The sequence below is a fragment of the Rhinolophus sinicus genome, chromosome 1, assembly GCF_057876585.1.
Source record: "Rhinolophus sinicus isolate RSI-liver-muscle chromosome 1, RSI-T2T, whole genome shotgun sequence".
Classification (NCBI taxonomy): Eukaryota; Metazoa; Chordata; class Mammalia; order Chiroptera; family Rhinolophidae; genus Rhinolophus; species Rhinolophus sinicus.
Genome location: NC_142501.1, coordinates 155,088,459 through 155,210,970, shown reverse-complemented (window position 1 = coordinate 155,210,970; position 122,512 = coordinate 155,088,459). Strand labels below are relative to the sequence as shown.

At 34.4% G+C, this 122,512-nt stretch overlaps 3 protein-coding genes across 4 annotated transcripts in view; all 3 read left to right on the top strand.

The window, feature by feature from the left end:
* The first annotated feature begins 17,730 nt into the window (after positions 1–17,730).
* Positions 17,731–78,241, top strand: LOC109436818 (UDP-glucuronosyltransferase 2A1). Of its 2 annotated transcripts, XM_019715651.3 has the most exons (7): positions 17,731–17,805; positions 19,856–20,625; positions 67,642–67,790; positions 70,290–70,421; positions 72,917–73,004; positions 73,467–73,686; positions 76,571–78,241. In XM_019715651.3, exons 2-7 carry the CDS (start codon positions 19,908–19,910, stop codon positions 76,848–76,850), a joined length of 1,587 nt encoding a protein of 528 aa, XP_019571210.2. In that variant the 5' UTR covers positions 17,731–17,805; positions 19,856–19,907; the 3' UTR covers positions 76,851–78,241. The 2 variants fall into 2 exon arrangements, with proteins under 2 accessions (XP_019571210.2, XP_019571209.2); XM_019715650.3 differs by lacking the exons at positions 17,731–17,805; positions 19,856–20,625 and adding an exon at positions 58,042–58,805.
* A 14,832-nt stretch (positions 78,242–93,073) lies between these two features.
* Positions 93,074–113,900, top strand: LOC109436820 (UDP-glucuronosyltransferase 2A3-like). The gene is made up of 6 exons (XM_019715653.3): positions 93,074–93,832; positions 97,104–97,252; positions 108,756–108,887; positions 110,309–110,396; positions 110,826–111,045; positions 111,460–113,900. Exons 1-6 carry the CDS (start codon positions 93,121–93,123, stop codon positions 111,737–111,739), a joined length of 1,581 nt encoding a protein of 526 aa, XP_019571212.3. The 5' UTR covers positions 93,074–93,120; the 3' UTR covers positions 111,740–113,900.
* Positions 113,901–118,460: 4,560 nt separating this feature from the next.
* The window catches only part of LOC109436819 (UDP-glucuronosyltransferase 2A3-like), a 21,858-nt gene continuing 17,806 nt past the window's right edge, over positions 118,461–122,512 (top strand). The window contains exons 1-2 of the mRNA XM_019715652.3: positions 118,461–119,226; positions 121,477–121,625. Coding sequence (XP_019571211.3) covers positions 118,503–119,226; positions 121,477–121,625 — 873 coding nt within the window. The 5' untranslated portion in view covers positions 118,461–118,502. The remainder of the gene's footprint in view (positions 119,227–121,476; positions 121,626–122,512) is intronic.

Below are 122,512 nucleotides of genomic sequence, written 5' to 3'. Positions count from 1 at the left end.
TCTACTGCCTTCTTTCCCTGCATAGAATTTATGACCACATTTCTAACATACAAAATTTGTATCAGAGCAATGAAGCTAGGTAACTGGTTCTCTCAACACCATCTTATTACTAATCAGATCATCTTTCCCCCACTGATTTAGCAACCTATCTTTTTTATGAAACATATTTTGCACATACACACACATTTCTGGATTGATAGAAGGAAATATAAAGAAAAGTAGCAGTCTTAAGTGTTCCGTAGGCACTGTCATTCAAATTTCTCTCTGTCCCTATCACTCAGAGTTTCACACATAAGGGCAGATAAAACTGAGAAGACTCCTTGTTTTCACCCATCAGCATATTGAACACAGAGACTGGCAAGTACTGATAACTTAAGGAGTCATAACTTCTAGATGGATACATCATATGATTACTATGTGGACACTGGCAGCAGAGGACATATGCATCCGTGAGCTGGGGTTGCTGACAGAAAATCAGAGACTAGACCTGAAACATCCTGGGACTAGACATGAAATCCCCTGATGATTTTCAGAAAAAAATCTGGAGGAATTTAAGGGCAGCTGATGTTCCTGCAGAGCAGGTGAAGTGAAAACAGAAAAAGTAGTGTTTTCATGATGTGTGTATGACTCTGCTATTGTGGCTTAATGGACATAATCTATAAATTTCATTGTATTACTTTTCATTTGAATAAAAAAGGCTACCAGTTTTGAATGCCATGCAAAGAGACAGACCTTCCCTAGTTCATAGGAAATACAAAGTTATTTTAAATAAATTGATGTTCTTCTCCCTCCACTGAGGACTTTATGCAGAGAATGTATAAAGTCATATGTCTGCTTGTTTTGTAATCCCTGATACAATAATTCACTGTTGAAAAAGAGATGTTGATACTTGTCTGCAATAAAGTGGCGAATGAATTTCATGGCTGGATTGGGTTTTTGAACTATTTTGTTAGGCCAGCAGAATTTTTAGTGCTGTTATTGGTACTGTGCTTTTTGTTTGTTTTATCTTTACTTTTTTAAGAATTTGAATAATCTTTAGCTAGCACATATAGTCTGCAGCTGAACATAAGCCTCACTATTGCCTCTTGTTGATTTACGAATTTATGTGACTTGCCTGACTCCAAAAAACATTTTGTTTTTTTACTTGTCTGGGAAGATTTCATCTATTTCTTCCCTAAGATACATAGTTTCGCTCACAGCAATATTTTCTGTTTGTACATTTTTGTATCAGATGTAATGTGTTATTTGAAATTGAAATCTATTATTTGGTTAAATTATCTAGAGTCTTCCCTGTTATCATCACACACACGTGACCATGTGTGTGCTCACATATACATAAAACAAAATGAATAACAAATTTCAAAACAGCAAGGTAAAATGAGTTTACAAAAAGTAAATGAGTTTATTCATCAGATACAAAAAAACTCCCTTTAGTATCTGGATGCTCCCAGTTACTAGCTATATGGCCTTGGCCAGTTAGCTAGCATATCTGATTCTGTTTAGCCATTACTAACAAGTATTTCATAGCATTATTTTGAGAATAAAATAAAATGTTAAAATATATGACACATGCAAAATCTCATAAATGGTACATAAAATCTCATGTACATTTTTTACAGTAAAAGAATGTAACAGTAATTGCTAATATTAGTAGTATTAAAATTAGTCAATGAAGTAGTGTATTAGAGATAAGATCATAATGTTTGGAGTTAGAGTGCCTGTGTTCAAATCATGGCTATGCTACTTACTGTCCAGGTGATATTGGTCAGGTAACTTAATCTCTCTGCCTCAATTTCTTCCTCTGTAAAAATGAGCATAACTATACTACAGCTCTTAACCATAGGATTGCAATGAGGGTAATATTTAAGCATATGTCAAGCTCTTAGAACTGTTATTCACACATAGTAGGGCCCAATAAATGTTAGATACTCTTCTTATTAAATTTATTCTCAGAAAATTTCATTCCAGAGAATGACTATGCTGTTACCTCTAGACATGGGCCTTGCAAAAACACATTTAACTGGAAACATAATTTTGTCTAAAAGCAAACATGAGAAAGCGTGTCTAAAAAATAAGCATGGTAGAATGGGGAAAACACGCGCGCGCGCGCGCGCGCGCACACACACACACACACACACACACACACACACACACACAGCAAATAGACTCTCATGGAAAGAAAAGACGAGGAATATCAATCTCCAAACTACTACTCTGTACTGTGAAGGAGGAAGCACATTTGAAAATGATATATTATTGAAGTCTTGGTATAGTATCTTGCATCAACAAATTCTTACTGAATTTTAATGGACAGAATTATATTTCCAAGTTTTTAGTTCAACTTATAAGTGACAATTCCAAAATCATTAACGGAAAACTATGTCTAGATGGTTCATTTTGAAAAACAAAGTTAAGAAAAAATGAATGTTAGTGGGAGAAACATACAGAGAAACATTCCCTCAAAATTGTTCTATCAAATCCATCTGTCATTGTATACCATGGAATGTGAAATTTAATACGGTTACTCTTATGTAAGGGTACACTTAAAAACACACTCAAAGAGAGAGAGAGAGAGAGAGAGAGAGAGAGAGAGAGAGAGAGAGAGAGAGAGAGAGAGAGAGAACGAAAGAAACAAAGAAAGAAAAAAACAAAGAAAGAAAGAAAGAAAGAAAGAAAGAAAGAAAGAAAGAAAGAAAGAAAGAAAGAAAGAAAGAAAGAAAGAAAGAAAGAAAGAAAGAAAGAAAGAAAGAAAGAAAGAAAGAAAGGGAGAAAGGGAGAAAGGGAGAAAGAAAGAAAGAAAAGGGGACGACAAACACAGGCAAGCCGAGAACTGGGAGGCAATTATGAGCTGCCTTAGGCAATACCTTATTTTGTAGCTATGTTGATCCGGCCCCATTCAGCTATCACAGGTATATTTAGTCCAAAGCATTTATCCAGTGAAATTTCCCAGATAGTGAGAACATTCTGACAAGAGTAATAATTACATACTACATAATGCACTTGCCCAAAAACAATGTTACACAAGCCAGTGGATCCTGTAAAGCTTTAAGTACAACCCAAAGAAATAAACAAAAGTCTAATTTTATGTTTCATGGCTTGTTTATTAGAGATCTCTTGGATCCTGAAGGTCAAATAAGAGAAGTTGGTTATTCTTTTTCTAAAGTAAAATAACCTTGCTAAATACAATGTCACTAGAGAGGTATGAATGATTTTCAAAGTGAATTCATACATATTTTTGCATTTTGTCTTGATATTCAGACCATGCAAAATGATTTACAAAGTCCATCATACAGCTCAATAAGGGATTTTTGTAAAAATTGTAAAATGAAAACAAAAAAGTTTCTTCTTCTTTCCCTCTCAAATTTCCTTTCTCCCGCCACATTAATGTACACTTATCCCTTCAATTTCACTACACGTTAAAAATAATCCCAATAACTTTACCACATTTCCAGATCATTTTGAATTTAGAATAAGTGCATGAAAATCTTACAAGCAATAAGTTGGATAACCAGTTTCCATCCCTAAAAAATGTTTATTCAATTTTTTAAAATGCCTTTTATTGAGCTAACTTTTGGGATTTAAGAAGAATGTAATAGCTTGAGATAAAACACTACTATTGATTTCTGTTTTGTGGAATTGAAAAACAATATTCCTGAGTGCACAGTCAAGTTAGAAAATCTCAATGAGCAGCATGAATTGAGCAGAGACATTCACAACTGGAACCTAATTTCTAATTCTGCCTAAAGAGTTATGTGATCATTGAGAACTCACTGTACTTTCCTGTGCCTGGTTTCTTCTTCCTTCCAATAGGAATAATCACTTGTGTGAGTGTGACTCTTCACAACCACCTCTCTCATTGACATGAGTATTAAAAATTATCAGATATGATTCTCCTATAAGTAAGTGTACTTATAGGAGAAAAAGCCAAAATGTCTCCAGACGAAGGAGATATCACAGATCTTTAAGCAGATAATTTGCAGGGAGATGAAAGAAGAGCTTGTGAGGCTTGTCACTGCTTATTTCTTGTTTTTCTGAAATTGTTACAAGTCTTATCTTTGTGTCATCCTAAATCATATACTTGCTGGAAAATGCTAGAGCTAAGTTTGAGAAATAAAAGTTTATCGATAAAATACAGTACCCCCACAATAAAAAGATGAAGACAGAAGGATGGCAAATTTTTATTTTGGAAGTTTGTTAACCTGTTGGGATAGTTACTTTTTAGGACAATGTTCACTTGCAAAAGAAGTCCTTTCTTTTTATACATGTTAAAAACAATGAGAAGTATACGCCTTCTCTGTTGTTATAAAGCATAACAACACTCTTATAATGATTTTATTTTAACTAAATCCCTCTGCTGGAGATTATTCACGGAAATGGGTGTTAATATCTGAGGGCTGCAATAAGAAGTTACCTTCAGTAGTCCACTGAGAATGCTGGATAAAATTGAACATCTTTAGTTGCTACCATGAGGAGTGAGTACCTTAGTCATAATGTACATGTCTAGTGTGTTAAAAGGTTGTTGTTTTTCCTTTGTCTCTTGATGGATAAGAAGTCTTACTCAAGTTGCTGATAAACAGCTTCAATGTGTACAGTCGTTTTACTTTACCATGAAGCCTTCAAAAATTGAACCCGGGTAGGTTTGCCATAAAAGCTATATATATATATATATATATATATATATATATATATATATATATATATATATATATATATGTGTATATATATATATATATATATATATACATATATATATGTATATATGTATATATGTATATATTTGCCACTGTCTGAGTTGATTAAATATATCATTTAGTACACCTCCCCCACATATTCAGAGTAGCATCGGTTAAAACATTTTTAACAAAAAACAAAGATGAGGAGTGGGGGCCAAAAAAATACAATGGAAAATAGAGCAAAGGAAAACCACAAAGAAGAGGTGAGAGGGTTTTCTAGAAGAGTAGAAAAGTGACAGGGAAATATAAAAAGACACCTGGGGGCATGATCATGTACTTGAATTTAAAGTGAGACCAGTTACTATAGTAGTGTTTATCTCTAGCTTTGTTTGGGCACAAAGTAGGTGGAATGCTTAATTTTCAAGGTTAGGATTTTCCAAAATAGGTAAGATGAGGAGTGACAGAGGCAACAAAGTCCAGTGAGTAGAAAGGGATGATTAAAATGAGTTACCATGAAATGTTTTTTGAATAAAGTCTCTAAGATATCATTATTAAAAACCATAAATGTAACAATAATAGCTAGCATGTGTTACTTTCTATGAGTCAAGCACTGGGCTGACCTTGTATCATTTCATTTAATCTTAAAAATTCCCTTATTCACTCAATTTTATAAATGGAGATCCAGAGCAATTAAATATTCTAAATCAGCTAGCTCATTTACTTAGTATTAAGTATAACATGTTCATAAAAACCTATAAAAATTAAAACTCGTATAAAATCAAGACTGTAAAAGTTTTAAATAAATAAGTACAATAGTTTGGGGTTGGAAAGACAGATCTTTCTGTAGAAAATAGGAAATATGGCAGTACTGAGAGCGCGAAACTGAAACAGAGCAAAATATTTTTTGAACCGGTTAACCAGTGATTATTGAGAAGAGGTAGAAGAAAATGAGCAGCCTGACCAACATAAGTAAATTGCCATGAAAGAACAGTTTTGGAGATTTGAATCTCTTCAAGCAGGAAGGCTACATAAAAATACACCAAAAGGAAGACCTTATTTAAGTAATACTGAAAGAACCCACAAAACAGGAAGATCCTATTTAAACAAGACAATGAAAATAGCAGATTTAGAAATGTGACAAAGAACATTTAAAAAATCATAGTTTCCAAATTAAAAAATGCAATAGTGGAACAGAAATAGATATTCATGAAAACAGTTTTCTTAAAAGTTAAATAAAAGAACTATTCTATAAATAAAAATCCAAAATAAAAAAAGTATAAGTGACAAGATTAGGTATTAGAGAAATGGTGGAACAATCAAGAGCATTCTGTAAAGAACAATAAGGGATTCAGAAAGACAGAAAAATTGGAAAACAAAATCAATAATCAAAAAAAAGATTTTTTAAAGTTGTTTTAATTTTATGAAGAATTAATTAAATTTTCAGATAAAATGTACCCAACAGATTCAAGGCAGGATTTAAGAAAAAAAGGCTCACACTGGAAAGATCTCAGAATTTAAAGAGAAAAAAGCTTATGTTCTGTCAGGATAAATTGGTGTGTTTTATTTCAAAGGGAGAAAAATCAGACCACTATTGGATTCCTCATCTGCAATACTGTAAAATATAATGTCTACAGCTTTTTAGAAAAATAAATGTGCCCTAAGAATCACCTGTCAAAATATTACTCATGTAGTAAGACCAAAGTAAAATATTTTGAGAACATTTAATGGTTCAAACAGTATTCCATTCATTTACATTTTGAGAAAATTATTAGAAATATTTATGCCAAAAATAACCAGTATAAAGACCTCAAAATAAGATGAAATAAATCTCAAACAGTAATGAGCAGAAACTGATAAAATGAGTAGTTAAAAATACACAATACTAATGTGCTTGGAAACTGCTTGAAAAGGAATGTTTAAATAGCACAGGTAAATATAATGCATTAATAAAAATATTTGTAACACTTATAAGTGATAAGATACTATTACTCAAAAAACAAAAGTTGACAAAACAACAGTCTTTTTAAAAATGTGTGAAAATAACAAGTAGAAAATGTTTTACAAGGAGATACCCAAATGTTCACGAAACCCACTCTTTCTAGTATTACAGTTCCAGCAATCTTTCAATATACTGGAACAAACAATCCATTGATTTTTCCACTTGTCACTGTCCCTCATTTCCTCTCACATTCTTGTTCACTGCTTCACACAGCAGAGAATTTATGGCACATTAATCACTGTTGTATCAATCATACATCATTAGCTCCTCTACATCCTCATATTGGTCTGGCAAAACCCCAACCGTGGCAGTTAAAGGTGGCTGGAGAAATACACATAATCATGCTGAATAGTACCATTATATTCATAATCATGATTATATAGTTGACACCCCCACAGCATTCCGGTTTCATTTACTTTACCACTCTTCTAGAAGACTATTTCCTACTTTCTCTGCTGTTCTCAATCTTCCAAAACCACCTCTCATTTCATGGCAAAGGCAATAAGAAGAGAATTACCACAAACTCGTCTCCACCAGCCTATTCACATCTGATCCTTTATGCTCTTCCCACTTTTTTTTCTGTAGATTACTGTCTCCCATTCCCACTTCTCTCTTGACTCCACCAATATTTGCTTCTTTCTTGCACAATCATTCTCTCATCTCATGAATGTTATTTCTTCCATGTTAAAAACAAAATACAAAAATCTCTTTGCCCTTTATAGGCCTCCAGCAATCACTTCATTACTCTGCTCCTTTACAACAAACTCGTAGAAAGTGTTAACTATATTCACAATCTCCAGATTCTCTCCTCCCTGAATCAACTCCTGTGACGTTTTTATCTCCACCATCTCATCAGACTGTTTTTGCCAAGTTCACCAAAAGACCATACATATTAGAGTGTATGTGGGTATATATGTGTAGGAGTGTGGAACTAGGTGGGAATAACACACAACAAATGTTAACATTAGCCAGGGAGACAGGGGAAGTAAGAAATGCTTGAGAGGGGAAAGAAAAATTATCAAAGTTTTTATTAAACAACTTAGAACTCCTTTGCTGGTTGCCATGATTGTGCAGGTGTAATAGCTATAAATCGGAATGGGAAAGCTAATAAAATTTGAAGACCAAAACAGAACAATTTAAAGGCCTCAGGAACAGTTTAATTATAACCTAGTACTAGGAATTCCCAAGTGTTCCAATAAAACCCAGAAATTGTAAGAGGGAGAAAGTGGAAAGAAAAAAAACCATATTAATATTCTCACTGTACACGCTATGTGAAAGAGAGAGCTATGAATGAAGAGGCAAAATTCCACTAAAGATTTCCACTTGTAGAACATAATATTTTATTTGATGTGTAGAATTATATATCTTTGATAAATTTGGAAAACATTTGCTTTATAGAAATATATAAGTAGAAATAGAAAAACTATTAGAATTTGCAAATGACATGGGGAAACAAAATGAATTAAATCAATAGTAGTAATTAAAATAAAATGTTAAAAATCTTGAGCAATCTTAAAAAATATATATATATATATATATATATATATATATATATATATATATATATCAGGCAGAAAGAATGAAAACAGCAGAGAAAGAGAGAAAGGAAGGAAAAGACTATGAAAAACAGACAAAATTAGCATTTTTAATGACAGAAGACAGAATGACATGTCTAAATGACATCATATAGAAGAAATAATGAACTGGAAACTTTGAATCTAAAAATTACTGTGTGAAATAAACAAAGATTTAAATCAAAGATATTGAGGATCTTAATATTATCATTAATATGCATGACATGATTGACATAAAACTTCCTTACAGAGAATGCACAGTTCTTTCATTTATTCATAAAGCATTTACCAAATTGATCATCCAATAACCCCAAAATGCAATAAAAAGTAAACATATTCCAAATTAAGAAAGGGTGTAGACTATATTTTTTCTGGTCAAGTGCAATACTAGAAATTTATTATTAAAAGTGAAAACAAAAATCACTGTCACCTTGAAATTTGACAAATAAATTACTCTCTCAAAATCTATTTTTAAGATATGCCAATCTCAAAGTGCTAACTTTAAAATGTTATTTTTTTTCACAAATATTCCCCAATTTCATGCTCAGATGGAATATTTTCTGGATCACATAAGGAAATGGGTTCATGAGTTGGTAAGTACTATAGCTATGAGGATATGCATAGGAAAAATGAAATAAAATGAAATAAGATTTATTTCATAGGAAATAAGATCTAGTATGTATATTAATACTGAAAAGAAGTTTCTTATTTTCTCTTAAATGATCTCTAGATTGCTTTCCAAACCCTGAGTTCCCTAAGGAAACTATTCCAATACAGATGACTCCTACATAGACTAATTAGAACATTTAAGGCTTCTTTTAATTAGAAGTGATGGCAATAATCATTATCTTGATTTTGACCTCAACATACGTAATGCATCTACAAATTAAGGCCTGAGTAGTTGGACTATTTTACCTGTGATATTTTAGCCAAAAGATGGTAAAAAATCTCAGGATCAGAAGGGACTCGAGAGTTTGGTACTTCCAGTTTAACATTTCTTGAAAAACCACTGGTGCTTCCATGTGAATAAGTTTAGGACAGAAATGAAGTCAGGAAACGTATCTTTTTATTTTCTAACTGGGACATGAAACAGTTTATATATGGAATGGAAAATGCAAACTACAAGTTCCTCCATTAGGCTGAAATTGTGGATGCCAGTTAAAACAGAAATCAACTGTATTGCGGTTCCTTAAAAAATTAAGAATAGAATTACCATATGATCCAGCAATCCCTCTCCTGGGTATATACCCCAAAAATCTGAAAACACCTGTAAAGCTATATGTACTCTGATGTTTATTGCAGCATTATTTACTGTGGCCAAAACATGGAAACAACAAAAGTGTCCTTCGATAGATAATTGGCTAAAAAAGATGTGGTATATATACACAATGGAATGTTACTCTGCAGTAAGAAAAGATGAAATGCTTCCATTTGGGACAACATGGGTGGATCTGAGATTATTATGAGGTCGGACAATTAAGTTCGTGAACTTATCCTAGAAAAAGTTCTACATACCTCACTGCTGAATATCACTAGGGTCACCTTCGAAGTACTCCCCTTGGAAAGCTACGCACTGATGCCAGAGCCTTCAAAGCATTTTTGGAACTCTTTTTCTGGAATGGCCATCAGAGCTGTGGTCGTATTACCCTTGATGTCCTGAATGTCATCAAATTGTCTTCTTTCAATATTTCCTTTATCTTCGGGTAAAGAAAGAAGTCATTGGGGGCTAGATCAGGTGAGTAGGGAGGGTGTTACAACACAGTTATTTGCTTACTGGCTAAAAACTCCCTCACAGACAGTGCTATGTGAGTTGGTGCATTGTTGAGATACAAGAGCCATGAATTGTTGGTGCAAAGTTCAGGTCATCTAACTTTTTCACGTAGCCTTTTCAGCACTTCCAAATAGTCAACTTGGTTAACTGTTTGTCCAGTAGGTACAAATTCTTAATGAATAATCCCTCTGATAGCAAAAAAAGTTAGCAACATCATTGCAACAAGTTCGCGAACTTAATTGTCAGATCTCATATGCCAAGCAAAATAAGTCAAAAAAAGTTGAGAAGCATATAAACTTCACTCATATGAAATATAGAACTGAAAGCAACAATGGAACAAGACAAACAAAGAAACAAGAACTCATAGACACAGACAATAGTTTAGTGGTTACCAGAGGGTAACAGGGGAGGGAGGATGGTAGAAAAGAGTAAAGGGGGTCAAATATATCATGACGGAAGGAGAACTGACTCTGCGTGGTGAGTACACATATGATGCATTATAGAAATATACACTTGAAACCTATGTAATTATACTAACCATTGTCACCCCAATAAATAAATTTAAAACAAAACAAACAAACAGACAAACAAACTGCTTTCTGAAAGTCAGACTTGGGAAAAAAAACAAAAAACAGAAATCAAAAGTTAGTGACACCTTGGGATTTCTGTCACAAGGATTTTTTTTTTTTAATAGTACTTTCTAAATTTAATTTTCCCCTAGAAACTGATTTCTGTATAGGTGGCATCTCTAATTAATGACAATGAAGTCGAAAAAATCTAAAGAATTTTCTGCCCATGATTTTGTCACTATCATTTTGTAGCCAAAATATAGTGGAATGAGAAATACATAATTCATGCTACTGAGATATAATTCCAAAGCTTCCAACTGTCAGAAAATTCTCTATTTCTCCCATCTTGATTTCTTCATCAAAATAAAGATATAAGAAATTTGTGAGTATTCAATGAGAAATTGTTTGTAAATGCACTTTCAAAACTATAACACTCAAATTTGTATCATGTGACAGCTGTTGCATATTAAGCCTTAGGTTAAATATACCATGTTTCCCCGAAAATAAGACCTAACCGGAAAATAAGCCCTAGCATGATTTTTCAGGATGACATTCCCGAACATAGGTCCTGCTGCATCTTTTGGAGCAAAAATTAATATAAGACCCAGTCTTATTTTCGGGGAAACACGATCGATCTCACTGATGATTCTTTTCCTTCAAGTGTAATAGTTTTTCCGGCTTTCGGCTGTGCTGCCCCCACGTGGATAGTAGCAGATAATGCAAACCAGGTACTATCATGAGTCCAAATTATTAGGATTTTCATAAATTTGTTGATGGTGTAAAAATAAAGTTCACCTAGATGTATTTGTGTACATTAAATATTTTGTTGTATTTGTATAAATATGTAATGTAAATATGTGGATATATCTAATGTAAAACAAATATACGATATAAAAGAAATTATGACTTTTTACATGTATACATAGATACATGAAACCAACATGAACACACACAGCATACTTAATAGGGAACTTCATGGCTATTTTCCAATCACTAGTCGGCTTGATATCTAGCAAGAAATGGCTTTTCTGGTTATAGCCACTGCTGAGTATAAATTAAAATAATAATGTAAGTATATTAAAAGTTAAAGCCAATTGCATTAGCAACATATAGGACTCATGACATGTTGTTTAAAATAATTTTAAAAAACAATGATATGAATGACATAAATTATTATTTATTACTAGTTATTAACATTTCTAAAAAATAGTATAATTAAAATTTAATTTAAAGCTAAGATTGTCTGATATAATTTTCAAGACTATTGATATAAAATATAACAGTTTTAAACACAGCTGGAAAATAGTTTTGTCTTTCCAACAAAATTTCACTTTTAGTTCCATGAGAAATTACCAAAACAAACAGCAATAATAACAAAAACAACAATGATAAGCAAGGTGTCAGTATTTTAACATTGTTGTGTTTTAATGTTTTTTGGAAATTATTCACATTTGAAACTGAGTAAGAGCTAAATTTCTATGTCTTATTTCAAAACTATTCAATTAGGAGTCTAAATAAATTCAAATTGCAGAAAAACTGCATTAGATGCTTTGCATGTAAATTTAATATACATCTTCTATAATCTTTACAATTCTGTAAGAAAAATATTATTTCACATGTAAGAAAACTAAAACTAAAATTATCATGTTAAGACCTTGTCCCAGGGTGTGTGTGTGTGTGTGTGTGTGTGTGTGTGCGTGTGTGTAGTAAAGCTAAAATTTGAACATTTATCAACGGACTATAACATACTCTTTCCATTGCACTGTAGTACAGCTAGAGGTAAAGGCAAGATTCTCTCTTAATATTGGATAGCTATATAGATGGAGAAATGACCCTGCAGGGAATTGTGTGTGTGTGTGTGTGTGTGTGTGTGTGTGTGTGTGTGTGTGTGTATGTTGGGGGGCATACATTCAATTTGATGGGAGTGATTATAGTTCTCTTGAAAATATGTTGGGGGCATGAAAGCAAATAGAGTCAGAAACTCCACAAAATCCAATTAATCAGTCTAGTGGGAGATTCTACTGTAAAGGGAGGCAAAGTGCATTGTCACATGAGAACAAACTGAAAAAGATAAATTTTCCAATATTTTAAATAATAATTGTAAAGTGTACATCTATGTAACCATCCTTTGTTTTAGAACTAGAACACTTCCAATAATTTAGAAGAACCCATCATTACCAGTCACTTCCTCCTCCTTTTATTTCAGATTTAACCACTATCCTCACTTTTTGATAAGGAACTCTTTTGTTTCCTTGTCATAGTTTTAACAGATATGTATTCATCACTAGATAAAGTGGTTTAATTTAGCTTGTTTTTACATCTTTAAGGAACTATTCCTCAGTAGATTTTTATCAGATTAAAGAAGTTCCTTTTAATCCTAGTATTCTATTGTTTCTAAATATCATGAATAGCTGTTGAATTTTACTAATGGCTTTTTCTACATTTATTAAAGTTACATTATTTTTCCTTCTTTAATCTGTTAATATTGTGGATTATATTAATTGATTTTGAATGTTAAACTTGAATTTCTAGAATAATCCTGACATACTTGAAGCTTATTATACTTAACTGAAAAGGTTGTGCTAATACTTGTTTTATTATTGCCTGATATTTATCATTGTGATTTTTCTGTATTTCTCTTTCTTGTACTTCTTAAATCATGTTTTGGTATCATGGTTACCAACCTTCACAGGAGAAAATTTAAAATTACCTATTCTTTGAAAATTTGGCAAAACTTGACTAGGACCCCATCTGGTCTGGAACTGGAGTGTTCTTGTAAGAATTTACTTACCACTGACTCAATTTCTTATATGATTGTAGGGACAAATAGATTTAACTTATTTGTCCATTTTTTATGTAATTTATTTATGTACTTATCAATGCATAAAATTAATCAATATTTTTACTTTTCTCCTGCACAACCCTAGGACACTTTAACTCCATTTACCCCTCATGATTTACATGTTATTATTATCAAAATTTTATTCCTTTTTCTTTTATGTTTTTCAATGTCACGAGTGTTGTTTTTTTATGCTGTATTCAATTAATGGTAAGATTTAACCACATATTAACCACTTTTTGCTCTCTATATAAAAATATGTATGCATATATGCATACATAATAAAATTAACAATATCTAAAGATTGAAAGTACAAAAATAATATCATGTTATTTAATAATAAGTACATAAATAAATACGACCACAAAGAAATTCAGAGCATGCAAAGGAATGTAAAGATTGAATTCACAGTTATAAGGGCAAATTAGCAGGCAAGGTATAAAGAATTGCATTATAATGTTTACTTTCTCTAGCTGGCTATCGGATAGATTAGTATTTGTTTTATCTCACTTTATATGTGAAATTATTTATACTATGTTTTAAATTAATTTAAGTTGCACTTCTGAAATTAGAGTTAAAGATCCAGCTTAATGCTTTTCATAATAATTTCATCTGAAAAAAATTAAGCAAAATAAAGACCTGGACTAAACGTATCAGAAAATAAAAGAAACAAGAAAGAGAAAGGTTTTCACAAAACTAATGCAGGCAAAAAAGCCTAAAGAACTTTGAAGAGGCATGTTGTATAAGGTAAAATATATAAGAAAGCCTAATTTTCACAAATGTTTTTGCATGAATAATATAAACTCCTTTATTTGTTAACTTACTTTATTTTTGCTTCTTCTATTAATTACTGAGAAAAGGTTATCAGAATCATCAAGTATAATCGTAGATCTGTCTATTTCTCCTTTCATTTCCATGAATTTGCTTCATGTATTTTGAAGGTACATACACATACACATTAGGTACATACACATCCAAGGCTGTTATATTTTCCTGATGAATTAACACCTTTAACTATAAAATGACCCACTTTATCCCCAGTAATATTCTTTACTCTGAAAATCTACTTCATTTGATATTAAGATAGCCACTTTACTATAGCCACTAATATTAATACATTAGTATTAGCGTGGTATATGTATTCTCATTTCACTTGTAACTTCTTTTCTCTGTAGATAAAGTGGGTTTTTTGTAGATAGAACAATTTAGTCTTGCTTTTTAAAAAAATCCCATTTGACAATATCTACCTTTTAATTACAGTCATTAAACCATTTACATTTAATGTGATTATCCATATGTTTGATGTGTTTGAGTTCAAATTTACCATCTTGCTATTTGTTTTCTCTTTACTCCTTCTCTTTGTTTTTTTCCTCCTCTTTCATTTCGACTAATAGAGTATATTTTTGTGATTCTGTTTTGTCATTTTTATTGGCTTTTTAGATATTTCTCTTTGTTTTTGTTTTTTTAGTGGTTACTCTAAATTTACAGTTTATGCATCATCTTTAGCATAACATTACAGTTACTTCCTCTACCGCTTCCCAGAGTTTTTGCTATTTTCTCAAACGTATTATTTCTATGTATTATAAAGGTCACAAAACATTGCTATTCTTTTGGTTTTTAACAGTCATTTAGCTTTTACAGATACTAAATACAATAAAAACAGTCTTTCATGTTCACTCACATATTTACCATTTTCAGTACTCTTCATTCATTTGTACAGAACTATATTTCCATTGGAGATAATGTTCCCTCTGCCTTTAACATTTCTTAAAGTGGTGGTCTAGAAAAATTTAATTCTCTTGGTTGTCATAGCTATGAAAAATGTCTTTAGTTAGCCTTTATTTTTAAAATTATAAAAAAGACAAACTGGAGACCCTGGCAAGATGGTGAAGTAGATAATTACTGTGCCTGCATTCTTCCATGAACACATTAAAATTACAACTAAATTATAGAACAATAAACCTGGAGAACCATCTGGAGTCTGGCTGAACAGAAATCCTATTAATAAATATATAAAGAAGGAGCCAAGTTGAGACTGGTAGGAGGAGTACAGACACAGAAACGGCCTCAAAACTCCAGGTGGCGGATGAAAATCAGAAGGGATATTTCAGCTGTGGAGACTCCCCCTGGAGGAGTAAGGCACCCCAGCCCCCAACACCAGGCTTCCCAGCTCGGAGTACTGGTGCCAGGAAGAGAAATCCCCAAAACATCTGGTTGTGAAAAACAGTGAGGATTCCAACCATTCAGGTGGGATAGAAAGCTGCGGGAAACTCAAATGTCTTCTTAAATGGCCCATACATGGACACACTCACTTGCAGGCACTCACCTTGGTCTCTGGCGGAGGGACCATGACTTGGTATGCCTCGGAGACATACGGGAAGAGGCACACTGAAGTGTGTGGCTTTGGTGGGAGGACTGGCGGACAATCAGCATTTTCCCAGTTAGAGGTCCTCCTTCCGTGCAGCAGGCAGGGCAGGTAGGTGCCATCTTGCCTATGTTAAACCCGCCTCCCACAGGCCAAATTTAAATTTGATTGGCCTAGTGAGCTCTGCTGCTCCGCCCAGCTCACTCAGCTGAAATCCTGCCCCACCTGGCTCAGGCACCAGTGGAAGCACTTTCTCAATGAGCAGCCAGCCCTGCCCACATTGAACTCTTTCTTGGATTGTACACATTACATATCTGCAGTTCTTTATATATCACTTTTACTTCAATAAAGCTGTTTTTAAAAAAATGGTGAAAATGAGGAAAAAATAATTTGAAGATGATAGGAAGGAAAAGTACTAATTTAATTTAATGAAATATGACTATTTTTGTGTATTTCTGGAGTGTTTAAAATTGCTCCTCATGCAGGTTTTGTATATTTCTTGGTAAATTTATCCCTAGTAATTTTATCTGTTTTTGTTAGTATTATAAACGGCTTTTTCATTTCATTGTTTCATTCATTTAAAATGTTCGTTAAACATTTCATTGTTTGTTCTACTGCCTATTGTTTGTATACATAAGGTTAAACTTACATTTCAATTTATGTTTTATGTCTTGCGATTTCCTACACTCTCTTGTACATTGTAATAGTTTTCCAAATAGTTTTCCAAACAGCAGTTTATATGAACATGAAGATAGATTACCTCTTCCTTTACAACTGGTTACCTTCTCTTGTCTAATTTATTGTCTATTTCTCCAAACATGTGTTTCATATATTGAATGAGTTTATTACCTAGATACATTATGACAAATAATTTATAGATTAATGAAAATCAAACTCAGCATACACACTAACTACCGCATACAAATTGGCTTCACGACTCATTTTATTTAGCTGATAGGTAAATTATATTAGCAATTCAAAGATGGAGAAATTACTGTATAAAATATATGCTGATTTTTTTTTTTAAATCTAGATTGAACCTGAACTCCACAAACTGATCAAGAATATTTGTAGTCAGGTGTATGCAGTGTAAATGGACTTGAACTTGAAGAGCTGTGTGGTGCTTCCAAAGATTTCTTTCGTTTCCTCTCTATTACCATCACACAAAGTGCATCCTTAAGGGACTAATCCCTACTTAAAATCTGCGTGAAATTATTGCTACATTTGTTTACCAATTAAAACAATAAATGGTCATGTTCTATTCCAATAATTAGTTATTAGTAAATATGACATATTTGGAACTCTATGACAAAAGACCTACTCAATTAACTTTTTTCTCTTTCAAGATGGTTGCACAGAGAAACATAATGGTAATTAGTATTCCCAAAGGTGTTGCATAATGAAAGTGTGAAGCTTTAAAACATTTAAGAATCTAAATTAGTACCTTCTTTTTTTATATATAAATGTAAAGATCAATAAACCACTAGGATTTTTCAGATATATCTTCATTATACAGAACAATTCAGCTCTGCTGTAGTTCATACATTTGAATTAACATAACCAACTCTCATCATTGTAGGACTCAGAAAAACAACAGACATTTCAATTAAAAAATACATATATTTTATAATTAATAAATTTACATTGCATGAATTTAAAAGATATTAATTTTACATACTTCTTAATAATAACCCAAGATTATTAATAATTACCTGTCATTGTTTCAGAAACATGTGAATATACTTGGTTGGTAGAAGTGGTGGAAAACATTAACAAAGGCAATATTCAAAGCAAATAGTTGCCAGGGAACCAATAAAAGAATATACCTTTAACAAAGGTTAATCTGCTTACTAATGTAATGTATGAGGAATGCTGAGAGTAAACAAGTCTGTGTAATCTTTTCTCAACTTAAGATCATATTTCTCTTCATGTCACACTTACCCAACTACGCGTTATTTAAGTTCAGCTTCCTAATAGCAAGTTATTGCTATTAAAGTTCCAGCTGGAAACTTCAGGTAAGATATTTAAGGCAATATATAAGCTATATAAAACCAGTAAATAGTGTGGACTTTATTTTATATTTTACATTTGGATTTATTTTATATTTTCCTCTAGAAACAATATCAACCATTATAAGCTTGTGGATTAACTTTTGTTTTCTTTTTTCACTTCCCTTTGAAGAATTTTTCAGTTCTGTTTTGAAATAATTTGAAGGTTTCCCCACCCACCCCAGGTGTTACACTTTAGAATAATTATATAGATATAAAGGAAATGCATTATAGAGCAATAAATTGAGAGTTTTATCTAAGTGTGAGTTTGTTGGCCTCTTTAAAAGTTCCTCTATTGCCTCTAGTTCCTACCAGTGGAGAGTTCATTTGTTCCTTCATTAGGCACACATAAAGTAACAAATAAAATTTATACAAATGTATGGTGAAGGCAAAAATGATTCTTATAAGTGACCACAATGGTCTTCAAAGCAGCAAGTGTACAAGGATCAAAATGTGATCCTTTGGTAGGTATTTTATTTTCTTAATATTTTATAATGGATTATTTATTTATGTATTGTAAATTTATATCATATATACATATATATAGCAAATAAGTTTTATGCAAAATCAAATTTATTTATTAAAAAAGAAGAAATTTAAAGTTTCTCAAGAAAATCCTGTTGTAAAAGCAATAACCAATTGTCGTAATATAAATATCATGCTTGCTTCCTTTTTGTGCAATTAATTAAAGCACATCTTTTATTCCCATCTATGATAAAAATATTTGTATATACTAGCTTCTTTTTAAATATATTAATTTTTGTTTGAACAAGCCTGAATTCACTAATATTTTAATCATGTTTTTAGTATAATCTCTCCCCAAAATTCTGGAAATAGACTAGCTTTTCCATGATCTTAAAATCAGAATAATTAAAATCACAAGTGTAGACACTCATTTTGGAAAAAAATTTTTACAATCTCTAAACCTTTACAGTCAATATAATATCATTTAGTTTTATATTAAATTTAGGAACACAAACAAATCTAGAATTTAGCCTAAATAGTTTGAGAAATCTCTTGATACCAGTCATATTACTGTGTTGTGAAGCTGCAACTGGTGTGTTGAATTGAGAATACGCAGATTATGACCTGCTGAATGATGAGGCACAGCCCACTCACTCAGAATTGGCAGGTATCTCCCTCAGCATTTGAGCTCCCACTTTGGGGATGTGAAATACACTAGGTCTTTTTGATTGAAGGTGCAGTTTCAGTACACCCACACAAGGGAAACAGAGTCATAAGATTTATTACTTAAAGATCCCAGAAGTGAAGGGGTGCAACCGAGCCATGGGAAGGGCAGTCCTCCGTCCTGGTCAGGAGCCAGCAGGAGACAGAGAGCAGGCTAGCTAGCTTTTTGAGCAGCACTTCCATAGAAGCGTGCTTGACCTAGCAATTTTCTTTAAAGAGACCTCATTCACTAGTAAAATTACGCATTATCTCTTCCAGAGATACTTGTACAAGTTTATTTACTTGTAATTTTTTTCTCATTGATTCATTAAGATAAAATATTTTCCCAAACATATTATTAAAGTAGTAGTAAATGTTATACTTATTGTGTTTGTACTTCACATTTTAAGTATTCTCTTTGTAATAATCTTATTAGAAACTAGTAACTACTATACTGTTTAATTGTTGCTAATGACGTTATATAAAATGTATTTAGTACTGGAAAACCTACAGAGTTAGATCTCTATATCTCTGGTCCTATCTGAGTTTTCTGTACCCAGGCCTGAGTGTAGAGTTCAGAAATACAGTGACTTCAAGCAATCTAATAGTAAGAATTTAAGAATTATGAGATGCAGAGTTAGGATTGAAGGATTAAATTTAAGAAAAAGAATCATAACCAAAGGTAAAGCAACAGGTTGAGAAGTACAACATATGTTACTCCTAAACATGTAATTACCATAAAATATGGAGCTACTATGTCAAATATCATGTCATAAAAAGAAGGCTCTGAAGGGTATTTTTGGTTTGAATCCAAACTAAAAAATAATTTCTTTCTTTTTTGCTTGAAAAGCAGAGAAATTCATTTGTCTCATCTCCTCAAATCTTCTACATCAAGCTACGTCATGTTAATAAAGAACATTCTGCTGTTGTCTCTTCAGATAAGTCTCCTAGGAAACACTCTTGGTGGGAACATTCTGATTTGGCCAATGGAAGGTAGTCATTGGCTAAATATTAAGATAATTATAGATGAGTTGATTAAAAATGAGCATAATGTGACTGTCCTAGTTGCTTCTGGTGCACTTTTCATCACGCCCACCTATAACTCATCTCTGACATTTGAAACATACAAGGTGCCCTTTGGCAAAGAAAGAATAGAAGAAGTAATCAACAACTTTGTTTTGACATGGATGGAAAATAGACCATCTCCTTCAACCATTTGGAGATTTTATCAGGAGATCACCAAAGCCATCAAGGACTTCCACATGGTATCTAGAGAAATCTGTGATGGTGTCCTCAAAAGCCAAAAACTGATGGAGAAGCTGAACAAAAGCAAATTTGAGGTTCTGGTATCAGATCCAGTATTTCCGTGTGGTGATATAGTAGCTTTAAAACTGGGAATTCCATTTATATACTCCTTGAGGTTTTCTCCAGCATCAACAGTGGAAAAACACTGTGGGAAGGTACCATACCCTCCTTCCTATGTTCCTGCTATTTTATCAGAACTCACCGACCATATGTCTTTTACTGACAGAATAAGAAATTTCATCTCCTACCACCTACAGGACTACATCTTTAATACTCTTTGGAAATCATGGGATTCCTACTATAGTAAAGCTTTGGGTATGTAATATATATTTTTTTGTATTATTTGAATTTGAACAAACAGATTTATATCACCTCTTCTTTATTTCCCTATGCCTATTCTTTTTCAATTCTACACGTAGATTACTATCTATTGCTATCATTTGCTAGCAGGAAAGAACATAAAAGACAATATGCTTTGAAACTATAGTGTGTTGTTTTTCTAATTTTATGGATTTGAGGATACCAACCAAGTTTATTACACATAAGATATAGTTACAAATACCTTAATTAAAAATTAGGACTGGATTCTCATATATATATTGCATTGAAAATACAAATTGCCTAGAAACTTCAGGCGTGTGTGTGGAAAGCTGAAAGAGATTAAGCTTTCTACAAGCCCATTATTAATACTGACAAATGTGTGTGTGTTTAAAAACATGTTAAAAACATGTATATGGATCATCTCTGATCACTGCTCATAGATTTCCTGTTGTTTACTAGGCACTTCCTTGGATAGAGTGGGTACAACAAAGACTGAGATGAAGTTCCTGGCTTCAAGAATTTCAGAGTCAATCAGAGAACTTAGACATGAAAGGGAATAGTTACAATATGAATGATGTGGATAATAAAAATATGTACAAGGAACAGGGATAGTATAAAGAAGGTAGGCAGTATGTGACAGGAGAGAAAGGTATCCTGATAAACTTCAGAATCGAAGTGATGCACAAGGAAATTTTTAAACATAAGTGTGAATTTTCTTGCAAACTGGTGTGGAGAAAGGAACAGTATGCCCAATGTTGTGGAGTCTAGAAATAACACATGATGTTGGGTATTGCTGATAATTCAGCATGTATGAAGGTCAAAGTGTAAAGTGGGGAGGCATGGAAAAGAATGCTGGAGAGGTCAGGATTGCAAGAATGAACTAATTCAATGAATTTAAATATTTTAAAAACACCCTGTATGTCATGCTAAGCATCTTGGCTTGTATCTAATAAACAACTGGGAACAGTTTAAAGGAATGTATTATGACTAGATTGCATCTTATATAAAGCACACGGACAAATGTGGACCTAGAGTGGAGAAATGTCAGGCTGTAAGCTACTGCATCATTCCAGGAAAGATGTGGTAAAAGCATGTACTAGTGAAGTAGCTTATGAACTTAAAAACATAAAGCAGATGAGAATACATTGTAACACAATCAGGAGAGCAGGCTCTTGATAGACAATTTCTGCTTACACGTGTGACCATGAAGAAGTAATCAAGTTTCTTTGGACCTACACTTATTAATCCCATCTCTAACAAGGATACTGAAAGGACTAAATTAATTAACATATAAAAAGGTTTTAGAATAGTTTCTGGAAGATAGAAACTGTTCAATTAGTGTTAGTTGTTTATCAGGTAAAATAAAAGCTGATGACTAATTGGTGAGTGTTATAAGGGGTGAGAAAGAGATTAAACTGTTTCTTTTTTGATTGATATATGATTGACCTATAACATTAGTTTCAGATGTATAAGATAATGATTCGATATATGCAAAATGATCACTACAATAAGTCTAGTTATTTTTTTATTGTGATGAGAACTTTTAAAATCTACTCTTTTAGCAACTTTCAAATATACAATAGTGTTATTAACTATAGTCACCATGCTGTACTTTACATCCCCATGACTTACTTATTTTATAACTGGAAGTTTGTACCTTTTGACCCCTTTACCCATTTTGCCTATTCCCTACTCCCACTTGTCAAATACCAATCTGTTCTCTGTATCTACGAGCTTGAGTTTTTCATTTTTATAGGTTGTGGTTTTTTTTTTTTTAAGATTCCACATATAAGTAAGATCACATGGTATTTGTCTTTCTCTGTCTGACTTATTTCACTTAGCACAGCGCCCTCAAGTTCCATCCATGTTGTCACAAATGACAGGGTTTCCTTCTTTTTATGGCTGAATGATATTCCATTATAATTATATACACATACTATATCGATATATATTATTATATATATGTCACATTTTCATTATCTATTCCTCCATCTATGGACAGGTTATTTCCATATCTTGGCTATTGTAAATAATACTGCTATGAACATGGTGTTCCAGATATTTCTTTGAAACAGTGATTTCCTTTTTTCCAGAATTGGAATTGATGGATCATATGGTATTAAGTTGGTGCAAAAGTTATTGCAGTTTTTGCAATATTTTTAACCTTCTAAACCTCAATTACTTTTGCACCAACCTAATAGTTTATTTTTAATTTTTTCAGTAATTTCTATAAAATCATGCACTGCATAATGACATTTCAGTCAACAATGGACCGCTAAATGAGGGTGGTCCCATAAAACCATTATGGAGCTGAAAAATTCCTATCACCTAATGACAAAAGATGTTGTAACATTGTATCACAATGCATTATTTGCCTGTTCCTGGTGATGCTGATAAACACAAACCTACTGTGCTGCCAGATATATAAAAGTATAGTAGATACAATTATGTACAGTACATGATACTTGATAATAATCAACTATGTTACTGGTTTATGTATTTACTATGCTATACTTTTAATCAGTATTTTAGAGTGTACTCTACTTACTTAAAAAGTTTGCTGTAAAACACCAATAGCCTCAGATGTCTCATGTTTACTGCGTCTCTGGATTGCATCATTTTCTCTTGTAATTGATTTAATCACATGTTGTTTTATAAACTTAGAATAGCTGAAGTGCAGTGTTTAAAAATCTACAATAGTGTACTGTAATGACCTAGGCCTTCACACTCACTAATCACTCACTCACTGACTCACTCATAGCAACTTCCAGTCCTGCAAGCTGCATTCATTGTAAGTGCCCAACCAGGTACAATTTTTAATTTTTTTATACTGTTTTTACTGTACCTTTTCTATGTTTACATGTTCACACACACACTTACCATTTTGTTAATAATTGTCCACAGTATTCAGTACAGTAACATGTGTACAGGCTTATAGTCTAGGAGCAATAGGCTGTAGCATATAGTTAGGTGTGTAGTAGGCTCTACCATCTAGGTTTGTGTAAGTGCATTCTCATATTCACACAATGATGAGATTGCCTAACAATGCATTTCTCAGTACATGTCCCCATTGTTAAGTGGTGCATGACTATACTGTTTTCCAAAGTAGCTCTGCCAATTTACATTCCCACATCCTTGTTGTCTATTATCTTTTTGATAATTGCCATTCTAACAGGTGCAAAATGATATCTCATTGTGGTTTTGATTTGCATTTCCCTGATGATTAATGATGTCAAATATCTTTTATGCACCTGTTGGCCATTTGTATGTCTTCTTTGGAGAAGTATCGGTTCAGATCCTATGTCCATTTTTTAATCAGATATTGTTTTGCTATTGAGTTGTATGAATTTTTATGTTTTGCATATTAATACCTTGTCACACATATGATTGGTAAATATGTTCACTCTTTGGTAGGTTGTCTTCCCATTTGTTCATTATTTGCTTTGTTGTACAGATGCTTTTTTCATTTGATGTAGTCCCACTGTTTATATTTGCTTTTGTGGTCTTTGCTTTGGGTTCAAATCCAAAAAATCATCACTAAGGTCCATGTCAAGGAGCTTATTCCCTTATGTTTTCTTTGAGGAATTTTATGGTTTCAAATCTTATGATCAAGTGTTCAATCCATTTTAATTTTTTGTATGGTGTAAGATAGTATTCAAGTTTTATTCTTTTGTTTGTGGCTGGCCAATTTTCCCAACACCATTTATTGAAGAGACTTCTTTTTCCCATTGTATATTCTTGGCTGCTTTTTCATAAATTAATTGACCATATATGGGTGGGTTTATCGGTGAGGAGTGTTAAGAAAGGTGTCAGTTACAATTTCCACATCATCTTCTCTGAGTATGCTAAATAGTCTCCAAATTTTTAAAAAATAGATGTTTATCTCTTGGGATGTAAACAAAGACCTATTTATTCTGTCATCTGGATAGAATAAGCATAGCTACTATGATGAATATAAATTATCCTATAATGATAGAAGTAAATAGTCAACATCATGGGGCTAAAAGTGGATCTTAGAAATGAAAAATAGAAGATGAAGTGATGGCCATTTTATTTGGCAATAAAGCTATTAATATCTGCAAAAACTGTCTCAATTCCTCATGTGTACACTAAACTAACAGTGACATCTGAATACGTGCAGCATCCCAGTTCATGAAATAGAGGAATGAACATGGAGGATTCCTTGCTCACAATATATGTCTCTCATCATTTATGTTTTTATCAACTACATCTTCTTAACCTTGGAATAATAATTATTATGATTACAATTCTCCTTATTCATATTGATGAGATTACCCCCAGATAAAACTTCCCTATGCTGGCAGTCTCAAATCACATGTCCATTGTATTTTGCTTGTAAATTAATGCTTGTAATAAAACCACACTATTCTTTCAGTCTTAATACATGAGACTAATATTTCTTAACAATTTGTTCATGGGAATGTAATGAAGATTTCTAAAAATGCTCTTACCGTCTTATTTTGATAATATCATGTTTCTAATCGAATTATACTCTTCTAACTTAGAAAGACTATTTAAGTCTGCTTTACTAAAACATGATATTCTTACTGATGTCCAGGGACATGTACACTCACATTCAGAAGACCAGGTAAGAAGTAAAAGTAGTGACATGACAGAGTAATTTATTTTTTGTTTAAGTCTTTGTACATGTGATAAATGAGAATGACAAATGGAACTGACTTGTAAAAATTACTTATTTCAAGTTTGTAATTTGAATTTATCTTTTACTTTAGCTTGAATGCTTTAATCAAAGTCATTGCAATAAATCCATATATACTCAGGTCCCAAATTGTCACACCTGAGTAAATAAATAGGACAGCTTTCTGTAAGATTATTTTTCTACAGTGCAATGCAATAAGAACCTCAAAGTGAGTCCTTAATCTTTGTTAATTGCTAGAAATTGGATATTATATTGTCAAAATCCTTTTTCTTTTTCTTTTTGTTTTTTAATTTCAGGCCATGGGTATTTTGTTCAAACTCATGGATATCACTATAGTAATAGCAGTTAACATTTGATGATCTCCTATGACTAGACACTGTGAAAAGTGCTTCTCATGTATTATCTCTTAATCCTTGCAATAAATTTGTGAAGAAAAAGCTACTATCACAGACGAGAATACTGAAGCTTAGAACTATCAAGCATGTTAAACTAAAATCATATAGCTACTAGTTTGAGAAAATGGTTTTCTAACTAAAGTCTTTCTGACACCAAAGCTTCTAGAAAATTTGTTTCTCCTTTTAAAATTTCAGGTGCAAATCCAAAAATTATTTAGAATATTTTAGGTTTAAACTTTCTTGGGTACTTTCTTCTTCCTTTCAATGTATTTAGCTTTTGAAATCTGCTGTTCTATTTCTCACCTATTTCAGTTTGCTGAATGGTGCTTAATTGGGCAATGTTATAACTAGGGAACTGCAATTCCTATAGGCACAAGTCTCATAGTGACTCTGTTACCTGAGGTGATTTGCCTGAGGATAGTTTTCTGGTCCTCAGAGAGCTTCTCTTTAACTAAAAGAAAGAAAAGTCTCCTGCGGATTTCAAATATATTTGTTTAACGTTGAACCTGGTAAATTTTATTTTTATGTTCATATTAGAAACAAAAAAAGCCACCCAAATTGGGGAAACATTTACGGAAAGAATAATGTAGCATTTTAATGCCACTAAAAATATTTGTAATCCATAAACATTACCTATTGCTACCAAGTTTTACTCTTTGGCCACTGAAAACAAACAGGTTCCTTTTTGTGAGTAATCTTTATATATTAGATGTATATAAATATAATGCATTATTATAAATAATTAGGTGAATAATCTCTAAGAAATAATGCCATCTATAATAACAACAGACTATCTTGCAAATATATTAAATTAAATAGCAAAAAACAACAGGTCTTGAAAACAGGAAAGATTATGACCATAATATTTAGATCTTCGCATGAACTAGGTACTCACAGAGCACAGGTAATTAACGTAAAATAAAATGATAGAAATGAAACAAATTTGAGTGTGTATATCTCCATAGTGCTTGATTTACAGTAGACATTTTAAAGGAGGAAAATACGTATTGGAGTCTTTTCCCTGAAGAGTAATATATTTTGGCTTGGATCTGTTTTTTCTTCCTTTCTTCCTAGTCTTTCCTTTGCTTCCCTCCTTCCTTCCTTCCTTCATTCCATCCTTCTTTTCTTCCTTCCACTTTTAAATTTAACTTAATATTCGTTTGTTAACCTTTCAAATCACTCTGGTAGCATTTCCTTTCCACAATGACTCATAAGCCATGTGACAGCCATAGGCATGTCATCCAAGACGGAATGTGTTGTGGGACATGCACAGTTCCCAGAGAAAGCTATCACACTTTTTTGCTCGCATTCAATGAAAGAGAATGGAGGTTATAATTTTTGTGAGTATAATCTTGAGTTTTACATTGTTAACCTAAAAATAAAAGGCCAAAGTGAGAGGCAACAAGCATTTACCATTATTTGTGAGCAAAATGAATAGCTATTTGGCAAGCACTGATTCAGGCAGAAACCCAAGCCAAGTAGTGTTCCAATTAAAAGACAAAGGCAAGGGGTATTTATGAGAAAGGGAATGGGAACAATTACATTAGTAGAAGGAAGGCATTGTTTTGGTGTTTTTTTGCTTGTTTGTTTGTTTACTTTCTTTTGTTTAATTTTTGTTTTTTATTATCTTTTTTTAGTATTACTTTTTGTTTTTTGTTTTATTTTAGAAGGAAGACATTTCTATTGGTGCAGATAAGCTAACATAGGGACGATCTTCTAAGCAATGTTTTTAATTTTCAGTTCAGTGCTTTCTTACAAAAAGTTCTTTGGAACACAATGTTTTTTAGGCCCAGTCCAAAGGTTATTTTGCCCTGTTTTAACATCCCAAAGGTCTGAAGCATGGATTGTGCAAGACAGTTCCTTTGGGATGGCAGCTCTAACTCTACTTTAAAGTGGCTCTGTTTATATACATACCTAGATATAGATTATATATATATATATATATATATATATATATTTTTTTTTTTTTTTTTTTTTTTACAGTATTTGTGTTTTTCTTAAAATACGTCATTTGTGAACTCTAGTACTGAATACATTGTTAGAAATAGATCATTTGTGGCATGACTGGAGACTGAGCATGCCTGGTGCTTGAAGAGGAAATTGCAGTGTTTGGAACCATCTGCACTGTGGGTGCAGAAAAATGAATTTTCCTCCTATCCTTCTAAGTTCTTCTGGTTGAACTAATAATAATATTAACATGAGGCAGATTAACAGGAGAAAACAACTAAATTTATTATGTATGTACATACGTGGGTCCCATACAATAGGAGAGACAGGACAGATCTGGCTTATATGCCATCTTGAGCTAAGGAGACGGGGGTAGTGTGGTTTGGGACTTCAAAGGGCAAGAAGGTAATTCACATGGAGACAGAAAAGTGTTTGGTAAATTAATGTTTGCAGGGCCGTCTTTAACAATGAGACACAGGGAGCACTTAGATCAAATGGGCCTTGCCAGGTGCCTCCCTGTGCACCACACATTAGTTCATATTAAACTATACTTTTCTGTGATGATAGCTCCCTTCTTAAAGCAGGTCTTCTATTTTAATTATTTTATGCAGTTAGAGGTGAGATCAAAGTTTTTTCCTGAGTTTCCGTTTCTTGAAAATAGCCAGCTTAAAATAATCAATATCCCCAAAGGCATATTTTACAGCAGTAAACCCTGCTTCCCCACGATGGGCCATTGTCTGAGGAGTAAAAGAGAGGAGGTGATGCAATCTGGTTAGACTGGTCATTTTTAAAGTAAGATTTTCTCCCTACAATATCATATACTGCTAACATTTATTGAGTATAGATGCTATTCTAAATAATTAACATATATTGTTTCATTCAGTCCTCACAGCTACAGGAAATAGGCACCATCATTCTTCCTTATTTTGTAATGAGGAGGCTGAGTAACTTGCCTGAGGTTACAATCAAGAAAGTGATGAATCATTTGATGCCACACCCAGGGCTAAAAAGAAAGCTCTAGAAAGATAGTTCATATACAACAAAACAAAGAGGAAAAAATTTATCTAAATTTAAGCTTTCAAAAGAATTAACTAAATGCCATCAAGAAACTCAAAATTGAAGCACCTATGCAAGGCTAAAACTTGAAGTTACTCAGGATTTGATTACTCATGTTCCTGAGACAGTGTGAAGGCTGGTTTCTAGGCTTCTGTGGCATCTGGCACTGCTTCCAACCTGAGAGACAATGAGAAATGAATCAGCACAATTATATCCTTCCCATCCTGTGCAATGTTCAGGGAGCACACAGGAAAAAGAGACCTTCAAGCCAGGGCATGTCTTTGGGGAGAAAAAAAATGTAAGGAAGAACTTCCATGCACAAATGTTGTTTTAAGGATTACTAATTCAAGTTAATAGCGTTACACATATTTTAAGAAACTTTATTTTAATTTAATTTTATACAGATGAACTAAACATTCTTCAGAAATTGTTACATACAAAATCTTATTAAATATGATTCTGAGAACTTTATATCTGTTTTGTTACCCTTTGGAGTCCTTCCTTTTGAAGTAAACAGATTGAAATGAAAATGAGAACTTGATTCAAAGTACAAGGACAATATTCTAATTAGTGCAAATTTTCTATGACTAATCTATTTTTAACTTATGGTACTCATATATTGATGTTTCAAAGGCACATGTTTTTTAAAATTATTTTCTAGGCTCATTAGTTATGTTTAAGATGTCAGTTATTAAAAATTCACATATTCAAACAAAATTATTCACAATTATGAAATATAATGTTTTCTCATTTTTACTAATATAAAATGTATCTTAACTATTGGATTTAAAAAGCAGAATACAGAAGAAAGAACTGACTTTTCAACTCTGAGTTGTTTACCTCTAGCAACAAGGTGTGTCTTCCAGGTGTAGAAAGGACACCTTTCACATGGGGGATTTGTGTCCTGCATTTAAAAAGACAAAGGAGGATTAAGATACACTTCTGACACTGGCTGCTTGTCAAGTAATTTTAATTCAAAGTAATCAGTATGCCTTTGTGGGATATTTGGGATGGCCTGTCTTGGTTCCCTGGCACTAGCATTGTGACTTTGAGATTATTCAAACCTCTCTTGATCTATTATCTTACATGTGAAATGGTGGAGTTGCACAAGCTGGACCCAGGATGTCTGCAGAATGACAATCCCACTATGCTGTTTATTCAACCCTTATTTAGAATACCTATTAGTGAACTCATAAAACAAATACATTAGAATTTTAAATTACTGAACTTCATATTTGTCATGAAATTAAGTATATTTGGTAAGAGTTATTATTTTTTTCCGTTGATGGAAATTTAAATCTAAGGTTGTATGTACATAAATCCCCAAACATAATTTATTTTCCATCTTTTTATAGTTTTTGAATTTACAATAATGAAATATTTCAGGCATACAAGAAACCAGTGAATAAATGTAACAGACACCAATGAGATTAAACACTTTAATATCCAAGTATAATTTGAAAACAAAAAATATGTATTTCAGTTATTAATATAATTATATTAGCTCTATTGTTCTTCACTAATTTAGATAATTTTATTATTGTCCTGAACAGACCACTTAGTGGGAAATTGATTCCTTGAACTCTTCAATTTTTTATTTTTATTTTATTTTATTTTTTTATTCAGGGTAATTTAGGGTTGCTGACATGTATTTGATTCTGGGATATGTTTCAATAAGCTTTTAAGGGATATCATAGCTATTGCTAGTCAGCAATCCCTACTTAATTATATTTTACTCAATAGTTTGACAAAGCTAAGTATTTTATACATAAACTTTCAGTTATGCTTTGTTGTGTTTTGTATCCTTATTATTGGAAGGTCATGACAGCAACCAATTTCTTTACGAAGATATTTCAAATTATTTTCACTAGGCCTATTTTAATGACCAGAAAGATTTTTCATACTCTGTTTTTGCTCTTTTGTTTCAAAATCTAATTAAATTTAAAGGGACTGCCTCTACATCCAAATTAAGACTAACTCTTGAAAGGACACAAATACAATAATTCTAAAAGCATTGTTTCTCTCTCCCCTCTTCCCTTTCTCTGCCTTTCTGTTCCTTTTGTTACTCAAGGGCTTGAAATTACACAATTCAAAGGTAATTGACTGAAGAAAAACCTACCACTTTATTTCCATTCTCAATTTCTGATTTCCATTCCTCTAATCATTTTATTTGTTCTTATTTTCTCTTTTTAATGGTAGCCTCTAATGATTTCAACTTTTAAAATAACATTATTATATAGTTGCCGTTGTTCAATTGTCATTCACTAAGAGTCTCAAATGATAGATATTATATCCATGTGTATACAGACAATCTGTAGCTAGCCCACAGATTTACTCACCAATCTTGAGGCAAATTTATTAAACTGCTAATGTTACTAAACTCTTGCTGTGAACCAAGCACTTTACAAAAATGCTTTGCAGACATTCTTGTTAATCCACAAGGTCATATAAAAATTAGTATGAGTATCTCTCATCTATACATGACAAAACCAAAGATGAGAGTGTTTAGGGTCACAGAGCTTATAAAAGGAGTGTTTTGAATCTGGGGCTATTGAACTCTAGTACACCTAATTTAATCTACTTACTACACAATTCTGAGTGAAAAAGCACATGGTTCCTTGGTATCCATGCCATATCTCCTTGGTTTGTGTATGAAGATGTCATATGGAAGAAAATGAAAAATTCCCTACCTCAGGAAGACAATGATCAATTTGCTTTACCAGAGAAGAAAATTATCCTCTATCAAATATGTAGTAATTTATTCTATAATTCAATTAATCTAAAACCATCTTAAAGTGTTTGAGCAAATGTCCTCTAAGTGAAGCTTGTTTTAAATTTTTTTCTAAATATCCACCCTGCGGAAATGATAATCATGCTGGTCATTGTGCATTACCAAAGTTCCTAAAATATGTAAAGTTGAGGTGTAACATTGTAGAAATCCAGCAACAAATCAAATGATGTTATGATTATAATCCCAATTCCACTATCTTGTCATATGTTTTTGAGTGTGCAACTCAACGTTAGTTTCACTATCCATCAAATGGAGTATATAACTTCTGCCACATAAGATTGTGAAAAGAATCAGGCAACCCATGTAAAAATGCCTTGTAATAAAGACATACAACTTGAAGGTATTATGAGTTTTGACAAAGCGGCTTTAGCAGTAAGAACCATTATTTTTCGTTTAACCTAATTTTGGAAAGATATATCAAATTGAAGACATATTTTGTATATCACAGTTATTATCATGGCGTACACAGATGTCAGGTTAATGACCTGCTTGCTTCTTTTTCTTTAAAATAGGACCGATCATATTCCATTTTTGTTGTTGAAATAATCATATTAATGCACATAAGAATTTTAATTATATTGTTTTCCTTTTAATCTATAGATCAATTGACCTATGAATGAGTGTAGGCATTAAATTAAATATTATTTTATTTGAAAAAAAAACAAAAAAAAAACCTACCTAAATATACTTTAAAAGTTTCTTTTCATCTGAAAAGAGCTACAGTAGGATGATTTCCATAATGGATATCACCATGCCTAAGAAGTTTGTCCATTTGCTGGTTTTTAATTTGACTCTGACTGAAATTGTTCTAAGTGGGAACGTGCTAATTTGGCCAACGGATGGTAGTCATTGGTTAAACATCAAGATCATTCTGGATGAGTTGATTCAAAGAAATCACAATGTGACCATACTGGCTTCATCATCAACTCTATTCATCAACTCCAGTCCTGATTCTCCTGTGAATTTTGAAGTGATACCTGTTTCCTTCAAGAAGAGCAATATAGATTCCTTAATTGAACATATGATAATGCTATGGATAGACCACAGACCAACTCCTCTCACACTCTGGACTTTCTATAAAGAACTAGGAAAACTTCTAGATACTTTTTTTCAAATTAATATACAAATCTGTGATGGAGCATTAAACAACCCCAAGATAATGTCAAGACTTCAGAAAGGTGGTTTTGATGTGTTGGTAGCTGACCCAGTAACAATTTGTGGGGATCTGGTTGCTCTGAAATTAGGAATTCCATTTATGTACACATTGAAGTTCTCTCCAGCCTCAACAGTAGAGAGACACTGTGGGAAAATCCCAGCACCAGCCTCCTATGTACCTGCAGCATTGTCAGAGCTCACTGACCAGATGACTTTTGGTGAAAGGCTTAAAAATACCATGTCTTATGCTCTTCAAGACTATATATTTCAATCCTACTGGGGAGAATGGAATTTGTACTACAGCAAAGTTCTAGGTAAGTCTAAAATATTCTCTTATTAATGACTCCAGATACTATATATATATATATATATATATATATATATATATATATATATATATATATATATAACCTTATTTATTCTTATTGTTAATACAGCAAAATGTTCCCACCTCACTGCATATGCCAAGCTGAAGTAAATTATATCTTCATACAAGTCCTTGACCACTATCTTCATACAAGTCCTTGACCATTATCTTTGTATAAATTCCTAGAAATGGATTGGTGGTATTAATATGTGTGCTATTAATGCAAATAATTTTGTGCCTATTTAAGTAATAGTTTTTCAATATGGAACTCAATGCTCAATAATAAATTGAAGTACCTTTACTAGGATAAATTATGACACTGCCAAAATATACTTTGGCTAACATGTTGAAGTGATACATGATTTACTTTCCCTCCTTGGTTCTTCATTCTTTTCTTTGTCTAGAGAAAACTTTTAAAAGTCCTGAGTTTATACCATCCTCTGCCTCTCACTATCTCTCCATCCTTAGTCTCCTCTGTGCTTTTGGGCTAGCACTGTCTCCTACTCAATTTCTTTTTTCTTTTTCAAAGCACTTTATTAAAATATGATTGACACATAAAAAGCTGTATATATCTAATGTTTACAACTCAGTAACTTTGCGATAAGTATAGATCCATGAAATCATCACCATCATCCAGGCCATACACATATTCATCATCTCCCAAAGTTTCTTCCTGTCTCTATTATTATTATATTTAAGAATGTTTAACATAAGATCTACCCTCTTAGCAAATTTAAGTATAAAGTACTGTGTTGTTAGCTACAGGCACTATGCTGTGTGGAAGATCTCCAGAATTTATTTATGTAGTATAATTAAAACTTTGTAACCTTTGACCATCACCTCTCCATTTCCCCCTACCTCCAGCTCCTGGCAATGACCATTCTCCTCTCTGCTTGATATCCTTTGGCAAACCTCAAGTTTCCCTGCCTTGCAGATTCCTTATGAGGATCAAACAAAATAATGCAAACTATCAAGGCCAGTTCTGGTTGGCTATTTATATTACCCCACTTAGTGACCTCCATGAGCCTTCTTTCCTTTATTTTTCTTTTTTCTTCTCCTCATTTTTTCCCTCCAGATCTGTTAGTAGTAACAGTGGTATTGATTAACAGCGGGATTAATAATTGAGGTTATCAATGGTACTTTCTTACAAAGGCAATATTCAAAATATTGTTTTTTTAATATACCTTTTGTTCCCGAACTGAAGGGGTTTGTTTTTCCTGCATACATCAAAGCCAAAGGAGACAGGAACAAGAGCTTTTGGCAAAGAAGGTAGAGAGTTTTTTTGTTTGGTTTTGATTTTTGTTTCAGGAAATGGCACCAAGCCTAGAGACACAGGTGAGCTAGCACTCAAAGACCTGGCTCTCAGATGATATGTAAGTTACGAATTGCAAAACACAAGGCAAACTCATAAAACACCGGGGATTAGGGATTCAAGGTTGTGTTGGGAGCTGATTGGTCAGAGCTGAGGTAAGGGTAATGAATCATTTCTTCAGGTCTTGAGGACTTGAGGACAGTTCTGAGGTCTTTTCCAGAGTCCTTCTGTCCAGTCTCATGGGAAAGCAGCCAGGGGGTTGTTCAACTTAGGGCTCAGGATCTGAAATATAACTTACGTCAAGGTGTTATCTTTAGTCTACAGAGGTTTAGAAGATGTGGCCATTAGTCAGGTTTGGGCTACTATCTTCTGCTGCCTTGGTGGTTGTTGATTATCTTGGGAAAATGCTAGATCACTGAGGGGTATACAAAGAGGAGGGATATGATTTCTACAACTAGGATTTAAAGCTAAATTTAATCCAAGTCATAAGCCCTTTGGGTTCATGTCTGTCCCTCCTCTCTCCTTTCACTTGTTTTCCTTCCTTTCTCCCTTTGTTCCTTCAGTTATATTTTTTTATTCATTCCTTCTTCCTTCCCTCCTTCCATCCCCCCTCCTTCTCTTCCTTCCATTTTGCTTTTTTGTGCAAAACAAATATTTATTGATCACCAACCCAGTACCTACAGCTTTTCTAGTTACTGAGAATAGAACAGTTAGTAAAACAGATCAAAATCTCTACTCTATCCCCATAGAGCTTACATTCTAGTAAGAGGAGACAGACAATAAATAAAATAAATATGTAAAATATATAGGATGTTAGACTGTGATGTGTGCTACATAGTAAAGAAGACTGGATAGTTCTGGGAATAGGGTTACACTTTTACAAAGGATAGCCAGGGAAGGTCTCAAACGCTGACATTGGAAGGTCTCAAAGGGTGACATTGGAACAAAAACCTGAGAAGGTGACAGGGTGAAAGCTGAGGGCAGTGAAGTCTCCCTAGAAGAAAAACATTTCAAGCATAGATAAGAGTAAGGCAAAGACCTGTGGCAAGCCAAAGATGCAGGAATATTCTTACTATAACTTGACATTAATCTTACTTTCACAAGTAGGAATTGCATATATATTTTTTCTTTCCTTGATTTTGGAATATTCTTCATCTAATTTTCAATCACTTAACTTTTAAACTTCTTCATAGAATTGGTCTAGAGAGAGGATATTAAACATATCACACATATAAATAAAACATATACAAAGTAATTAAAATTTACATATACTTTTGAAGATATGACCATTAGAATTTTGAAAGTAAAATTCTGTGTTTTTATACTCTTTATAATGCAACTTAACTATATTTTCTTTATTCCTGAATTCTAAATTTCCTATGCCTCAAAAACTTTTTGCTAAAAATTTAGAAGTTAGTCACATGATTATTTTCTAATACATCTGAAATGTGTTCAACTATAATTATCACTGCCCATATACATATCACATACTGACTATTGCAGGTACTCAATGAAATAACAGTCTAGATGCCTTAAATAAGGGAATTACAAAAAGTAAGATGGTGAAGCGTCTTGAAAAACACAAAAGATTGTGGGTTCAACTTCCACCTACTAACTGTGTGATCTCAGGCAAGTAACTAAAACTCTGAGTCACAGTGTGTGCTGCTTTTGAAAATGGGTAATTATTTCACTGTACTCCTCAGGAGGATCATATGACACCAGATGTGTGGATATGCTATGTCAATTATAAAGAATTATACTTACGCTGAGTGTTATTTACACAAAACTATACAAGAACTTGGCAATGACAAAGCCCTAATTACACTGCCATGAAGTTCTGTACATAGAAAGTAGTCAAGTATCTACAGAAAATAAATGGCTTCTGCGATGTACTAAATATTTTTTTTTTCCTCTGAAAGGAAGCCATGACAAATTATATAATATGTGAAAAAGGCTTTATCAAACAGAATGTTTGCAGCTTCTCATTTTCACAGGATAATAACCTGTTTCAGAAATCCCATATATTGAGAAATTCAGTGTATTATTTACTTAAATTCTTTATGCTCCTCATGTTACTAAACATATCTGAACAACAAGTAGTTATCTTGGATATTTTGTTTCAAATTGAAATATATTGTCAGGAAGAAATGGTATAATCCAAATTGTCTTTTGTTTGCAATTACATTTTTAAAGTATTAGGGACACCTGGTAACTGTAAGCTGATACTGAAATAGGGCAGGTACCTTATACTTGATATTATCTTTGAACACAAGAGATTTAATAACATGTCAAATTTCTGTGGAGTTTCCATTTCAATGACTGTTCTTCAGTTCTGTGGGAAAAAAATAGACCAGAAAAATAGCATGTTTAACAGTGGTAAAGAAAGAAACCCAAATATCTATATTGAAGGAAATAGATGTAAGTAACAAAGAAATATTGAACTGCAATATTCTGTTTTATTTATAAGGGGTGAAAACTTAAATCTTATGGATGAAGCAAATAAAAATGATCATTAGTTCAATTTTAAATATGCTTCTACCACCTAATGAAACAGGCATTTTTGGAAATACGACAATCGTTGCTATTCACATCCAGGAGTGAATCTATTAACAAATGTTGCCCAGGCCAAGAGTTCTGCATGTCACCTTCAAACTGCACTGAGCTTGATCTCTACCCCAACTCTTGAGAGATCTGCTGTGCCACATGTAGATAATTCTCATTATGGGTAGGATTTTGGACTAGTCTTTGCTGCAGCTATAGGAAGGCAAGGGCTTGAACGCTGTAGTGAAAATAGTTAAACCGGTAAGGCCATTTGGATAGCCCCATTTTGCCTGTCTTTTGGTTTCCCAGTCCGTCTCCATCTTTCCCAGTACACTGAAGATCAGTTGAGTGGAAAGTTCAGTACTAATCGATGCACCACTTGGCCAGTGTAGTCTACTTTTACCTGTCAGTACCATGTTGGTTCCATGTTGGTCTCTCTTTCCCTGCTGCTAAATATTAGATGGATTTCTTAGAATTAAGGCTACCTTTTTCCAGCTCATGAAAAGAAATAAGCCTCTAAACATCTCCCCTCTATCCCGCTTGCCTAGACCTGGGTTAGATTACTCACATTACTTATATTTGATCTCTGGCTCCCTTTCTGGGCCCAGTATTTTGTTTGTTTTTCTGTGTCCCACTCCCATTCTAATCCCCATTCCCAACATTCCATTCCCCCCCCCCCCATTTTTAAGTTTTCTTCAATTACAGTTGACATTCAATATTATATTAGTTTCAGGTGTATAGCGTACTTGGACCTCTGATAATCTTCTGTCACATGTGTCTTTTAATTCCTGTCACATGCAGCTTTCCTATGGTCAATGCTGTGATGTTGTCTTAAATTTTGTGTAATCTTTCTTTTGAAGTAAAACATAAACCAAAGATTTACAGCTCATTGAAATTTCACAACATGAACTCACCCATGCAATCAGCACCCAAATCCAGAAACAGATTATTACAACCCATAGTAGTCCCTATAACTCTCATCTAAGGGTTAACACTTTCTTGACTTCTAACACCATAGATTTTTCCTGACTTTAAACTTTATATAAATGAACCACACATTATGTACTCTTTTATATTTTGCTTCTTTTACTTAACATTACGGTTTTTATTTTTGTCCAAGTTGTTTCATGTAGGTATAATTTGTGCATTCTCATAGTTATATAGATTCTATTGAATTAATATACCACATTTTACTTATCCAGTTTACTGTTGATGAACACGTAGACTATCTTGGTTTTGGTTATTTATGATAAACACTGCTATAAATATTATTTAAATGTTTTTTAATAAATATACATGCACCATAGACTTCGGTATATACATAAGAGTGCAATTGCTAGGTCATAGGACATGCTTATGTTTAGTTTTAGTAGGTATTGCTAAAATTTAATTTCCAAAGTACTTTTAACAATTAATAATCCCATCAACTATTTACTAGAATTCCAGTTGTTCTCCATTTTTACCAACACTTGGAGTTTTCTTTTGCACTTTTTTTTATTATAACCATGCTGTTTATATGTAGTGTTATCCCAGTTTTTAAAACTACTACTTAGTTTCCTTCTTTATTCTTATTCACTTCTATTTTTTTTTTCTTTGTGGCCTTTTTAATTCATCTTGTAATCATTTTTATTGTACAAGTAAGATTATTACATTTCCACTCCAGTTTGTGATCCATCAAGAATCTCTGGTCTATTCTCTATTCAGTGATTCTGCAGCTAATTAATGTCTTTGCTAACTGAACCTCTTATTCTCCTTCACCTTCATCCCCCTTTAAAATTGTTTTCAATGACAGTTGACATTCAATATTATGTCATATTAATTTCAGCTGTACAGCATAGTGGTTAGACATTTATATAATTTAAGAAGTGATCCACATGACTCGTGTAGTACTCCTGTGGCACTATACATAGTTATTACCATATATTGACTATATACTCTATGCTTTATTTTATATTCCTCTGCCTATTTTGTAACTAGAAATGTGTACTTCTTAATCCCTTCACCTTTTTCACCCTGTCCTCCAACCCCTCTCCCATCTGGCAACCATCAAATAGTTCTCTGTATCTATGAGTTTGTTTTTGTTTTGTTTAATTTATTGTTTAGATTACACATATAAGTGAAATCATATTGCATCTGTCTTGCTCTGTCTGACCACTTATTGAAGACTTTTTTCTCCATTGAGTATTCTTGGCTTGCTTGTCAGATATCAATTGACTGTATATGCATGGGTTTATTTCTGGGCTTTCAATTCTATTCCATTGTCTGTGTGTCTGTTATTATGCCAGTATCATGCAGTTTTGATTACTATAGCTTTGTGATATAGTTTGAAATTAGAAAGTGTAATGCCTTCAGCTTTTATCTTTTTTCTCAGGATTGCTTTGGCTATTCAAGGTCTTTTGTGGTTTCATACACATTTTAGAATTAGTTTTTCTATTTTTGTAAAAATGCCAATCAAATCTTATAAAGATTTCATTGTACATATAAATTGCTCTGAGTACGATGAACATTTTAACAATATTAATTCTTACAATCCATGAACACAGAATATCTTTCCATTTATTTGTGTCTTCTTTAATTTTATTCATCAATGTTTTACAGTTTCCTATGCACAGATTTTTCACTCCCTTGGTTAAATTTATTCCTAAATGTTTTATTGTTTTTGGTACAACTGTAAATGGGAAAAAGTTATTTTTCAGCTGTTTGATTTTTAGTGTATACAAGTACAAATACAACTCGTTTTTGTATCCTGCAACTTTATTAAATTCATTTATTAGTTCTAACAGTATTTTGGTGGAGTCTTTATGACTTTCCACAGATAAGATCATGTCATCTGAAAACAGTTAATTTTACTTCTTCCTTTCTAATTCAGGTTACTTTTTACTCCCTTTTATTGCCTGATTTTCCTAGCAATAAATTCCAGTACTATGTGGAATAGGAGTGGTGAGATTGGGTACTCTTGTGTGTTGTTTTGATCTTAGAGGAAATACTTTCAACCTTTCACCATTGAGTATATTAGCTGTGGACTTTTTGGTATTCTTTCTCCTAAAATATCTAGGGCTGAGAAATTTATTGCAGGGGAGTCTTTGGCAATTTCTATACTTCCTGAAATGTAGAAGCATTCTCTCTCTACTCATGTCAATTTGGTTAATGTTAGATAGAATAGATGATAGATAGATAGATAGATAGATAGATAGATAGATAGATAGATAGATAGATAGATAGATAGATAGATAATATTATGTTACCCATCATTATCTAAGTTGTCAAGTGTATTTTCTTAGAGTTCTGTGAACTAGCTTTTTAAGTGTCATCGTATCTACTCTTTTTACATTTTTTAAAGTTATTTTTATTATGACTTTTTCTGCTTTCTTATATCTACTCATATATACAGTCATCTCCCGCACTGACTCTAGTCTTGGCTATTTACCTTGCTTTGGCCAATGTAACTTGTAATATAAGGGGTCTCTTAAAAATTGAAGCATATTCTCACTGCTTTGTGAATGTTTGTTTTGTGATCTAACTTATTTAGCAGGCTGAACGGTGAGGGACTCATAGTTCCAAGATATTTACCCACAAAGTATTAGCCAGACAATTGCGAAACATATGTGAGTGATGGCCTCTTGGACCAGCTCCTCTCCTGCTGACCCATATTCAAATGAGCATGAACTAGACCAGCCCAGACAGCTCTGCTTAGCCTAGATCAGAATGGTGAGCAAAATCATGAGCTAAATAGGAAGTTATTGTTTTGAGACACTAAGACTCTGGGTAGTTTGTCATTCAATAATGGAAAATAAAAAGACATAGCTTTGACTTACTCCATTTGTTACTTCCTAGAATTCTATCTTGCTTTCTATATATGCATACTCTTTCCTACATTTCAGTATCCAGTGACATGCCATAAAGGTTTAACAACTGGCTTTCCATGATAAAAGAACAAAAAGAAAAACCAAGTACTTTTGTAGCATTTACTGATACCTGTCGTGTAAATTTTCCCACTTTTACTAACTTTATGCTATTGGTGATATAACAGTTAGCATGAAAAAAACTCCTAAATATTAACAATTAACTCTCATGAGCTATGATAGCCAGATCCAGATAACTTCTGGAAGATCCATTTATGACATCAGCCTTGATTCATTCACATGTCAAAGTTCATGAACACTAGTTTTATTACACAGAAAAATGTTATTCTCTCCAACACATTTTGCAGACTAACTGGGCCTATAAATATTAGGCCCAGATATTTCATCAAATAATGAATATAAGCATATAGAAATTATTTGCTTAGCAAAGCAGAAGCTTCTCTTTTTGGGGGGAATAAGTATCTTCCTCTATGGTTCACTTTTACAGCTACAGCATACCGCATCTCCACTGCGTATATCATCAATATACGCATTTTCAGCATGTATCATTTGTCACTCTTCAGGAAAACTATTACTTTTTTAAATATTTCTGAAAAGTCAAATGGATAGAATATTTCTATTTTCCCAACATCTTCCCAAGTACTTTTTAAAAGAGTACCTTCTAGGAAAGATGTTTTACTAGGGGAAAAAATATGTCATCTAACAATCCTCCAGTAAAGAACTATTGCTTTAACAATTGACTAATATTGAACACTGCAACAGGCTTGACATTTTCATAAAATGTTTCCAATGTTCTGGATACTTAGAGAAATAAAAGAGAAAAAAAAGAAAAATGACAACTGATTGTTTATCTTATATAATAGTATTAATTTCTTTTATTTAAATATTAGTAATTCCTTTTAGAATTTAGGATTTTTGAATCAGGCTCTCAACAATAAGAAAACATAGAACCTGATTAAAATATGGGCCAAAAATATAACAGACACCTTACAATAGAAGACATACAAATGACAAATAGCATGTAAAATGATGTTCCATATCATTTGTCATGGGAGAAGTGCAAATTAAAACAACAATAAGATACTATTACATACCTACTAGAATGGCCAAAGTCTGGAACACTGACACCACCAAATCCTGATGAGGATGTGGAGCAATGGGAACTCTGGCACATTGCTAGTAGGAATGCAAAATGGTACAGCCACTTTGGAAGACACCTGGCAGTTCCTTACAAAACTAAACATGCTGTTACCATAGGACCCAACAATTAGGCTCCTTACTATTTAGCAAAGGAAATTTAAAACTATGTCTACACATACGAGTAAATCTTCACATGTATGTTTATGGGAGCTTTATGCATAATTGCCAAAACTTGGAAGCAACCAAGATGCATATACTGTGGCAGATTCAGATGATGGAATATTATTTAGTGCTATAAAAATATGAGCTATCAAACCATGAACACATATGAAGGAACTTTAAATGCATATTACTAAGTGAAAAAATCCAATCTGAAAAAATTACATTCAGTATTATTCAATTATATGACAGTCTGGAATAAGCAAAACTATGGAAACAGTAAAAAGATCAGTGGTTGCCAAGGGTTGGAAGTGGGAGCACACATGAATAAATGGAGTATAGAAGATTATTTGTCCAGAGAAAATACTATGTCTGACAATATAATGAGGGATTCATACCATTATACATTTGTCCAAATTCATAGAATGTATACACTGAAAATGAGCTCTAAGATAAACCATGGATTTTGGGTAATTATAATGTGTCGATGTAAGTTCATCAGTTGTAACAAATGTACCACTCTGGTGCAGGTTGTTGATAATTGGGCAGACTATGCACGTATGGAGGCAGGGGTTGTTTGAGAAATCTCTTTACTTTCTTCTCAATTGTGCTATGAACTTCAAATTGCTTTAAAAATAGTCTTAAAAAATGAAAATGTTATCCTTATCTTGGATTAGGAATTGAATTCAACCAATCTTTGTTTTGAGTTCAATTATTATTTCACCCAATACTTTAATCCCAGCATCAGTATGAGCCTACTAATATGTCAACACTCTTCAATCCCCTGGAAACTTCCTGAGGCAGTGGCTACACTTATCCTCATGTACACGTCCTCAATATGTAATACCTTCAATATGGCCATCTGGGAGAATTAGTGGGCATCCATCAATGCCTATATTCACAATTTTCCTCCCCTTGCTTGACGGGTTGGAATACACGTCAATGTGACTCATTTGGGGTTAAGGTTCTTCACTTCATAAAATCCTCTGTATTTCTTAGGAAGCTTTTAGTCATGCCTTTTACCACATTCATGGTTTTATAACAGACATATTATTTTCTAAATCTCTCATCCTCTTTGCACCACATCTTGAATGCCTTCTAACTGCCTGGTGCCATTATATATATTAAACATATATTGTTATAATCACCTTATTTCTTTTAAACTACTCTATAAGAAACATGGTTCTTACTCATAGAAAACTAAGTTTCTCCTATTTCCTGTATATTCTTTGAAAATATATCTTTCTGATTCAAAAAACATTTCTCTTTCTACAGTGCCACAGAGACTCTCTAGTTTCATTTAACTCAGTACAAACTCTGACTCTCATGGCACAGAGAGAAGAATTTTCATTTCAAAAAATCAAATTTATTGTACCTTTTAAAATCTACTTCTTTGTGTATTCTTCTAGATACTCCATATCTTTCTAACCTCAGCCAACTAAATAAAAGTCAACTTTTAATCTTCATTCTTAATTTAAAATCCCATACTAAGCATTATATTTTTCTTGTCTGTCAATTTTTGTTGATCTTATGATAATATGAATAATATTGTTCAAAATAATATTATGAATTCTGTTATATTTGGGGATATGGAAATATCACCACACGATTTCTCAATATTGATGTCTAAGCAATTAATCTGTGGATGACCTACCTTCTTATGGTACAATCTTCAGTATTGTATTAAAATCTATGATGACTTAACCCTCCACTGAAGCATTTTTCTAAATATTAGGATTATTATGATGATTTCTCACAATATGCTAATAAAATGTTATCATTAACTCCATTTTTATGGATGATGAAATAAAAGCTGAGAAAAAATTAAATAACTCTCCCAATCACAAACATCATTTTGTGAACAATATAAGAACATAAGTCTATTTATCTCCAAAGACCATCCATCTAATTTCACTAAATACCTTATAGAGACCCCTGTAGTTCTAGGATTAACTCAAGTTTTAGCTCCCTGCTTTTAGAAAAATAAATCAATGAAAAGACAAAAGATATCACTTAATACTAAGGCTGGTAACACGGATTTCATTTTTCAAAATAAAAAGTACCATTATATTCTTTCAAAAGGGAACAGTAAAAACTGTGTCAATGTTAATCTATATCTAAAAAGTGGCGGCATCCCATACAGACAGCAGATACCAGTTATTAATAGAATTTAGGTAATATTGTTAACTCGGTCACTTAGTCATGAATTCTTTAGTAAACACAACAATGTAATAATTTTTGCATGTACATTTGTGTGTGTATATATATATACATATATATATATATATATATATATATATATATATATATATATATATATACAGCTGATATGCAATGTAATTATTAGTATGTATGTGCTGCAGAATCAGTTCACCAGTGATTTCTCCAGCTATAGTTTTGCATCCATGGCTTTGTCCTCAGTACCTCAGTAATACTGTAGTACTAACATAATAAAATATTTGAGATTTATAATTTTCATATGTCCTTGACAATTTGGCTATAATCAATGGTTTTAATTTTAACCAGTTTAACTACTGAAACCCCGTTTTGTTTTATTTGCATTTCTCTTTTTCTTTTTTCAGATACTTATTTCATAATTTCCAGTTTATAACATTTTTTTACTTGGAGTGAGGGGGATCGATACTGGTTTGTAGAAAACTAGAATAGAAACTGTAAATATCATAAAATCTGCAGAACTCTATTGAAGGCTGCAAAAAGTAGAAGATGATATAGTAAGGATGCAAGTAAACCATGGTTTGTGGTGCTTGGAAAACGGAAAATGTAGCTTTGGCATAGTCATGATAAAACTGTAACACAGAGGGAGTGGGGATGGAGAATTATGGGGACTAAAGATGACCCAAAGCACATCTGGGAAGAAGGAGACTGTGTAAGGGTCTTGAAACATGTGATCCCACTCAAGTTGCCTCAGATATATAGAACAAAAAATATTGGAAAAATGACCAAGTATAGATGGAGCTATTGCTATTGATAAATCCTCTTTAAAAGACAAATGTCTCCAAAAATAGCCTCTGAAAGTTGCAACTCTTTAAACTGCATTTGAGCTATGAATTTATTTTTATATAATCTTTTATATAATCCTCAATATCTATGAGAAGTCTCATTTAAATCTGGGAAAGAAATTAAAATGAAAGTTTCCATGCTGCATTTGGAATATCTACTGTACTTGCATATTCAAGATTAAGGGTATGGAGAAAATACTTTACATTGCAATTATGAATCGAACTTTGTTTTGCTACACTATCTTTGGTTTACTTATTATTCTTAAGGTCTTCTGATTCCAAAATCATCAATATTATATACATGTGTGTCTATGCTGACATTGATGATGTTTTTAAAGTTGAACATCTATATATATAAAGTGGTATATAATACTATATGTACTATATATTATATTCAATTTATAACTTATAAAACATTACATATGTATAACGTGTATACGTATTATGACATATATATTATATATGTCAATATGTATGTGCATATACAATATTTATGTGTAGATATGTTCAAATTTGAAAAACATTATATATGTTGAACACATCTCTATATAATAATATTACATAATTTATTTTTTATATATGTGTGGGTATATAAAAATTGAAAGTTGTCTCCCTCAGTACAGAGCTGTAATTTGGCTATAGGTTTCTTTCCATTTCAATATAGACAACTTTATTATTTGAAAGTTATGGCCATCTTATTGTCTTCTTTTTAATTCCTAGGTGTTTAATGTGTATATATATATATATATATATATATATATATATATATATATATATATAAAGACTTTCCTGAGACTTTCCAATTAATATTAAATAGAAGTGGGTAGTCTAGATCTTTCTCACGTTTGAGTTTAAAGGGAATGTTTTTAATTTTTTCTTTCATTTAAAATGATGTTAAATATATGACCATTCATATTAGTTCTAAGAAGTTTTCTTCTCAAATTTATAAAAAAATATTTTATTGAAAATGGAAGATTATGCCAAATGCTTTTTAATCCATTAATGATATTAACAATTTTTTCTCCTTTTATTTTAATGTGTTAATATTGTATATGACATTAAATGTTTTCTATAAAGCCCTCCTTCTACCCTTGAACTAATCTCAATGCAATACTCATATTTTATGGTTTCTTGTTCATCATTGAATCGATTTTGCTCATATTTTGAAAGAGATATTTGCCTTTGTATTCATGAGTGATTATGGATCTTAAATATGTTTCTCCTTCAGTCCTTTTCTCTAAGAGAGAGAGAGAGAGAGAGAGAAAGACTCACTTCATTCACTCCAAAAAGGCATTACAAGCTTATATATATATATATCCTTCTCTCCCTCCCTCCCTTCCTATCTCTCTCCCTCTCTTCCATTCTTTTTTTTCGTAGCCTATGGAAGGAAGAAATATTTCTTGGAATTTTGCTAAAATACACCTATAAAATCATATCCGTGTAATATTTGTTGTTTTTGTTGTTGTTAAAAGGTATTTATCTGTTGTCTCAATTCTATTGAGACATATTTATAAAGCAAATACTGTAGTCTAGTTTGCAAATTTGGTTTTTACAGGTCTATGGGCTAGCAATTCTATCTCATGTGTTTACTAAGAGTCATCAAGTAAGTAAACGTATGGTGTTATTAGGAGATATGTTTCTCAATGTTGAAGAAAGGACTTAGAAGAAATAGAGAAGGCTAGATAGAAGTACTGTAAATATGCATTTATGTGAGTATTAGAATGTGCAAGTATGTTTACCAGCTTTGCCCACTGAATAAGACTAAACCCCCTGGCAACGAACACACTTAGCATACTCATCTTGATTTTTAAATGCCATTCTCTAACACAATTAACCAGTATTCTTTGGAGAGAGATTTAATTTAAAGTTTGGGGCAGTGAAAATAATAGATAATAGATAATAAAATAAGAGATCTTGAACATCTTGTAGAATCAAAAAAGTAAAAAGTACTTAAAAATGAGAGGACCATATCAAAAAGGCATAGGAACCAATACATAAAAAAGTTCCCAAAATCTGAGACCGTTTGAACAATAAAATAATTATAATTTAATAGAATGTATAAAATAAAATAAATTTATATGAGTTATACTGATATAAGGAAATAAATAATTGAATAAACAGGCAATTCCTTAAACTCCAATTAACAAACACAGAAGAAAAATGAACATTTTTAAATTGACCTAGTGTTTTTGTTTTGTTTTTTTAATTCATTGGGGTGACAATTGTTAGTAAAATTACATAGATTTCAGGTGTACAATTCTGTATTACATCATCTATAAATCCCATTGTGTGTTCACTACCCAGAGTCAGTTCTCCTTCCATCACCATATATTTGATCCCGCTTACCCTCATCTCCCACCCCCCAACCCCCTTACCCTCTGGTAAAAACTAAACTATTTCTGTGTCTATGAGTTTTTGTTTCTCATGTGTTTGTCTTGTTCTCTTGTTGTTTTTGGTTTACATATCAGTTAAATCATGTGGTTCTCTGCTTTTTCTGTCTGATTTATTTCGCTTAGTATCATACTCTCAAGATCCATCCATGTTGTCACAAATGTTCCTATATCATTTTTTCTTACCGCTGAATAGTATTCCATTGTGTATATATGCCACAACTTCTTTATCCATTCATCTATCGAAGGACATTTTGGTTGTTTCCATGTCTTGGCCACTGTAAATAAAGCTGCATTGAACATTGGAGCGCACTTGTTTTTATGGATAAATGTTTTCAGATTTTTGGAGTAGATACCCAGGAGAGGGATTGCTGGGTCATATGGTAATTCTATTTGTAATTTTCTGAGGAAACTCCACACTGCCTTCCATAGTGGCTGCACCAATCTGCATTCCCACCAACAATGTGTGAGGGTTCCTTTTTCTCCACAGCCTCTCAAACACTTGTTACTATTTGTCTTGTTGATGATAGCCATTCTGACTGGGGTGAGGTGATATCTCATTGTGGTTTTTATTTGCATTTCTCTGATGATTAGTGATGTTGAGCGTTTTTTCATATGTCTATTTGCCATTTGTATGTCCTCTTTGGAGAAATGTCTCTTCAGGTCCTCTGTCCATTTTTCAATTGGTGTTTGTTTGTTTGTTTGTTTGTTTTTGAGTTTCATGAGTTCCTTGTATATTTTGGATATTAGCCCCTTATCAGAGGCACTGTTGGCAAAAATCTTCTCCCATTCAGTTGGTTGCCTCTTTATTTTGTCGATGGTTTCTTTTGCTGTGCAGAAGCTTTTAAGTTTCATATAGTCCCAGTCATTTATTTTAGCTTTGACTTCCATTGCCTTTGGTGTCAAATTCATAAAATGCTCTTAGAACCCAAGGTCCATAAGTTTAGTACCTATGTTTTCTTCTATGCAGTTTATTGTGTCAGGTCTTATGCTTAAGTCTTTGATCCATTTTAAATTAATTTTAGTACATGGTGACAGATAGCAGTCCAGTTTCATTCTTCTGCACGTGGCTATCCAGTTCTCCCAGCACCATTCATTGAAGAGGCTGTCTTTCCTCCATTGTATGTTCTTAGCTTCTTTGTCAAAAATTATCTGTCCATATTTATTTGGTTTTATTTCCGGGTTCTCAATTCTATTCCATTGGTCTATGTGTCTGTTTTTCTGCCAATACCATGCTGTTTTGATTATTGTAGCCCTGTAGTACAAGCTAAAGTCAGGGAGTGTGATACCTCAAGTATTGTTCATTTTCTTAAGATTGCTTTGGCTATTTGGGGTCTTTTGTGTTTCCAAACAAATCTGATGATTTTTTGTTCTATTTCTTTAAAAAATGCCATTGGGATTTTGATGGGGATTGCATTAAATCTGTATATTGCTTTGGATAATATGGCCATTTTAACTATGTTGATTCTCCCAATCCATGAGCACGAAATGTCTTTCCATTTCTTTGTGTCTTCTTCAATTTCTTTCAAAAATGTCTTATAGTTTTCAGTATATAGGTCTTTCACATCCTTGGTTAAGTTTATTCTTAGGTATTTTATTCTCTTTGCTGCAATTGCAAAAGGAATTGTTTTTTGTATTTCTTTTTCTGAGATTTCATTGTTAGTATATAGGAAAGCAATGGACTTTTGTATGTTGATTATGTAGCTGGCAACTGTACTGTATTCATTGATTGTTTCCAATAGCTTTTTGGTGGAGTTTAAGGTTTTCTATATATAGCATCATGTCATCTGCAAAGAGTGACAATTTAACTTCTTCATTCCCAATTTGGATGCCTTTTATTTCTTTCTTTTGCCTGATTGCTCTGGCAAGGACTTCCAACACTATGTTGAAAAGCAGAGGTGATAGGGGACAGCCCTGTCATGTTCCTGAACGTAGAGCAAAGGGCTTCAGTTTTTCACCATTAATTATGAGATTAGCTGAGGGCTTGTCATATATGGTCTCTATTATGTTAAGGTATTTTCCTTCTATACCTATTTTATTAAGTGTTTTAATCATAAATGGATGTTGTATCTTGTCAAATGCTTTTTCTACATCAATTGATATAATCATATGATTTTTGCCCTTTATTTTGTTTATGTGATGTATCACATTGATGGATTTGTGGATGTTGAACCACCCTTGTGCCCCGGGGATGAACCCCACTTGGTCGTGATGAATAATCTTTTTAATGCATTGTTGTATTCGATTTGCTAGAATTTTGTTTAGGATTTTTGCATCTGTATTCATCAGAGATACTGGTCTGTAGTTTTCATTTTTTGTGTTCTCCTTACCAGGTTTTGGTATCAGGGTAATCTTGGCCTCATAAAATGAGTTAGGGAGTACTGTCTGTTCTTCAACTTTTTGAAGAGTTTGAGTAGGATAGGTATTAGATCCTCTTTGAAGGTTTGGTAGAATTCACTAGTGAAGCCATCTGGTCTCAGACTTTTGCTTTTGGAAAGGTTTTTGATGACTGATTCAATTTCGTTACTGGTGATCGGTCTGTTTAGATTTTCCAGTTCTTCATGGTTCAGCCTTGGAAGGCTATATGTTTCTAAGAACTTGTCCATTTCTTCTAGATTATTGAATTTGGTGGCATATAGTCCTTCATAGTATTCTTGGATGATCCTTTGTATTTCTGTGGTGTCCGTGATAACTTCCTCTTGTTCATGTCTGATTTTGTTAGTGTCTTCTCTCTTTTTATCTTAGTGAGTCTAGCCAAGGGTTTGTCAATTTTGTTAATCTTTTCAAAGAACCGGCCTTTTGTCACATTAATTTTTTCTATTGTCATTTTGTTCTCTATTTCATTTAGTTCTGCTCTGATTTTTGTTATTTCCTTTCTTCTGCTGACCTTGAGTTTCACTTGTTCTTCTTTTTCTAGTTCTTTAAGGTGTAACATGAGGTTATTTATTTGGGATTTTTCTTGTTTCTTGAGATAGGCCTGTAATGAGATAAATTTCCCTCTTAAAACTGCTTTCGCTGCATCCCAAAAATTTTGGTAGGATGTATTTTCATTGTCATTTGTTTCTATGTATCTTTTGATCTCTCCTCTAATTTCTTCTTTGACCCAGTCATTCTTTAAAAGTATGTTGTTTAATCTCCATGTATTTCTGATTTTTCCTGCTTTCTTTTTGCAGTTGATATCCAATTTCAAAGCCTTGTGATCAGAGAATATGCTTGGTATGATTTCAATCTGCTTAAATTTGCTGAGGCTGATTTTATGTCCCAAAACATGGTCTATGCTTGAGAATGTTCCATGTACACTAGAAAAGAATGTGTAGTCTGATGTTTTAGGATGAAGTGCTCTACACCTGTAATTATGTCCATTTCATCTTATGTGTCATTTAGAGCTGCTATTTTGCTATTTATTTTCTGTTTGGATGATCTATCCATAGCTGTTAATGATGTATTTAAGTCCCCTAGTATAATTGTGTTTTGGTCAATTTCTCCCTTTAGTTCTGTTAGTAGTTGCTTGGTATATTTCGGTGCTCCCTGACTGGGGACATAAATATTGATGACTGTTATGTCTTCTTGTTGTATACTCCCCTTTACCATTATGAAATGTCCATCTTTGTCTCTTGCTATCTTTTTCACCCTGAAGTTTGTTTCATCTGATATCATTATGGCTACATCTGATTTTCTATGGGTACCATTTGCTTGGAGTGTCAATTTCCACCCTTTCATTTTAAGTCTATGCTTGTCCTTGTAGCTGAGATGTGTCTCTTGGAGACATCATATGGTTGGGTTTAGTTTTTTGATCCAATTTGCTACTCTGTGCCTTTTTATTGGTGAGTTCAGTCCACTTACATTTAGGGTGATTATTGATATGTGAGGATGTCCTGTCATTCTATCTTTAGTTTTCTGGTAAGGCTGTGTCTCCATTGTTTATTTGCCTTTTTGTTGTTGTCTACTATTTCTGTGTGGTGGTACTCTATGATGTTTCCCTCTGTTTCTTCTTTTATTACAGTATATATTTCAGTTCTGGATTTTTTTTTTGAGTGGTTACCCTTAAGTTTATGTAAAAAAAAGTTTGATATTTAGAGTATTCCATTTCCTTCAGCACGCTTACTTTCTCCATTCCCATATTCCGGTTCAGGCCTTTACTCTCCCCCTTTTTATGTTTTGGTTGCCTCAAATTGTCCCTGTTGATGGTGGTCATATAGCCTCCTTTAGTATTTCTTATAGTGCAGGTCATGTATTAGAAAATTCCCTTGGCTTCTGTAGGTCTGGAAAGGTCTTTATTCCTCCTCCATATCTAAAGGACATCTTTGCTGGACATATTATTCTTGGCTCCTAATTTCTCTCTTTCAGTAGTTTGAATATTTGGTTCCACTCCCTCCTGGCTTGTAGAGTTTCTGCAGAAAAATCTGATGATAATCTAATGGGCTTTCCTTTGTAGGTTACTGTCTTCTTTTCCCTGGCTACCTTGAGGATTCTTTCTTTGTCATTTATTTTAGACAGCTTCAATACAATGTGCCTTGGAGAAAGCCTGTTGGGATTGAGGTAATTAGGTGTTCTATTTGCTTCTTGGATTCGAGGATCCAGTTCTGTCCACAAGTTTGTGAAGTTCTCATCAACAATTTGTTTGAATGTATTCTCTGTTCCCTTTTCTCTTTCTTCTCCTTCTGGTATGCCCATTATTCTTATATTGTTCTTTCTGACGGAGTTAGAAAGTTCTTGTAGAGTTCTTTCATTTCTTTTAAGTCTCAAGTCTCTTTCTTCTTCCATCCGTGTAATTTCCAGGTTTCTATCTTCGATGTCACTGATTCTTTCCTCCATCTGGTCAACTCCACTACCTAAGCTGGTTATTTCATTCTTAATTTCTTCTATTGAGTTCTTAATCTCCAGAAATTCTATTTGGTTCTTTTTTTAAAATTTCAATCTCTTTCGTAAAATGCTCATGTTGTTCTTTGATTGTGTTTCTGAGTTCATTAAACTGCCCTTCTGTTTTTTCTTGCATCTCGTTGAGTTTTTTCTGAACTGCAATCTTGAATTCTCTGTCATTTCAGTCACATATTTCCATATCTTTAAGTTCTTTTTCTGTAGACTTTTCACTTTCTTTCTGAGCTGTCTTGTTTTCTTGGTTATTCATGGCAATTACTGATTTATTATTTCTCTTCCTAGACATCTACCAGAGTGGCTTCTGCAACAGGTTGATAGGAAGAGGTCTTTCTTTCATTTTCCAGTAATTGTTGGTAGAACGTTTTATTTTCTCTCCGATTGCAGCCTTTTCTTCTCTCTCACATGGTAGTGCTATGTTTTCTCTGCACTATTCCAGCTTCTCACACAATGGGGGGATTCCCTGGGAGATGGGCTTCTCTGTTAATAGCTCACCTGGGGCACAGGGCGCAGTGTCCGTGTGGATATGCGGAGAGCTTTCGAAGTTCCAAAGCTCTTCCTGCACTGAATTCAGAGCCCGTATGTTTCAGCAGTTCTGTTTACTCCTGCAGGGATCTGCCCAGATAGGTGGGGCCAGGGGCGGGGTGAATTGTGAGAGGTGGCCCAGAGCAATGGCGGCAACCACCACCACAGCCATCTTGCTTCCACAGCTCCCTCCCCTTTGCCAGAACTAGTTGTGCTGCAAATCTGTGTCTGCGGTCCACAGTTCTCAGAACAGCAAATATTCTATTCTTTTGATCTGACACTGCTAGTGTTCCGCTTCTAGCACTGGGCAGGTGGGGGCAGGGCGAGCTCTGGGAGGGTAGGGAGGGAGCGGCTAGTCTCAGTGCCTAAGGCTTCCGTTCTCTGCTCGGCAGTGAGGGCTTAAACCACCATTTTCAGTCTTCTGCCCTCAGTTTTTTTCTCCGAGGTCTCTGCCGTGTGCATTGTGTTCAGTCGTGTTATATGCTGCCCCCTCAGCCCTGTGGGCTATAAGTGGAACCCTAGCAGTCCGAGTTCTTCCCTCTCCCACAGCTGTGGTAGTTCCGGGATGCAGCGAGCTCGGAGCACTGATCTAGGTCTGCATTCTGCGCCCTGCGGCTTCGTCTCCACACTTCTCCCTTCCCTCCTCCCCTGCTCATGGGATTTGCCCACCTTTAGGTGAATTCAGTAGTGGGCCTCTTCGTCTTGCCTGTCTGCTGTGCAGGGAGTTTTTTGTGGAGTTATTGTTGTTCAATTAGTTGTAAATTCCAGGGGAGCTTTACAGAGGCTCACCTCACGCTGCCATTTTGATGACGTCACTGACCTACTTTTTAATATTAACATTTACATAATCATAACAAAATTATCAAAACGAGGAATTCTTATTAAACCATTGTCAAATATCCTGCTAATGTCCTTCCATTCTTTCCAATATACAATCTAGTTTCTCCTCTTGCATTTACTTGCCCAGTCTCATTACTCTCCTCCAATTTGTGACAGTTCCTAATATTCCTTTGTCTTTCATTTATGAACAATACTGGTTAGTTATTTTTTGGAATAGTCTTCAATTTGGGTTTTACTGATATTTTCTCATGATTAGAATGAAATTATGCATTTTTTAGTAAGAATACTAGAGAAGCGATCTTGTGTCCTTCACAGTATAGCTCATCAGGAGGTACATAATTAGATAGGTTATTACTAATAACAATTATTTTGATCATTTAGTTAAGATGATGTCTGCCAGGAATCTCCCTATTGTATCTCTGTAATTAATATGTATCTTAAAGAGAGGTATCATGACACTATGCAAATTTTACTAATCATATTTTTGCAACACTTTTGCAATGCTTTGCAGTAAAATTCCAATAAACAACTGCAAAAGGAATAATGAAATAAAAACTTTATGCAAACACCACAGTAATAATATCCGAAGGGTATACAAAAATCTCTATACTTCATTTGCAACATTTTTATGTCAAAAATGATTGTTAAAAAAATTAAAAGTAATTGGAAGATTGGGTTAAAAGAACATAAATGTAGGGCTTAGTTGTGCAGTCTGGTTGTGTGAAAAAGGAGCAAGCTTTAAAGAGTGCAAAAGAGTTGAGAGAAGAGGCAACAAATAGGCAAAATGAACTAGGTTCAGACAACTTAACTATTCTCCAGGTCTCTTAACCATTCTATCATATTTCCTCCTGCATATTTTTTTTAATTCAAAACTTAATTCTAAACAATATCATCAGATTTCCGTTTCAGTCACCGTTTATTTCTACAGCTGTGTCTAATCTACTCATTAATCTATCCATTGAGTTTTATATTAGTTTACTGAATTTTTAATTTCTAGACATTCTTTTTGGATCTTTAGCAAATTTTCACAACTATTTTAATCTCTTGTTTCATCCTCATATTTTCAGGTTTCTCTTTCATACCCTTAAACATGTTGTATAAAATAAGTTTATGTTTTACATTATGTAATAATATTTCAAGTCATTGTCTTATTATTTTTGGTCTGTTGCTTTTGTGGGTTCTCAGTGATGAAGCCTTGTTTCCTTGTAAAAGGGAGCTGCTTATTTACCTTGGAATTTTATCTGTGGGAAGCCTTTGAAGCTAGGATCAAAGTTTCTAAGAAGAAGCTTTTATAGTTTGAACTGAAAATCCATATGAAGGCTGACTGTGTTAAGAATTCCAAGGAAATATTGCCAAGTGAAAACCAGCAATTTTTCTTGCTATAAAATTTCCATATAAAGGAATTCATTTGAACAAGTGAGGACAGATCTTGGGAGTCTGGCATTACATGAAAGTATTGTGGGGTGGGGCATCTTGGGCAAAACTTCAGACTTTCTTACTCCCCCACTTCTGCCACATACTGTGTATTCTTCAAGAAAACATCTCAAGTTTTGGTGGAAACTGTACATCAAAATTCCTGGTTTTACTTAGTTTAAGGAGTCTGCTGACTTTTTATTACCTTGACAGATCAAAAAGGGAGGGGGCAATTTTACATTTCATCCAGAATTTAAATATTTCAATTTGACATAAATGAAATTATGCTATAGTTCCAAATGTACTGTGCAAAAGAATCCTTCTACATAACCTGATTTCTACCTTAGTTTTCTCATATAATAAAATAACTTGGAGATATTTCTCTAATAACACATACTTTGAGGTCAATATCTGAGCTACATTATATATCATTGTTCTTTCTTTAGCTTTGTTTAAGTTGTTTATAGTGTATCATGAACCTTGTCATAGTGAGGAGATAAATTTATCAGTCTTTTTTTCTTATCACTTCTGGGTTATTTATTCTGTATAAAAGGACTTTCATCCTCTAAGATTATATATAATGTTACCTCAATTTTGTTCTAGTGGATTTATGGCTCTGTCCTATCTTCCTGTTTCTGACTCTTGTTTGGCCCTGCTTTCTACCAGTTACCACCAGAACTTATGCAATGTCTAATTACTCAACACAGTATAACTCTCCAATCCTTGACCCTGGATTTATCTTTGCATCTTCTAAACAAATCTACTCTGAGTTTTCTTTTTAGCAAAATGAAAGTACTCTCAAAGGATTTAAAATTTCAATAATGTGTCTGTTTCAAATTATTGAAATGAATATAATTTTATAATAATATAACACTGGATATAACTACATCACACGTAGAACACAGATACATTAATATTTTCTTTTACTTCCAAACGATACTTTTCAACCAGCGAAATACAAAGACTTAGTTAAAGTATTATTTCTTCATTTCCTTCCTCCACCAAGCAATCTCCTTCATGGGCTTAGCCCCTCCTGAATTCATCCTTACCATTTAAGATCCCTACTGTGCAATAAGCATTGTTTTAACTGACTTTTCTGCAATAATCTGTGAACTCATTTTGAATTGGAATTGTTAGCTTGTCTCTTTATGCCCTGTGCATAGTATAGAATCTGGCACATACTAAATGCTAAAAATTGCTTATTGAAGGTATGAAATATTAAAGGATTTAGAGATGGATGATTGGATTGAATAGACAGATAATCAGACACAAAATCTGTGGTTCTAAATTTTACCCCTGCTTGAGATTTAAGTGTCCACAGACAAACCAATATTTCCACAGACTTGTTTAATCATTAACTCATACACTGCAGGTCAAAAGATGTTCCCATAGCTACTTCTTCTTTAGTGTGTCATGATTCTGCTAGAGTCAGTATCATATTTTCATTGCTCAAACTACATAAACTGAGCACTTCTTTTGTTTTTTAACTACTGATCACCTCTCACTTCTCATCAGTCATAGATTCTCATTCTATACTTCCCATTCACAAACCAATATTATATTCTCTCTGACACTCTCATCAAATCTTGTTTTCCTAAAGTTTATTTTTAACCCATTAACCTAAAAATAAAAAGCCAAAGTAAGACGCAACAGCCATTTATTGGAGATTTTTTTAAAAATGCGATCTGGTGGCATAGATTCAGGCACAAACCCAAACTATGTCCCAATCATGGGGTGAAGAAAAGGGGTTTTTATGAGAGAGAGAAATTACATAAATAAAAGAAAGGAATGTCTATTGATGTTAATAAGCTAAATTGCTCTTTAGCTATATACATGCTGGTTACTGATAAAAAATGTGCATAATTCATCAGTTGTTGTGGTCAGGAAGTCTGCTTTTCTGTTAGCTTTACAAACAGTTGTTTACAAGACAATGTTGGTTTGGCTCAATCCAAAGGCTATTTTTCTCAGTTTAAATGTTTCAAAGGATTCAAGGAGCAAGACATGCAAGGCGTTTCCTCTGGGATGACTCTCCATTTCCATTTTGAGATGGCTCTGTTTATATCAATTTTCTCATGCCTTAGACATTTTTTTTCTCTCTACAACTCATATCCTATTTAGATGCCAGAATTGTTTTATTAAAGGATACATATGATCATATTCTGAACTTGATTTGAAAATCTGAGTAAACATCTTCTCATGGAGATTAAAACTGAACCCAGACTATAGCACTCAAGTTTTTCTGTAACGTCCTTTTTAACTAATGTTTTCCTTTTCTGCACTGTTATGTGTTAGCCTCTGCTCTATGCATACTGCACTGATAACAGTGTACTTAAATGACCATGATTTCCATGTAATCGTTCTTCTTCTCCTTTTCTTCCATTCATTGTCAGAACCCTCCTTCTGTCACTTTTGCTTCTGGGCTCATCTGAAATGCCCCCACCAACCTGAAGCTGTGTCTAATTTTCCTCACATTGTAGTGACAGCATCTCATGGGGTTCTGAAACACTATACCTGTGTATAACACTTGGGATATTCCTCTTGTTATTATGTGATGTATGTGTCTTATCCATATACTAGCATGTAACCAACCTTATGAGAAGACCTACATTTTTATGTTTCCCCGAATTATCAATCATCCTGTTCCATAAGCTATACCATATTATTTACTAGACCCACTTAAATGGGTTCTTCCACAATACTTAAAATTTTTCAATTAAAAATATTATTTTCTATTTGAACATATTTAAAACAAACACCTACAATGCTGCAAACATTTCCTATAAAATCTTTAAATATTTCATATTTCCTCCTGCACAAGTACTGTGCCCAATCTACAACAGTGACAAAGTTCTCTGCATGTAAGTATCACTTGCTAACTCTAGAAATTAATTTTTAACTAATCTGTGTATAAACTGCCACTTCACTTCCATGTCCAGCAAATATTCAACCACTGCAGAGCACCGTGTGAAAGAACTCTGTCATGGTATCTGAGAAATGGATTTCAGCAATTCTGCTGCTGCAGCTCTGCTACACTGGCTGTGGGTTCTGTGGGAAGGTCCTGGTGTGGCCCTGTGACATGAGCCACTGGCTCAATCTAAAGATTATCCTGGAGGAACTCACAAAAAGGGGCCATGAGGTGACTGTGCTGGTTTCTCCAAACTCTTTTATCATTGACTACAGCACACCTTCCTCACTGAACTTTGAGGTGATCCCTGAGCCTCAAGACACAGAGACTGCTGCAAATACATTAAATGGCTTTTTAGACCTAGCTACTAACGTCATGCCAACATTGTCGCGCTGGCAGGCAGCAAGAAAACTGCAAGATTTTCTTCTTCAAGTAACTGGAAATTTCAAACATCTGTGTGAGAGCGTAGTCTACAACCAGACAATCATGAAGAAGCTCCAGGAAACCAACTACAATGTAATGGTTATAGACCCTGTGATGCCCTGTGGAGAGCTGGTGGCTGAGTTGCTGGAAGTCCCTTTTGTGTACACACTAAGGTTCTTTTTGGGTGGCACTATGGAGAAATACTGTGGGCAACTTCCATCTCTGCCTTCCTATGTGCCTGTTGCCATGGGGGGACTAACAGACAGAATGACCTTCTTGGAAAGGGTAAAAAACTTAATGCTTTCCATTTTCTTTGACTTCTGGCTCCAACAATATGACATTCAGCTTTGGGACCAGTTTTACAGTGAAGCATTAGGTAAGAGACTCTGCTTTTCATTCCAAAGTAGTTACTAAAAGAAACCTAGGAGATTTAAGAAACATCTAGGAAAATTGAAGAAATGTACTTTAAAACTTTCATTTTCACATAAAACTCTACAAATGATAGCAATAAATTGTTATCAATATTAATTGGGAAGGGGAAGCAAGAAATACCTTGCCATGGTTATTCTTTCTTTTCAGTCACCTGTTTTGTGAGATACCTTGATACTCAGTAGATTGTTATCAAAACAAAACAAAATATAAAACACACTATTAAATGTCAATCCAATGGAAGTTATATTTTTTGTCAGATACAGGATACCACAAATAAAAATATACACTGAGTTTTCGTAGTGGAGGAGGTTTGACTTCTTACTGGTACAAAGAGTGTAGTGTTCCTTGTAAGAGTAAGACCTTCTCCCTGACTGATTCCAGTAATAAACTGAAACCTGAGCTATCTTAACAATGAGGTTAAATTTGGAATACAATTGACTTTGCCTGGATTTTTTCCACAAATGTTGAGAATTAAGGATTATTGCATTCAAAATGTATACCATGTTCCTGTTGGACTAGAGTACCTATCATTCTAGTCTCTCATAAATTTACAATGAAACTTCAGTAAGTCTTATGTGAACTGTATTATGATGGCTGGTTATACTGAAAAGCTTCCTAGGATGCTTATACTGCTTCAGGGAGTATTGTACAGAAGCCTGAACAATTAAATAGAAAACTCTAAGAGTTTATAGCTTGACGTTTCGAAAGATAACATATTTTTTTACTTCGTGAATTACATAGATTCTGTCTACTTTTCATTGCTTGTCATTCCTGACAAAGAATGGTTTTGCTTTTCAATTTTCACATATATTACTCTCATCTGATTCCATCAACTGAGGCTGGCTTCCACTCAACTATTTTTGAGCATTGTTAAGGAACATGAACTAAGAAATGAAAGATCATATTGAGTATTAGAAATATTAACTAATTTAACTCCCTGTTTATATTAGTGTTCTAGGGCTGCCATAACTAAATGCCATAAATTAGGTGGCATCAAAAACAGAAATGCATTTTCTCGCAGTTCTGGAAACTAGAAGTCCAAGACTACAGTGTAGTCTGGCTGGTTTCTCTTGCAGCCTGTCTCCCTGGCTTGTAGAGAATGACCTTCTCTTTATATCCTCTCATATTCTTTCCTGTGTGTATACACATACCTAGTGTCTCTCTTCTTTTAGGAAACCAGTCATCTTGAATTAGGGCCCACTCTTCTGACCTCATTTAACCTTATTTACTTCTTTGAAAGATCTATCTCTAAATACAGTCAGATGTCAACATATGAATGGTAGAAGAACACAGTTCAGTCCATAACACTGATTTTCCATTAGATACAAGTTTCTCTGAATTAACATTCAAAGAAGCCCACTTAAAAAACCCTTAGCTGTATACATAATTTGAATTTATTCTGCAGTGATTTAACAGCAAATAATTAAACAGCCAGTAAGCATGACCTGTGTATAGATGTGTGTCATAAAACTTGACACTTTTTGTAGAATTTTACATGTGATTTCAAAATCAATATAGAAGAGCAAAGAGCTAAGAATAATCAATGTACTCTAGAAGAAGAGTTACAAGGGGAGAGGGTATTATCCTTTCAGATATCAAGAACCAATTGTTAGCAAGATACCAAATAAGGTGACCGTCACGTAATCCCTCCCAACAAAAATAATTTAGAATCTATCCACAGACAAGTGTGCCTTTGTGTGAGCTTTGAGATCTAGGTAGGAGACTGAAAGCTCAGGGCAGTCTAAGACTGAGGAAAGACCTCTTTGAAGGCAGGCTTGCAGTCAGGTGGCTCACTCACTGTTTAAAAACATGTTTAAAATTTTTAAAATATTTAAAAAAAACATAAAATAACTATATAAAGAAAATATGTTTGTACAGCTGTACAATGTGTTTGTTTTAAACTAAGTGTTATTACAAAAGAATTGAAAAAACTGAAAATATTTTAAAAACTTATAAAGTAAGAAAAATTACAGTAAGCTAATGCCAATTTATTATTGAAAAAAAACATTTTTATACATTTAACATAGCCTAAGTGTACAGTGCTTATAAAGTCAACAGCAGTCATGTTCTAGGCCTTCACATTCAGTCACCACTCACTCAGTGACTCACCCAGAGCAACTCCCAGTCCTGCAAGTTTCAGTCACAGCAAGAGCCCTATACAGGTATACCATAAAAAAAAAAAAAAAAAAAAAAAAAAAAAAAAAATCCTTTTATACTGTATTATTACAGTGCCTTTTCTATGCGTAGATTTATTTAGATACACAAATACCATTGTTACAACTACCTATTCATTACAGTAACATGATGAATAGTTTGTAGTCTAGAAGCAATAAGCTATACCATATAGCCTAGGTGTGTAATAGGCTATACCATCTAGGTTTGTGTAAGTATACTCTATGATGTTTGCACAACGAAATAGCCTAACAAAACATTTCTAAGATTATTTATCCATCATTAAGTGAAATATGTAGAAAATCTAAAAGGATAAAAACAACAACAAATATCCTTCCTGGAACTAATAAGCAATTATAGCAAGGTTACAGTATACACAATTCATATAGAAAACTCAATCACTTTCGTATATACTAGTAATAAACGAGTGGAATTTGAAATTAAAACACTATGTCATTTGTATTAGCACCCCCAAAAATGAATACTTAGATATAAATCTAGCAAAATATACACAAGATTTATATGAGGAAAACTACAAAACACTGATGAGCAAGATCAAAGAACTAAATAAATAGATAGATATTCCATGTCCATGGATAGAACAATTCAATATTGTCAAAATGTCAGTTCTTTCCAACTTGATCCAAGATTCAATGAAATCCCATTCAAAACCCCAGCAAGTTATTACATGGATATTGACAAACTGATTCTGAAGTTTACATGGAGAGGCAAAATATTCCAGATCGTTGACACAATATTTAAGAAGAGGGACAAAGTTGGAGGATGAACACTATCCAACTTTAAGACATACTATAAAGCTACAGTAATCAAGACAGTGTCGTATTAGAAAAAGAACAGATAAATAGATCAATGGAACAGAGGAGATCTATGGAATAGAGCCCATGAATAGACCCACACAATATAGTAAATTGATCTTTGGCAAAGGAACAAAGATAATACAGTAGCTATAGTCTTTCCAAAAGCAATGCTGCAATAACTGAATTTCCACATGCAAAATATATATATATATATATATATATATATATAGGCACAGACCTTTGAAGTTTCACAAAATTTAACTCAACATGAATTATTGATCTAACTGTAAAATTGAAAACTACAAAACTCTTAAAAAAAAATAACATAGGAGAAAACCTAGGTGACCTTAGGAATAACAAGGACTTTTTAGATACAATACCAAACCAAAGACACAATCCATAAAAGACATAATGGATAAGATGGACTTTATTGAAATTTAAAAATTCTATTTTGTTAAAGACAAGGTCATGAGAATGAAAAGATAAGACAAACACTGGGAAACAATATTTGCAAAAGCCACGTTTGATAAAGAACCATTACCAAAAATGTTTTTTTAAAAAATTCTTAAAACTCAAGAATAAGAAAACATGAAATCTGATTTTAAAAATAGGTCAAAGACATTAACAGACACCTCGCCAAAGAAGATATACAGTTGGCAAATATATAAGCATGAAACACAATTCTGCATATCATTTGTCATGAGGGAAATGCAAATTTAAACAAGATACCACTGCACATCTATTAGAATGACCAAAATGTGGAACACAGACAATACCAAATGCTGGTGAGTTGTGGAACAGGAACTCTCATCTATTGAAAATGGAAATACAAAATGGTACAGCCACTTTAGAAGACACTTTAACAGTGTCTTACAAAAGTAAACATACTCTTACCATATATTGTGCTCCTTGGTATTTACCCAAAGGAGTTGAAAACATGCCCACACAAAAATGTGCATGTGGATGGTTAGAGCAACTTTATGCATAATTGCCAAAACAAGAGTATATGGGAAATATCTCAACCTTCCCTCAGTTTTGCTGTGATTAAAAAATACGTTTAGGAGACGGTAAAGTAGGTAAATGCTGTGCTTGCCTCCTCTCATGACTACATCAAAATTATAACTAAACTACAAAACAACTATCATTGATAATCGCTTGAAGTCTAGCTGAACAGTAGTCCTACAACTAATGACATATAGAAGAAGCCACCTTGAGACTGGTAGGAGGGGTGGAAACACGGAATGAGCTGGTCCCACACCCAAGTGTAGCAGTTAAAAATTGGGAGAGCTATGTCAGCTGCAGAGGTCCTGCTGGAGGAGTGAGGTGTCCCAGTCCCACACCAGGCTCCCCAGTCTGGGATTCCCCAGGGAAAGAAGTCCCCATAACTACTGGCTATGGAAACCAGCAAAAATCGTGGTTGAGTGAGACAAAGGATGGTTGGAGTCCCAGATGTTCCTGTTAAAGGGCCCATGCATGGACTTAATCACTGATGGACTCACCTACTCTAAGCTCCAATACTGGGCAGCAACTCAAGAGGAGCCAGGGACAAACAAGGAGGAACTGAGTTGTCTGGCTGCAGGATGAGGGCAGGAGGGGAAGCTGTCTCCCATACAGAAGTGCTGGCAGACTCCATTGTTCCTTTATTGTGCTCTCCCACTCCTGGTGTGCAGAAGCAAGTGGGTGCCGTACTTGATTCTCCATCAACCTGGATAACACCATTGGCCCTGCCCTGGTGATTCCCTGAGATCCCACCCCACCCAACTTTTGGACCCCCCCCCCAACCTGCTTCCAGTGGCTTTGCTGTATAAATGGCCTGTCCTAGCCCATGCTATGGCTTTCCCAAAAATCTCTCAAAGGTTCACAAACCCCAAACAATCACCATCTGGCCTCAGCATTCCCCCATAGCCCTTGCTGAGCAGCCCCAAGCCCAGCACTACTGGCAGCCAGCCCCAGTTCACTGCTTAGCCTCTCAAGGCAACTCCAAACCCAGCAAAGGTGGCTGCCATCTGTGGTTTGCTTTGTGGTTCATGCCAGGTGGCCCCAGACAGGACACAGGCTGTTGCTGAACTTAACTTGTGGTAGGGTTCCTCCTAGGAGGCCTTGGGGATGGCACCCCTGGTGGCCTGCTTCAGTTGGGACTGAGCCAAAGCATCACTCAGCTGCCTCCAAGAACTATATTTGTGAATCACTAAGAAATACAAACTGACTGCATATTACTGATGGGCTACATCTAAATCAACTACTACAAAGTGAGAATTGTTTAAAAACTATTCAGCATGATGTTTAAGGACACTATGCGTATAATGTTCTTTATATCTTTGTATTATATATGTATTTTATCATATGCTCAGTAAACAAAGCTAAAGTGCTTAATCCATCCAAAAAATTGAAGATATAATTTTTAAATTCTCTATTTGTCAGTAGACAGGACTCTGAAGGTGAATCTTGAACTCAGAATGATTAGTCAATTTTCAAAAAGAACCACATAATCAGTTACTCTCGGTAACTGCTGTTCATTGTGGATTGGTGGAACTAGGGTAGGCTCTGATAAAGGAATAAAACCTGTTAAAAGAAACATCCAGGGTCCCTGCAACTGTTTTTGGAGGCATACCATTCTTGTGGTAGGTCAGTTTGCCACCCTTGTTCTAATATAAAATATTAATTTTTAAATGGTGATTTAGAAATTGTACATACAGAGGGTGTCAAAACAATATATACATTTTAAGAAAGGAAAACTATATTAAAATTGTAATACTCAATATATACTGGTAACAAAAGATGAATACGAGTCACATTTGACTTCTGCAATTTCCAGAGGTGCACAAAGTGGTTACCATCAACACCCAGACACTTCTGATTATGGCAAACTACTGCTTGAACAATGTTGACCAAAGTGTCCACTTGTATTCATTTTCTTTGCATCCCCAGTATAAGTTTTTCTCTCATGCTTTTGGAAAGAATAATTTTGGGAGCTGAGAAATGCTGTCTCTAGATTAACACAGCTAACACGACTTACCTTCGAGGAACTGGTAACTGTCTCCCACTGAATTTTCCATCTCACATATATTTTAAGGCATATTGCCATAAATTCAGGCTACCTCTAAGAATTCTTCAAAATTAAAAGACCTCAGTAGACTCATTATGTAGGATTAATATAATAGATTCAAGCAATAACTATATTGACATGGTAACTCAAATTTAATAGCCAATTTATTAATTATATATTATTTACATCATTCTTCACTGTGTTCATAACTCACTTTGTATAATAACATAATTATGGGGGAAAGATTGGTGGTAAATTTTATTTGCGTATTTTTTGTTTCATAATTTCTCAGTATGACATTTACAATGTCTTGTAAAATTATTTACCAGTTTTTGCATACTTTTGCTCAATTTCATTCTCTTCACTTTTTTTTAATTAAAGTTTATTGGGGTGACAATTGTTAGTAAAGTTACATAGATTTCAGGTGTACAATTCTGTGTTACATCATCTATAAATCCCATTGTGTGTTCACCACCCAGAGTCAGTTCTCCATCCATGACCATATACTTGATCCTCTTTACCTTCATCCACCACCTTCCTCCCCGCTTACCCTGTGGTAACCACTAAACTATTGTCTGTGTCTATGAGTTTTTGTTTCTCACTTGTTTGTCTTGTTCTTTTGTTGTTTTTGGTTTATATACCACATATCAGTGAAATCATATGGTTCTCTGCTTTTTCTATCTGACTTATTTCACTTTGCATTATAATCTCAAGATCCATCCATGTTGTCACAAATGGTCCTATTTCATCTTTTCTTACTGCCGAATAGTATTCCATTGTGTATATATACCACAACTTCTTTATCTATTCATCTATCGAAGGACATTTTGGTTGCACCAGATTCAGAGCCCATGTGTTTCAGTTCTGTTTACTCCTGCAGGGATCTGCCCAGATAGGTGGGGCCAGGGGCAGAGTGGGTTGTGAGAGGTGGCTCAGAGCAATGGCAGCAACCACCACCACAGCCAGTCCTGCTTCCACAGCTCCCTCCCCTTTGCCAGAACTAGTTGGGCTGCAAATCTGTGTCTGCGGACCACAGTTCTCAGAAATGCAAATATTCTGTGCTTTTGATCTGACACTGCTACTGTTCCACTTCTAGCACTGGGCAGGTGGGGGTGGGATGAGCTCTGGGAGGGTAAGAAGGGGGCGGCTAGTCTCAGTGCCTAAAGCTTCCATTCTCTGCGACAGTGAGGGCTTAATCCACCATTTTCAGCCTTCTTCCCTCAGTCTTTCTCCGAGGTCTCTACCGTGAGCGTTGGGTTCAGCCGTGTCATATGCTGTCCCCTCAGCCCTGTGGGCCACAAGTGGAGCCCTAGCAGTCTGAGTTCTTCCCTCTCCCACAGCTGCGGTAGTTCCAGGATGCAGCAAGCTCAGAGCACTGAGCTAGGTCTGAGCTCGCGCGTTTCCATCCCTGCATTTCTCCTTTCCCTCCTCCCCTGCTCGTGTAATTTGCACACCTTTAGGTGAATTCAGTAGTGAGACTCATTGTCTTGCCTGTCTGCTGTGCAGGGAGTCCTTTGTGGAGTTACAGTTGTTCAATTTGTTGTAAATTATAGGGGAGATTTCCAGAGGCTCACCTCACTACACCATGTTGATGACGTCACTGTCCCCTTCACTTTTGATTGGTCTTATATTTTATACTGTGCATCACCACTTAAAATATAAAATTTTTGTGAGTACTTTCAGCTAGGTTTTTCTTAAAATGTGGTCTACAGTTTATGCACAATAATTTCACCTAGGGAGTTGGTAATGAAGGTAGGCTATCACACACATGCAACAAGGCATCTAAAGGACATAAACATTGGCGTGGAAGCTGTGAAGTGGTGTTCTCATCCAATCTCTGGCAATTTCAAACTGTCTTTGTGAATGCTTCTTCATTACCAAATTAAGGCATTTGTCTATATAATCTCAGACTTATATTCAAACACTACAAAATAATGACTAAAATGAGGTATATATCATCACCAATTTTGATTAGAATCCTTAAGAAAGGAAGATTGTCATCTAAACGTTTCTTTGCTTCGATGCAAAACATTTTTTTCTGGGTGTGAAAATGGTTGACTTGGTTATTTGCAAATATTTGTTCTTCTCCACAAATCTCCTAAAATTAATAATTAGAATCTGTTCCTTTCAAAAAAACATAATTTAAAGGTAACAATAAGTGTGTGATATTTGTAATGTGGAATATGTACTTCACCTTACAAAGAGGGTTGTACTAGGTATTAATCAGGGAATTAATCAGGGAATTCCTACTGAGAAAAGGATAGCAAATTAATTGAAGTGATTGGATTTGACTCAGGATAATAAGATAAACTGATGGTGGGATTCTTCAACATTATGAGTGACCCAGAAACTATAACAAGCTGGAAGGTAGATATACATTTCTGATTGGGAATTAGAAAACTATTGAGAGGTGATTTGGTATTGATATGAGGGGGTTAATCTATCATCTGCCATCTAATTGGAGGGAAACAATCAGTATTAAATTCATCAGTACTTGGAGTTCTGGTTAAATTTTTTAATTGAATTTGTTTTTGTGAATTTATTTTTATTTGATTTTGTAGATTTTATTGAATGTAGTTTTATTTTACACATTACTGTTCTTTCACTACCCAGATATCCTCTCCCTCTCTCTTTCCCATATCCCTTCCTCCCTCTTTTCCTCCCTTTCCTTTTTCCTTCCCTCCCTCCCTTCTTCCTTCCTTATATGGTAATAACTTCCACCCAACTTTCTTTATGTTCTCCAGGAAGACCTACTACGTTATGTGAGACTATGGGCAAAGCAGAAATTTGGCTAATGCGGACATATTGGGATTTTGAATTTCCTCGTCCATACTTACCTAATTTTGAGTTTGTAGGAGGATTGCATTGTAAACCTGCCAAACCATTACCTAAGGTAGGTTTTTATAGTGAAGGATTTTTGTACCTTATGATAAAAATTATGATTTTCCTTTAAAGTTTGTAGCCTAAATAGCAGACATATGCTGCTGGATCTTTTCAGTTTGCTACACCAAATCAATTTTCCAAGTCATATGAGTCTCTTACGAGTGATATTACTTTTTTTTTCTGGACTTCACTTTGATATTTAAGCTGAAGAATGAAGTGATTTTAAGGAACATATTGAAAATATTAGTGTGTCTACAGTGTGGGTACTAAATTGAAGAGACAGGAAACTAGAGCTTGGAAGTCACTAAGGAGACTGCTGTAGTTATCCTAACAATCACGATGGAGTTATGAATAGGAACACTTGTTACAATTGAGTGATAAAGAGGCTTTCATAAGAACTCTTGGGTAGATTCCACAGTACTTGGTCATTAAGAAAAAGTAAGTAATGTCAGAATGCATGGAATCACATATGGCTTCTTGGCTAGCAGTTACCTTTACTGAAATAAGAAACAATTAGTGGAAACACTTTTTTGAGATGACAATTACCAGTTCAATTTTAAATTTACTGTAAGGAGCCAAAGGGATTTTCAGGAGGAGACTTCTAGAAATAATGTGGGTAATATAGGGTCTCTATCCCAGAAGAGAGCACTAGAAATAGATTGGGAGTCATTTACATAAAGCAGAAATCATAGAACTGGGAGACCCAAATGTTGAATTGATTCTTTAGAACCATGACATCAGGTTTTTTTGGAGTAAAAGGGAAAATTGTATAACACATTCCAAAGTTATCAAAGTATAAATGTAGACTTCCAGAAGTATTGGAAGAAAACAATACTAAGAAGTAAAACAATAATAGGGAAAAATAGTAATAATATTATATTTAACCATCATTGTCAATAGAGAGTGAGGAGACAGAAATTCATTTGCCTGGGTTGTAGGTAAACAAAAATAATCTCTGTAGAAGATTGGAAGTTAAATGGTGTTCCCAGGAGAGTTGATTTCTGTTTAGTGCAAGATGCATATTTGTTTAAAATTTCATTTCAGGAATCTGAATATGCTTTTCTTATCAGCCAAGTTATAGCTGCAGGCAAGCTCTAGAGTATCATTACAGGAGATAATGAACCAATATCTAAATAAGATGCAGTAAGAGATATGACATATTCCACGGCTCAGTAGATAATACTTTGCCACGCTATTATGTTTATCCTCCCACCCCCACTTTCACACACATACAATTTCACAAAAACAACACAGACATGTTTTACAAGAGGGGGGAATTATTCCATTTCAAATCCAATTACCAATATAGATATTTGGGCAACATGAATTCCAATCATGGCTTCTATCTCAGATGAAAGACTTATGCCAGTCACTGAATACACAGAATGAAAAGGCAATGAGAGGCAGTCAAATCAAGAATCTGAATCAAACAGGTACATATGTAAATTTTAGCGTGTGTGTGTGTGTGTGTGTGTGTGTGTGTGTGTGTGTCTGTGTATACTGCATATGATTTTTTATTCAATCATTATCTGTGTAAGGAGATCAATAAAAATAGTAAAGCCAATTCTTGGGACTTCAGAGACATTTTCTTAACATGAACTAAGCTAAAAATAGTAGTCTACTTTCATTTATGGCATCATCTTTCCCCTAGTAATTTTATTAGCTTTAAATGGAAAAACATCAGTGATTGCAGGGCAACCACAAATAGTTACAAAGGGAATGCATGTCACATCTCTAGAGGGTTATATTCACATAGATTATGATGTCAGACCCCAATCCCAGACTTTACAGTACTCAACTCACATAACTGTAAGTAATGAACAAGAAAATTTTATTTTGCAGAGAAATTTATATTTTACTTCTGTGCTAAGTCTCAAATTAAGCGTATGTAGTTAGTGTCCCACTCTTGTGGGAAGACAGAGAATCACTGTTTCATAAATGTTATGATTGTAGCAAGAGTTTAACTGTGCTGTCACCTTTTAAACATATTACTATATATCCCATTAAAAAGCCCTTTTTAGCCCTATGAATCAGGGAATTAATAAATTTAAAAAAATATTCTAAATACCTAAGAAAGTTAAATAAATTTATTGGTTATAAACTGGCATGCTAAAAATATTTAAAGCCTATTTCAAAATTCTTTTTTGGGCTTCCATCCAAGGAGTGTTTTTATGAGTTTGCAAACAAGTCTTTTGGTTTATATATTAAGTTTTGGGAATAATACGTCCATACAGCAGGAGAAAATCTGCCTCTTATCAACTATTCCTTAGGTACAATGGTTTGACTCCATGCCTTTATTTGTAATCACTCATTATATACTTAAGCCATAGTTTTCAGAAACATATTTTCTCTTAAGGAGACTAAACGATTCTATGTAGCAGAAGACAGAACAAGTCTAACATAACAATATGTCTGATACTTCTCTTGACTCTGCCTATTTAGAAGTATATTGAACTTTTTTCCACTGTGACCCTATACTTTCGTAATAGAAGTAATTTTATCACTGCAGGAAATGGAAGAATTTGTCCAAAGTTCAGGTGAATATGGCATTGTGGTGTTTTCTCTGGGGTCAATGGTCAAAAACCTCACAGAAGAGAAAGCCAATCTCATTGCCTCAGCCCTCGCCCAGATTCCACAGAAGGTCAGTACAACCTCCAATGTTAGTAAGCAGCCACTCTGCCAACTGAAGAGAGAGTGTGGCTAATAGTGTAGTGCTCTTTCCAGATGAAAGCTGAAACTCATTATACACAGAGCACAACTGGCACCACCTTTAATTAAAACATTAAAATGTTGTATTTGGGCACATTTGATCATTTGCCTATTTACCCTTTGCTTTACTATGAAAATACAACTTTTAATGAAGTCATTCATTTTCGAGGAAATTGAGATAAAAATGTTACGGTCCTAATAGCTTCTTACTATTTAAAATCTTATGGCCTGCACTGACTACTCCCCAAAGTTCTCCAGTGTGTTAGCACCAAGATCCAGGAAAAGAAGAGGTGATACATTGAGAGGAATCAGGCTCAAGCATATACTTCATATCTCTAGGTTTTATTAGGACTCTATCAAAATATATTTGGTTAAGAAGTAAAAGCCTAATCTTTCTAAATTGTACTTTCTACAGTTAAAAAAAAATTTTAAATCCTCATATTATTGTCAAACAATATATATTTCTAATTTATGATACTCGGTTAACTTCAATTTTTTTTTAAATCATTACAGTTCTAGATTTCTACTCTTTATATACTCTGTTAACCTAAAAAAATAAAAGACCAAAGTGAGAGGCAACAATTGCTTGAGGTCAAAAAAGAATTGTAATTCTGGGAAGAACTGATTCAGGCAGAAATCCAAATAGTGTTCTGATTAGGTAGGGAAGGCTAGTATTTATGAGAAAGGAAAGGGGAATAATTACATAAGTAAAAGGAAATTTCTGTTGGCATTAAAAAGCCAAGAAAGGAATTTCTACAGGTGCAAATAGGCTAAGTTATTCTTTAGCTATACATGGTGGTGCTAATTCTAAAGATGCCTGTAATTCTCAGTCCAGTAGTCAGGATGTCTGCTTCCTGTTAACTCTGCAAACAGTTGTTTGGAATACAATAAACAGGACTAGTTTAGTCAACTAGAGTTGGGAATTAAAAAGTATTAAACAAACAACACTGTGTAAATTTATTTATGTCAGGAGGCCATCCTAGCTGTCAAGTTTCAAATGTAATGTTTTTCTAAAAATGTAATTAGCTTTAGATTTTTATTGCCTGGTTTTGGGATGATTGTCTTTTCTTTCTCCCTCCCTGCCTCCCTCCCTCCCTCCCTCCCTCCTTTTTCTTTCTTTCTGTCTTCCTTTCTTTCTTTTTCTTTCTTTTTCTTTCTTTCTTTCTTCTAGTTTTGAAGGTTTGCTTATAACCCATTATTTTATGAAGTACCTTGTTAGGATGTTGATCTTTCATAACATAGTTTTAAGTGATAAACATCACTTCTAAGTGATAATACTATATATTTAATAGACTATTAGTATAAGCTCTTTCAAAACAGGTAGATGTCAGTAAACTGCTGTATCTCTCAATGTTTGTGAGCTACACCATTTGTACATTTCTCTCAATTATCACATAAAGTAGAGTGGGCTACATGATTTTTACATAACTCTACAGCCTTAAAATTCCTTATGGAGTGCACTTTCCCTTCAAACTGAAGACTGCATTTCCCCAGCTAGAGCTGAAACACCAAAGATGAAACACCGAAGACATCGTGCGGAACCAGAGCAGAGAAAAGCAGAGCAGAGCAAGGCAGAGTGGAGTAGAGCAGGCAGGTACAACAGAGCTGAGCAGAACAGGGCTGTCTAGCCAGAGAAGGCCTTACCCCTGGGCCACCTCACAGCCATATTGTTTCACAGCCCTGCTGCTTCATCATTGAGCTGTAACACTATTGAGCTGTTCCATAGCTGTGGTGTTCTCACAGGCCTGCTATGTCACAATCAAGCTATTTGCACTGAATAGTTTCCTTCTTCACCTCACCCCAAATTGGGGATTCCTATTGGCATTGAATTGGTGCCAACAACCATGAGTTGACACACTGAACTGCCAGCCTGCACTGTTCCTACCATTTGAGCCAACCCTTTTAAAGGAATTCCTGGAATCATATTTCAACCAATAGGACCGAGACTTTCCCTGTCCAATTGGAGCTGCACAGCTATATTCTCATTAGCATCTTCTCTGACCAATCATAGCAGCTCTACAAGCAATCAGGAAAGTGCTGTTTAAACCAATCAAACTGCAAGGATTTAGAGTCCTCATTTGTAGATGGAAAGGGCAACCAGGGACCAGAGACAGGGACTTTTCTCTATCTCTGACAGCTCTCCTCTGATTCAGCGAGTATCCTTCCCTACTACACTGAAGATTGAGGGCTGCATTTCCCCTGGCTAGAACTGAAACATCAAGACAGCTTTGCAGCCAAGCTGGAGTCCAGCTGTGTGGCCAGAGAGGGGTCTCACCCCAGGGCTGCCTCACAGCCAGCAGCCATGCAATTCCATAATTGAGCTGTTTGCACTGAATAAAGTTTCCTGCCTCAGTGAAAAAAAGAAAAAGAAAAACATTCCTTAATGGTGTGTTTTTACAAGCAAAATTAAAGCACTTTCTTCCACAGGTTTTATGGAGATATAAAGGAAAGAAACCGGCCACATTAGGAGCCAATACTCGGCTCTATGACTGGATACCCCAGAACGATCTTCTTGGTAAGACTACAGGAAAAAAGTTGTATAGTTGGATCATGGACAAGTTGAGTGTTTAACAGCAAATAACTTTAATAAATACTTAATAATATAAAAATTTTACTGCCTATTTTAAAGTAGATATAATTTAAAAATTGGCCATTGCTTATATAATAGATTTCTGCTTCTTCTAGTTCACAATAGAACATTTTCAGTTAAAACTTTGATCACTTTTCAAGATTCAATCTCAGTTCAGACATCACTTCCTCAGTAAAATCTTTCCAGACAATGCAGAGGAGTTAATTTCACCTTTTCCTGGGATCACAGTTTTCTAGAGATAGCAATAACCCCTGTGCTCAGCTTCTGTAGAAAATACAGACTTCTTCATTGAGTTATCCCTTAGCTTTTCTCCAACTCTTTTTGAAATTCTGTTAAAATATTATAATGAAATCTTTACCAGCTTCTCACTCCACCCCCCGAAACTAGGTCATCCCAAAGCAAAAGCTTTCATTACTCATGGTGGAACCAATGGCATCTATGAAGCTATTTATCATGGAGTCCCTATGGTGGGAGTTCCCATGTTTGCTGACCAGCCTGATAACATTGCTCACATGAAGGCTAAAGGAGCAGCAGTGGAGGTGAACATAAACACAATGACGAGTGCAGATTTGCTCAGCGCCTTGAGAACAGTCATTAATGATCCTTCGTAAGTACTACTGCTTTGAAAGGTTTACCATTGATTATGTTTGAGAATCATATTTGAGAATGTCCAATGTTTCATGCTTTTGTAATTGGTATGCTTTCAAATAACCATACTATGACCAATACAAAAACTACTTTATTATTCCATTTCCCAAATTGCTGCAGTGATTTGCTAAAACGGCAAAAAAAAAAAAAAAAAAAGAAAGAAAAGAAAGAAAAGAAGAACCCTCAGACTTCAAATAACTATCAATTTTTTTTCCAACATAAATAATATAATGATTACATAAACTGTCTCAGATGTTTTTTTTTCTTTCCTGGATCATTGCCATATATATATATATATATATATATATATATATATATATATATATATATATATATATATGTATATTTCAAATCTCTTCTTTTTTGAATTCTAAGTCTGCCATTTTTTGTTTTTTGCCCAATATTGTGTAAGTTTTTATCAAGACATGTTTTTCATCTTGCTCTCTCAGTATCTGTTCCGAATTTGTATAGGTGCCTTATATTTAAACTTGTTCCAGGTTATCTTAGATGCAATTATTTTTATTCAGAGGCAAAAGTTGAAGGCTAGTTATAACATTCCATTCCCATTACTCAAAACTGAAATTCAGGCAGTAGCTGAGAAGATAAACTCAGATGGAATTTTAAGCAGCTTTTTTTAGTGGAACTATTTTGAATAAAACTATCTGGTCAAAGCCCTAGAATCAGGGTTTTCTAGACAAAAGAGTCAGTGTATTAATTTCCAAGAGAGAGGTACTCAATATTTGCCTTAAGTCCTTGCTAAAACATAAGCCCTGGTTGTCCGCTATTCCCTCTCACTCACATTCCAATCAAATGATTTTTATTAATATGCAAGTTTAAGTCATAATTTTCAGAATATTATAAATACCAATTCAGGAGCTGGGTATGGGGTTAGGAGGTTCAGTAAAGCTTACTATAATCTTTTTTTAATTTAAATTTTTTTATTGTCAGGTGTACAGAATAACATAATGATTAGACATTTATAAACCTCACAAGGTGATAACCCCAACAAGTCTACTACCCAACTGATACCATACATATATGGCATATCTTTTTTTTCCTCATAAATGATGGTCATGATGTCTAATCTATTAGGCTATTAGCAGGTTGTTAATTGATGGTAATTTGGTTCATTTTACTAAATATCAAAGTAAGTATATTCTGTAATTTTTTTTTTTTAACTGTGCTTAATTATATAGAATGCTCATTAAATTTTATTGGTGATTTGAAAACTATTGATGTAAACAACAGAATCACAAATAACTCTTAGAATTTTTGAAGAAAATACCTAAAATTATTTATTTTAAAATACCTTAACATTAACTCTAAATCTAATTATCTGAAATTACCTGGGAACAAAAGAATCTAGTATAGATTTAAATATGCATGTATTTGTATCCTATTTTCTTATTACTTAAAGGAATTAATGAACACAAAATATTATATTTAAATACATAAACCACAGTAATTTCAATTATAATATTTTAAGAGAACAGTCATACAACATTAGTGTGGAATAAATTATGAAATCATTTTAAATATGAGCATAGTTATTTCTTATCCTATCTCATTTATAAGAAAGAATATTTTTATTTAGATTCACATGTATAAGTTTATCTATTAAGCATATGTGCATTTCAAATATTAAATCTCTATAAATGGTGAAAGACTTGACTTGGAGAGATAAACTTCTATCACATTGCCTAAAATGTATTAGAAAGAAGCATGTGAAATTACTGTTTTGACCCTATCTATATTTTTATCGAATTAAAAGAGTATATGATTATTCTTTCTCATTGTGCACAAAAAAGAACACAGTACCCCTTGCTGCTGGATCTGTACCACGTTCACTGGTGAATGAAATCATATCATATTTCTTCTTCCCCAATCCCAACAATGTCCTGCTCACACTAGAACATACCATCAAATACCACTTCCTTTCCATCAACTTCATGTCTCCAGGTTGGAAATTTTATTTCTGTTAAAAAAAGGTACACAGAGAAACATACTAATTCTGTCTCAGCCATCAAGAAGTGTCAAGTGAAGACATAGCTTGCCTTTCAAATATATACTTTATACCCATTGTTTGAGAGGCCCTTTGAGATATTGACTCTATAGCATTGACTATTGTGATGCCACAATGGTTAGGGCTCAAATTCTAGTGAGATATTTCTATTTATCTTCAAAACTCAAATTCCATCTCCTCATCATTTCTAAAATTACCCTAGTACCCTCATCTAATTTTGACATTGCTAATACAGACAATGTCCTTTGTATAACAAACACATAGTGTGTGCAATGGAGGAATCTCAGACACTGCAAAAATGACTCATCAATGTTGACCACCAATTTCCTGTGTCTGTCATTATTAACTAGTCAGACATGAGGGTCCATGCTTATGGACTTTTTAATGGCTATTTTCCCACAATATGGGTTAGCCACAATCTTGGTCTTAGAACAATACTTGAGATCATACTTCATACAATATTAAAATTCCTTCTTGAAAAAGTAGGCTTATTTCTTTTTTTATATGTTTACATTTGACCACATTCTTTTAAAAACATATTTTTCACATACCATGTCCTTTACAACTCTTAAAAAGCTATGCAACCAGCAAAGTTTATATCACAGCAAGAACAAAATGTTTCCTCAACACATCTATGCCCTTTGGCTAGCATAACATATAATATTAGGTTGGAGCAAAAGTACCTGCAGTTTAAAAGGTTAAAAATTGCAAAAAATGCAATTACTTCTGCACCAAACTAATATGTTATACAAACGTATCACATACTTAACCTTTAATAAAAACAAAAACTCTAATTTCTGTCTATGCTTCTGTCTACCAGTTATAAAGAGAATGCTATGAGGTTATCAAGGATTCACCATGATCAACCTGTAAAGCCCCTGGATCGAGCAGTCTTCTGGATCGAGTTTGTCATGCGCCACAAAGGAGCCAAACACCTGAGGCCAGCTGCTCACCACCTCACCTGGTTCCAGTACCATTCTTTGGATGTGATTGGATTCCTGCTAGCCTGTGTGGCATCTGCTATATTTTTGGTCACAAAATGTTGTTTATTTTCTTGTCGAAAATTTGGTAAATCAGGAAAGAAAAAAAAGAGGGAATAGCTTTTTCTAAGTGTGATAAAGGCAATCCTGTGTAGTTAAGCCACAGTGACCTTAATGAAAACATATCATCTCCATCCTGTTTTCAAAATTCCTATTCATCTACCTTAGCCTACAAATAAAGCCTAGAATTCAACAATACCATTAACTAATTAGTGAGCATGTTCCATTCTTCCTTTGTCTTTTCCCAGGTGGCTTTACCCTCTTCCTCTCACTTTTCTGACACAGGGACATGAATGGTTTTATGTATATTCTAGGCATAATATCAATTTTTTCTTTAATTTTAACCTGAAGTGATATGCTGACTGACAATATGCTAAATCCTGGGGAGCACACAAAATGTGAGCTGAATTTGGTGGATGTAGGGAACACAGAAAAATACAATTTACAAGTTCCCCTAGAACATACAGATCAGGGAAACATCATAGAACATTAGTGCATTTTAAGAAGAATATTGATTTCTTTCTGAATAAAAAATAAGCCCTTCTGCTTGCCCAGTGTTACTGGGGTCGGAGCATGCATTGATAGTGATTGTGATGGCACATCACACTAGGAACAGTCTACAAATTTCCAATAAACACATAGATAATCATGAGTTAAGTTCCACCTTTAGTCAACAAGTATTCTTGGATGCTTTTTAGTGCAAGGCTTTGGGTACTACCTTCAAACAAAAGAGATAAATTGAGTCATTATTTTTTATCAAGGACAGAGAATATAGCAATATATTAAAGGTGAACAGATCATTTTTAGGGGAAATAACAATACAAAAAACTTTTAGTAATTTTGTGAATTTTTTAATTAACAATACAATTAATAACCTTACAGTTAAATGTCAATTCACTATATTAAAAATCACTAATGCTCATAATCTATAATCACCATTTATAATCAAAGGTCTAGTTTTCAGTCAAAACAACAAATATTTACTTGGGCTATAAGATCATTATGTTATTTTTCAGGCTCTATCTTCTACAAATTTAAATTCATCAATTAATTGTTATGCAGAGAAAATATAATAAGATACTAGCAGAACTTCTTGACCAAAAAATATGTTATAGTAAATATTTATCAATGCAAATAAATAAAACTAAAGACAGATGTTCATATTTCAATCAGCTTTGTATTAATTTAACTAATAAAGACTGAACTTTCTTTATCCTGTATAAACTTAATGACGTATCTAAAGATTTAATTTCCATATTTGATATTTGACTGAGGTAATAACTGACATCCACTGGCTTACTGATTTTTTGAAATTCTTATTCATTTCAGTATAATATATTAAAAATTACTTTCAGTTTAAAAATAGCTGTATAATGGAACATATTAAGTATTTCTTCTTGACTATGTCCATTATTGAAAATGCAAATAAATTCTACAATTTTTTTTGTGAAGGCTGAAAATGTATTTGTTATGTTATTTTTAAGGGGTGATTCATATTGATGTATTTTTTACTTTTACAATTTCACTGTGTTTGGAGAAGAACTGTTTATATTTGCTCTGCCCAGTTTATTTTCTGCAATTAGAATTCAGTGAATGGCTATGATCCAATGAGAAGTGAGCTGGCCATCTGTAGCACTGCACACTACCCAGTTTCAGGCATCCATTTGATTTCTGATACTGGTCACCATTGCACAGGAGAGGCTTCTGCTCAATATCCACTGCTCACCTGATTTTCCCCTTCTGCTCTCTGATTATCTGCATATTTCTTCCTTTGACTGAATATCATCAGAAGATAGCTGGCAAAAATTCCTGGGTGATACCAACTGCATTAGTTAGTATAACTGCAGCACATACTTGGATTAAAAAACAAAGTATGATAATGGACTTTCCCTACCAGTCATTCATAAAACTGTTCAGATCAGGAAATTCTCATCCCTAACACAGCAGAAACCAAGTTCCATCAACCAGAATACTTTGCACAAGTCTTACATTCTCAGAACTTAGAGATGTTCAGGAGGCAAAACCTTATACTTTATTTCGTACATATATTTTCCATGTGCCCCTTATGCTATGGCAGCATCTCCTCTTTCAGGGTTATTTACTTGGCAGGATGATCCAAATCTTCATGCACTCAAAATCAGTGTGGTAATATATCCTATCTGAATGATTTGTCACAGCTTTCCACTGAACTTTACTATTGGACATAAGAGTATTAAGATGGGTTCGGTAACCTGCTTGATATTAGACATAATTTTGCCTACACTTATCACATGTCGGCAACATACCAACATACTCTGTTTCCCCGAAAATAAGACTTAGATGGACAATTAGTTCTAATGCGTCTTTTGGAGCAAAAATTAATATAAGACCCAGTATTTTTTTTTCAGGGTAGAATTCATTTATTTATAAGGTGATACACCCTAAATTGAATCTTTTTCCATAGGGCTGTGTGATGAGGGAATTTTGCCACTAAAAATACCTAAAATGTAATTGCTAGTGGACGTAAAAGCAGTTGGTCTTTCAAACTGTTTGAAGCCCAGAATCTGTGGAATCTCTATTTCCTTGCCATTCATCTCTTAAATTCATCTCATTCTTGGAGTAAATGGCCAACTGCAACCAATAGCTGTTTTTATACACCATGACTTTGTTTTTACCTGATTCCTGTATAGCTGCTGAGACACTAGCAACATAGTTTGCAACTCAGCTAAGGACAAAGTTAACTAAATCAATTTTTGTCACTTTCTGCCGTGTAACAGAAAAGGCAATGCCACGGGTTTCATCGGTGTATACTTAATGAAGGGATGAATGTTAAGAAGATACTTTGACCCCCCATGTGCCTATAGCTTTGGACACTGTGATACTGGGGTTTTTTAATTTCTCAGGGCTTTTCAATTTCTCTTAGTAAACCGCCAAGATCCTTGGCCAGATGTGGAGGCAACAAGGAGATTCAGAAAATAGTGCAGCCTCTGGATTATGGAGCCAAAGTGATCGGGTTTGAACCCTGGCCCCTTTATTTCTTATTGTGCAACCTGGGACAGGTCACTTTGAGCTCATGAAGTGGAAGTTAGTACATATGAACAGATTTACCATGAAATTTAAATGAGATGAAGACCCAGTATATTATATTATATTATATTATATTATATTATATTATATTATATTATATTAAGACCCAGTTTTATATTAGCGTAAAATATGAACAGGTCTTATATTAAATTTTGCTCCAAAAGACATATTAGAGCTGATTGTCTGACTAGGTCTTATTTTTGAGGAAACACGGTAGTTTATCTGGTATTTTGAATCATCACCATAGCCAAGAGAGTAACACTTTCTCTCACTGAATTCTAAAGCAGAGGAACTCAGAATAATCGAGTAGCATCTGAATTTCTGATCAAGGTAAACCTCCAAATTGCCTGACTCTAAGTTGTAATAATGAAAAACAAACTTATCTAAGGGAAATGGCTAGGCTACTTGTTAGGGGATGCATTCTCACTTTCAATCCCTTGAACTCTGAACCTATGTATGCAAATTAAATACATAAGGCATCACATAGCAGGCCATGATTTTAAGCATAGACTGCATCTTTTAAGATAGCACCTAAAATACATAGTGTATTATCTCAGCTAAACCCCTGAAAAGCTTTAATTTGCGAATAGGTAACTTGGTAAAACCAGCAAATTGCTTTGATATTAGACTTTGTTGCATTTCCTTAGCTACAAATGTTTCCTAGATATACACAATGATGATACTAATACCATGGTTTTTACTAAGCCTTCGTGCCCATGCTTTGTGGTATTGGCAAAAATACCATAGAGATCGAGGATTAAGAGGGTATTTTGTATTTAGAAATTATAACTACTTCTATGGAGAAAATGGAGGCATCCTCTAAGATGGAAAGTGACCAATGCAATCTTCTGCCTTCTGGATGGCTAGAACCCTAGGGAGTGGTGTCATATGGAGAAAGAGGTGGAGAAATATCTTCTATTAACAGATTGAGCATATAACTAGCTGGAGTAGCTAGAGGCGCCTTGGTGAGGTAAATTCCATGCTGTGCATTCATGTATAATTTCCATCCCATTCTCCATTGCTTCTCTGTACATGAGTTTTATGATAAAATTCTGGAAGGTCTGGAAAAAGACAGTAGTATACACAGAACTGCTCATCCAGAACACCTTATTATTGAGACAATTGTCTACAACGCTTGATTGCTAGAGGAAATTCCAGTGGAATATGAAGACTTTCATAACCTATGCAAATCCCAAAAAAGTTTATCCACATAATTCTACTCCAGATCTTCTTGCCTTCAGTCCTCCCTCTAAATCTTCCCAGGTTTTAGACCAATCAATTAATCCATTAGTCACTTCTCATGAGTCTGTAGATCTGTAAAGCAGGTCATTCTCTTTAAAATTCAATGCTTGTTCTATAAGATGGTAATGGCTTCATTTATATAAAATTATATAACTTCCCAATGAATGAAACATTTTGTTATCATTTTTCATTGACTTTCATTTTTGGTAATGTATTTTGAAGTAAAATCAATTATCTAATATCAATATAACAACATCTATATTCTTTTGTCAAGTGTATATATGACATTTTTCATATATTTACTTTAAATGTTGTTATGTTTCCATGTTTTATGTATTCTTTTTAGTCAGACTATAATTAGACTTTTATAAATTAACTGTATAGATATTTCTAGTCACAAAATTTTCACCTATTTTTGTTTATTTGGAAATCACTGCATTTCATTTTCAGTATCTTTTCATGAATTTTCTGTTTTTCTGATTATATTTCCTCATTTTTCTTTTGCTCCTTATAACTGATGGAGTGTTTTTTGTTTTGTGCTTTTCCAATTTTTTCATCTACTTATTTGGAAGTTACACACTGTACTAATATTTAGGTATGTCCTCTTTTAACCAATATACAACTGAATATTTATAATCTAATATGTTTTACATTTTTTACTGAGGAATTTTATCCCCAGTAAAGGATAACTGACATATTTTATTGTTACGATCATGTAATCAAGATATTGTACACAAGAACTCAGTAACATGGCCATACCTAAACAGCCTAGTAAAAGCTGTCTGTAGATATCAATCTCCCTAATATAACTCATATCTGAAATATTGAAAATTGCTAACCATTGAAGCACCTTCCCCTTTTGCTTCACCTACAGTAAGGCATTTGCTATGTGCCAAGGCTAATTCCAGAATTCTTTGAAATTAAAACAATCTCACTAGAATTACTATGTGAGCTTAGAAAATATAATCATTATATAAAAAATATACACATGGTAACTTTCAATGAATAAACTCAGATTATTAAATAGTTTTATAGATTAATACATTGTATTAATTAGAACCCAATTGTATGTGAATAATGTAACTAAACACAATGGTTATTAGTCACTTATAATTCACTTTTTTGATCCAAAATACCTCACATGTAACATTTAAAATACACCTTACGTAATACTTACTTTTGTAAATTTTCATTCTCTTTTATTAGATATGATCTAAATTTATTATTGTGAGTCACTCCTAAATACACAATTTTTGGTAAACAATATATGCTCAGTCATTATTAAAATGTGGCCTAAATGTCTTGAAACTCAAAATTACCCATGGGTTTGGTAGTGAAGGCAGAATGTGAGTCACATAAAACAAGGCATATGAAGGATATAAACACATTTTATATCCTCTGTGAGTGGGGTTCTCATTAATCAGTGAAATTTCATGAAGAGTTTCCTCTGGAAAAATTTATTTGTTATAAAATTAAAAGCGTTGAACTGTATGACTTCAGACATAACCCTGAACACTAAAATGTGATGTCTCTAACAGGGCACTTTTTGCCGTGGGTGTATTTCACCACCAATATTGATTAAAATCCTAAAGAGAAAAGGATTCTGAGTTTTTCTCTTTAGTTCAGTTGAAAAGCAAGATTTTTGAGCATATTAAAAGATTGATGGTTATTTGGAAAGACTTAATCCTAAAATTAATACTTAGTATGTGTTTCCCTTCAAACAACATCAGTTAAAGGCAACACTACAGTAAGCATGCAGCAGTTGTTGCATGTACACATGTCCCTCACATTCCAAAGGGATGGTCGTCCTGCATGTCAAATATTAGAATTCTTGCTATGAATACAGTGGCCCTCCAGGAGACCTGATGCAATTAGACTTAGGAGGATAAGATGGAGTAATATTCAAAATCCTTCAAGCACAGGAATCAACCAGAGACCGTAAAACGATGAGAACCAGGATACATTCCTGACTAGAGTGGAAATTTACTGATAGCGATCCGTTGCAAATATGGTTGGAGTAATTTATTATTTTCAATTTAATTGGTGGGGCGGTGAGCTTTAAATTCATCAGTAGTTTGGAGATGTCCTTAAATTGTTTGTTGACTTTCTTGTAGTGAAAGAATACTAACATATAACTATTCTTTCTCTACCTATTCTCCTCTCTACTTTATTCCATCTTCCTTTCTCTCCCTTTTCCTTTCTCTTTCTCTCTCCCTCTCTCTCCTTCCTTCTTTTCTTATTTTCTTCATTCTTTCCTAACTTCCTTCCTAACTTCCTTCCTTCCTTCCTTCCTTCCTTCCTTCCTTCCTTCCTTCCTTCCTTCCTTTCTTATTATAATTTAATTAGAAGATACTGCACAAGACACTTTGAGGTCAATTCAAAGGTTTGGTAAGTGCAAGGGGTTAAGTGTTCAGGGAAGAGAAGGAGTTAAGGTGGACTCCCGGATTTCTATCTAGTGTGTTTATTTGGATATTGATGGCTTTTACAGAATAAGGAAAAAATTGGAGGGACAACTTTTTAAAGATAAATGCACATATGTTGCATTCTTTTTTGGATTTATTCACTTCAAGGAAAGCAATATTTAGGTCGAGGTTTTTAGAAGTCATTTGAAATATAGTCTATAATATTATAATAACTACATATGGTGTCAGATGGGTACTAGAATTATTGGGGTTATCACTTCGTAAGTTATATAAATGTCTAATCACTATGTTGTATACCTTAAACTAATATAATATTGTATGTCAAAAGTAATTGCACACAATAGAATACTACTCTGCCATAAGAAAAGATGAAATAGTGCCATTTGCAACAACATGGATGGATCTTGAGATTGTTATGCTAAGCGAAATAAGTGAGACAGAAAAAGTTGAGAACAATATGATTTCACTGATATGTGGAATATAAAACTGAAAGCAACAAAGAACAAGACAAACAAACAAATAAACAAAAACTGATAGACATAGACAATAGTTTAGTGGTTACCAGAGGGTAAGGGGGGAGGGAGGTGGTAGATGAAGGTAAACAGAATAAACATATGGTGATAGAACGAGAACTGACTGGGTGGTGAATACACAATATGATACATAGATAATGTATTACAGAATTGTGCACTTGAAACCTATGTAATTTTACTAACCGTTGTACCCCAATAAACTTTAATAAAAATGAATAAAAAAATAAAATAGTTATTTAAAAAATACAAGTCATTTGGATAACACAAGGTCTCAATTTTAGCAAAAGCAAAAAAGTAGATTAAGGATAAACAGCATAAAGGAGGGTATGGAAATGAGAGACCCAAATATTGGGTTACTTCTTTACCAACATGTTGGTTGATTTTTTTAAGTAATAAAGAAAATTATATTACACATTCCAAGTCTTTAAAGGACTATCAAGTGTTAGGAATTTTGGAAGGAAACAGTACCGAGAAGGAAAAGATAGCAATAGATAAATATGGTAATAATGTACTTAGCAATCCATAGGGACTGAGAAGAAAGACATCTTTTACTTGGGTTGTAGGCACATGAGTAAAATCTCTTTAGGACGGTTCCAAGGTACATAGTGTTCCCAGGAGAGCTCTTGATTTCTGTTTTTATCATAAATGTGTATTGATGCCTAAAATTTCATTCAAGATCCTTTTTTTCACCAGTCAAGTTGTAACGACAATCGAACTTACATCGAGAGATACTATTATAGGAGATAATGAATCAATATTTATTAGACCTATTGATTAAGATATTTCTTGGCTCTCTCGATAATCTCCCATTCTACATCATATTTACTCTTCTATTCCCACTTTTCACACATAAAAACACACGTGCACAGACTCATACAACACAATGAACCATAGTCCTTCACAAAGTCATCTCATGTAAGTGATAAAGATGGAAAAAATTGTTGTCTTCCTCAAAAGGTCATCTGTTAATATAAAAGTTTGTGCAAGGTGAGTACTCATCATGAGTTACAGCTCTCCTGAATAAAACCTGGGTATAGTAGGAGGTACAAACTGCTTATGAGTGTTTATGCATAAGTTTCAACTGTATTCCTCACATTTACTATTTTCAGTCCATGTTTCAGATTATTATGATTCCATGTTTAAGTTACTAATACAGGAGTTATGTCATAGGAATGGCAGGAGTGAGGTGGTCTTCTTGGGTTCTCCTCTGGAATTTACCACAAATTGAACATCTATAACCCATGAAAAGACTCTCTGCTCACCACACACAACAGCCGAGAGACTTGTACGAGGATTACTTGAAGGTGAGCAAACTGGGCAAGCAGGGGAAGAGGGAAGGGAGCGGAGTGGAGACTCAGCCGGCATCTGTGGCTGCGGAGATGAAGGGAGACCCAGGACAGAACAGAGACCGCAAGAGCCAGGAGGTGGGCTCTTTTCCTGCGTCCCACAGCAGATGTCTCCTGCGGAAAGAGCAGCATATCCAGTGTTTGAGGCAGTAACCTCAGCTGAGACCTCCAGCTAGGTGCTAGGTTGGACAAAGGAAGTAAACACCATACCTGGGCCCCTCCCCCAACTCTCTCAATCTTACCCCCCCGCCCTTCCAGAGATTCAAGCTGGCCCCTGACCTGAGGAGTAGTGTCAGATTATAGAGGGGGAGTAGGGCTCAGGATCTGGGAGGACCCTGTTTGCAGCTGCTGTGACCCAGGGAAGACACTGAGAAGATTGTGACACTGCTGGGCTGGGAGAGAGAAGATTCCTCCATCCCCAGCTCCCACCTTTTCTGGCCTGCCTAGGGCAGGGCAATTACAACTGCTGAGACACACCAGGGGTCAGCAGCTGGTGGCAGAGGCAGCTCTGGGCTTTCAACAGCTCAGAAATCTCCCCCCACACACACACACACACACGGAAGAAGTGCCCTAAGACTCAGGAAACCTGAGCACAGGGCTGGCTGTGTTACTCTCAGTGTGCATATGTGCAGGCAAGAGCAGAAACTGCACTGACTTTGTAAAAACTACCATCCAGACTTTATAGCCCCACTCATCTAGAACTGCAGTCCCAGGGTCACTCTGGGCATCAGGTGGCCGGCTCTGCCTGCACAAGATGCAGAGGACTCTTTGGCACAGCAGAGGACAACCTGGAGGTTACTTGGTGGGCTTAAGCCAAGATTGGCGCTGCTTTTTATGTTTTGTTTCGTTTTTGTATTTTGGATACTTTTGCCTGTGTTGAGTGTAGGTTATCGGTTGTTTTTACATGTGAGTGTGTTTGGTTTTTTTGTTGTTGTTGTTATTGTTGTGCTTGGTGATTTGCTTTGTTCTGAAATTGCCCTACACCAGGGCCCAGCCAAGGAGGCAAAAGATTCAACACACCCAGAGGCCAACTCCAGACCAAACCAGAGTATTACCAGGTATGACCTACAAGTGACACACCCAAAGGGAATTCTTTACAGGCACAAGAGCCCACAGGGGCCAAGACTCAATTGAGCGGTCAACCCTCACGCAGTAGATCATCCACTATGGACAGAGCCAAGTCTCCCAACTAGTCAGCATAGGAGTCAATCCCACCTAATGACAAGCCAAAAGCAACTAAAGCTCAACTTTAACAGGACAATATACATAACACAAGGGTCACCTTTGGAGCACACACACAAGAGAATAAGGAAGTGGTACAAGTGAAATATAAAGGACGTGTACTACATAAGACCACCCAGCAAAGACCAAGAACCCTAGGGGATCTACCTAATACACCGAAGCAAACACAGAGAGTCAGCCAGAATGGGGAAACAAAGAAACATGTCCCAAATAAAAGCACAGAAGAAACTTCCAAAATTGGAACAGAATGAAATAGAGGTAACCAACCTATCAGAGACTGAGTTCAGAACACAGATAATAAGAATGTTTAAGGAGCTTAGTGACAACATCAAGAAGGATAGAGAAATCATAATGAATGACCCGTTAGAACTAAAGAACACAAAAACTGAAATAAAGAACTCACGTAAAGGAATTACCAGCAGGTTAGATGAGGCAGAGATTTGAATCAGCTACTTAGAAGACAAGTTAGCAGAGATCATTCAAACGGAACAACAAAAAGAAACAAGAATAAAAAACAATGAAAATTGTTTAAGAGACCTCTGGGATAACATCAAGTGCAACAACATGAGCATCATAGGAATACCAGATGGTGAAGAGAGGGAGTAAGGGATAGAGAACACATTTGAAGGAATAATGACTGAAAACTTCCCTAACCTGGTGAAGGAAACTCAGATCCACACCAAGACACGTTACAGTTAAAATGGCAAAGGTTAAAGACAAAGAGAGAATCCTAAAAGCAGCAAGAGAAAGACAATGGGTTACGTACAAGGGAACTCCTATAAGACTATCAAATGACTTTTCTACAGAAAATTTGCAGGCCAGGAGGTTGTGTTAGGAGGTACTCAAAGTGATGAAAAACAAAGGCCAACAACCTAGATTGCTTTATCCAGCAAGGCTATCATTTAAAATTGAAGGAGAGATAAATGGCTTCCCAGAAAAGAATAAGCTAAAGGAATTTATTACCACCAAACCAGCATTGCAGGAAATATTAAAAGGGCTTATGTAAGCAGAAGAAAGATGAAAACAATCTAATTACAAATAAAAAAAAATGGCGATAACTATGTACCCATCAATAATCACTTTAAATGTAAATGGATTAAATGCTCCAATCAAAAGACATAGGGTGGCTGAGTGGATAAGAAAGCAAGACCTTTGTATATGCTGTATACGAGACTTACCTCAGATCAAAACACACACAGAAAAAGTGAAGGGTTGGAGTAAGATATTTCATGCAAACAGAAATGAGAAAAAAGCTGGAGTTGCTATACTTATATATGAAAAAATAGACTTTAAAATGAAGAATATATTAAAAGACAAAGATGGACATTACATAATAATAAAGGGATCAATCCAACAAGAGGACATAATTCTAGTAAACATCTATGAACCCAACATAAGAGCACCAAAATATATAAAACATATTGACTGACATAAAGACAGAGATCAACAGCAACACTATCATAGTAGGGGACTTCAACACAACTCTGACAACAAGGGACAGGTCTTCAAGACACAAAATCAATATGGAAACAATGGCCTTAAATGACACATTGGAACAGTTGGATTTAATCAATATTTTCAGAGCATTTCACCCCAAAGCTGCAGAATACACGTTCTTCACAAGTGCACATGGAACATTTTCCAAAATAGATCACATGTTAGGCCATAACACAGGTATTGATAAATTTAAGAAAATTGAAATCATACCAGTTGTCTTCTCTGACCACAGTGCTATGAAATTAAAATCAACTACACGAAAAAAAACTGGAAGACACACAAATACATGGAGGCTGAATAACAGGTTACTAAATAATGAACAGGTCAACAATGAGATCAAGGGAGAAATCAAAAGATATCTCGAGACAAACGAAAATGGAAACACAATGACCCAAAATCTATGGATGCAGCAAATGCAGTCCTAAGAGGGAAATTCATAGCAATGCAGGCCTACCTAAAGAAACAAGAAAAATCACTAATCAACAGTTTATCTTCACGCTTAAGGGATCTGGAAAAAGAACAGCAAAATAAGCCCAAAAGGAGTACAAGGAGGGAGATAATAAAGATCAGAGCAGAAATAAATGAAATAGAAACCAGAAAAACAATGCAAAAGATCAATGAATCCAAAAGCTGGTTTTTAGAGAAGATAAACAAAATCGACAAACCTTTAACCAGACTCATCAAAAAAAAAAAAAGAGAGAAAGAGAGAGAGAGAGAGAGAGAGAGAGAGAGAGAGAGAGAGGACCCAAATTAAAAATATCAGAAATGAAAGAGGAGAAGTGAAAACAGACACTACAGAAATACAAAAAATTCTAAGAACTTACAATGAGCAAGTATATGCCAACAAATTAGACAATGTGGAAGAAATGGACAATTTTCTAGAAGCATACAACCTTCCAAAGCTAACTCAAGAAGAAACGGAAAATCTGAATAGACTGATTACCACCCGGGAAATTGAATCAGTAGTCAACAAGCTCCCAACAAACAAAAGCCCTGGATCACATGGCTTTACAGGTGAATTTTACAAAACATTCAAATAAGAATTATCACCTATTCTCCTCAAGCTATTCCAAGAAATCCAGAAGGAGGGAAGGCTCCCAAAGGCACTTTTTACAAGGCCACTATCACCCTGATTCCCAAATCAGACAAAGACATTACAAAAAAAGAAAACTATAGGCCGATATCCCTAATGAACATAGAAGCAAAAATCCTCAACAAAATATTAGCGAACAGAATTCAGCAATACATTAAAAAGATCATACACCGTGATCAAATGAGATTCATTCCTGGTATGCAAGGATGGTTCAACATTCACAAATCAATTAATGTGATACACCACATTAACAAAATGAAAAATAAAATCATATGATCATATCAATAGATGCAGAAAAAGCATTTGACAAAATCCAGCAGCCATTTATGATAAAAACTCTTAAGAAAGTGGGAGTAGAGGGACCATATCTCAACATAATAAAGGCCATATATGATAAACCCACAGCTAACATCATACTCAATGGGGAAAAGCTAAAAACGCTCCCCTTAAGATCAGGAACAAGGCAAGGTTGCCCACTTTGTGCACTTCTATTTCAACATAGTGCTGGAAGTTCTAGCCATAGCAATCAGACACATAGAAGAAATACAAGGCATCCAAGTCGGTAAGGAGGAAGTAAAATTGTCATTATATGCAGATGATATGATACTATATATAGAGAACCTTAAAAACTCCACCAAAAAACTATTAGAACTGATAAATGGATTTAGTAAAGTAGCAGGATACAAAATTAATATTCAGAAATCATACACTTGTATATACCAATAATAAAATATCCGAAGGAGACATTAAGAAAACAATCCCATTTACAATTTCTTCAAAGACTATAAAATACCTAGGAATATATTTAACCAAAGAAGTAAAAGATCTGTATTCAGAAAATTAAAGACACTGAAGAGAGAAATTAAAGAAGATACAAATAGATGGAAACACATACCATGTTCATGGATAGGAAGAATTAATATAGTTAAAATGTCCATACTGCCTAAGGCAATATACATATTCAACGCAATTCCTATCAGACTACCAACGATATTTTTCACAGAAATAGAACATATAATCCTAAAATTTATATGACCCCGGTTAGCCTCGGCAATCTTGAGAAATAAGAACAAAGTGGGAGGTATAACAATACCTGCCATCAAATTATATACAAGTCTACAGTAATCAAAACAGCATGGTACTGGCATAAAAACAGACATATAGATCAACGGAACAGAATAGAGAATCCAGAAATAAATCCATGCCTATATGGTCATTTAATCTACGACAATGGAAGCAAGAATTTACGGTGGGTAAAGACAGTCTATTCAATAAATGGTGCTGGGAAACCTGGACAGACACATGCAAAAAAATGTAGCTGGACCACCTCCTTACACAATATACAAGAATAAATTCAAAATGGATTAAAGACTTAAATATAAGATCTCAAACCATAAAACTCCTAGAAGAAAACATAAGAAGAAAGTTTACAGACATTACCTGGTGTAAGATTTTTATTGATATATCCCCTTGGACAAGGGAAGTAAGAGAAATAAACACATGGGATTACATCAAACTAAAAAGTTTTTTCACAGCAAAGGAAACCATCAATAAAACAAAAATGGATCCTACTGAATGAGAGAAGATATTTGCCAATGATATATCCGATAAGGGTTTAATATCCAAAATTTATTAAAAACTCACTCAACTCAACTCCAAAAAAACAAACAACCTAATTAAAAAATGAGCAGAGGATATGAAGAGATACTTTTCTAAAGAGGACATTCAGATGGCAAACAGACATATGAAAAAAATGGTCAACCTCACTAATCATTAGACAAATGCAAATAAAAACCACAATGAGATACCACCTCACCCCAGTCAAAATGTCTATTATCAATAAATCAACAAACAACAAGTGCTGGCGAGGATGTGGAGAAAAGGAAACCCTTGTGCACTGTTGGTGGGATTGCAGATTGGTGCAGCCACTATGGAACACAGTATGGAGGTATCTCAAAACACTGAAAATGGAACTACCTTATGACCCAGTAATTCCACTCCTAGGTGTATCTATCTGGAGAAATCCCAAACTCTAATTTGAAAAAATGTATGCATCCCTGTTTATTGCAGCACTATACACAATAGCCAAAACATAGAAAAAAACAAAATGCCCATCGGTAGACGACTGGATTAAGAAACTGTGGTATATTTCTACAATGGAGTATTATACAGCCATAAAGAAGAATGAAATCTTACCATTTGCAACAATATGGATGGACCTAGAGAACATTATGCTATATAAGTCAGACAGAGAAAGAAAAATACCATATGATCTCACTTATATGTGGAATCTAAAGAAAAGAATAAATGAACGAACTAATGAGAAACAGTCTCAGAGACATAGAGGAAAAACTGAGGGTTGCTAGATAGGGGGATTGAGATAAGGGGGAAGGTGAGGGGATTAGAAAGCACAATAAGTAACCACAAAATTGCCACAGGGATATGAAAATCAATTTGGGGAATGTAATCAATAATGTTGTAAAGATTTTGTAGGGTATCCGATGGACACTTGTCTCATTAGGGAGACCACCTCAGGGATGATATAGATGCCTGATCACTGCACTGTACACCTGAAGTTGAAGCTGAACAGTAATGAATGTCAACTATAATTATATATATTCATGTGTACATATATATATATGTATACATACACACATATTTGTGTGTGTGTGTGTGTGTGTGTGTGTGTGTATATATATATATATATATATATATATATATATATATATATTTACAAGAAGCGGAGTATAGCATTAGGAATAGAGACAGTGGAAATGTAATGGCTGTGTGCGATGTCAGAGGGGTAGTAGATTTGGGGGGGTTATCACTGTGTAAGGGATATAAATGATAAATGTCTAACTATTACATTGTTTTGTACACCTGAAACTAATTTTTAAAAGTTACTAATACACATTCGTAATCATTTTCTCTTCTTTTAAATCTTTCTTTGTATGCCAATCTATATTTAGCATCCAGAATTGTTTGCTAAAGAAAATATTTGATCTTGTGACTGCCCTTCTTTAAAAGTTGATTAAGTTTTGCCTGTAATTTAAAATCCAACACCATAGTATATCTATCAGATTTGATTAAATATATTTTGCCTACAATTTAAAACCCATAGTATATCTATCAAGACTACCTATGTCTCCTAGTTCAGTCTAATTTTCTTCTATAAACTACTGCCCAGATCTTTCTCTGTGATCCATACCCACTGGAATGTTTTCCAAATGTCCATAAACTTCTCTCATTTCTCTATTCATTGTGAAATCTGTCCTTTTACCACATTCTGCCTAGATCCTGTCAAGGCTTTAGCTTGCCTCATATGTTATCTGCTTTAACTAAACTGGTCCCAATAATTCCACAAAAAAATTAACTGTTTTCCTTTGGAATTCTGAACATCCTATATTCAGATGACTGTTAACAAAGTTTTCCCCATAGGCAGCCATGTCTACTTAAGCAAATTATTTTGCTACTCCACACAGGGAAAACAATGTGCAGTATGTGTTCACCTAATCTCCCGGCACCATTGAACACAGAGTGCAATGGGAGTTCGTGTGTGTGTGTGTGTGTGTGTGTGTGTGTGTGTGTGTGTGTGTGAACTTTAGGGAGTTCTTACTATTTATTGCCCTTATGCCAAACTAGAGAATCAATGTATTTCTAGGTCATTTATTTCATTTTTAAGTTCTAAAACTGGAAGAATTTTTCCCAGATATATTTGCATTTCTGTCTTAGTCCTTCGATAAACATTAAACTTGCACACAATGAATAAACGTTTCCCTTTAAAAGTTAATGTTTAACTTACTATGCGTCTTAATTGCAGTTCACCTCTGTGCCCAGCGAAACACATGAAACTCCTGCAGAGCAGCATGTGAGGGAGCTGCTGACACGATGTCTGACAAGTGGGCTTTGGTGATTCTGCTGCTGCAGCTCTGCAGCACTGACTGTGGATTCTGTGGGAAGGTTCTGGTGTGGCCCTGTGACATGAGCCACTGGCTCAATCTAAAGATTATTCTGGAGGAACTCACAGAGAGAGGACATGAAGTGACAGTGTTGACTCCTGAACATACTCAGCTCATTGACTACAAGAAGCCTTCCCGACTGAACTTTGAGGTATTTCATTCACCATACGACAAAGAACTAATTGAGATTGTAAATGATAAATTTATGGACCTAGTTCTTAATGTCTTACCACTCTGGCAATCAGTGATTAAAATGAACAAATTCTTTATTGAAATAACTCAGCTTTTAAAATCCATGTGTGAGAGTACAGTCTACAATCAGACACTCATGAAGAAGCTCCAGGAAACCAAGTATGATGTAATGATTATAGACCCTGTGATGCCCTGTGGAGAGCTGGTGGCTGAATTGCTTGCAGTCCCTTTTGTGATCACATTAAGAGCCTCTTTCGCAGGCATAAAGGAGAAACACTGTGGGAAACTTCCAGCCCCACTTTCCTATGTACCTGTTCAAATGGCGGGCCTAACAAACCGAATGACCTTTCTGGAAAGAGTAAAGAATACAATGCTTTCCATTTTCTTTTACTTCTGGGACAGGTATTGTGACATTCATTTTTGGGACCAGCTTTATACTGAGGCATTAGGTAAGAGACTCTACTTTGCATTTGTAGCTTGTCATCAAAAGAAATTTGAGAAGATTTAAGTGAAATCTATGTAATGAAAGGAGTACATTTTAAAATATCTGTCTTCCATTTAAACTCTGTAAGTGACAGCAATGTACCGGTTATCAAAAACTAAGTGTAAATGGAGAAAAGAAATATCTTGAGATGGTTACTCTTTGTTTACAGTCATTAAACTATTTCTCATAAGATAGCTTGATAACTGTTAGGTTCATTCCAAAACAATATAGAACACAAAGAAGATGTTAATCCTCTGGAAGATGGATTCTATGTCATATCTGGATATTACATATAAGTTTACTACACTGAGTTTCCATATTAGAGGATTCATAGCTAGTTTTGGTAAAGAGAAAATAATGTTTCTTCTAACAGTAAGATAACCTACTTGTCTGATATCAATAACACACTGAACTATGACCGTTATTAGTAAAGATTATATTTAATCCTTCTGAATTTGCTTCAACAGTTTTTGGTAATTAGTGATGATTATACTCAATCTTATACCATTTTTTAATGGAACGGGATGCCCCCCATTCTTATCCCTCTCATAAACTTCAGAAAACCCTATTTGGACTGTTACACCATGGCTCGTCATAGAAATATTACTAGGATGCTTTATACTTCTTGGGGGAGTGCTATGCAAAAATCTGAAAAAGGAATTAAAAATCTGAAAAAGACGTGTCTTCAGCAGTAACAGAGAGTTGATTTTTTATTTTTACTTCACTGATATACACTTATTCTGCTTATTTTTTAATCCTTTGCCTTCTCTGCATAAAAAAGCTTTGTTTTGCAATTTCATACTCTCGGCTGTGATCTGAGTCAGTCAATTCAGACAGGTTTCCACTTCAACTACCTTTGAGAAGTACAGATATGAACTAACAAACAAAAGATTATATCTAAAACTAAATGTATTACATAATTTACTTCACTGAATATCTAATGTTTCACAGAACTAATGTTCAAAGAAACCTACGTCAAAATTCGTTTGATTTATTTGATCCCCCTTACCCTCATCTCCCACCCCCCACCCCCCTTACCCTCTGGTAACCACTAAACTATTGTCTGTGTCTATGAGTTTCTGTTTCTCATTTGTTTGTCTTGTTCTTTTGTTGTTTTTGGTTTATATACCACATATCAGTGAAATCACATGGTTCTCTGCTTTTTCTGTCTGACTTATTTCACTCAGCATTATACTCTCAATGGAAGGAGAATTGACTCGGTGGTGAACACACAATGGGATTTATAGATGATGTAATACAGAATTGTACACCTGAAATCTATGTAATTTTACTAACAATTGTCACCCCAATAAATTTTTTTAAAAAAATCGTTTGATTTAGACATGATTTGAACTTAAATGCATTGATTTTCTACAATTATTAACTAATTAATTAGTTAATTGAGTTAATATTCCTTATGCAATGCCTGGGTGCAGACTACATGCTAGGCTTTATAGATTTAGGTAAAAGGTACAAAGATCTTGGCTTCAGGCTACTCTTGGAGGTAACTGAGAACTATCATAGGTCACTGCCACATTTTGGTACAATAGGATTACAAGTAAAGACCTGAAAAGACTCCAGCTGAGAACAAGAAGACGGAAGCATTATCAAAGGAGAAAGGGAAAAGAAGAGCATCTTCTATTAAGCAAAACATGTACTTGCCATGCATTCATGCAACCCTTAAGAAGTCTTCAACATTAAAAACAATCCCACTTGACTCACCGGATACCTTAATATAATAGAGCCATTTGATAATAACACCTATTTGGTAGTTAAAATTTAATAAGCAATTAATTATATATATTTTTAGTATTATCCATTCTCATTATGACTTAATTTTATATAAATAATACAACTAAAGGAAAGGGGGTATTTGTCAATTTTATCTCACTGTTTTATGTCCATACTTCCTCATGTGGAACATTTCAAATTATGAAATTATTTACACACTATTATATACTTAAATTCACCTACATTTTCCATGTTTATATCTCCTAATACTCATTATTGTGAAGCATGGCTTTAAATGCAGGATTTACCTAATTGCTTTAAGCGCTGTCTTTCTAAAATGAAACCTAACATCATATAAAGTAAATTACCTAAAGAGAAAAATGATTCAGAGAAATATGGGAATGAATAATAAAAATATCATCTAGAGGCTTGTAATCAAGGCAGAATTGAGTCCCAAGAAAGCAGACATCTAGAACGCAAAAACACATTAATTCGAAGCTAAGAGGTGGAGGTCTAATCTTATCTCTAGCAATTTCAAACAGAGTGTCCTGGACCAAAGTTTCTTTATTATCAAACTATAGCATTTGGACTGTATGACTTTGGAGATAATTTCAAACATTAAAAAGTAATGACTCTAAAATGAGGCTTTCCTCCCCTGGGTGTATATCACCGACAACTTTGATTAGAATCCTAATGTGAAAAGGATTCTCATCTCAGTTTTTTCCCTTTCTCTGTTACAAAACATATATATTTTTGTAAATCGAAAAGACCGACTTGGTTATTTGTAATTAGTCATTCTTCTGCATAAAATTTCTGAGATTAACCTTAAATGTGTCCTTTTCAAAACACACCATTTAAGATACTAGTACAGTAAGTGTGTGATAATTGCAGTATGTACTCGTGTACTCATTCCTAAAAAGAGGGTCATCACGAGTATGAATTACTCAGGGAGTTCTTACTAATAAAATAGTGGCCCATGAATTGAAGTGACAAGAGATTACACAGAAGGATAAGGTGGACTGATATTGATAGATCCTATAATATGAGTAATCCTGAGATTACAACATGCTGGGGGTCACGGACATATTCCTGAGTGGGAGACTAGAAACCAGAGAGGTGTTATGGTACAGATATTGCAGAGCCAATCTATCATTTGTCATTCATTGGAGAGAAACATTAGTAATAAATTCATTTGTAGTTTGAAGATGTGCTTAAATGGTTGTTTTATGTTGTAAAAATAAGTACATATAATTATGTTTTCATTTCTCTCTCTCTCTCTCTCTCTCTCTCTCTCTCTTTCTCTCTCTTCATCTTTTCTACTTTTACTCTTTTTCTTTTTAGTTGTATTAATGCCCCTTTTCATTTCATATCTAGTTGCCATACTATTTAGAACAGTTAAACTTCTTTTTCCCTTGATAGCTTATCATTAAATTAGTGGTAAGATCTTCCCATTGAACTTACAGGCTTTTATTTTTTTCACCCAAGTGTTTTTTGCTTTTCTCTAGGAAGACGCACTACATTATGTGAGACTCTGGGGAAAGCTGAAATTTGGCTAATTCGAACATATTGGGATTTTGAATTTCCTCGTCCATACCTACCTAATTTTGAATTTGTTGGAGGACTGCACTGCAAACCTGCAAAACCTTTACCTAAGGTAGGAATATTACATTGAAGGACTTTATGTACCTTATGATATGGTACTTGAATTTTCTTTAAAGATTATTGTCTTAATACAGACACATTGTACTGAACATCTCTGATAGGCCACTCCATTTCCATTTTCCATATCAGAGGGGCTCTTGTGAGTTATAGACCTATGTCTTTCAGGAATCCTGTTGAGAAATTAGGCTGAAAATGGTACGATTAAAGTGCATCTTAAAATACCATTGATAGGAGTGACAGAAAACTAGAGCCATGAAGATCTCTAAGACTGCTATAGTCTTCCTCACACACATGATGGAGTTATTAACAGGAGCATCCATCATGACGGTAGAGAGCTAAACATGGGACACTTTGGGGTAAGCTCCACACTATTTAGTGGGTGAGAGAAGGTAAAAGTTAAGGCAGGAGAAGAAAATAAGAAAGACTCCTGTATTCCCCTTTGTAGGTTTAGTTGATAGTGATGGCTTCTACTGAAATAGGAATCATGTGGAACTAAACTTTGTTTTAGATTAATGAAATGCATTATATTTTGTGACTATTCACTTAAAGGAGCAAGTAGGATTTTCAGGTAGAATTTTCTAGAAACCATTTGGGTAATACAAGGTTTCAATCTCAGCACACAGCAAAGGAAAGATTGGGGGTTATCAGCAAAGAGTTCATGAAAATGAGAGACCCAAACATTGATTCTTCACCAAACTAATGATTTATTTTGGAATTTAAAAAGATGTATATATTATATCCCTAAGGCTTCAAAGAAAAATGTTAAGTGCCAGAGATGTTGGAAGGAAACAGTATTGAGAAACAAAAGCGGGTAATGCATAATCATTATAAGGATACTATATTTAACTCACTATCAATAGGGATTGAGGAGAAAACTCTCATTTGCTCATATTGTGAGAAAATTAACAAAATCCCTTTGAGAAGTTTGCAGGGTAAATGGTGTTCTGGGGCTAAATCCTGATTTCTTGTATGGTAAGATGCATACTGTTGAATGACATTTCATTTCAGGATTATTAAGATGCATTCTCTTAGCAATTGAGCAATAGCTACAATCCAAGCTCTATTAAGTTTTGGTATAATGAACCAATGTCTAACTAGAGACATTTTAAAAAGAGGTAACAATTTCTGTGGCTCTCTAGATTAACTCCCATGCCAAACTATGGTTTTTCCTGACATTCCCATTTTTAGACACACACACACACACACACACACACACACACACACACAGTAATGAGCCACATAATTTCACAAAATCATCTCAAATAAAATGATGAAAAGGGGCAAAATTTATCTTTCTAAATTCAACTTTCCTACTGATAAGACGTTCGCATGGTAACAATATTAATCTTGGCTATGGTTGCTATGTAAAAATTATTCCAGTCACTTGATACACAGATCAAAAAGCAATGAGCGAGACTGCCATCAGCATCATGGCAGAGTATAAAAGGCCCTTTATAGCTTCCTTTATACTTATAACAAATTGGACAACTGTAATTTAGCAAACAATTCTCTGCTAAACACATAAACACATCTCAGAGTTGCATTCATCAGTACATCTGAAGGTGGGGGCATTGGAACAAGCCGGGTAGGTGGAATAGGAGTAAGAACAGAGATGGTGGCTGCAGATGCAGCTCAGAGCAAGCCGCAACCTGTACTTGTGGATCAGTTGGGTTATAGCTCTCACACTGCAACCCAGAGGGCCGTAGAGGGAAAAGAAACATACCTGCCTCAAAAGGCAGCTCCCATTAATGCAGACCTGTTGATGGTGGGGGAGATATGTGTCCAACTTGCAGCAATTTTGCTGGCAGACAAGCATAGCCAACCATAGCCTTTATGGGAAGAAAGGCAAAACCTGGTCTTATGATGGCCATTACTAACAACAAGCAAATTGGAAAATTATGAACCTGCCTCCCCATGCTCACACCATTATAGCAGAACCGGGTAGAGGTGGAAACCAGTGGAGGCAGCAGAGACACGTCTTGATAATACAGGGTCCCTGGTGGCTACTGGTTACAAGGGGCAACACCTGGATCTCACAGGCATGAAGCCTCAATGCCAGCAATATCCCACCACAGGAGTGGCGCTCTATGATTGAGGTGACCCAGACACAAAAGGGACGCCACCACCCCAGGAAATGCAGGCATATTCTATGACAGAGGCGAGACCACCCCACTGAGATCCTAAGTGTAAGTAAGAAAAAACAAAACTCGGGCTATAGCACCATCTCTTAAAAAACAAAAGAAAGACTTTTCCTTGTCCACCTGCTGAATTGTTAAGAGCAAAGCAGTTCTAAAAAAGAAAACAGTTCACTTTTTCAAATGCACAGGCAGAGACACAATCCATCAAGTACCATGAATAGCCAAGGTAAAAAGGTAGCACAAAAAGAAATTGAAATCTCCAAAGACCAAACTCAAAGACATGGAAGACTATGACTTCTATGACAGAGAATTCAAATAGCTGTTATAAAAAACGTAAATGAGCTATAACAAATCTCAGAAAGGCAGTTCAGTGAACTCAGGAATCAAATTAATGAACAAAAGGAGTACTTCACCAAAGAAACTGAAGCTATAAAAAAGGACCCAACCAAAATTGTGGAGCTGAAGAACTCAATAAATGAGACGAGGAATGCATTGTAGAGTATTAGAAAAACAGCAGAGCACATGGGAGAGAGAATTAGAGACCTCGAAGATAGAAACCCAGAAATGACAGAGGAGTAAGTAGAGAGAGAATCAAGTGTTCTTTAAAAAATGAAAGAACTCTGTGAGAACAATCTGACTCCATTATAAAGAGCAACGTGAGAATAATGCATATTCCAGAGGAAGAGAGGGAGAAGGGAACAGAGAGTCTAGTCAAGGAAATAATTGATGAAAACCTCCCAAACATATGGGAAGAGTTAGACATTTGTACACACGACACTAACTGAACACCTAACGATCTCGACCCAAAAAGGACTTCACCAAGAAACATTATATTTAAACTGTCAAAAAATAAAGACAAAAACATGAATTCTCCAGGCAAACAGGGAGGAAAAATATTAATCTACAAAAGAAACCCAAATGGATTATCATCAGATTTTTTAACAGAAAACCTTCAAGACTGGAGAGGGTATATTCAAAGAAAGGAAACATTCAAAATACTGAAAGAGAGGAACCATGAGTCAAAAATAGTATATTCATTAAAGTTATCCTTTAGAGATGAAGGAAAAAGAAAGGCTTTCCCAGATAAACAAAAGTTAAGAGAATTTACCACCCTAAGCCCCCAGTGAAAGATATATAGAAAGTATCCATTCTACCAGAAACAAAAAGACAAAAGCAGACAAAACTGAGTAAGATGAGGAGCAACACAGACAGAAGTGCAACTTTACTTGAGAATAAAATATTAAACAATTATAACATAAAGGTCAAAGGGGTAAAAGCATTAAAAATAACTATACTGTAATGTGGTAATGAACACACAACATTAAAGGTGATAATCTGTGACAAACAAAAATATGAAAAAGGGGGAGGAAAAGGACTGAACATGTAGAAGTGAGTGAAGATAAGTGCAAGGAAAATGTATTATTTCAGTATATGAGACATTTTAAACAAACATAATAATGTCCACAAAAGAAAACTCCAGAGCTGAGATACAAATCATAATAAAAATAGGAAACAGAAGGTAAAATAGTAAACTATCAAATCAAATAACAGAGAGAAATGCAAGAGAAACGAAACAAAACAATGGAGATACAGAACAACTAGAAAACAATAGATACTTTTGCACAGTGAAAGAAACCATCAACAAAAGGACAACCTATTGAATGAAAGAAGATATGTGCAAATGATTTATCCAACATAGGGTTAATATCCAAAATATAAGGAACTCAAACAACACCAAAACACACACACAAACAAACTAACTAACTAAAACGATCCAATTGGAAAATGGGTAGAGGACCTGAATAGACATTTATCCAAAGGCAACATACACATGGTCAATAATACATACGAAAAAATGCTTCACACTCCCAATAACCAAGAAAATGCACATTAAACAACAATGAGCTATCACCTCACATCTGTCAGGATGTCTATCATCAAATCAACAAATAATAAGTGCTGATGTGCTGTGGAGAAACGGGAACTTTCATATACTGTGGAAGGGATTGTAAATTAGTGCAGCCACCACAGAAAACAGTATGGAGAGGCCTCAACGAATTAAAATAGAGCTGTCATATGATCCTGCAATTCTACTTCTGGGTATTTATCTGAAGAAAACAGAAATTCTGATTTTAAAAGACCTATGCAGAGTTCTGGTCAAGATAACTAAGTATGTAACTGCTGTGCTTGCCTCCTCTTCATGACCACATCAAAATTGCAACTAAACTACATGACAACTGTCATTGAGAATTACCTTAGCTCTAGCTAAACCGAAGTCCTATGAGTAAGGACATACAGAAGAAGCCACATTGAGACTGGTAATAAGGGCAGAGATGTGAACCAAGCTAGTCGAACTCCCACGTGTGGCATTTGAAAATATGAAGTGATAGCTTAGCTACAGATGTCCTCCTTGAGGAGCAAGGATCCCAGTCCGACACCAGGATCCCGAGCTTAGGGTCCAGTGACAGGAAGAGAAATCCCCACAGCTTCTGCCTGTGAAAACCAGCAGAGATTGTGGCTGGTTGAGACGGAGAGTGGTTGGAGTCCTAGGAGCTCCTCTTAAAGGGCCCACACCTGGACTTAGTCATTGGTGGATTGCTCCGTTGCTCTGAGGCAACAGCTTTAAAAGTGCCAGAAACATATGGGGAGGAAATGAATTGTCTGGCTTTAGGTAAGAGCTGGAGAGGCAGCTTTCTCCCAGGTAGAAGTGGTGGCAGAAGCCATTGTTACTTTGTTGAACCATTCCCCCACTCAGAGTACAGGAGCAGTTGGCTTCCATGTCTGAGTTTCCATCAACCTGGCTAATATCATTACCATGCACTGGTGATTCCCTAAGTACTCCACTGCCACCCAACACGTTGACCTACCCAAGCTGCTTCCAGTGGCTTTTCCATACAGATGGCCTTGTTTGGTTAATAATGTTGACTTTCCTAAAATTTCTCAAAGGTTCACAAACCTCAAATAAGTATCATGTAGCCTCAGTGTGCCCTGTACCTCTCGCTAAGCAGAACAGATCCATAAATATACAGAACAAGTTCATGGTTGACAAAGCAGAAGAGGGTAAAGGATGGGAATAAAATTATTAAATATTTTTAAAAGCTATAAAGGTCTAAATGGTTTACAACTGCAATGCATATAAATTCAGTACTTAGTTTAAAATATGACACTACAGGTGTATATTTATGTCTCAATAATTTATGGGTTGACAGAGTTGACTTAAACACAGATTTATATGACGTATATTAATTTTATGATTCAAGGAATTAAAATACTATTTTTAACAATTCCTAGCAGTACATGTTTCTAAAATGAAACACATACACATACACACATAGATACACTTAGTAGGTTAATTCAAACAGGAACTTCAAACTTGTGTTTTCTAAAAGAGCTGATCTAATAGTAAATTATTCTTCACAACAAATGTCTACCAAACTCAAATTTCATTGATTTCAAACGTATGAATTCTCCATCTTCTGGCTTAAGTCAAGCCTCTTGAAAATTCTTCAACAGGAGACAGAAAGACTTCTCCCATAGCTCTCTGGAAATAAAGTGTTCCCATTAGCCATGGCTCACAAAGAAAATAAAAAGAAAACAAAAATAAAACGGCTGTAGTAGGTGCTAACATATCAATAATCACCATAAATGTAAATGGAACTCACCTATCAAAAGGCAAGCATAGTGAGATGAATTAAAAAACAAGATCCAACCATTTGTTGCCTTCAGGAGACCTATCTCAGCTCCAAAGACAAACATAGGCTCAAAGTAAAGGGGTGGAAGATGATATTCCAAGCAAGTGGCATCCAGAGAAAATCAGATATATCTTTACTTCTACCACACAAAATAGATTTCAAGATGAAAAATTAACAAGAAACAAAGATGGACATTTTATAATGATAAAGGGGGCTATTAATCCAAAGACATAACATTTATCCATATATATGTACCAAACTTGAGAGTATCTAAATATAATAAAGCAATTACTACAAGACCTAGAGGGAGAAACCAACAAAAATACTATTATAGTAGGGGACTTGAATATGCCAGTTAAAGCAATGGATAGATCATCAAGACAGAAATTCAATAAGAAAATATTAGTCTTAAATGAAACATTAGATCAAATGGACTTAATTAATATTAATAGAACTTACATCCCAAAATGACAGATACACATCCTTTTCAAGTGTACCTGAAAAACTCTCAACCATAGACCATATGTTGAAACAGAAAACTAGTGTTAATGAACTAAAGAAGACTGAAATGATACCAAGCATATTTTTTACCACAACGGTATGAAACTGGAAGTCAACTTCAAAAAGAAAGCTGGAAAACCCACAAATATGTGAAAATTAAAAAACATGCTACTTAACAACTACTAGGTCAAAGAAGACATTGAAAAAAGGATCAAAAGATACATAGAAATAACAGAAATGAAATGCGATATACCAAAGTTTGGGGAAGTAGCAGCAGTACTAAGAGAAAAGCTTATACCAATACAGGTCTACCTCAAGAAAGAAGAAAAGGATCAAATAAAAAATCTAACATTATACCTTAAAGTATGATAAAAAGAAGAACAAATGAAATCCAAAGTCAGTAGGAGGATGAAAATAATAAAAATCAGAGTGGAAATAAATGAAATAGAAGTTTGCTTCTATAACCATTTTATTAAGTGTTTTAATCATAAACAGATGTTGCTTCTTGTCAAATGCTTTTTTGCATATATCCTGTACTTTATGTGGTATAAAATAAATTTCACTTACACTTCTAACATGAAGATTCAAGGGGATTGCCAGAGGCATGGTTAGACTGTTGTTATCTTTTGACACCTAGAGCCACTTAGCCTCTTTAGGAGGAAGTATGTGTTTAAAACTTGTCTTTAATATGTAATCATTGATTAGTGAATTGCCATGGAACCAAACCATTATACAAAGGATTAGATGATAAAAATACAATACTTTTCATGATTGATGGGCAATGTGACTCACCAGGTTTAATTTTATGAAAGTGATTAATGATGTTAGACACATGGCAGTGTGAGGGGTCCACCTTGATCTCTCCCCTTGAAGTTACAACAAGTTGAACAGCCATAATTCAACAAAGGATTCCCTGCCCAAAACAGAAACACATCTGCGATATCTGTACATTGAGACATCTGAAAGTGGTCAAAACAGGGTGAACAAGGCAGGAGGGAAGGGAAAAGAACAGAGAGAGGTGTGTGGATGCAGCCCAGAGCTCACTGCCATGGACACAGCTCAGAGATCACTGGAGGTCCTGGGTGAAAGGAGGATGCAGTCTACAGATGCACTCTCTTTGGTCCCCAATGTTCCTGCCCAAGTGGTCAGCATATAATATCGCTGAACCCAGCTATGGGAGCAGAGATCTCGGGAAAGAGGCCAAATACAGAAGTGTGACAGCTGTGATGTAATGGCCCTCACTGGCAATCAGGAAACAGCCATGAGCCTGGTTGCCTCCACCCTCCCTACCAGAGTTTGCCTTCCTACACCCTCCCAGAGCTAGCAGCAGGCCCCAGAAGTACATGTAGCAGTTAGTGTAGGATTAAAGAACAGAACATCTACAGCCCTGAGAACTGGAGAGTTTCTCAGTGGCAGACACACAATGCAGCTAATCGCAGTGACAAGGGTAGAGATATCGAAGTGAGGCAGTGTCACCATTACTATGTAAAAGTGTCACCATTACTCTGATGAGAACAAAGCCACACCCATCCGCAGGCACTCCTAGTACACCCTGACCCCACCTTTCACTGTTGATCCCAGTGGGGGCACCTACGACTACTCAGGCTGTACAGCTCTACATCTGGCGGCAGGGGCTGTACAGCTCTACATCTGGCGGCAGCACTGGGATTTCAGGTTTCAAAACACCATTGCCCACCACATTCTCCCAAGGTGGTGGTGCCGGGGATTGACGTGGTCTGATCAGAGATGAGATTCCCAGCTCCTCAGAAAATCTACATACAAGAAGCCAGAACAGGGTAAGAGAAAAAAAATGTTCCACCACCATATAGTGGGAAACAAAAGAAAACTCTCATATCAATCTGCTACAGATCTCATTCCCATAAATGCAGAGGAGAAATAAACCATAAGATACCATAAACAACAAGGTAACAAGGCAGCTCAGAAAGAAAATAAAAAATCTCCAGAAAATAAAGTTAAAGAAATGGAAATGTGTGACTTAAATGACAGAGAATTCAAGACTTCAGTTCTGAAAAAAACCTCAACAACATGCAAGAAAACTCAGATAGGCATTTTAATGGGTCAGAAATAAAATGAAAAAACAAAGTATCAAAGAATTTGACATTTTTAAAAGGAACCAAATAGAAATTCTAGAGCTGAAGAACTCAATAAAAGAGATGAAGAATGAAATATCAAGCTTAGGAAATAGAGCTGATCAGATGGAGGAAGGAATTAGTGATATTGAAGATAGAAATCTAGAAATGATGCAGATGGAAGAAAAGAGAGACTTGAGCATTAATAAAAGAATGAAAAAAATTTACAAGAACTATCTGACTCCATCAGAAAGAGAAATATAGGAAATATGGGTATACCTGAAGGAGAAGAGAAAGAGAAGGGCACAGAGAGCCAATTCAAACAAATAGTAAATGAGAATATCCCAACCCTATGGAAAGAACTAGATCCTCAAATCCAAGAAGCAAACAGAGCATCTAATTATCTCCATCCTAAAAGGCCTTGTCCAAACCACATTATGTTGAAACTGTCAAAAATTAATGACAAAGAATTCTCAAGGCAGCCAGGGAAAAGTAGACAGTAACCTACAAAGGAAAGCACATTAATCATCAGATTTTTCAGCAGAAATTCTGCAAGCTAGGAGGAAGTGGAATCAAATATCCCAACTATTGAAAAACAGAAATTACCACCCAAGAGTATAATAATAATATATCCAACAAAGTTATCCTTTAGATATTAAGGAATAATAAAGATCTTTCCACATGTACAGAAGCTCAGTGAATTTTCCTCCATGAGGCCTGCATTACTGGAGGGGGGTTATTCTACATGAAACAAAGACAAAAGGATACAAAATTATGAGTAAGATGCCTAACAGACCGACAGAAGCAGGGAATGGCAGCCCTTATTCAGAATTGGGCACTATACACTTAAATATAACATAAAGATTCAGCACATAAAACAATGAAAAAGAAAAAGAGAAGACAATTTCCTAATGGAACTCAGAAATGAACTCACAGCATAAGTATATACTTTGTGACAACAAAAACATAAAAGAGGAGGGGGTAAAGGTTTGATTTTAAAGGAGGAATGGAGAGCAAATGCATACTGAAGAAAATGAAGTAGTGCATGTATGAAACTTTCTTTTACATAAACTTAAAGGTAACCACTCAGAAAAATCCAAAACTGAGACACACTTCAAAAAAAAAAAAGGAAACAGAGGAAAAAAAATCATAGAATATACCAAACTGAAATAACAGACAGGGATACAAAGGCAAAGAAACAATGGAGACATCAAGCTACTAGAAAACAAAAGATGAAGTGGTCATAAGAATTCCTTATATGTCAGTAATCACTCTAAGTGTAAATGGACTGAACTCACAAATACAAAGGCACATAGTCGCAGATTGGATCAAAAAACAAAACCCAACCGTATAGGGCCTTCAAGAAACACATCTCAGCTGCAAGGATAAATAAAAGACTCAAAGTGGAAGTGGGGGAATTGAGACTCCAAACAAATGGCATCTAGAGAAGAGCGTGTATAGCTATACTTATATTTGATTATATGAACTTGAAAATAAAGAAGATAAGAGACAAAGATGGACATCTCATAGTGATAAAGAGGACAATACATCAAGAAGACATAACATTTATCAATATGTATGCTCCCAATCAGACAGCATCAAAATATATAAAGCAACTACTAATAGACCTAAAGGGAGAAACTAACAGAAACACCATTAATTTGGGTAACCAAACACTACATTGACTGCTATGGATAGATCATACTAACAGAAAATCAGTAAGGAAAAATCAGCTTTAAATGATACATTAGACAAAATGGACATAATTGACATTTACAAAGCTTTCCATCCCAGAACACCAAACTATACATTCTTTTCTAGTGTACATGGAACATTCTCAATGATAGACCATATGTTGGGACACGAAACTAGCCTCAATAAATGTAAGAAGATTAAAATCATACAAAGCATATTCTCCAACCACAATGCTTTGAAATTAGAGATGAACTGCAAAAAGAAAGCAAGAAAAACCACAAATACATGGAAATTAAACAATATGCTCCTAAAGACTAATGGGTCAAGGAGGAAATAAAAGAAGAGGTCAAAAGATACATAGAAACAAATGAGAATGAAAATACAACAACATATCAAAATTATTGGGATGCAGTAAAAGCAGTTGTAAGAGGGAACTTTATATCATTACAGGCCTAGTTCAAGAAATAAGAAAAATCCCAAATAATCAACATTTCATCATAAGGAACTAGAAAAAGAGAAAGAAATACAACCCAAAGTCAGCAGAAGGAAGGAAATAATAAAACTTAAAGCAGAATTAAATGAAATAGAGACCAAAAAGACAATAGAAAAAATTGATGCAACAAAGAGCTGGTTCTTTGAAAAGATTAATGAAACTGACAACCCCTGGCTAAACTCACTAAGGAAAAAAAAGACAAACGATATCTGAAATGAAAGAGGAGAAGTTATGACAGGTACCATAGAGACACAAAGGATCATGCAAGAATACTATGAATGTATGCCACTGAATTTAATAACCTAGAAGAAATGGACACATTCTTAGAAATACATAACCTTCCTAGACTGAATCATGAAGAACTGGAAAATCTAAATGGACTGATCAACAGTGAGAAATTGATACAATCATACAAAACCTCTCCAAAAGCAAAACTCCATTATTAGATGGATTCACTAGAGAATTTCATCAAAAATACAAAGATGATTTAATACCTATACTCCTAAAAGTCTTCTGAGAAATGGAAGAAGAAGCTATATTTCTTAATATTTTATGAAGCCAAAATTACTCTGATAACAGGTAAAGATAACACATACAGAAAAACTATAGACCAATATCTCTGAGGACTACAGATGCAAAATAAGCTAAATACTAGCAAATCACATACAACAATGCATTGAAAAGATTATACATCATAATGAAGTGGGGTTCCTTCCAGGGAGCAAGAATTATTCAACTTATGCAAATTAATCAATGATAACCAAAGATAAAAACAGTCTAACGTCTCTGGCAATCCCCTTGCATCTTCATGTTAGACATGTAAATGAACTTTATTTTATTCCCTGTGATGCTGTACCTTTGTAAACCAGGAATGTTTTCTCTCCAGGAAATAGAAGAATTTGTCCAGAACTCAGGTGAAGATGGTATTGTGGTATTTTCTCTGGGTGCAACTATCCAAAATCTCCCAGAAGAGAAGGCCAATCTTATTGCTACAGCCCTAGCCCAGATTCCACAGAAGGTTAGTACAATCTTTGGTCCTTCTCGGCAGCTATTTACCAAATGGAGAGAGAATGGGGCTAATGGTGTCTTTCCAGGTGAAACTAGACACTCATTTTACAGTTATTATATCAGGTAACAATATAAAGTAAAAATTTTTTGATCTACACAATAGTGAATTTTAGCACATTTGAGCCTTGACTTCTGAGTGTTGTTATTATGGAAACACATCTCTTTGGAATCATTTGTTTTTAATAAAATAAATTGAAAAATTAAATCCATTGCTCATTTTCTAGTATTTGAAATCTTAAAGCCTCTTCCAACTAGAGCCAAAATAGTTTTGAAGCGTAATCACTCTAAGGACCAGGAGAAAGGAGAACTGAAATTACAAAGATAAAGATGAAACATGCTCAAGAATATCCTCCACATCTTTGGTTGTATTAGGACTTGATCCATTATAGCTGAGTATCAAAGTAGAAGCCTAGATTATTTTAGTCTTAGTCTTTTTAATTAGAGTTTTCTAGAATTAAAAGGCCATAGAAATTTTAATCTTCTAGTCTATCAATTTGTATGTTATACTTATGACATTCAATTATTGTTTTATGTTATCAACATGAATCTGGATTTCCACTCTTTATATATTTCTATTTGTTAAATATTTAAGAGTCCCTTTATTTTTATATTTGGTTAAATTCCATGAAACCATATAAAATTCCATATATGGTAAATATGCTAATTACAGAAACAAAAGAAACAGGGTACTTCATTGGAAAATGGAATATAAGCAAATGTACTGCTTCATTCTTACTTTAAAAGAAAGAAGTTGTGTGGGGGAAAAAAAGAAAGTAGAAAGAATAGGATTGAAGGAAAACCAATGACCCAAATAAACAAGTAGAAAAAATCTAAAGGAAGAGTATGTGTTAAAACACGAAGTTGAAGATAAAGCTATGACAGTCTTGGACATAAATTTATGTAGAAGTAATGTGGTCATAAAAATTTTAACTTCCACATTCTAATTGAATAGGGCAGTACTGTTTAATTTTCTACTTCTTCACTTATGATCTCATTCCCAGAACCTTTTAATTAATAATAGACAAAATAATAGCATAGTTAATAGGCAACTACCACAAGTGCTTTAAAAATGATGGTTGTACTCTGGGTGATGAACACACAATGGGATTTATAGATGAGGTAATACAGAATTGTACACCTGAAATCTATGTAATTTTACTAACAATTGTCACCCCAGTAAATTTAATTAAAAAAAAGATAATTGTAAACAGTCCCACTACTTATTTCAGTGTCTACGAGGTATATCTATATACTACCTTTTCCACCATGACCTAGAGTAGGGTAGATGAATGATTTACAAGTAATTCTACAACCTGAAAATGTTATTATCCTGTGGTTTTACTTGTGAAATATATGCATTGTGTTCCACAGGTTTTATGGAGATACACAGGAAAGAAACCGGCCACATTAGGAGCCAATACTCGGCTCTATGACTGGATACCCCAGAATGATCTTCTTGGTAAGACTACAGGAAAAACGCTGTGTAGAAGTTCATGAAGAAGTTGATTAATTCTTAATTAACAGTTGATTAATTAACAGTCAATGTAATATAACTAATATCAACAAATATTTAACAATTGTAAATATTTCTCATTTTACCTTAAGTTTTAAAAGATATAATTAAATAGTTGACCATTACATTTATAGATTCATACTTGCTATGATTCAGATAAGAATTTCAGGCAAAATAGTGGGAATTAGTGTCTCCTTTTCCTGGGAGAGCAATTTTCTGTGGTGGCAGTGCCCCATGTGCTCAGCTTCAGTAGAAAATACTGCCTTCTTCAGTATTTTCTTCAGAACTTATCCCACAGATCTTCCCCTTCTCTAACATTCTGTTAATGAGCTATAATGACATTTTCATCTGCTTCACATTCTATTCCCAAACTAGGTCATCCGAAAACCAAAGCTTTTCTTACTCATGGTGGAATAAATGGGATCTATGAAGCTATTTATCATGGAGTCCCTATGGTGGGAGTCCCCATATTTGGCGATCAGCACGATAACATCATTCACATGAAGGCCAAAGGAGTGGCTGTGGAGTTGAACATGAACACAATGACCAGTGCAGATTTGCTCAGCGCCTTGAGAACAGTCATTAATGATCCTTCGTAAGTACAATTGGTTTCTAAAGGATTACCACTGGTTGTGTTGGGTACCACACAAGAAAATATTAAAACCATGCTTACGAACCTAATACTAGATATTTTCCCGATCTTGAGTCATTCAGCATCTTGGTCTTCAAAATCTCCTGGGAAGTATAGTTCATACAATGTCACACATCCTTCTTGGTAAAATTAGTCTTGAATTAACAACCAGTTTATTCTGAGTTTTCCTATGACTGCATTTAACCACATTCTGTTAAGGATATATTTCTGTTTCAATCTCCCTACTATACCTATGAAAATCCTATACAATGATCAGAGTTAATATAACAACAATTTCTAGAGTAACTTTTATAACATGTATCATACAAGTAACAAAAACAAAACTTCATTAATTTTTCCTTTGTATTTGCCTTCCAGTTATAAAAGGAATGCTATGAGGTTATCAAGGATTCACCATGATCAACCTGTAAAGCCACTGGATCGAGCAGTCTTCTGGATCGAGTTTGTCATGCGCCACAAAGGAGCCAAACACCTGCGGCCAGCCATCCACGACCTCACCTGGTTTCAGTACCACTCTTTGGATGTGATTGGATTTCTATTGGCCTGTGCAGCATCTGCTATATTCTTAGTCACCAAATATTGTGTGTGTTCTTGTAGAAAATTTGGTAAAACAGGAAAGAAGAAAAAGAGGAAATAGATCCTTCCAAGTTTGGTAAAGTCCTGAGTGGACAATCCTGTTCATTTCAGCCACAAAATGTTTAATAAGAACACAGCCGCTCCGTGTTGTCTCAAAATTTTCCATTTCTCTATTTTAGCCTTAACAGAAAGCCCAGAATTCCATAAGACCATTAACTAGTGAGCATGTCCCATTCTTTCTTTTTCTAGTCCCAGCTGTTCTTCCTCTCTTTGGCTTTACCCAATTTCTATCACAGGGACATTAATAATACATAGTGTATTGTCTCAACTAAAATCCTGAAAAGCTTTCATTAGCGAACAGGGAACTTGGTAAAATCAGCAAATTGCATCAGTATTAGATTTTGTCGCATTTCCTTAACTATAAATATGTTTCCTAGACATACACAATGATAATATCAATACTGTGGTTTTTACTAAGACTCCATGCCCGTGGTTTGTGATGTTGGCAAAAATACTACAGAGACCGGGGATTGGGACGGTACTTTGTATTTAGAAATTATAACTACTTCTAAGGACAAAATGGATGCATCCTCTAGGAAGGAAGGTGACCAATGCAATCTTCTACCTTCTGGATGGCTAGAACCCTAGGGAGTGGTGTCATATGGAGAACGAAGTGGAGAAATATCGTCTATTAACAGACTGAGCATATAAACAACTGAAGTAGCCTTATGAGCCTTGGTGAGGTGAATTCAATGCTGTCCATTCATGTAGAATTTCCATCCCATTCTCCATTGCTTCTCTGTACATGAGTTTTATGATAAAATTCTGGAAGGTCTGATAAAAGACAGTGGCATACACCAGACTGCTCAGTCAGAACACCTTATTATTGAGACATTTGCCTACAACACTGGATTCCTGAAGGAAATTCCAGTGAATTATGAAGACCTTCATAATCTATGCAAATCCCCCAAAAATTTATCCACATAATTCTACTCCAGATCGTCTTGCCTTTAATCTTCCCTCTAAATCTTCCCAAGTCTTATACCAATTAATTAATCCATTAGTCACTGCTCATGAGCCTGTAGATCTGTAAAGCAGGCCAGATCTTTCAATTCTTCTCTTTATTCAATGCATAAAGAGAATTGAATCTCTTTATGATTCAATGCTTGTTTTATAGATTTTAAGATGGCAATGGCTTCATTTATATAATGTCCCAGTGAATGAAACATTTTGTTATCATTTTTTATTAACTTTCATTTTTGGTACTGTTTTTGAGGTAAAATCAATTATTTTATAATACAATATAACATCTATATTCTTTTGTCAAGTGTATATATGTCATTTTTCATATATTTAAATGTTCTTATGTTTCAATATTTTATATGTTTTCTTTTTAGTCAGACTATAACTAGAGTTTTATAAATTAACTGTATAGATATTTCTAAACACAAAATTTTCATGTACTTTGTTTATTTGGAAACCACAGTATTTCAATTTCAGTATCTTTCCATGGATTTTCTGGGTTTTTAAAATTATATTTCCCCATTTTTCTGTTATTCCCTAGAACTGATGGAGTTTTTTTTGTTTGTTTGTTTGTTTTGCTGTGCATTTCCAATTTTTTCATCTACTTACTGGAAGTTACACACTGTACTAATATTTAGGCGTGCCTCTTTTAACCAGTACATAATTGAATACTTATAACCTGACATGTTTACATCTTTTACTTGGGAATTCTATTTAGTTACATTTGCAAGGTAAACTGACATATTTTATTTTTATGATCATGTGATCAAGATATTGTACACAAGAACTCAGTAACATGGCCATACCTAAACAGCCTAGTAAAAGTTGTCTCTAGATATCCTTCTACCTAATATAACTCTGAACTGAAATATTGATAATTGCTAACAATTGAAGCAATTATCTACAGGAAGGCATTTGATATGTGCTAAGGCTAATTCCAAGAATTCTTTGAAATTAAAACAATCTCATTTGAATTACTATGTGAGCTTAAATATATGATTACATAAAAAATATGCACTTTGTACCTCTCAAAAATAAACTACCAATTATTAGTTTTATAGATTAATACATTGTCTTTATAACTCAATTGTATGTGAATAATATAACTAAAGGAAATTGTTATTAGTCACTTATAATTCACTCTTTTGATCCACAATACCTCACATGTAACATTTTAAATAAACGTCATGTAATAATTACTTTTATGAGCTTTCATTCTCTTTTATTAGATATGTTCTATATTTATTAATGTGAATAACTCCTAAATACACAATTTTCATAAACATTATATGCTCAGTCATTCTTAAAACATGACTTAAAGGTCTTGAAAATCAAAATCACCAACAGGTTTGGTAGTGAAGGCAGAATGTGAGGCACATAAAACAAGGCATATGAAGGATATAAGCACATTTTATATCCTCTGTAAGTGGGGTTCTCATTAATCACTGAAATTTCATGCTGAGTGTCCTCAGGAAAAATTTCTATGTTATCAAATTAAAAGCGTCGAACTGTATGACTTCAGACATAACTTTGAATGCTCAAATGTGATGACTCTCAAAGGAGACTTTCAACCTTGGGATGTATTTCATCACCAACTTTGATTAGAAACCTAAAGAGAAAAAGGATTCTCATCTGAATTTTTCTCTTTAGTTCAGTTGAAAAGAATGTTTTTTGTGCATACTAAATAGTTGATATTTATTTGTAAAGGCTTTATCCTAAAATTACTAATATGTGTTTGTCTTCAAACAACATCAATTAAAGGCAGCAGCACAGTAAGCATGCAGCAGTTGTTGCATATACACATGTCCCTCACATTCCAAAGAGATGGTAGTCCTCGGCGTGAAATACTAGAATTCTTGCTATGAATATAGTGGCCTTCCAAGAGACCTGACAAGACTTGGGAGGATGAGATGGAATAATATTCAAAATCCTTCAAGCATAGGAGTCAACCAGAGACTATAACAAGATAAGAACTGGGACATATCCCTGACTATAGCGGAAAATCACTGATAGGGATTCCTTGCAAATATGTTGGGACAAATTTATTATATTCAACTTAATTGGGGGATGGAAATGAGCTTTAAATTCATCAGTAGTCTGGTGCTTTAATTGTGGATTGACTTTTTTGTAGTGAAAGTACACTAACACATCTATTCTTTCACTACCTATTCTCCTTTACACCTTGCTCCATCTTCCTTTCTCTTCTTCTTCCTTTCTCTTTCTGTCTCCTTCACTTTCCTTCCTTCATTCCTTTTTCCCTTCCTACCTATCTTCCTTTCTTCCTATTAATTAGTTCCATCTATTTATTTATTCTATTTATATCTATAAGCCATAATTATTCTAGAAGACCTAAATTTATGATTATTTTTCCCTCAAATACTGCATCAGTAAGTGGTGTAATTTTCCCATTTAAGTTATATGTGAATTGGTTCCACTCAACCATTCTTTGTTTTCTTTAGGAAAAACACTACATTATGTGAGTGATGGAGAAAGTGGATATTTGACTAATCTGAATATATTGGGATATTGAAGTCCTTATCCGTACTTAGCTACTTTTTAGTTTGTTGGAAAATTGCACTGCTAATCCACCAAAATTTTACTTAAGGTACGCCTATTTCAGTGAAGTTTTTATATCCCTTATGATATGACACCTGATATTCCCTGAAAGAATACAGCCTCAATAAGAGTGACATGCTACTGGACATTTTGGTTTGCAACTCCAAGATCATTTTCCACATAACAGAAGATCTTCTAAGCAATATTAGCTCATATGGACAAATCATTGAGAATTTTAGCTGAAGCATGACATGAATGAACTGGCATCTTAAAATGCCAGTGGAATTAAAGTGTAGATAGTGGATTGTAGGCATAGAAAGTATAACCACACAGATCACTAGAGAGACTGCTTTAGTAATCCTGACAAGCACAACTGAGATCAGGAAAAAAGGGTATTTACCATTACGGTAGAGCAATAAAGATACTTTCACAGCACACTTTGAAGTCAATTCAAAGATTTGGTAAGTGAAAGGGGTTAAGTGTTCAGGGAAGAGGAGGAGTTAAGGTGGACTCCCGGATTTCTATCTAGTGTGTTTATTTGCATATTGATGGCTTACTGAAATAGGAAACAATTGGAGAGACAACTTTTTAAGATGAATGTATTGTATTCTCTTTTGGATTTGTTTACTTCAAGGAGCCAAAGCAATATTTAGGTGGAGATTTTTAGAAGTCATTTGGAAAATAGTCAATAATATTATAATAACTACGTATGGGGTTATATGGGACTAGAATTATCAGGGTGATCATTCGTAAGTTATAGAAATGTCTAAACACTATGTTGTACACCAAAAATTAATATAATATTGTATGTCAACTGTAATTAAAAAATTTTTTAAACAGTTATTTTAAAAAAACAAGTCATTTGGATAACGCAAGATCTCAATTTTAGCAAAAGCAAAAAAGTAGATTAAGGATAAACAGCATAAAGTAGAGTATGGAAATGAGAAACGCAATATTGCGTTACTTCTTTACCAGCATGTTGACTGACTTTTATAAGTAATAAAGAAAACTATATAACACATTCCAAGTCTTTGAAGAAATGCAGAGTGTTAGAGATTTTGGAAGGAAACAGTATAGTGAAGGAAAAGCCAACAATATAAATATGCTAAGAATAATGTGCTTAGCAATCAATGAGGACTGAGAAGAGAGACCATCTTTTACTTGGGTTGTAGGCACATGAGCAAAATTCTTTAGGAAGGTTGCAAGGTATATAGTGTTCCCAGGAGAGCTCTTGATTTCTGTTTTTATCATAAATGTGTATTGAGGTTGAAATTTCATTCAAGAATCTGACTATCCTTTTTTTTCCCCTAGCCAAGTTATAACTGCAATCCAACTTCTATTAAGAGATAATATTATTGGAGATAATGAATCAGTATTTATTAAACATACAGATTGAGATATTTCTTGATTCTCTATATAATCTCCCATTCTGTAATATCATATTGACTCTTGTACTCCCACCTTTCACACATACGTGCACAGATTCATACCACACAATGAACCGCAGTCCTTCACAAAGTCATCTCATGTAAGTGATGCAAGATGGAAAAAGTTGTTCTCTTCCCCCAAAAATCACCTGTTAATATAAAAGTTTGTGCAAGGTGAATACCCATCATGAGTTACAGCTCTCTTGAATAAAACCTGGGTATAGTAGGAGGTACCAACTGCTTATTGAAGGTTTATGCAAAAGTAATTACGTTAATGTATATTAATTATTAATGTAGAGGGATAGACAGATGAGTAGAGGATGAATGATTACCCACCACTTCATATCTTGAAACTTTATCACCTGCCTAAATCTGAATATCCCAGGGGCATATAAACATTTCCATAGAGTTGTCTTATTAAAGCAGTCACTTCAGGAAAAAAAAATCTGACAGATCATATTGATTTCTAAATTGCTGCCAATTTTGTGTATCATATTTTACCTAATGATACTATCAGCCATTTGGTCTTTAAGGCAGAAATCCTATTTCTTTACATCTTTCTACAAAACCACAACTTTGCTCTTAGGCATTGTTTCCAGCTTCAGATCTAATCACTAATCACAAGTTTCAACTGTATTCCTAACATTTACTATTTTCAGACCTTGTTTCAGACTATTATGATTCCATGTTTAAGTTACTAATTCACATATTTAATCATTTTCCCTTCTTTCACATTCTTGCCTTTGGGGTGGCTGGATGACTCAGGTGGTTAGAGCGTGAGCTCTTAACAACAGGGATGCCAGTTGGATTCCCACTTGGGCCAGTCAGCTGTGCCCTCCACAGCTAGATTGAAAGACAATGACTTGGAGCTGATGGGTCCTGGAAAAACACACTGTTCCCCAATATTCCCCGATAAAATTTAAAAAAAACAACAACAACATAATTGTCTTTGTATGCAATCTATGTTTAGCCTCTAGAATTGTTTGCTAAAGAAAATATTTGATATTGTGACTGCCTTTCTTCTAAATTTGATTAACTATATTTTGCCTATTTTAAAACCTATAGTGTATCTATCAAGACTACCTATGTCTCCTAGTTCAATCTGATTTTCTTCTATAAACTACTGCCCAGCTCTTTCTCCGTGATCCATACCCACTGGAATGTTTTCCAAATGTCCCATGAACTTCTCTCATTCCTCTATTCATTGTGAAATCTGCCCTTTTGCTACGTTCCGCCTAGATCCTACCAAGGCTTTTTATCTTACCTCATATGTTATTTGCCTTAATAAAACTGGTCCCAATATTTCCACAGAAAATTAATTGCTTTTCCTTTGGTATTCTGAACATCCTGTATTCAGATGACTGTTAACAAAGTTTTCCCCATAGGCAGCCATGTCTACTTAAGCAAATTATTTTGCTACTCCACACAGGGAAAACAATGTGCAGTATGTGTTCACCTAATCTCCTTGCACGTTTGAACACAGAGTGCAATGGGAGTTCGTGTGTGTGTGTGTGTGTGTGTGTGTGTGAACTTTAGAGAAATCTTACTGTTTATTGCCCTTATTGCCAATCTAGAGAATCATTGTATTTCTAGGTCATTTATCTGAATTTTAAGTTCTAAAGCTGGAAGAATTTTTCCCAGATATATTTTCATTTCTGTTTTAGTCCTTCGATAAACATTAAACTTGCACACAATGAATAAATGTTTCCCTTTAAAAGTTAATGTTTAACTTACTATGTGTCTTAATTGCTGTTCACCTCTGTGCCCAGCAGAAACACACGAAACTCCTGCAGAGCAGCATGTGAGGGAGCTGCTGACATGATGTCTGACAAGTGGGCTTTGGTGATTCTGCTGCTGCAGCTCTGCAGCACTGACTGTGGATTCTGTGGGAAGGTTCTGGTGTGGCCCTGTGACATGAGCCACTGGCTCAATCTAAAGACTATTCTGGAGGAACTCACAGAGAGAGGACATGAGGTGACAGTGTTGACTCCTGAACATGCTCAGCTCATTGACTACAAGAAGCCTTCCCAACTGAACTTTGAGGTATTGCATGTACCATATGACAAAGAACTAATTGAGAATGTAAATGATAAATTTATCAACCTAGCTCTTAATGTCTTACCAAATGTAACACTCTGGCAATCAGTGATTAAAATGAAGGAATTCTTTATTGAAATAACTCAGTTTTTAAAATCCATGTGTGAGAGTACAGTCTACAATCAGACACTCATGAAGAAGCTCCAGGAAACCAAGTATGATGTAATGATTATAGACCCCGTGATGCCCTGTGGAGAGCTGGTGGCTGAATTGCTTGCAGTCCCTTTTGTGATCACATTAAGAGCCTCTTTAGCAGGCATGAAGGAGAAACACTGTGGGAAACTTCCAGCCCCACTTTCCTATGTACCTGTTCAAATGGTGGGTCTAACAGACCGAATGACCTTTCTGGAAAGAGTAAAGAATACAATGCTTTCAATTTTCTTTGACTTCTGGGTCCAGGATTATGACATTCATTTTTGGGACCAGTTTTACACTGAGGCATTAGGTAAGAGACTCTACTTTACATTTTAAGCTTGTCATCAAAATAAATTTAAGAATTTAAATGAATACTATGAAATGAAAGGAGTACATTTTATAATATCTGTCTTCCATTTAAACTCTATTTTTTTTATCTCACTGATATACATTTATTCTACTTATTTTTAATTTCTTCCCTTTTCTACATAAAAATATTTTGCTTTGCAATTTTATACTCTCTGCTCTAATCTGAATCAGTCAACTCAGACAGGCTTGCATTTAAACTATCTGTAAGAAGTACTAATATGAACTAACGCACAAAAGCTCATATCTGACACTAAATACATTATTTATTTCACTATCCCATTTTTCACAAAACTACTATTCAAACGAACCCACTTAAAATTTATTGATTTAGACATGATTAGAACTTCAATGTATTGATTTTTCTATAATTATCAATTAATTAATTGAGGTAATATTCAGTATGCATTTCCTGGGTACAGACTACATGCTAGACTCTGTAGGTCGAGGAAAAAGTACATGGATCTTGCCTCAAGACTACCCTTGGAAGTAACTGAGAACTATAATAGGTCACCGGTACATTTTGATATAATAGGATTATTAGTAAAGACCTGAAAAGACTCCAGTTGAGAACAAGAGGACAGAAGCATTATCAAAGGAGAAAGGAAAAAAAAAGAGCATCTTCTATTAAGCAAGACTTGTAGTTGACATGCATTCATGCAACCCTTAAAAAGTCTTCAAAATTAAAAACCATCCCACTTGACTCACTGGGTAGTTAACATAAGAGAATCATTTGATGATAATAATATCTACTGGATAGTTCAAATTTAATAACCAACTAATTATATACATTTTTAGAATTGTCCATTCCCATAATGACTCAATTTTATATGAAAAATACAACTAAAGTAAAAGGAGTATTTGTCAATTTTCTCTCACTGTTTTACGTATGTAATTCCTCATGCGGAATATTTCAAACGCAACCTATTTTTATACTTAAATTCACTTCCATTCTCCTCCTTTTATGCCCTCTATACTCATTATTTGAATCATTGCTTTAAATACAGAATTTTCCTAACTGCTTTAAGCACTGCCTTTCTAAAATGAAACCTATGGTTATATAAAATAAGTTACCTAAGGAGAGAAATTATTAAGAGAAATATGAGAATGACTAATAAAAATATCATCTAGGGGTTTGTAATCAAGGTAGGATTTGAGTTCCAAGAAAGTAGGCATCCAGAGCACAAAAACACATCAATTGGAAGCTAAGAGGTGAAGTTCTAATCTTATCTCCGGCAATTTCAAACAGAGTGTCCTGGACAAAGTTTCTTTACTATTAAATTATAGCTCTTAGACTGTATTACTTTGGATATAATTTCAAACATTAAAAAATAATGACTCTAAAATGAGGCTTTCATCCCCTGGGTGTATATCACCACCAAATTAGATTAGAATCCTAATGTGAAAAGGATTCTCATCTCAGTTTTTTCCCTTTCTCTGTCACAAAATATACATATATTTTTGTAAATAGAAAAGACTGACTTGGTTATTTGTAATTAATCATTCTTCTGCATAAAATTTCCGAGATTAACCTTAAATGTGTCCCTTTCAAAACACATCATTTAAGACAGCAGTAAAGTAAGTGTGTGATAATTGCAGTATGTACTCGTGTGCCTAATATACTAAAAAGAGGGTCATCACGAGTATGAATTACTCAGGGAGTTCTTACTAATAAAATAGTGGCCCATGAATTGAAGTGACGAGAGATAACTCAGAAGTATAAGGTGGACTAATATTGACAGATCCTATAACAATATGAGTAATCCTGACATTATAACATGCTGGGAGTCACAGACATGTTCCTGACTAGAAACCATTGAGAGGTGTTTAGGTGCAGATATTGCAAGGCTAATCTATCATTTGCCATTTCATTGGAGAAAAAAAATTAGTAATAAATTCATTTGTAGTTTGGAGGTGTGATTAAAAGGTTGCTTTATTTTATATTGTAAAAATAAACTTGCATATAACTGTTTTTTTCTTTTCCTCCTTTCTTCATCTTTACTATTTTCTCTCTTTCTTTTTAGTTCATATATTCTATTAATGCACCCTTTTATTTTACATCTAGAAGCCATATTATTCTAGAATAGATAACTTTATTTTTTCCTTGATAGCTTATTATTAAATTCATGGTAAGATTTTCCCATTGAAATTATAGGCTGTTTTTGTTTTACCCAACTTTTTTACTTTTCTCTAGGAAGACACACTACATTGTGTGAGACTCTGGGGAAAGCTGAAATTTGGCTAATCCGAACATATTGGGATTTTGAATTTCCTCGTCCACACCTACCTAATTTTGAATTTGTTGGAGGACTGCACTGCAAACCTGCAAAACCTTTACCTAAGGTAGGAATATTAGCGTGTTTCCCTGAAAATAAGACCTAGCTGGACAATCAGCTCTAATGCGTGTCTTGGAGCAAAAATTAATATAAGATTGGAAATTATATTATATTATATTATATTATATTATTATTATAAAGACCCAGTCTTATATTACAGTAAAATAAGACTAGGTGTTATATTATATTATATTATATTATATTATATTATATTATATTATATTATATTATATTATATTATTATATTATATTATATTATATTATATTATATTATATTATATTATAATGTAAGACCCAGTCTTATATTATAGTAAAATAAAACCAGGTTTTATATTACTTTTTTGCTCCAAAACACGCATTAGAGCTGATTGTCTGGCTAGGTCTCATTTTCGGGGAAACATGGTACATTGAAGGACTTTATGTATCTTATGATATGATACTTGAATTTTTTTTAACGATTACGGTCTTAATAATAGAGACTTGATGTGAACATCTCTGATAGGCCACTCCATTTCCATTTTCCATGTCAGAGGGGCTCTTGTGAGTTATAGACCTGTGTCTTTTCGGCATCCTATTGAGAAATTAGGCTGAAAATGGCACGATTAAAGTGCGTCTTAAAATACCATTGATAGGAGTGACAGAAAACTAGAGCCATGAAAATTTCTAAAAAGACTACTATAGTCTTCCTCACAAGCATGATGGAGTTATGAACCAGGGCGTCTATCATGATGGTAGAGAGATAAACATGAGACACTTTGGGGTAAGCTCCACACTATTTAGCAGGTGAGAGGAGGAAAAGTTAAGGGAAGAGAAAAAAATAAGAAAGACTCCTGTATTTTCCCTTTGCAGGAAATTTGGTGTGATGGCTTCTACTGAAATAGGAAACGTGGAACT

Coding starts and splice junctions, on each gene's coding strand:
- LOC109436818 (XM_019715650.3), top strand. CDS start 58,082: ATGGTATCTGAGAAATGGATTTCAGCAATTCTGCTGCTGCAGCTCTGC. Junction 67,791..70,289: donor CTGCCAAACCATTACCTAAG/GTAGGTTTTTAT, acceptor TTATCACTGCAG/GAAATGGAAGAATTTGTCCA. Junction 73,005..73,466: donor ACCCCAGAACGATCTTCTTG/GTAAGACTACAG, acceptor CCCCGAAACTAG/GTCATCCCAAAGCAAAAGCT.
- LOC109436820 (XM_019715653.3), top strand. CDS start 93,121: ATGTCTGACAAGTGGGCTTTGGTGATTCTGCTGCTGCAGCTCTGCAGC. Junction 97,253..108,755: donor CTGCAAAACCTTTACCTAAG/GTAGGAATATTA, acceptor TTTTCTCTCCAG/GAAATAGAAGAATTTGTCCA. Junction 111,046..111,459: donor ACAGTCATTAATGATCCTTC/GTAAGTACAATT, acceptor TTTGCCTTCCAG/TTATAAAAGGAATGCTATGA.